Source organism: Schistocerca piceifrons, chromosome 1 (assembly GCF_021461385.2).
Source record: "Schistocerca piceifrons isolate TAMUIC-IGC-003096 chromosome 1, iqSchPice1.1, whole genome shotgun sequence".
Taxonomy (NCBI): domain Eukaryota; kingdom Metazoa; phylum Arthropoda; class Insecta; order Orthoptera; family Acrididae; genus Schistocerca; species Schistocerca piceifrons.
In genome coordinates this window covers 2,226,884-2,371,062 of record NC_060138.1, presented here as the reverse complement: position 1 = coordinate 2,371,062, position 144,179 = coordinate 2,226,884, and positions in this window count along the sequence as shown.

Below are 144,179 nucleotides of genomic sequence, written 5' to 3'. Positions count from 1 at the left end.
TGTCTATGTTTTGAACCATTCCTGTGACACTAGTTATAGATTCCGGTGCTACACTCCAGGTTTACTGTATCCGTCTGACCTTCTGATTGACGATGAAACACAGAAATTGCTTCGGAATTAAATACAAAAGGCACAATGCCGACTTAAGTACATGTAGACTGACTTTTCCTACTGTCTATGATTTCAACCATTCCTGTGACACTAGTTATGGATTCCGAACGTTCATTTCAGGTTTACTGTATCCCTTGGACCTTCGTATTGACGATGAAACACAGATATTGCATCGCAATTAAATACAAAGGACACAATGCCGACTTAAGTACAAGAAGGCTGACTCTTCCAACTGTCTATTTTTTGAACCATTCCTGTGACACTAGTTATAGATTCCGATGCTTCACTCCAGGTTTACTGTATCCCTTGGACCTTCTTATTGACGATGAAACACAGAAATTGCATCGGAATTAAATACAAAAGGCACAATGCCGACTAATGTACAAGAAGACTGACTCTCCCGACAGTCTATGTTTAGAACCATTCCTGTGACACTAGTTATAGATTCCGGTGCTTCACTCCAGGTTTACTGTATCCCTTGGACCTTCTTATTGACGATGAAACACAGAAATTGCATCAGAATTTAATAGAAAAGGCACAATGATGACTTAAGTACAAGAAGACTGACTCTTCTTACTGTCTCTGTTTTGAACCATTCCTGTGACTCTAGTTATAGTTTCCGATGCTTCACTTCAAGTTTACTGTATCCCTCTGACCTTCTTATTGACGATGAAACACAGAAATCGCATCGGATTTAAATACAAAAGGCACAATGCCGACTTAAGTACCAGAAGACTGACTCTTCTTACTGTCTATGTTTTGAACCATTCCTGTGACACTAGTTATAGATTCCGATGCTTCCATTCAGGTCTACTGAATCCCTTGGACCTTGTTATTGACGATGAAACACAGAAATTGCATCGGAACTATATACAATAGGCACAATGCTGACTTAAGTACAAGAAGACTGACTCTTCTTAATGACTATGCGTTGAACTATTTCTGTGATGCTAGTTATAGATTCCGATGCTTCACATCAGTTTTACTGTATCCCTCTGACCTTCTTATTAACGATGAAACACAGAAATTGCATCCGAATTAAATACAAAAGGCATAATGCCGACTTAAGTACATGTAGACTGACTTTTCCTACTGTCTATGTTTTGAACCATTCCTGTGACACTAGTTATAGATTCCGATGGTTCATTTCAGGTTGACTGTATCCCTTGGACCTTCTTATTGACGATGAAACACAAAAATTGCATCGGAATTAAATTGAAAAGGCACAATGCCGACTTAAGTACAAGAAGACTTACTCTTCTTGCTGACTATGTTTTGAACCATTCCTGTGACACTAGTTATAGATTCCGATTCTTAACTTCAGGATTACTGCATCCCTTGGACCTTCTTATTGACGATGTAACACAGAAATCGCATCGGAATTAAATACAAAAGGCACAATGCCGACTTAAGAGCTAGAAGACTTACTCTTCCTATTGTCTATGTTATGAACCATTCCTGTGACACTAGTTATAGATTCCGATGCTTCACTCCAGGTTTACTGTATCCCTTGGAACATCTTATTGAAGATGAAACACAGAAATTGTATCGGAATTAAATACAAAAGGCACATTGCCGACTAATGTACAAGAAGACTGACTCTTCCGACAGTCTATGTGTTGAACCATTCCTGTGACACTAGTTGTACATTCCAGTGCTTTACTCCAGGTTTTCTGTATCCCTTGGACCTTCTTATTGACGATGAAACACAGAAATTGCATCGGAATTAAATACAATAGGCACAATGCCGACTTCAGTACAAGAAGACTGACTTTTCTTACTGACTATGTTTTGAACTATTCCTGTGACACTAGTTATAGATTCCGATGCTTCACATCAGATTTACTGTATCCCTCTGACCTTCTTATTGACGATGAAACACAGAAATTGCATCGGAATTAAATAGAAAAGGCACAATGCCGACTTAAGTACAAGAATACTGACTCATCTTACTGTCAATGTTTTGAACCATTCCTGTGCCACTAGTTATAGATTCCGATGCTTCACTTCAGGTTTACTGTATCCCTTGGACCTTCTTATTGACGATGAAACACAGAAATTGCATCGGAATTAAATACAAAAGGCACAATGCCGACTAATGTACAAGGAGACTGACTCATCCGACAGTCTATGTTTAGAATCATTCCTGTGACACTAGTTATAGATTCCGGTGCTTCACTCCAGGTTTACTGTATCCCTGGGACCTTCTTATTGACGATGAAACACAGAAATTGCATCAGAATTAAATAGAAAAGGCACAATGATGACTGAAGTACAAGAAGACTGACTCTTCTTACCGTCTATGTTTTGAACCATTCCTGTGGCTCTAGTTATAGATTCCGATGCTTCACTTCAGGTTTACTGTACCCCTCTGGCTTCCTATTGACGATGAAAGACAGAAATTGCATCGGAATTAAATACAATAGGCACATTGCCGCCATAAGTACAAGAAGACTGACTCTTCTTACTGTCTATGTTTTGAACCATTCCTGTGACACTAGTTATAGATTCCGATGCTTCAATTCAGGTCTACTGTATCCCTTGGACCTTCTTATTGACGATGAAACACAGAAATTACATCGGAATTAAATACAATAGGCACAATGCAGACTTAATTACAAGAAGACTGACTCTTATTACTGACTATGTTTTGAACTATTCGTGTGACACTAGTTATAGATTCCGGTGCTTCACATCAGATTTACTGTATCCCTCTGACCTTCTTATTGACGATGAAACACAGAAATTGCATCGGAATTAAATACAATAGGCACAATGCCGACATAACTACAAGAAGACTGACTCCTCTTACTGACTATGCTTTGAACCATTCCTGTGACACTAGTTATAGATTCCGATGCCTAACTTCAGGATTACTGTATCCCTTGGACCTTCGTATTGACGATGAAACACAGAAATTGCATCGGAATTAAATACAAAAGGCTCAATGCCGAATTAAGTACAAGAAGTCTGACTCTTCTTACTGTCAATGTTTTGAACCATTCCTGTGACACTAGTTATAGACTCTGAAGCTTCACTCCAGGTTTACTGTATCCCTTGGAACTTCTTATTGACGATGAAACACAGAAATTGCATCGGAATTAAATACAAAATACACAATGCCGACTTCAGTAAAAGAAGACTGACTCTTCTTACTGACTATGTTTTGATCCATTCCTGTGACACTAGTTAGAGATTCCGATGCTTCACTTCAGGTTTACTGTATCCCTCTGACCTTCTTATTGTCGTTGAAATACAGAAATTGAATCAGAATTAAATACAAAGGCACACTGCCGAATTAAGTACAAAAAAGACTGACTCTTCTTACTGTCTATGTTTTGAACCATTCCTGTGACACTACTTATAGACTCCGATGCTTCACTCCAGGTTTACTGTATCTCTTAGACCATCTTATTGACGATGAAACACAGATATTGCATCGGAATTAAATACGAAAGACACAATGCCGAATTAAGTACAAGAAGACTGACTCTTCTTACTGTCTATGTTTTGAAGCATTACTGTGACACTAGTTATGGATTCCGGTCGTTCATCTCAGCTTTACTGTATCCCTTGGACCTTCTTATTGACGATGAAATACAGATATTGCATCGGAATTAAATAGAAAAGGCACAATGCCGACTTAAGAACTAGAAGACTTACTCTTCCTACAGTCTATGTTATAAACCATTCCTGTGACACTAGTTATAGATTCCGATGCTTCACTCCAGGTTTACTGTATCCCTTGGACCTTCTTATTGAAGATGAAACACAGAAATTGCATCGGAATTAAATACAAAAGGCACATTGGCGACTAATGTACAAGAAGAATGACTCTTCCGACAGTCTATGTGTTGATCCAATCCTGTGACACTTGTTATAGATTCCGGTGCTTCACTCCAGGTTTACTGTATCCCTTGGACCTTCTTATTGACGATGAAACACAGAAATTGCATCGCAATTAAATATAAAAGGCACAATGCTGCCTTAAGTACAAGAAAACTGATTCTTCTTACTATCTATGATTTGAACCATTCCTGTGACTCTAGTTATAGATTCCGATGCTTCACTTCAGGTTTACTGTATCCCTCTGACTTTCGTATTGACGATGAAACACAGAAATTGCATCGGAATTAAATACAAAAGGCACAATGCCGACTTATGTACAAGAAGACTGATTCTTCGTGCTGTCTATGTTTTGAACCATCCCTGTGTCACTAGTTATAGATTCCGATGCTTCACTCCAGGTTTACTGTAACCCTATGACCTTCTTATTGATGATGAAACACAGAAATTGCATCGGAATTAAATACAATAGGCACAATGCCGACTGAAGTACAAGAAGACTGAGTCTTCCTACTGTCTATGTTTTGAACGATTCCTGTGACAATAGTCATAGATTCCGATGCTTCACTTCAGGTTTACTGTATCCCTTGGACCGTCTTAATGACGATGAAACACAGAAATTGCATCGGAATTGAATCCAAAAGGCACAATACCGACTTAAGTACAAGAATACTGACTCTTCTTACTGTCTATGTTTTGATCCATTCCTGTGACACTAGTCATAGATTCCGATGCTTAACTTCAGGATTACTGTATCCCTCTGACCCTCTTATTGACGATGAAACACAGAAATTGCATCGGAATTAAATACAAAAGGCACAATGCCGACCAAAGTACAAGAAGACTGACTCTTCTGACAGTCTATGTTTTGAACCATTCCTGTGACACTAGTTATAGATTCCGGTGCTACACTCCAGGTTTACTGTATCCCTTGGACCTTCTTACTGACGATGAAACACAGAAATTGCATCGGAAGTAATTACAAAAGGCACAATGCCGACTTAAGTACAAGAATACTGACTCATCTTACTGTCAATGTTTTGAACCATTCCTGTGCCACTAGTTATAGATTCCGATGCTTCACTTCAGGTTTACTGTATCCCTTGGACCTTCTTATTGACGATGAAACACAGAAATTGCATCGGAATTAAATACAAAAGGCACAATGCCGACTAATGTACATGGAGACTGACTCATCCGACAGTCTATGTTTAGAACCATTCCTGTGACACTAGTTATAGATTCCGGTGCTTCACTCCAGGTTTACTATATCCCTGGGACCTTCTTATTGACGATGAAACACAGAAATTGCATCAGAATTAAATAGAAAAGGCACAATGATGACTTAAGTACAAGAAGACAGACTCTTCTTACTGCCTATGTTTTGAACCATTCCTGTGGCGCTAGTTATATATTCCGATGCTTCACTTCAGGTTTACTGTATCCCTCTGGCTTCTTATTGACAATGAAACACAGAAATTGCATCGGAATTAAATACAATAGGCACAATGCCGACTTAAGTACAAGAAGACTGACTCTTCTTACTGTCTATGTTTTGAACCATTCCTGTGACACTAGTTATAGATTCCGATGCTTCAGTTCAGGTTTACTGTATCCCTTGGACCTTCTTATTGACGATGAAACACAGAAATTGCATGGGAATTAAATACAATAGGCACAGTGCCGACTTAAGTACAAGAAGACTGACTCTTCTTACTGACTATGTTTTGAACCATTCCTGTGACACTTGTTAGAGATTCCGATGCTTCACTTCAGGTTTACTGTATCCCTCTCACCTTCTTATTGACGTTGGAACACAGAAATTGCATCAGAATTAAATACAAAAGGCACAATGACGACATAAGTACATGAAGACTGACTCTTCTTACTGACTATGTTTTGAACTATTCCTGTGACACTAGTTATAGACTCTGATGCTTCACTCCAGGTTTACTGTATCCCTTGGACCTTCTTATTGACGATGAAACACAGAAATTGCATCGGATTTAAATATAATAGGCACAATGCCGCCTTAAGTACAAGGATACTGACTCATGTTACTGTCTATGTTTTGAACCGTCCCTGTGACACTAGTTACAGATTCCGATGTTTCACTCCAGGATTACTGTATCCCTTGGACCTACTTATTGACGATGAAACACAGAAATTGCTTCGGAATTAAATACAAAAGGCACAGTGCCGACTTAAGTACAAGAAGACTGACTCTTCTTACTGACTATGCTTTGAACCATTCCTGTGACACTTGTTAGAGATTCCGATGCTTCACTTCAGGTTTACTGTATCCCTCTCACCTTCTTATTGACGTTGAAACACAGAAATTGCATCAGAATTAAATACAAAAGGCACAATGCCGACATAAGTACAAGAAGACTGACTCTTCTTACTGTCTATGTTTTGAACCATTCCTGTGACACTAGTTATGGATTCCGGTCGTTCATTTCAGCTTTACTGTATCCGTTGGACCTTCTTATTGAGGATGAAACACAGATATTGCATCGGAATTAAATAGAAAAGGCACAATGCCGACTAATGAACAAGAAGACTGACTCTTCCGACAGTCTATGTGTTGAACCATTCCTGTGACACTAGTTATAGATTACGGTGCTTCACTCCATGTTTACTGTATCCCTTGGACCTTCTTATTGACGATGAAACACAGAAATTGCATCGGATTTAAATACAAAAGGCACAATGCCGCCTTAAGTACAAGAAAACTGATTCTTCTTACTGTCTATGATTTGAACCATTCCTGTGACTCTAGTTATAGATTCCGATGCTTCACTTCAGGTTTACTGTATCCCTCTGACATTCTTATTGACGATGAAACACAGAAATAGCATCGGAATTAATAAGAATAGGCACAATGGTGACTTAAGTACTAGAAGACGGACTCTTCCTACTGTCTATGATTTGAACCATTCCTGTGACACTAGTTATAGATTCCAATGCTTCACTCCAGGTTTACTGTTCCCTTGGACCTTCTTATTGACGATGAAACACAGAAATTGCATCGGAATTAAATACAAAATTCACAATGCCGACTAATGTACAAAGAGACTGACTCATCCGACAGTCTATGTTTAGAACCATTCCTATGACACTAGTTATAGATTCCGGTGCTTCACTCCAGGTTTACTGTATCCCTTGGACCTTCTTATTGACGATGAAACACAGAAATTGCATCGGAATTATATAGAAAAGGCACAATGCCGACTTAAGTAAAAGAATACTCACTCATCTTACTGTCAATGTTTTGAACCATTCCTGTGCCACTAGTTATAGATTCCGATGCTTCACTTCAGGTTTACTGTATCCCTCTGACTGTCTTATTGACAATGAAACACAGAAATAGCATCGGAATTAATAAGAATAGGCACAATGGTGACTTAAGTACTAGAAGACGGACTCTTCCTACTGTCTATGATTTGAACCATTCCTGTGACACTAGTTATAGATTCCAATGCTTCACTCCAGGTTTACTGTTCCCTTGGACCTTCTTATTGACGATGAAACACAGAAATTGCATCGGAATTAAATACAAAATTCACAATGCCGACTAATGTACAAAGAGACTGACTCATCCGACAGTCTATGTTTAGAACCATTCCTATGACACTAGTTATAGATTCCGGTGCTTCACTCCAGGTTTACTGTATCCCTTGGACCTTCTTATTGACGATGAAACACAGAACTTGCATCAGAATTAAATAGAAAAGGCACAATGATGACTTAAGTACAAGAAGACTGACTCTTCTTACTGTCTATGTTTTGAACCATGCCTGTGGCTCTAGTTATAGTTTCCGATGCTTCACTTCAGGTTTACTGTATCCCTCTGGCTTCTTATTGACGATGAAACACAGAAATTGCATCGGATTTAAATACAATAGGCACAATGCCGACTTAAGTACAAGAAGACTGACTCTTCTTACTGTCTATGTTTGAACCATTCCTGTGACACTAGTTATAGATTCCGATGCTTCAATTCAGGTCTACTGTATACCTTGGAACTTCTTATTGACGATGAAACACAGAAATTGCATCGGAATTAAATACAATAGGCACAATTCAGACTTAAGTACAAGAAGACTGACTCTTCTTACTGACTATGTTTTGAACTATTCGTGTGACACTAGTTATAGATTCCGATGCTTCACATCAGATTTACTGTATCCCTCTGACCTTCCTATTGACGATGAAACACAGAAATTGCATCGGAATTAAATACAAAAGGCACAATGCCGACTTAAGTACATGTAGACAGACTTCTCCTACTGTCTATGTTTTGAACCATTCCTGTGACACTAGTTACAGATTCCGATGGTTCATTTCAGGTTTACTGTATCCCTTGGACCTTCTTATTGACGATGAAACACAGAAATTGCATCGGAATTAAACAGAAAAGGCACAATGCCGATTTAACTACAAGAAGACTGACTCTTTTTACTGACTATGTTCTGAACCTTTCCTGTGACACTAGTTATAGATTCCGATGCCTAACTTCAGGATTACTGTATCCCTTGCACCTTCTTATTGACGATGAAACACAGAAATTGCATCGGAATTAAATACAAAAGGCTCAATGCCGAATTAAGTACAAGAAGTCTGACTCTTCTTACTGTCAATGTTTTGAACCATTCCTGTGACACTAGTTGCAGACTCTGATGCTTCACTCCAGGTTTACTGTATCTCTTACACCGTCTTATTGACGATGAAACACAGATATTGCGTCGGAATTAAATACGAAAGACACAATGCCGAATTAAGTACAAGAAGACTGACTCTTCTTACTGTCTATGTTTTGAACCATGCCTGTGACTCTTGTTATAGATTCCGATGCTCCACATCAGCTTTACTGTATCCCTCTGACCTTCTTATTGACGATGAAACACAGAAATTGCATCGGAATTAAATACATAAGGCACAATGCTGACTTAACTACATGTAGACTGACTTTTCCTACTGTCTATATTTTGAACGATTCCTGTAACACTAGTTACAGATTCCGATGGTTCATTTCAGGTTTACTGTATCCCTTGGACCTTCTTATTGACGATGAAACACAGAAATTGCAGCGGAATTAAATACAAAAGGCACAATGCCGACTTAAGTACAAGTAGACTGACTTCTCCTACTGTCTATGCTTTGAAACATTCCTGTGACACTAGTTATAGATTACGATGGTTCATTTCAGGATTACTGTATCCCTTGGACCTTCTTATTGACGATGAAACACAGAAATTGCATCGGAATTAAATAGAAAAGGCACAATGCCGACTTAACTACAAGAAGACTGACTCTTCTTACTGACTATGTTTTGAACCATTCCTGTGACACTAGTTATAGACTCTGATGCTTCACTCTAGGTTTACTGTCTCCCTTGGACCTTCTTATTGACGATGAGTACAAGAAGACTGATTCTTCCAACTGTCTATGTTTTAAACCATTCCTGTGACACTAGTTATAGACTCCGATGATCACTCCAGGTTTACTGTATCCCTTGGACCTCCCCATTGACGATGAAACACAGAAATTGCATCGGAATTAAATACAAAAGGCACAATGCCGACTTAAGTACATGTAGACTGACTTCTCCTACTGTCTATGCTTTGAACCATTCCTGTGACACTAGTTATAGATTCCGATGCATCAATTCAGGTCTATTGTATCCCTTGAACCTTCTTATTGACGATGAAACACAGAAATTGCATCGGAATTAAATACAATAGGCACAATGCAGACTTAAGTACAAGAAGACTGACCCTTCTTACTGACTATGTTTTGAACTATTCGTGTGACACTAGTTATAGATTCCGATGCTTCACATCAGATTTACTGTGTCCCTCTGACCTTCTTATTGACGATGAAACACAGAAATTGCATCGGAATTAAATACAAAAGGCACAATGCCGACTTAAGTACATGTAGACTGACTTCTCCTACTGTCTATGTTTTGAACCATTCCTGTGACAATAGTTATAGATTCCGATGGTTCATTTCAGGTTTACTGAATCCCTTGGACCTTCTTATTGACGATGAAACACAGAAATTGCATCGGAATTAAATACAAAAGGCTCAATGCCGAATTAAGTACAAGAAGTCTGACTCTTCTTACTGTCAATGTTTTGAACCATTCCTGTGACACTAGTTATAGACTCTGATGCTTCACTCCAGGTTTACTGTATACCTAGGACCTTCTTATTGACGATGAAACACAGAAATTGCACCGGAATTAAATACAAAAGGCACAATGCCGACTTCAGTAAAAGAAGTCTGACTCTTCTTACTGTCTGTTTTTTGAACCATTGCTGTGACACTAGTTATAGTTTGTGATGCTTCACTTCAGGTTTACTGTATCTCTTGGACCTTCTTATTGACGATGTAACACAGAAATTGCTTCGGAATTAAATAGAAAAGGCACAATGCCGACTTAAGTACAAGAAGACTGACTCATCTTACTGTCTATGTTTTGAACCGTCACTGTGACACTAGTTACAGGTTCCGATGCTTCACTCCAGGTTTACTGTATCCCTTGGACCTACTTATTGACGATGAAACACAGAAATTGCTTCGGAATTAAATACAAAAGGCACAGTGCCGACTTAAGTACAAGAAGACTGACTCTTCTTACTGACTATGTTTTGAATCATTCCTGTGACACTAGTTAGAGATTCCGATGCTTCACTTCAGGTTTACTGTATCCCTCTGACCTTCTTATCGACGATAAAACACAGAAATTGCATCAGAATTAAATACAAAAGGCACAATGCCGAATTAAGTACATAAAAGACTGACTCTTCTTACTGTCTATTTTTTGAACCATTCCTGTGACACTACTTATAGACTCCGATGCTTCACTCCATGTTTACTGTATCTCTTAGACCTTCTTATTGACGATGAAACACAGATATTGCATCGGAATTAAATACGAAAGACACAATGCCGAATTAAGTACAAGAAGACTGACTCTTCTTACTGTTTATGCTTTGAAACTTTCCTGTGACACTAGTTATGGATTCCGGTCGTTCATTTCAGCTTTACTGTATCCCTTGGACCTTCTTATTGACGATGTAACACAGAAATTGCTTCGGAATTAAATAGAAAAGGCACAATGCCGACTTAAGTACAAGAAGACTGACTCATCTTACTGTCTATGTTTTGAACCGTCACTGTGACACTAGTTACAGGTTCCGATGCTTCACTCCAGGTTTACTGTATCCCTTGGACCTACTTATTGACGATGAAACACAGAAATTGCTTCGGAATTAAATAGAAAAGGCACAATGCCGACTTAAGAACTAGAAGACTTACTCTTCCTACTGTCTATGTAATGAACCATTCCTGTGACACTAGTTATAGATTCCGATGCTTCACATCAGATTTACTGTATCCCTCTGACCTTCCTATTTACGATGAAACACAGAAATTGCATCGGAATTAAATACAAAAGGCACAATGCCGACTTAAGTACATGTAGACTGACTTCTCCTACTGTTTATGTTTTGAACCATTCCTGTGACACTAGTTACAGATTCCGATGGTTCATTTCAGGTTTACTGTATCCCTTGGACCTTCTTATTGACGATGAAACACAGAAATTGCATCGGAATTAAACAGAAATGGCACAATGCCGATTTAACTACAAGAAGACTGACTCTTTTTACTGACTATGTTCTGAACCATTCCTGTGACACTAGTTATAGATTCCGATGCCTAACTTCAGGATTACTGTATCCCTTGCACCATCTTATTGACGATGAAACACAGAAATTGCATCGGAATTAAATACAAAAGGCTCAATGCCGAATTAAGTACAAGAAGTCTGACTCTTCTTACTGTCAATGTTTTGAACCATTCCTGTGACACTAGTTATGGACTCTGATGCTTCACTCCAGGTTTACTGTATCTCTTAGACCGTCTTATTGACGATGAAACACAGATATTGCGTCGGAATTAAATACGAAAGACACAATGCCGAATTAAGTACAAGAAGACTGACTCTTCTTACTGTCTATGTTTTGAAACAATCCTGTTACACTAGTTATGGATTCCGGTCGTTCATTTCAGCTATACTGTATGCCTTGGACCTTTTTATTGACAATGAAACACAGAAATTGTATCGGAATTAAATACAATAGGCACATTGCCGACTAATGTACAAGAAGACTGACTCTTCCGACAGTCTATGTGTTGAACCATTCCTGTGACACCAGTTATAGATTCCGGTGCTTCACTCCAGGTTTACTGTATCCCTTGGACCCTCTTATTGACGATGAAACACAGAAATTGCATCGGAATTAAATATAAAAGGCACAATGACGCCTTAAGTACAAGAAAGCTGACTCTTCTTACTGTCTATGATTTGAACCATTCCTGCGACTCCAGTTATAGATTCCGATGCTTCACATCAGCTTTACTGTATCCCTCTGACCTTCTTATTGACGATGAAACACAGAAATTGCATCGGAATTAAATACAAAAGGCTCAATGCCGAATTAAGTACAAGAAGTCTGACTCTTCTTACTGTCAATGTTTTGTACCATTCCTGTGACACTAGTTATAGACTCTGATGCTTCACTCCAGGTTTACTGTATCCCTAGGACCTTCTTATTGACGATGAAACACAGAAATTGCATCGGAATTAAATACAAAAGGCACAATGCCGACTTCAGTAAAAGAAGTCTGACTCTTCTTACTGTCTGTGTTTTGAACCATTCCTGTGACACTAGTTATTGTTTGTGATGCTTCACTTCAGGTTTACTGTATCCCTTGGACCTTCTTATTGACGATGTAACACAGAAATTGCTTCGGAATTAAATAGAAAAGGCACAATGCCGACTTAAGTACAAGAAGACTGACTCATCTTACTGTCTATGTTTTGAACCGTCACTGTGACACTAGTTACAGGTTCCGATGCTTCACTCCAGGTTTACTGTATCCCTTGGACCTACTTATTGACGATGAAACACAGAAATTGCTTCGGAATTAAATACAAAAGGCACAGTGCCGACTTAAGTACAAGAAGACTGACTCTTCTTACTGACTATGTTTTGAATCATTCCTGAGACACTAGTTAGAGATTCCGATGCTTCACTTCAGGTTTACTGTATCCCTCTGATCTTCTTATTGACGATGAAACACAGAAATTGCATCAGAATTAAATACAAAAGGCACAATGCCGAATTAAGTACAAGAAGACTGACTCTTCTTACTGTCTATGTTTTGAACCATTCCTGTGACACTACTTAGAGACTCCGATGCTTCACTCCATGTTTACTGTATCCCTTAGACCTTCTTATTGACGATGAAACACAGATATTGCATCGGAATTAAATACGAAAGACACAATGCCGAATTAAGTACAAGAAGACTGACTCTTCTTACTGTCTATGTTTTGAAACATTCCTGTGACACTAGTTATGGATTCCGGTCGTTCATTTCAGCTTTACTGTATCCCTTGGACCTTCTTATTGACGATAAAACGCAGATATTGCATCGGAATTAAATAGAAAAGGCACAATGCCGACTTAAGAACTAGAAGACTTACTCTTCCTACTGTCTATGTTATGAACCATTCCTGTGACACTAGTTATAGATTCCGATGCTTCACTCCAGGTTTACTGTATCCCTTGCACCTTCTTATTGAAGATGAAACACAGAAATTGCATCGGAATTAAATACAAAAGGCACATTGCCGGCTAATGTACAAGAGGACTGACTCTTCCGACAGTCTATGTGTTGAACCATTCCTGTGACACTAGTTATAGATTCCGGTGCTTCACTCCAGGTTTACTGTATCCCTTGGACCTTCTTATTGACGATGAAACACAGAAATTGCATCGGAATTAAATATAAAAGGCACAATGCCGCCTTAAGTACAAGAAAACTGACTCTTCTTACTGTCTATGATTTGAACCATTCCTGTGACTCTAGTTATAGATTCCGATGCTTCACTTCAGGTTTACTGTATCCCTCTGACCTTCTTATTGACGATGAAACACAGAAATTGCATCGGAATTAAATACAAAAAGCCCAATGCCGACGTAAGTAGAAGAAGACTGACTCTTCTTACTGTCTATGTTTTGAACCATTCTTGTGACACTAGTTATAGATTCCGATGCTACGATTCAGGCCTACTGTATCCCTTGGACCTTCTTATTGACGATGAAACAGAGAAATTGCATCGGAATTAAATACAAAAGGCACAATGCCGACTTAAGTACATGTAGACTGACTTTTCCTACTGTCTATGATTTGAACCATTCCTGTAACACTAGTTATAGATTCCGATGGTTCATTTCAGGTTTACTGTATCCCTTGGACCTTCTTATTGACGATGAAACACAGAAATTGCATCGGAATTAAATAGAAAAGGCACATTGCCGACTTAACTACAAGAAGACTGACTCTTCTTACTGACTATGTTTTGAACCATTCCTGTGACACTAGTTATAGATTCCGATGCCTAACTTCAGGATTACTGTATCCCTTGGACCTTCTTATTGACAATGAAACACAGAAATTGCATCGGAATTAATTACAAAAGGCTCAATGCCGAATTAAGTACAAGAAGTCTGACTCTTCTTACTGTCAATGCTTTGAACCATTCCTGTGACACTTGTTATAGACTCTGATGCTTCACTCTAGGTTTACTGTATCCCTTGGACCTTCTTATTGACGATGAGTACAAGAAGACTGACTCTTCCAACTGTCTATGTTTTAAACCATTCCTGTGACACTAGTTATAGACTCCGATGATCACTCCAGGTTTACTGTATCCCTTGGACCTCCTCATTGACGATGAAACACAGAAATTGCATCGGAAATAAATACAAAAGGCACATTGCCGACTAATGTACAAGAGGACTGACTCTTCCGACAGTCTATGTTTTGAACCATTCCTGTGACACTAGTTATAGATTCCGATGCTTCACTTCAGGTTTACTGTATCCCTTGGACTTTCTTATTGACGATGAACACAGACATTGCATCGGAATTAAATACAAAAGGCACAATACCGACTTAAGTACAAGAAGACTGTCTCTTCTTACTGACTGTCCTTTGAACCATTCCTGTGACACTAGTCATAAATTCCGATGCTTCACTTCAGGATTACTGTATCCCTCTGACCTTCTTATTGACGATGAAACACAGAAATTGCATCGGAATTAAATACAAAATGCACAATACCATTTTAAGTACAAGAAGACTGACTCTTCTTACTGTCTATGTTTTGAACCATCCCTGTGACACTAGTTATGGATTCTGATGCTTCACTCAAGGTATACTGTATCCCTATGAACTTCGTATTGACGATGAAACACAGAAATTGCTTCGGGATTAAATACAATAGGCACAATGCCGTCTTAAGTACAAGAAGACTGACTCTTCCTACTGTCTATGATTTGAACCATTCCTGAGACACTAGTCATAGATTACGATGCCTCACTTCAGGTTTACTGTATCCCTTGGACTTTCTTATTGACGATGAAACTCAGAAATTGCATCGGAATTAAATACAAAAGGCACAATACCGACATAAGTAAAAGAGGACTGACTGTTATTACTGACTATGTTTTGAACCATTCCTGTGACACTAGTCATAGATTCTGATGCTTAACTTCAGGATTACTGTATCCCACTGACCCTCTTATTGGCGATCAAACACAGAAATTGCATCGGAATTAAATACAAAAGGCACAATGCCGTCTTATATACAAGAAGGCTGACTCTTCCAACTGTCTATGTTTTAAACCATTCCTGTGACACTACTTATAGACTCCGATGATCACTCCAGGTTTGCTGTATCCCTTGGACCTCCTCATTGACGATGAAACACAGAAATTGCATCGGAATTAAATACAAAAAGCACAATGCCGACTTAAGTAAAAGAAGTCTGAGTCTTCTTACTGTCTATGTTTTGAACCATTCCTGTGACACTGGTTATAGATTCCGATGCTTCTCTCCAGGTTTACTGTATCCCTTGGACCTTCTAATTGACGATGAAACACAGAGATTGCATCAGAATTAAATAGAAAAGTCACAATACCGACTTAAGTACAAGAAGACTGTCTCTTCTTACTGACTATGTTTTGAATCATTCCTGTGACACTAGTCACAAATTCCGATGCTTCACTTCAGGATTACTGTATCCCTCTGACCTTCTTATTGGCGATGAATCACAGAAATTGCATCGGAATTAAATACAAAAGGCACAATGCCGACTAAAGTACAAGAAGACTGACTCTTCTGTCAGTCTATGTTTTAAACCATTCCTGTGACACTAGTTATAGATTCCGGTGCTACACTCCAAGTTTACTGTATCGCTTGGACCATATTACTGACGATGAAACACAGAAATTGCGTCGGAAATAAATACAAAAGGCACAATGCCGACTTAAGTACAAGAAGACTGACTCTTCTTACTGTCTATGTTTTGAACCATTCCTGTGACACCAGTTATAGATTCCGATGCTTAACATCAGGTTTATGTATCCCTCTGACCTTCTTATTGACGATGAAACACAGAAATTGCATCGGAATTAAATACAAAAAGCACAATGCCGACTTAAGTTCATGTAGACTAACTTTTCGTACTGTCAATGATTTGAACCATTCCTGTAACACTAGTTAAGGATTCCGATCGTTCTTTTCAGGTTTACTGTATCCCTTGGACATTCTTATTGACGATGAAACACAGATATTGCAACGGAATTAAATACAAAAGGCACAATGCCGTCTTATGTACAAGAAGGCTGACTCTTCCAACTGTCTATGTTTTAAACCATTCCTATGCCACTAGTTATAGATTCCGATGCTTCACTTCAGGTTCACTGTATCCCTCTGACCGTCTTATTGACGATGAAACACAGAAATTGCATCGGAATTAAAGAGAAAATGCGCAATGCCGACTTAAATACTAGAAGACTGACTCTTCTTACTGCCTATGATTTGAACCTTTCCTGTGCCACTAGTTATTGATTCCGATGCTTCACTCCAGGATTACTGTATCCCTTGGGCCTTCTTATTGACGATGAAGCACAGAAATTGCATCGGAATTAAATACAAATGGCACAATGCCGACTTAAGTACAAGACGACTGACTCTTCCTACTGTCTATGTTTTGAACCATTCCTGAGACACTAGTCATAGATTACGATGCTTCACTTCAGGTTTACTGTATCCCTTGGACTTTCTTATTGACGATGAAACACAGAAATTGCATCGGAATTAAATACAAAAGGCACAATACCAACGTAAGTACAGGAGGACTGACTGTTCTTACTGACTTTGCTATGAACCATTCCTGTGACACTAGTCATACATTCCGATGCTTAACTTCAGAATTACTGTATCCCTCTGACCGTCTTATTGACGATGAAACACTGAAATTGCATCGGAATTAAAGGGAAAAGGGGCAATGCCGACTTAAATACTAGAAGACTGACTCTTCTTACTGCCTATGATTTGAACCTTTCCTGTGACACTAGTTATAGATTCCGATGCTTCACTCCAGGTTTACTGTATCCCTTGGACCTTCTTATTGACGATGAAGCACAGAAATTGCTTCGGAATTAAATACAAATGGCACAATGCCGACTAATGTACAAGAAGACTGACTCTTCCGACAGTCTATGTTTTGAACCATTCCTGTGACACTAGTTATAGATTCCGGTGCTTCACTCCAGGTTTACAGTATCCCTTGGACCTCCTTATTGACGATGAAACACAGAAATTGCATCGGAATTAAATATAAAAGGCACAATGCCGCCTTAAGTTCAAGAAAAATGACTCTTCTTACAGTCTATGATTTGAACCATTCCTGTGACTCTAGTTATAGATTCCGATGCTTCACGTCAGGTATACTGTATCCCTATGACCTTCTTATTGACGATGAAACACAGAAATTGCATCGTAATTAAATAGAAAAGGCACAATGCCGACTTAAGTACAAGAAGACTGACTCTTACTACTGTCTATGTTTTGAACCATTCCTGTAACTCTAGTCATAAATTCCGATGCTTCACTTCAGTATTACTGTATCCCTCTGACCTTGTTATTGACAATGAAACACAGAAATTGCATCTGAATTAAATACAAAAGGCACAATACCGACTTAAGTACAAGAGGACTGACTCGTCTTACTGAGTATGTTTTGAACCATTCCTATGACCCTAGTCATAGATTCCGATGCTTAACTTCAGGATTACTGTATCCCTCTGACCTTCTTATTGACGATGAAACACAGAAATTGCATTGGAATTAAATACAAAAGGCACAATGCCGACTAAAGTACAAGAAGACTGACTCTTCTGACAGTCTATGTATTAAACCATTCCTGTGACACTAGTTATAGATTCCGGTGCTACACTCCAGGTTTACTGTATCCCTTGGACCATCTAACTGACGATGAAACACAGAAATTGCATCGGAAATAAATACAAAAGGTACAATGCCGACTTATGTACAAGAAGACTGACTCTTCTTGCTGTCTATGTTTTGAACCATTCCTGTGACATTAGTTATACATTCCGATGCTTCACATAAGGTTTATGTATCCCTCTGACCTTCTTATTGACGATGAAACACAGAAATTGCATCGGAATTAAATAGAAAAGGCACAATGCCGACTTAAGTACTAGATGACTGACTCTTCCTAGTGTCTATGTTTTGAACCATTCCTGTGACACTAGTTACAGATTCCGATGCTTCACTCCAGGTTTACTGTATCCCTTGGACCTTCTTATTGTCGATGAAACACAGAAATTGCATCGGAATTAAATACAAAAGGCACAATGCCGACTAATGTACAAGAAGACTGACTCTTCCGACAGTCTATGTTTGAACCGTTCCTGTGACTCTAGTTATAGATTCCGATGCTTCACTTCAGGTTTACTGTATCCCTCTGACCTTCTTATTGACGATGAAACACTGAAATTGCATCGGAATTAAATACAAAAGGCTCAATACCGACTTAAGTACAAGAAGACTGACTCCTCTTACTGTCTATGTTTTGAACCATTCCTGTGACTCTAGTTATAGATTCCGATGCTTCACTTCAGGTTTACTGTATCCCTCTGACCTTCTTGTTGACGATGAAACACAGAAACGGCATCGGAATTAAATACAAAAGGCACAATACCGACTTAAGTACAAGAAGACTGACTCTTCTTACTGTCTATGTTTTGAACCGTTCCTGTGACACTAGTTATAGATTCCGATGCTTCACATGAGGTTTATGTAACCCTCTGACTGACCTTCTTATTGACGATGAAACACAGAAATTGCATCGGAATTAAATACAAAAAGCACAATGCCGACTTAAGTACATGTAGACTGACTTTCCTACTGTCTATGATTTGAACCATTTTTGTGACACTAGTTATGGATTCCGATAGTTCATTTCAGGTTTACTGTATCCCTTGGACCTTCTTATTGACGATGAAACACAGATATTGCATCGGAATTAAATACAAAAGGCACAATGCCGACACAAGCACAAGAAAGCTGACTCTTCCTACTGTCTATGGTTTGAACCATTCCTGTGACACTAGTTATAGATTCCGATGCTTCACTCCAGGTTTACTGTATCCCTTGGACCTTCGTATTGACGATGAAACACAGAAATTGCATCGGAATTAAATACAAAAGGCACAATGCCGCTAATGTACAAGAAGACTGACTCTTCCGACAGTCTATGTTTTGAACCATTCCCGTGACACTAGTTATAGATTCCGGTGCTTCACTCCAGGTTTACTGTATCCCTTGGACCTTCCTATTGACGATGAAACACAGAAATTGCATCGGAAATAAATACGAAAGGTACAATGCCGACTTAAGTACAAGAAGACTGACTCTTCTTGCTGTCTATGTTTTGAACCATTCCTGTGACACTAGTTATACATTCCGATGCTTCACATAAGGTTTATGTGTCCCTCTGACCTTCTTATTGACGATGAAACACAGAAATTGCATCGGAATTAAATACAAAAGGCACAATGCCGACTTAAGTACTAGATGACTGACTCTTCCTACTGTCTATGTTTTGAACCATTCCTGTGACACTAGTTACAGATTCCGATGCTTCACTCCAGGCTTACTGTATCCCTTGGACCTTCTTATTGACGATGAAACACAGAAATTGCATCGGAATTAAATATAAAAGGCACAATGCCGCCTTAAGTACAAGAAAACTGACTCTTCTTACAGTCTATCTTTTGAACCATTCCTGTGACTCTAGTTATAGATTCCGATGCTTCACGTCAGGTTTACTGTATCCCTCTGACCTTCCTATTGACGATGAAACACAGAAATTGCATCGGAATGAAATACAAAAGGCACAATATCGACTTAAGTACAAGAAGACTGACTCTTCTTACTGTCTATGCTTTGAACCATTCCTGTGACACTAATTATAGATTCCGATGCTTCACTTCAGGTTTACTGTATCCCTCTGACCGTCTTATTGACGATGAAACACAGAAATTGCATCGGAATTAAATATAAAAGGCACAATGCCGCCTCAAGTACAAGAAAACTGACTCTTCTTACAGTCTATGTTTTGAACCATTCCTGTGACTCTAGTTATAGATTCCGATGCTTCACTTCAGGTTTACTGTATCCCTCTGACCTTCCTATTGACGATGAAACACAGAAATTGCATCGGAATGAAATACAAAAGGCACAATATCGACTTAAGTACAAGAAGACTGACTCTTCTTACTGTCTATGTTTTGAACCATTCCTGTGACACTAGTTATAGATTCCGATGCTTCACTCCAGGTTTACTGTATTCCTTGGACCTTCTTATTGACGATGAAACACAGAAATTGCATCGGAATTAAATACAAAGGGCACAATGCCGACTAATGTACAAGAAGACTGACTCTTCCGACAGTCTATGTTTTGAACCATTGCTGTGACACTAGTTATAGATTCCGATGCTTAACTTCAGGATTACTGTATCCCTTGGATCTTCTTATTGACGATAAAACACAGAAATTGCATCGGAATTAAAAACAAAAGGCTCAAAGCCGAATGAAGTACAAGAAGTCTGACTCGTCTTACTGTCTATGTTTTGAACCATTCATGTGACACTAGTTATAGATTATGATGCTTCACTCCAGGTTTACCGAATCCCTTGGACCTTCTTATTGACGACGAAACACAGAAATTGCATCGGAATTAAATACAAAAGGCACAATGCCGACTTCAGTAAGAGAAGTCTGACTCTTCTTACTGTCTGGGTTTTGAACCATTACTGTGACACTAGTTATATATTCAGATGCTTCACTTCAGGTTTACTGTATCCCTTGGACCTTCTTATTGACGATGTAACACAGAAATTGCATCGGAATTAAATAGAAAAGGCACAATGCCGACTTAAGTACAAGAATACTGACTCATCTTACTGTCTATGTTATGAACCGTCCCTGTGACACTAGTTATAGGTTCCGATGCTTCTCTCCAGGTTTACTGTATCCCTTGGACCTTCTTATTGACGATGTAACACAGAAATTGCATCGGAATTCAATACAAAAACACAGTTCCGACTTAAGTACAAGAAGACTGACGCTTCTTACTGACTAGGTTTTGAACCATTCCTGTGACACTAGTTATAGATTCCGATGCTTCACATCAGGTTTACTGTATCCCTCTGACCTTCTTATTGACGATGAAACACAGAAATTGCATCAGAATTAAGTACAAAAGGCACAATGCCGAATTAAGTACAAGAAGACTAAACACTTCTTTCTGTCTATGTTTGGAACCATTCCTGTGACACTAGTTATAGACTCCGATGCTTCACTCCAGGTTTACTGTATCCCTTGGACCTTCTTATTGACGATGAAACACAGAAATTGCATCAGAATTAAATACAAAAGGCACAATGCCGAATTATGTACAAGAAGACTGACTCTTCTTACTGTCCATGTTTTGAACCATTCCTGTGACACTAGTTATGGATTCCGATCGTTCATTTCAGGTTTACTGTATCCCTTGGACCTTCTTATTGACGATGAAACACAGATATTGCATCGGAATTAAATACAAAATGCACAATGCCGATTTAAGTACAAGAGGACTGACTCTTCCAACTGTCTATGTTTAGAAACATTCCAGTGCCACTAGTTATAGATTCCGATGTTTCACTTCAGGTTTACTGTATCCCTCTGACCGTCTTATTGACGCTGAAACACAGAAATTGCATCGGAATTAAATAGAAAAGGCACAATGCCGACTTAAGTACTAGATGACTGACTCTTCCTACTGTCTATGTTTGAACCATTCCTGTGACACTAGTTATTGATTCCGATGCTTCACTCCCGGTTTACTGTATTCCTTGGACCTCCTTATTGAAGATGAAACACAGAAATTGCATCGGAATTAAATACAAAGGGCACAATGCCGACTTATGTACAAGAAGACTGACTCTTCCGACAGTCTATATTATGAACCATTCCTGTGACACTAGTTATAGATTCCGATGCTTAACTTCAGGATTACTCTATCCCTTGGACCTTCTTATTGACGATGAAACACAGAAATTGCATCGGAATTAAAAACAAAAGGCTCAATGCCGAATTAAGTACAAGACGTCTGACTCGTCTTACTGTCTATGTTTTGAACCATTCATGTGACACTAGTTATAGACTCTGATGCTTCAATCCAGGTTCACCGTATCCCTTGGACCTTCTTATTGACGATGAAACACAGAAATTGCATCGGAATTAAATACAATAGGCACAATTGCCGACTTCAGTAAAAGAAGTCTGACTCTTCATACTGTCTGGGTTTTGAAACATTACTGTGACACTAGTTATATATTCAGATGCTTCACTTCAGGTTTACTGTATCCCTTGGACCTTCTTATTGACGATGTAACACAGAAATTTCATCGGAAATAAATAGAAAAGGCACAATGCCGACTTAAGTACAAGAATACTGACTCATGCTGTCTATGCTGTCTATGTTTTGAACCGTCCCTGTGACACTAGTTATAGGTTCCGATGCTTCTCTCCAGGTTTACTGTATCCCTTGGACCTTCTTATTGACGACGAAACACAGAAATTGCATCGGAATTAAATACTAAAAGCACCATGCCGACTTAAGTACTAGAAGACTGACTCTTCTTACTGACAATGTTTTGAATCGTTCCTGTGCCACTAGTTATAGATTCCGATGCCTCACTTCAGGTTTACTGTATCCCTCTGACCTTGTTATTGACGATGAAACACAGAAACGGCATCGGAATTAAATACAAAAGGCGCAATACCGACTTAAGTACAAGAAGACTGACTCTTCTTACTGTCTATGTTTTGAACCGTTCCTGTGACACTAGTTATAGATTCCGATGCTTCACATGAGGTTTATGTATCCCTCTGACTGACCTTCTTATTGACGATGAAACACAGAAATTGCATCGGAATTAAATACAAAAAGCACGATGCCGACTTAAGTACATGTAGACTGACTTTCCTACTGTCTATGATTTGAAACATTCCTGTGACACTAGTTATGGATTCCGATAGTTCATTTCAGGTTTACTGTATGCCTTGGACCTTCTTATTGACGATGAAACACAGATATTGCATCGGAATTAAATACAAAAGGCACAATGCCGACTCAAGCACAAGAAAGCTGACTCTTCCTACTGTCTATGTTTTGAACCATTCCTGTGACACTAGTTATAGATTCCGATGCTTCACTCCACGTTTACTGTATCCCTTGGACCTTCGTATTGACGATGAAACACAGAAATTGCATCGGAATTAAATACAAAAGGCACAATGCCGCTAATGTACAAGAAGACTGACTCTTCCGACAGTCTATGTTTTGAACCATTCCCGTGACACTAGTTATAGATTCCGGTGCTTCACTCCAGGTTTACTGTATCCCTTGGACCTTCCTATTGACGATGAAACACAGAAATTGCATCGGAAATGAATACGAAAGGTACAATGCCGACTTAAGTACAAGAAGACTGACTCTTCTTGCTGTCTATGTTTTGAACCATTCCTGTGACACTAGTTATACATTCCGATGCTTCACATATGGTTTATGTATCCCTCTGACCTTCTTATTGACGATGAAACACAGAAATTGCATCGGAATTAAATACAAAAGGCACAATGCCGACTTAAGTACTAGATGACTGACTCTTCCTACTGTCTATGTTTTGAACCATTCCTGTGACACTAGTTACAGATTCCGATGCTTCACTCCAGGCTTACTGTATCCCTTGGACCTTCTTATTGACGATGAAACACAGAAATTGCATCGGAATTAAATATAAAAGGCACAATGCCGCCTTAAGTACAAGAAAACTGACTCTTCTTACAGTCTATGTTTTGAACCATTCCTGTGACTCTAGTTATAGATTCCGATGCTTCACTTCAGGTTTACTGTATCCCTCTGACCTTCCTATTGACGATGAAACACAGAAATTGCATCGGAATGAAATACAAAAGGCACAATACCGACTTAAGTACAAGAAGACTGACTCTTCTTACTGTCTATGCTTTGAACCATACCTGTGACACTAATTATAGATTCCGATGCTTCACTTCAGGTTTACTGTATCCCTCTGACCGTCTTATTGACGATGAAACACAGAAATTGCATCGGAATTAAATATAAAAGGCACAATGCCGCCTTAAGTACAAGAAAACTGACTCTTCTTACAGTCTATGTTTTGAACCATTCCTGTGACTCTAGTTATAGATTCCGATGCTTCACTTCAGGTTTACTGTATCCCTCTGACCTTCCTATTGACGATGAAACACAGAAATTGCATCGGAATGAAATACAAAAGGCACAATATCGACTTAAGTACAAGAAGACTGACTCTTCTTACTGTCTATGTTTTGAACCATTCCTGTGACACTAGTTATAGATTCCGATGCTTCACTCCAGGTTTACTGTATTCCTTGGACCTTCTTATTGACGATGAAACACAGAAATTGCATCGGAATTAAATACAAAGGGCACAATGCCGACTATTGTACAAGAAGACTGACTCTTCCGACAGTCTATGTTTTGAACCATTGCTGTGACACTAGTTATAGATTCCGATGCTTAACTTCAGGATTACTGTATCCCTTGGATCTTCTTATTGACGATAAAACACAGAAATTGCATCGGAATTAAAAACAAAAGGCTCAAAGCCGAATGAAGTACAAGAAGTCTGACTCGTCTTACTGTCTATGTTTTGAACCATTCATGTGACATTAGTTATAGATTATGATGCTTCACTCCAGGTTTACCGAATCCCTTGGACCTTCTTATTGACGACGAAACACAGAAATTGCATCGGAATTAAATACAAAAGGCACAATGCCGACTTCAGTAAGAGAAGTCTGACTCTTCTTACTGTCTGGGTTTTGAACCATTACTGTGACACTAGTTATATATTCAGATGCTTCACTTCAGGTTTACTGTATCCCTTGGACCTTCTTATTGACGATGTAACACAGAAATTGCATCGGAATTAAATAGAAAAGGCACAATGCCGACTTAAGTACAAGAATACTGACTCATCTTACTGTCTATGTTTTGAACCGTCCCTGTGACACTAGTTATAGGTTCCGATGCTTCTCTCCAGGTTTACTGTATCCCTTGGACCTTCTTATTGACGATGAAACACAGAAATTGCATCGGAATTCAATACATAAAACACAGTTCCGACTTAAGTAGAAGAAGACTGACGCTTCTTACTGACTAGGTTTAGAACCATTCCTGTGACACTAGTTATAGATTCCGATGCTTCACATCAGGTTTACTGTATCCCTCTGACCTTCTTATTGACGATGAAACACAGAAATTGCATCAGAATTAAGTACAAAAGGCACAATGCCGAATTAAGTACAAGAAGACTAAACACTTCTTTCTGTCTATGTTTGGAACCATTCCTGTGACACTAGTTATAGACTCCGATGCTTCACTCCAGGTTTACTGTATCCCTTGGACCTTCTTATTGACGATGAAACACAGAAATTGCATCAGAATTAAATACAAAAGGCACAATGCCGAATTATGTACAAGAAGACTGACTCTTCTTACTGTCCATGTTTTGAACCATTCCTGTGACACTAGTTATGGATTCCGATCGTTCATTTCAGGTTTACTGTATCCCTTGGACCTTCTTATTGACGATGAAACACAGATATTGCATCGGAATTAAATACAAAATGCACAATGCCGATTTAAGTACAAGAGGACTGACTCTTCCAACTGTCTATGTTTAGAACCATTCCTGTGCCACTAGTTATAGATTCCGATGTTTCACTTCAGGTTTACTGTATCCCTCTGACCGTCTTATTGACGCTGAAACACAGAAATTGCATCGGAATTAAATAGAAAAGGCACAATGCCGACTTAAGTACTAGATGACTGACTCTTCCTACTGTCTATGTTTGAACCATTCCTGTGACACTAGTTATTGATTCCGATGCTTCACTCCCGGTTTACTGTATTCCTTGGACCTCCTTATTGAAGATGAAACACAGAAATTGCATCGGAATTAAATACAAAGGGCACAATGCCGACTTATGTACAAGAAGACTGACTCTTCCGACAGTCTATATTATGAACCATTCCTGTGACACTAGTTATTGATTCCGATGCTTAACTTCAGGATTACTGTATCCCTTGGACCTTCTTATTGACGATGAAACACAGAAATTGCATCGGAATTAAAAACAAAAGGCTCAATGCCGAATTAAGTACAAGACGTCTGACTCGTCTTACTGTCTATGTTTTGAACCATTCATGTGACACTAGTTATAGACTCTGATGCTTTAATCCAGGTTTACCGTATCCCTTGGACCTTCTTATTGACGATGAAACACAGAAATTGCATCGGAATTAAATACAATAGGCACAATTGCCGACTTCAGTAAAAGAAGTCTGACTCTTCATACTGTCTGGGTTTTGAAACATTACTGTGACACTAGTTATATATTCAGATGCTTCACTTCAGGTTTACTGTATCCCTTGGACCTTCTTATTGACGATGTAACACAGAAATTTCATCGGAATTAAATAGAAAAGGCACAATGCCGACTTAAGTACAAGAATACTGACTCATCTTACTGTCTATGTTTTGAACCGTCCCTGTGACACTAGTTATAGGTTCCGATGCTTCTCTCCAGGTTTACTGTATCCCTTGGACCTTCTTATTGACGATGAAACACAGAAATTGCATCGGAATTAAATGCAAAATGCACAATGCCGATTTAAGTACAAGAAGACTGACTCTTATAACTGTCTATGCTTAGAACCATTTCTGTGCCACTAGTTATAGATTCCGATGCTTCACTCCAGGTTTTCTGTATTCCTTGGACCATCTTATTGACGATGAAACACAGAGATTGCATCGGAATTGAATACAAAGGGCACAATGCCGACTAATGTATAAGAAGACTGACTCTTCCGACAGTCTATGTTTGAACCATTCCTGTGACACTAGTTATAGATTCCGGTGCATCACTCCAGGATTTCTGTATCCCTTGGACCTTCTTATTGACGATGAAACACAGAAATTGCATCGGAATTAAATATAAAATGCACAATGCCGCCTTAAGCACAAGAAAACTGACTCTTATTACTGTCTATGCTTTGAACCATTCGTGTGACTCTAGTTATAGATTCCGATGCCTCACTTCAGGTTTACTGTATCCCTCTGACTGTCTTATTGACGATGAAACACAGAAATTGCATCGGAATTAAATACAAAAGGCAGAATGCCGACTTAAGTACAAGAAGACTGACTCTTCTTACTGTCTATGTTTTGAACCATTCCTGTGACACTAGTTGTAGATTCCGATGCTTCAATTCAGGTCTACTGTATCCCTTGGACCTTCTTATTGACGATGAAACACAGAAGTAGCATCGGAATGAAATACAATAATCACAATGCCGACCTAAGTACAAGAAGACTGACTCTTCTTACTGACTATGTTTTGAACTATTCCTGTGACACTAAATATAGATTCCGATGCTTCACATCATATTTACTGTATCCCTCTGACCTTCTTATTGACGATGATACACAGAAATTGCATTGGAATTAAATACAAAAGGCACAATGCCGACTTAAGTACATGTAGACTGACTTTTCCTACTGTCTATGTTTTGAATTATTCCTGTGACACTAGTTATAGATTCCGATGCTTCACCTCAGGTTTACTGTATCCTTCTGACCTTCTTAATGACGATGAAACACAGAAATTGCATCGGAATTAAATACAAGAGGCAAAATGGCGACTTAAGTAAAATAAGTCTGACTCTTTCTTACTGCCTTGGTTAGAACCATTCCTGTGACACTAGTTATAGATTCGGGTGCATCACTCCAGGATTTCTGTATCCCTTGGACCTTCTTATTGACGATGAAACACAGAAATTGCATCGGAATTAAATATAAAATGCACAATGCCGCCTTAAGCACAAGAAAACTGACTCTTATTACTGTCTATGCTTTGAACCATTCGTGTGACTCTAGTTATAGATTCCGATGCCTCACTTCAGGTTTACTGTATCCCTCTGACTGTCTTATTGACGATGAAACACAGAAATTGCATCAGAATTAAATACAAAAGGGACAATGCCGAATTAAGTACAAGAAGACTGACTCTTCTTACTGTCTATGATTTGAACCATTCCTGTGACACTAGTTATAGACTTCGAAGCTTCACTCCAGGTTTACTGTATCCCTAGGACCTTCTTATTGCCGATGAAACACAGAAATTGCATCGGAATTACATACAAAAGGCACAATGCCGACTTAAGTAAAAGATGTCTGACTCTTCTTACTGTCTATGTTTTGAACCAATCCTTTGACACTAATTATAGATTCCGATGCTTCACTCCAGGTTTACTGTATCCCTTGGACCTTCTTATTGACGATGAAACACAGAAATTGCATCAGAATTAAATACAATAGGCAAACTGCCGACTTAAGTACAAGAAGACTGACTCTTCCTACTGTCTATGTTTTGAACCATTCCTGTGACACTAGTCATAGATTCCGATGCTTCACTTCAGGTTTACTGTATCCCGCCGACCGTCTTATTGACGACGAAACACAGAAATTGCATCGGAATTAAATAGAGAATGCACAATGCCGACTTAAGTACAAGAAGACTGAATCTTCCAACTCTCTATGTTTTGAACCATTCCTGTGACACTAGTTATAGATTCCGATGCTTCACTTCAGGTTTACTGTATCCCTCTGACCTTCTTATTGACGATGAAACACAGAAATTGCATCAGAATTAAATTGGAAAGGCACAATACCGACTCAAGTACAAGAAGACTGACTCTTCCTACTGTCTATGCTTTGAACCATTCCTGTGACACTAGTTTTTTATTCCGATGCTTCACTTCAGGTTTACTGTATCCCATGGCCCTTCTTATTGACGATGAAACACAGAAAATGCGTCGGAATTAAATACAAATGCACAATACCGACTTAACTACAAGAAGACTGACTCTTCTTACTGACTATGGTTTGAACCATTCCTGTGACACTAGTTATAGATTCCGATGCTTAACCTCAGGATTACAGTATCCCACTGACCTTCTTAGTGACGATGAAACACAGAAATTGAAACGGAAATAAATACAAAAAGCAGAATGCCGACTAAAGTACAAGAATACTGACTCATCTTACTGTCTATGACTTGAAACGTCCCTGTGACACTAGTTATAGATTCCGATGCTTCACTCCAGGTTACTGTATCCCATGGACCTTCGTATTGACGATGAAACACAGAAATTGCATCGGAATGAAATACAAAAGGCACAACACCGACATAAGTACAAGAAGACTGACTCTTCTTACTGACTATGTTTTGAACCATTCCAGTGACACTAGTTATAGATTCCGATGCTTCACATCAGGTTTACTGTATCCCTCTGACCTTCTTATTGACGATGAAACACAGGTATTGCATCGGAATTAAATACAAAAGGCACAAAGCCGAATTAAGTACAAGAAGACTGACTCTTCTGACAGTCTATGTTTTGAACCATTAATGTGGCACTAGTTTTAGCTTCCGATGCTTCACTTCAGGTTTATTGTATCCCTTGGACCTTCTTGTTGACTATGAAACACATAAATTGCATCGGAATTAAATAGAAAAGGCACAATGCCGACTTAAGTACAGGAATACTGACTCATCTTACTGTCTATGTTTTGAACCGTCTCTGTGACACTAGTTATACATTCCGATGCTTCACTCCAGGTTTACTGTGTCCCTTGGACCTTCTTATTGACGATGAAACACAGAAATTGCATCGGAATTAAATACAAAAGGCACAATGCCGACTTAAGTACAGGAAGACTGACTCTTCCGACTGTCTATGTTTTGAACCATTCCTGTGACACTAGTTATAGATTCCGATGCGTCTCTCCAGGTTTAATGTGTCCCTTGGACCTTCTTGTTGACGATGAAACACAGAAATTGCATCGGAAGTAAATAAAAAAGGCACAATGCCGACATAAGTACTCATCTTACTTTCTATGTTTTGAACCGACCCTGTGACACTAGTTATAGATTCCGATACTTCACTCCAGAATTACTGTATACCTTGGACCTTCTTATTGACGATGAAACACAGAAATTTCATCGGAATTAAATACAAATGGCACAATGCCGAATTAAGTCTATGTGTTGAACCATTCCCGTGACACTAGTTATAGATTCCGATGCTTCACTTCAGGTTTACTGTATCCCTCTAACCTTCTTATTGACGATGAAACACAGAAATTGCATCGGAATTAAATACAAAAGGCACAATGCCGACTTCAGTACAAGAAGGCTGACTCTTCCAACTGTCTATGTTTTAAACCATTCCTGTGCCACTAGTTATAGATTCCGATGCTTCACTTCAGGTTTACTGTATCCCTTGGACCTTCTTGTTGACGATGAAACACAGATATTGCATCGGAAGTAAATACAAGAGGCACAATGCCGACATAAGTACAAGAATACTGACTCATCTTACTTTCTATGTTTTGAACCGTCCCTGTGACACTAGTTATAGATTCCGATGCATCACTCCAGAATTACTGTATCCCTTTGACCTTCTTATTGACGATGAAACACAGATATTGCATCGGAATTAAATACAAAAGGCACAATGCCGACTTAAGTACAAGAAGACTGACTCTTCTTACTGACAATGCTTTGCACTATTCCTGTGACACTAGTTATAGATTACGATGCTTCGCTTCAGGTGTACTGTATCCCTCTGACCTTCTTATTGGCGATGAAACACAGAAATTGCATCGGAATTAAATACAAAAGGCACAGTGCCTAATTAAGTACAAGAACACTGACTCTTCTTACTGTCTATGTGTTGAACCATTCCTTTGACACTAGTTATAGACTCCGATGCTTCACTCCAGGTTTACTGTATCCCTCTGACCTTCTTATTGACGATGAAACACAGAAATTGCTTCGGAATTAAATACAAAAGGCACAATGCCGACTTAAGTAAAAGAAGACTGACTCTTCCTACGGTCTATGTTTTGAACCTTTCCTGTGACACTAGTTATAGATTCCGATGCTTCACTTCAGGTTTACTGTATCCCTGTGACCTTCTTATTGACGATGAAACACAGAAATTGCATCAGAATTAAATACAAAAGGCATAATACCGACTTAAGTACAAGAAGACTGACTCTTATTCATGACTATATGTTGAACCATTCTTGTGACACTAATCATAGATTCCGATGCTTAACTTCAGGATTACTGTATCCCTTGGACCTTCTTATTGACGATGAGACACAGAAATTGCGTCGGAATTAAATACAAAAGGCACAATGCCGATATAAGTACAAGAAGACTGACACTTCTTACTGACTAAGTTTTGAACCATTCCTGTGACACTAGTTATAGATTCCAATGCTTCACTTCAGGTTTCCTGTATCCCTCTGGCCTTCTTATTGACGATGAAACACAGAATTGCACCGGAATTAAATACATGAGGCACAATGCCGAATTAAGTACAAGATGACTGACTCTTCTTACTGTCTATGTTTTGAACCAACCCTGTGACACTAGTTATAGATTCCGATGCATCACTCCAGGTTTACTGTATCCCTATGACCTTCTTATTGACAATGAAACACAGAAATTGCATCGGAATTTAAGACAATAGGCACAATGCCGACTTAAGTACAAGAAGACTGAGTGTTCCTACTGTCTATGTTTTGATCCACTCCTGTGACACTAGTCATAGATTCCGATGCTTAACTTCAGAATTACTGTATCCCTCAGACCTTCTTATTGCCGATGAAAGACAGATATTGCATCGGAATTAAATACAAAAGGCACAATGCCGACTAAAGTACAAGAAGACTGACTCTTCTGACAGTCTATGTTTGAACCATTCCTGTGACACTACTTTTAGCTTCCGATGCTTCACTTCAGCTTTACTGTATCCCTTGCCCTTCTTATTGACGATGAAACACATAAATTGCATCGGAATTATATAGAAAAGGCACAATGCCGACTTAAGTACAGGAATACTGACTCATCTTACTGTCAATGTTTTGAACCGTCTCTGTGACACTAGTTATACATTCCGATGCTTTACTCCAGGTTTTCTGTATCCCTTGGACCTTCTTATTGACGTTGAAACACAGACATTGCATCGGAATTAAATACAAAAGGCACAACGCTGACTTAAGTACAAGAAGACTGACTCTTCTTACTGACTATGTTTTGAACCATTTCTGTGACACTAGTTATAGATTCCGATGCTGCACTTCGGGTTTACTGTGTCCCTCTGACCTTCTTATTGTCGATGAAACACAGAAATTGCATCGGAATTAAATACAAAAGGCACAATGCCGAATTAAGTACAAGAAGACTGACTCTTCTTACTCTCTATGTGTTGAACCATTCCTGTGACACTAGTTATAGATTCCGATGCTTCACTTCAGGTTTACTGTATCCCTCTGACCTTCTTATTGACGATGAAACACAGAAATTGCATCGGAATTAAATACAAAAGGCACAATGCCGACTTAAGAACAAGAAGACTGACTCTTCCGACTGTCTATGTTTTGAACCATTCCTGTGACACTCGATATAGATTACGATGCTTCCCTCCAGGTTTACTGTGTCCCTTGGACCTTCTTATTGACGATGAAACACAGAAATAGCATCGGAATTAAATACAAGAGGCACAATGCCGAATTAAGTACAAGAAGACTGACTCTTCTTACTGTCTATGTTTTGAACCAACCCTGTGACACTAGTTATAGATTCCGATGCATCACTCCAGGTTTACTGTATCCCTATGACCTTCTTATTGACGATGAAACACAGAAATTGCATCGGAATTAAATACAATAGGCACAATGCCGACTTAAGTACAAGAAGACTGACTCTTCTTACTATGTTTTGAACCATTCCTGTGACACTAGTCATAGATTCCGATGCTTAACTTCAGAATTACTGTATCCCTCAGACCTTCTTATTGCCGATGAAGGACAAATATTGGAACGGAAATAAATACAAAAGGCACAATGCCGACTAAAGTACAAAAAGACTGACTCTTCTGACAGTCTATGTTTGAACCATTCCTGTGACACTACTTTTAGCTTCCGATGCTTCACTTCAGCTATACTGTGTCCCTTGGACCTTCTTATTGAAGATGAAACACATAAATTGCATCGGAATTATATAGAAAAGGCACAATGCCGACTTAAGTACAGGAATACTGACTCATCTTACTGTCTATGTTTTGAACCGTCTCTGTGACACTAGTTATACATTCCGATGCTTTCCTCCATGTTTGCTGTATCCCTTTGACCTTCTTATTGACGTTGAAAGACAGACATTGCATCGGAATTAAATACAAAAGTCACAACGCCGACTTAAGTACAAGAAGACTGACTCTTCTTACTGACTATGTTTTGAACCATTTCTGTGACACTAGTTATAGATTCCGATGCTGCACTTCAGGTTTACTGTGTCCCTCTGACCTTCTTATTGACGATGAAACACAGAAATTGCATCGGAATTAAATACAAAAGGCACAATGCCGAATTAAGTACAAGAAGACTGACTCTTCCGACTGTCTATGTTTTGAACCATTCCTGTGACACTCGATATAGACTCCGATGCTTCACTCCAGGTTGACTGTATCCCTTGGACCTTCTTCGTGACGATGAAACACAGAAATTGCATCGCAATTACATACAAAAGGCAAACTGCCGACTTAAGTACAAGAAGACTGACTCTTCCGACTGTCTATGCTTTGAACCATTCCTGTGACACTCGATATAGATTCCGATGCTTCACTCCAGGTTGACTCTATCCCTTGGACATTCTTGTTGACGATGAAACACAGAAATAGCATCGGAATTAAATACAAAAGGCACACTGCCGACTTAAGTAAATGAAGTCTGACTCTTCTTACTGTCTATGGTTTGAACCTTTCTTGTGACACTAGTTATAGATTCCGATGCTTCACTCCAGGTTTACTGTATGCCTTGGACCTTCTTATTGACGATGAAACACAGAAATTGCATCAGAATTAAATAGAAAAGGCACAATGCCGACTTAACTACAAGAAGACTGACTCTTCTTACTATGTTTTGAACCTTTCCTGTGACACTAGTTATAGATTCCGATGCTTAACTTCAGGATTACTGTATCCCACTGACCTTCTTACTGACGATGAAACACAGAAATTGAATCGGAAATAAATACAAAAAGCAGAATGCCGACTAAAGAACAAGAATATTGACTCATCTTACTGTCTATGTTTTGAACCGTCCCTGTGACACTAGTTATAGATTCCGATGCTTCACTCCAGGTTACTGTATCCCTTGGACCTTCGTGTTGACGATGAAACACAGGAATTGCATCGGAATTAAATACAAAAGGCACATTTCCGACATAAGTACAAGAAGACTGACTCTTCTTACTGACTATGTTTTGAACCATTCCAATGACACTAGTTATAGATTCCGATGCTTCACATCAATTTTACTGTATCCCTCTGACCTTCTTATGGACGATGAGACACAGAAATTGCATCGGAGTTAAATACAATAGGCACAATGCCGACTTAACTACAAGAAGACTGACTGTTCCTACTGTCTATGTTTTGAACCACTCCTGTGACACTAGTCATAGATTCCGATGCTTCACTTCAGGTTTACTGTATCCCTTGGACCTTCTTATAGACGATGAAACACAGAAATTGCATCGGAAATAAATACAAAAGGCACAATACCGACTTAAGTACAAGAAGACTGACTCTTCTTACTGACTATGTTTTGAACCAATCCTGTGACACTAGTCACAGATCCCGATGCTTAACTTCAGAATTACTGTATTCCTCAGACCTTCCTATTGCCGATGAAACACAGATATTGCATCGGAATTAAATGCAACAGGCACAAGCCGACTAAAGTACAAGAAGACTGACTCTTCTGACCGTCTATGTTTTGAACCATTCCTGTGACACTAGTTTTAGCTTCCGATGCTTCACTTCAGGTTTACTGTATCCCTCGGACCCTCTTATTGACGATGAAACACATAAATTGCATCGGAATTAAATAGAAAAGGCACAATGCCGACTTAAGTACAGGAATACTGACTCATCTTACTGTCTATGTTTTCAACCGTCTCTGTGACACTAGTTATACATTCCGATGCTTCACTCCAGGTTTGCTGTATCCCTTGGACCCTCTTATTGACGTTGAAACACAGACATTGCATCGGAATTAAATACAAAAGGCACAACGCCGACTTAAGTACAAGAAGGCTGACTCTTCCTGCTGACTATGTTTTGAACCATTTCTGTGACACTAGTTATAGATTCCGATGCTGCACTTCAGGTTTACTGTATCCCTCTGACCTTCTTATTGACGATGAAACACAGAAATTTCATCGGAATTAAATACAAAAGGCACAATGCCGAATTAAGTACAAGAAGACTGACACTTCTTACTGTCTATGTGTTGAACCATTCCCGTGACACTAGTTATAGATTCCGATGCTTAACTTCAGGTTTACTGTATCCCTCCGACCTTCTTATTGACGATGAAACACAGACATTGCATCGGAACTAAATACAAAAGGCACAATGCCGACTTAAGAACAAGAAAACTGACTCTTCCGACTGTCTATGTTTTGAACCATTCCTGTGACACTCGATATAGATTCCGATGCTTCACTCCAGGTTTGCTGTGTCCCTTGGACCTTCTTATTGACGATGAAGCACAGAAATAGCATCGGAATTAAATACAATAGGCACAATGCCGACTTAAGTACAGGAATACTGACTCATCTTACTGTCTATGTTTTCAACCGTCTCTGTGACACTAGTTATACATTCCGATGCTTCACTCCAGGTTTACTGTATGCCTTGGACCTTCTTGTTGACGATGAAACACAGAAATTGCATCAGAATTAAATAGAAAAGGCACTTAACTACAAGAAGACTGACTCTTCTTACTATGTTTTGAACCTTTCCTGTGACACTAGTTATAGATTCCGATGCTTAACTTCAGGATTACTGTATCCCACTGACCTTCTTACTGACGATGAAACACAGAAATTGAATCGGAAATAAATACAAAAAGCAGAATGCCGACTAAAGAACAAGAATATTGACTCATCTTACTGTCTATGTTTTGAACCGTCCCTGTGACACTAGTTATAGATTCCGATGCTTCACTCCAGGTTACTGTATCCCTTGGACCTTCGTGTTGACGATGAAACACAGGAATTGCATCGGAATTAAATACAAAAGGCACATTTCCGACATAAGTACAAGAAGACTGACTCTTCTTACTGACTATGTTTTGAACCATTCCAGTGACACTAGTTATAGATTCCGATGCTTCACATCAATTTTACTGTATCCCTCTGACCTTCTTATGGACGATGAGACACAGAAATTGCATCGGAGTTAAATACAATAGGCACAATGCCGACTTAACTACAAGAAGACTGACTGTTCCTACTGTCTATGTTTTGAACCACTCCTGTGACACTAGTCTTAGATTCCGATGCTTCACTTCAGGTTTACTGTATCCCTTGGACCTTCTTATAGACGATGAAACACAGAAATTGCATCGGAAATAAATACAAAAGGCACAATACCGACTTAAGTACAAGAAGACTGACTCTTCTTACTGACTATGTTTTGAACCAATCCTGTGACACTAGTCACAGATCCCGATGCTTAACTTCAGAATTACTGTATTCCTCAGACCTTCCTATTGCCGATGAAACACAGATATTGCATCGGAATTAAATGCAACAGGCACAAGCCGACTAAAGTACAAGAAGACTGACTCTTCTGACCGTCTATGTTTTGAACCATTCCTGTGACACTAGTTTTAGCTTCCGATGCTTCACTTCAGGTTTACTGTATCCCTCGGACCCTCTTATTGACGATGAAACACATAAATTGCATCGGAATTAAATAGAAAAGGCACAATGCCGACTTAAGTACAGGAATACTGACTCATCTTACTGTCTATGTTTTCAACCGTCTCTGTGACACTAGTTATACATTCCGATGCTTCACTCCAGGTTTGCTGTATCCCTTGGACCCTCTTATTGACGTTGAAACACAGACATTGCATCGGAATTAAATACAAAAGGCACAACGCCGACTTAAGTACAAGAAGGCTGACTCTTCCTGCTGACTATGTTTTGAACCATTTCTGTGACACTAGTTATAGATTCCGATGCTGCACTTCAGGTTTACTGTATCCCTCTGACCTTCTTATTGACGATGAAACACAGAAATTTCATCGGAATTAAATACAAAAGGCACAATGCCGAATTAAGTACAAGAAGACTGACACTTCTTACTGTCTATGTGTTGAACCATTCCCGTGACACTAGTTATAGATTCCGATGCTTAACTTCAGGTTTACTGTATCCCTCCGACCTTCTTATTGACGATGAAACACAGACATTGCATCGGAACTAAATACAAAAGGCACAATGCCGACTTAAGAACAAGAAAACTGACTCTTCCGACTGTCTATGTTTTGAACCATTCCTGTGACACTCGATATAGATTCCGATGCTTCACTCCAGGTTTGCTGTGTCCCTTGGACCTTCTTATTGACGATGAAGCACAGAAATAGCATCGGAATTAAATACAATAGGCACAATGCCGACTTAAGTACAGGAATACTGACTCATCTTACTGTCTATGTTTTCAACCGTCTCTGTGACACTAGTTATACATTCCGATGCTTCACTCCAGGTTTGCTGTATCCCTTGGACCTTCTTGTTGACGATGAAACACAGAAATAGCATCGGAATTAAATACAAGAGGCACAATGCCGACTTAAGTAAAAGAAGTCTGACTCTTCTTACTGTCTATGGTTTGAACCTTTCCTGTGACACTAGTTATAGATTCCGATGCTTCACTCCAGGTTTACTGTATGTCTTGGACTTTCTTATTGACGATGAAACACAGAAATTGCATCGGAATTAAATACAAAAGGCACACGGCCGACTTAAGTAGAAGGAAACTGACTCTTCCAACTGTCTATGTTTTGAACCATTCGTGAAACACTAGTTATGGATTCCGATGCTTCACTTAAGGTTTACTGTGTCCCTCTGACCTTCGTATTGACGATGAATCACAGAGATTGCATTGGAATTGAATAGAAAAGGCACAATGCCGACTTAACTACAAGAAGACTGACTCTTCTTACTATGTTTTGAACCTTTCCTGTGACACTAGTTATAGATTCCGATGCTTAACTTCAGGATTACTGTATCCCACTGACCTTCTTACTGACCATGAAACACAGAAATTGAATCGGAAATAAATACAAAAAGCAGAATGCCGACTAAAGTACAAGAATATTGACTCATCTTACTGTCTATGTTTTGAACCGTCCCTGTGACCCTAGTTATAGATTCCGATGCTTCACTCCAGGTTACTGTATCCCTTGGACCTTCGTGTTGACGATGAAACACAGGAATTGCATCGGAATTAAATGCAAAAAGCACAAGCCGACTAAAGTACAAGAAGACTGACTCTTCTGACAGTCTATGTTTTGAACCATTCCTGTGACACTAGTTTTAGCTTCCGATGCTTCACTTCAGGTTTACTGTATCCCTCGGACCCTCTTATTGACGATGAAACACATAAATTGCATCGGAATTAAATAGAAAAGGCACAATGCCGACTTAAGTACAGGAATACTGACTCATCTTACTGTCTATGTTTTCAACCGTCTCTGTGACACTAGTTATACATTCCGATGCTTCACTCCAGGTTTGCTGTATCCCTTGGACCCTCTTATTGACGTTGAAACACAGACATTGCATCGGAATTAAATACAAAAGGCACAACGCCGATTTAAGTACAAGAAGACTGACTCTTCCTGCTGACTATGTTTTGAACCATTTCTGTGACACTAGTTATAGATTCCGATGCTGCACTTCAGGTTTACTGTATCCCTCTGACCTTCTTATTGACGATGAAACACAGAAATAGCATCGGAATTAAATACAATAGGCACAATGCCGACTTAAGTACAAGAAGACTGACTCTTCCCACTGTCTAAGTTTTGAACCATTCCAGTGACACTAGTTATAGATTCCGATGCTTCACTTCAGGTTTACTGTATCCCTTGGACCTTCTTATTGACGATGAAACACAGAAATTGTATCGGAATTAAATACTAAAGGCACAATATCGACTTAAGTACAAGAAGACTGACTCTTCTTACTGACTATGTTTTGAACAATACCTGTGGCACTAGTCATAGATTCCGATGCTTAACTTCAGGATTACTGCTTCCCTTGGACCTTCTTATTGACGATGAAACACAGAAATTGCATCGGAATTAAATACAAAAGGCACAATGCCGACTTAAGTACAAGAAGACTGACTCTTCTTACTGACTATGTTTTGAACCATTCCTGTGACACTAGTTATTGATTCCGATGCTTCATTTCATGTTTACTGTATCCCTCTGACCTTCTTATTCACGATGAAACACAGAAATTGCATCGGAATTAAATACGAAAGCCACAATGCCGAATTAAGTACAAGAAGACTGACTCTTCCTACTGTCTATGTTTGAAGCTTTCCTGTGACACTAGTTATAGACTCCGATGCTTCACTCCAGGTTGACTGTATCCCTTGGACCTTCTTCTTGACGATGAAACACAGAAATTGCATCGCAATTACATACAAAAGGCAAACTGCCGACTTAAGTACAAGAAGACTGACTCTTCCTACTGTCTATGTTTTGAACCATTCCTGTGACACTATTCATAGATTCCGATGCTTCACTTCAGGTTTACTGTATCAATTGGACCTTCGTATTGACGATGAAAAACAGAAATTGCATCGGAATTAAATACAAAAGGCGCAATACCGACATAAGTACAAGATGACTGACTCTTCCTACTGACTATGTTTTGAACCATTCCTGTGACACTAGTCATAGACTCCGATGCTTCACTTCAGGTTTACTGTATTTCTCCGACCGTCTTATTGACGACGAAACACAGAAATTGCATCGGAATTAAATAGAGAATGCACAATGCCGACTTAAGTACAAGAAGACTGAATCTTCCAAATCTCTATGTTTTGAACCATTTCTGTGACATTAGTTATAGATTCCGATGCTTCACTTCAGGTTTACTGTATCCCTTGGCCCTTCTTATTGACGATGAAACACAGAAATTGCATTGGAATTAAATAGTAAAAGCACAATGCCGAATTAAGTACAAGAAGACTGACTCTTCTTACTGTCTATGTTTTGAACCATTAATGTGACACTAGTTATGGACTCCGATGCTTCACTCCAGGTTTACTGTATCCCTTGGACCTTCTTATTGACGATGAAACACAGAAATTGCATCGGAAATAAATACAAAAATCACAATGCCGACTTAAGTACAAGAAGACTGACTCTTCTTACTGACTATGATTTGAACCATTCCTGTTACACTAGTTGTAGATTCCAATGCTTCACTTCAGGTTTACAGTATCCCTCTGACCTTCTTAATGACGATGAAACACAGAAATACAATCAGAATTAAATTCAAAAGGCACAATGCCGAATTATGTACAAGAAGACTGACTCTCCTTACTGTCTATGTTTTGAACCATTCCTGTGACACGAGATATAGACTCCGATGCTTCACTCCAGGTTTACTGTATGCCTTGGACCTTCTTATTGACGATGAAACACAGAAATTGCATCAGAATTAAATAGAAAAGGCACAATGATGACTTAAGTACCAGAAGACTGACTCTTCTTACTGACTGTGTTTGAACCATTCCTGTGATACTAGTTATAGATTCCGATGATTCACTTCAGGTTTACTGTATCTCTTGTACCTTCTTAATGACGATGAAACACAGAAATTGCATCGGAATTAAATACAAAAGGCATAATACCGACTTAAGTACAAGAAGGACTGACTTTTCTTACTGACTATGTTTGAACCATTCCTGTGACACTAGGCATAGATTCCGATGCTTCACACCAGGTTTTCTGTATCCCTCTGACCGTCTTATTGACGATGAACAGAGAAAATGCATCGGAATTAAATAGAAAAGGCACAATGCCGACATAAGTACAAGAAGACTGAATCTTCCAACTCTCTATGTTTTGAACCATTCTTGTGACACTAGTTATAGATTCCGATGCTTCACTTCAGGTTTACCGTATCCCTCTGACCTTCTTATTGACGATGAAATCACAGAAATTGCATCGGAATTAAATAGAAAAGGCACAATACCGACTTAAGTACAAGAAGACTGACTCTTCCTTCTGTCTATGTTCTCAACCATTCCTGTGACACTAGTTTTTTATTCAGATGCTTCACTTGAGGTTTGCTGTATCCCTCGGACCTTCTTATGGACGATGAAACACAGATATTGCATCGGAATGAAATACAAAAGGCACAATGCCGACTTAAGTGCAAGAAAACTGAATCTTCCAACTCTCTATGTTTTGAACCATTCCTGTGACACTAGTTATAGATTCCGATGCTTCAGTTCAGGTTTACTGTATCCCTCTGACCTTCTTATAGACGATGAAACACAGAAATTGCATCGGAATTAAATAGAAAAGGCACAATACCGACTTAAGTACAAGAAGACTGTCTCTTCCTACTGTCTATGTTATGAACCATTCCTGTGACACTAGTTATAGATTCCGAAGCTTGACATCAGGTTTACTGTATCCCTCGGACCTTCTTATTGACGATGTAACACACAAATTGCATCGGAATTATATACAAAAGGCACAATTCCGACATAAGTACAAGAAGACTGACTCTTCTTACTGACTATGTTTTGAACCATTCCTGTGACACTAGTTATAGATTCCGATGGTTCATTTCAGGTTTACTGTATCCCTTGGATCTTCTTATTGACGATGAAACACAGAAATTGCATCGGAATTAAATACAAAAGGCTCACGGCCGACTTAAGTACAAGAAAACTGACTCTTCCAACTGTCTATGTTTTGAACCATTCGTGAAACACTAGTTATGGATTCCGATGCTTCACTTAAGGTTTACTGTATCCCTCTGACCTTCGTATTGACGATGAATCACAGAAATTGCATTGGAATTGAATAGAAAAGGCACAATGCCGACTTAACTACAAGAAGACTGACTCTTCTTACTGACTATGTTTTGAACCTTTCCTGTGACACTAGTTATAGATTCCGATGCTTAACTTCAGGATTACTGTATCCCACTGACCTTCTTACTGACGATGAAACACAGAAATTGAATTGGAAATAAATACAAAAAGCAGAATGCCGACTAAAGTACAAGAATACTGACTCATCTTACTGTCTATGTTTTGAACCGTCCCTGTGACACTAGTTATAGATTCCGATGCTTCACTCCAGGTTACTGTATCCCTTGGACCTTCGTGTTGACGATGAAACACAGGAATTGCATCGGAATTAAATACAAAAGGCACAATTCCGACATAAGTACAAGAAGACTGACTCTTCTTACTGACTATGTTTTGAACCATTCCAGTGACACTAGTTATAGATTCCGATGCTTCACATCAATTTTACTGTATCCCTCTGACCTTCTTATGGACGATGAGACACAGAAATTGCATCGGAGTTAAATACAATTGGCACAATGCCGACTTAACAACAAGAAGAGTGACTGTTCCTACTGTCTATGTTTTGAACCACTCCTGTGACACTAGTCATAGATTCCGATGCTTCACTTCACGTTTACTGTATCCCTTGGACCTTCTTATAGACGATGAAACACAGAAATTGCACCGGAATTAAATACAAAAGGCACAATACCGACTTAAGTAAAAGAAGACTGACTCTTCTTACTGACTATGTTTTGAACCATTCCTGTGACACTAGTCACAGACCCCGATGCTTAACTTCAGAATTACTGTATTCCTCAGACCTTCCTATTGCCCATGAAACACAGATATTGCATCGGAATTAAATGCAAAAGGCACAAGCCGACTAAAGTACAAGAAGACTGACTCTTCTGACAGTCTATGTTTTGAACCATTCCTGTGACACTAGTTTTAGCTTCCGATGCTTCACTTCATGTTTACTGTATCCCTCGGACCCTCTTATTGACGATGAAACACATAAATTGCATCGGAATTAAATAGAAAAGGCACAATGCCGACTTAAGTACAGGAAAGCTGACTCATCTTACTGTCTATGTTTTCAACCGTCTCTGTGACACTAGTTATACATTCCGATGCTTCACTCCTGGATTGCTGTATCCCTTGGACCCTCTTATTGACGTTGAAACACAGACATTGCATCGGAATTAAATACAAAAGGCACAACGCCGACTTAAGTACAAGAAGACTGACTCTTCCTGCTGACTATGTTTTGAACCATTTCTGTGACACTAGTTATAGATTCCGATGCTGCACTTCAGGTTTACTGTATCCCTCTGACCTTATTATTGACGATGAAACACAGAAATTTCATCGGAATTAAATACAAAAGGCACAATGCCGAATTAAGTACAAGAAGACTGACTCTTCTTACTGTCTATGTGTTGAACCATTCCCGTGACACTAGTTATAGATTCCGATGCTTAACTTCAGGTTTACTGTATCCCTCCGACCTTCTTATTGACGATGAAACACAGACATTGCATCGGAACTAAATACAAAAGGCACAATGCCGACTTAAGTACAAGAAGACTGACTTTTCCGACTGTCTATGTTTTGAACCATTCCTGTGACACTAGTTATAGATTCCGATGCTTCACTCCAGGTTTACTGTGTCCCTTGGACCTTCTTATTGACGATGAAACACAGAAATTGCATCGGAATGAAATACAATAGGCACAATGCCGACTTAAGTACAAGAAGACTGACACTTCCCACTGTCTAGGTTTTGAACCATTCCTGTGACACTAGTTATAGATTCCGATGCATCACTTCAGGTTTACTGTATCCCTTGGACCTTCGTATTGACGATGAAACACAGAAATTGTATCGGAATTGATTACAAAAGGCACAATACCGACTTAAGTACAAGAAGACAGACTCTTCTTACTGACTATGTTTTGAACAATGCCTGTGGCACTAGTCATAGATTCCGATGCTTAACTTCAGGATTACTGTATCCCTTGGACCTTGTTATTGACGATGAAACACAGCAATTGCATCGGAATTAAATACAAAAGGCACAATGCCGACTTAAGTACAAGAAGACTGACTCTTCTCACTGTCTATGTTTTGAACCATTCCTGTGACTCTAGTTATAGATTCCGATGCTTCACTTCAGGTTTACTGTATCCCTCTGACCTTCTTATTGACGATGAAACACAGAAATTACATCGGAATTAAATACAAAAGGCACAATGCCGACTTAAGTACAAGAAGGCTGACTCTTCCAACTGTCTATCATTTAAACCATTCCTGTGCCACTAGTTATAGATTCCGATGCTTCACTTCAGGTTTACTGTATCCCTTGGACCTTCTTGTTGACGATGAAACACAGAAATTGCATCGGAAGTAAATACAAAAGGCACAATGCCGACTTAAGTACAAGAATACTGACTCATCTTACTTTCTATGATTTGAACCGTCCGTGTGACACTAGTTATAGATTCCGATGCTTCACTCCAGAACTACTGTATCCCTTGGACCTTCTTATTGACGATGAAACACAGAAATTGCATCGGAATTAAATACAAAAGGCACAATGCCGAATTAAGTACAAGAAGACTGACTCTACTTACTGTCAATGTGTTGAACCATTCCTGTGACACTAGTTATAGATTCCGATGCTTCACTTCAGGTTTACTGTATCCCTATGGCCTTCTTATTGACGATGAATCACAGAATTCCACCGGAATTAAATACAAAAGGCACAATGCCGAATTAAGTACTAGAAGACTGACTCTTCTTACTGTCTATGTTTTGAACCATCCCTGTGACACTAGTTATTGATTCCGATGCATCACTCCAGGTTTACTGTATCCCTATGACCTTCTTATTGACGATGAAACACAGATATTGCATCGGAAATAAAAACAATAGGCACAATGCCGACTTAAGTACAAGAAGACTGACTGTTCCTACCGTCTATGTTTTGAACCACACCTGTGACACTAGTCATAGATTTCGATGCATCACTTCAGGTTTACTGTATCCCTTGGACCTTCTTATAGACGATGAAACACAGAAATTGCATCGGAATTAAATACAAAAGGCACAATACCGACTTAAGTACGAGAAGACTGACTCTTCTGACAGTCTATGTTTTGAACCATTCCTGTGACACTAGTTTTAGCTTCCGATGCTTCACTTCAGGTTTACTGTATCCCTTGGACCTTCTTATTGACGATGAAACACATAAATTGCATCGGAATTTTATAGAAAAGGCACCATGCCGACTTAAGTACAGGAATACTGACTCATCTTACTGTCTATGTTTTGAACCGTCTCTGTGACACTAGTTATACATTCCGATGCTTCACTCCAGGTTTGCTGTATCGCTTGGACCTTCTTATTGACGTTGAAACACAGACATTGCATCGGAATTAAATACAAAAGGCACAACGCCGACTTAAGTACAAGAAGACTGACTCCTCTTACTGACTATGTTTTGAACCATTCCTGTGACACTAGTTATAGATTCCGATGCTGCATTTCAGGTTTACTGTATCATTGTGACCTTCTTATTGACGATGAAACACAGAAATTGCATCGGAATTAAATACAAAAGGCACAATGCCGAATTAAGTACAAGAAGACTGGCTCTTCTTACTGTGTATGTGTTGAACCATTCCTGTGACACTAGTTTTTTATTCAGATGCTTCACTTGAGGTTTACTGTATCCCTCGGACCTTTTTATGGACGATGAAACACAGAAATTGCATCGGAATGAAATACAATAGGCACAATGCCGACTTAAGTGCAAGAAAACTGAATCTTCCTACTCTCTATGTTTTGAATCATTCCTGTGACACTAGTTATAGATTCCGATGCTTCAGTTCAGGTTTACTGTATCCCTCTGACCTTCTTATAGACGATGAAACACAGAAATTGCATCGGAATTAAATAGAAAAGGCACAATACCGACTTAAGTACAAGAAGACTGACTCTTCCTACTGTCTATGTTTTGAACCATTCCTGTGACACTAGTTATAGATTCCGATGCTTGACATCAGGTTTACTGTATCCCTTGGACCTTCTTATTGACGATGTAACACACAAATTGCATCGGAATTATATACAAAAGCCACAATGCCGACTTAAGTACAAGAAGACTGACTCTTCTTACTGACTATGTTTTGAACCATTCCTGTGACACTAGTTATAGATTCCGATGGTTCATTTCAGGTTTACTGTATCCCTTGGACCTTCTTATTGACGATGAAACACAGAAATTGCATCGGAATTAAATACAAAAGGCACACGGCCGACTTAAGTACAAGAAAACTGACTCTTCCAACTGTCTATGTTTTGAACCATTCGTGAAACACTAGTTATGGATTCCGATGCTTCACTTAAGGTTTACTGTATCCCTCTGACCTTCGTATTGACGATGAATCACAGAAATTGCATTGGAATTGAATAGAAAAGGCACAATGCCGACTTAACTACAAGAAGCCTGACTCTTCTTACTGTCTATGTTTTGAACCATCCCTGTGACACTAGTTACAGATTCCGATGCTTCACTCCAGGTTTTACTGTATCCCTATGACCTTCTTATGGACGATGAGACACAGAAATTGCATCGGAGTTAAATACAATAGGCACAATGCCGACTTAACTACAAGCAGACTGACTGTTCCTGCTGTCTATGTTTTGAACCACTCCTGTGACACTAGTCATAGATTCCGATGCTTCACTTCAGGTTTACTGTATCCCTTGGACCTTCTTGTAGACGATGAAACACAGAAATTGTATCGGAATTAAATACAAAAGGCACAATACCGACATAAGTACAAGAAGACTGACTCTTCTTACTGACTATGCTTTGAACCATTCCAGTGACACTAGTTATAGATTCCGATGCTTCATATCAATTTTACTGTATCCCTCTGACCTTCTTATTGACGATGAAACACAGAAATTGCATCGGAATTAAATACAAAAAGGCACAATGCCGAATTAAGTACAAGAAGACTGACTCTTCTTACTGTCTATGTTTTGAACCACCCCTGTGACACTAGTTACAGATTCCGATGCTTCACTCCAGGTTTTACTGTATCCCTATGACCTTCTTATGGACGATGATACACAGAAATTGCATCGGAGTTAAATACAATTGGCACAATGCCGACTTAACTACAAGAAGACTGACTGTTCCTACTGTCTATGTTTTGAACCACTCCTGTGACACCAGTCATAGATTCCGATGCTTCACTTCAGGTTTACTGTATCCCTTGGACAATCTTATAGACGATGAAACACAGAAATTGCATCGTAATTAAATACAAAAGGCACAATACCGACTTAAGTACAAGAAGACTGACTCTTCTTACTGACTATGTTTTGAACCATTCCTGTGACACTAGTCACAGATCCCGATGCTTAACTTCAGAATTACTGTATTCCTCAGACTTGCCTATTGCCGATGAAACACAGATATTGCATCGGAATTAAATACAAAAGGCACAAGCCGACTAAAGTACAAGAAGACTGACTCTTCTGACAGTCTATGTTTTGAACCATTCCTGTGACACTAGTTTTAGTTTCCGATGCTTCACTTCAGGGTTACTGTATCCCCCGGACCCTCTTATTGACGATGAAACACATAAATTGCATCGGAATTAAATAGAAAAGGCACAATGCCGACTTAAGCACAGGAATACTGACTCATCTTACTGTCTATGTTTTCAACCGTCTCTGTGACACTAGTTATACATTCCGATGCTTCACTCCAGGTATGCTGTATCCCTTCGACCTTCTTATTGACGTTGAAACACAGACATTGCATCGGAATTAAATACAAAATGCACAATGCCGACTTAAGTACAAGAAGACTGACTTTTCCGACTGTCTATGTTTTGAACCATTCCTGTGACACTAGTTATAGATTCCGATGCTTCACTCCAGGTTTACTGTGTCCCTTTTTCTTCTTATTGACGATGAAACACAGAAATTGCATCGGAATTAAATACAATAGGCACAATGCCGACTTAAGTACAAGAAGACTGACACCTCCCACTGTCTAAGTTTTGAACCACTCCTGTGACATTAGTTATAGATTCCGATGCATCACTTCAGGTTTACTGTATCCCTTAGACCTTCGTATTGACGATGAAACACAGAAATTGTTTCGGAATTGAATTCAAAAGGCACAATACCGACTTAAGTACAAGAAGACAGACTCTTTTTACTGACTATGTTTTGAACAATACCTGTGGCACTAGTCATAGATTCCGATGCTTAACTTCAGGATTACTGTATCCCTTGGACCTTGTTATTGACGATGAAACACAGCAACTGCATCGGAATTAAATACAAAAGGCACAATGCCGACTTAAGTACAAGAAGACTGACTCTTCTAACTGTCTATGTTTTGAACCATTCCTGTGACTCTAGTTATAGATTCCGATGCTTCACTTCAGGTTTACTGTATCCCTCTGACCTTCTTATTGACGATGAAACACAGAAATTCCATCGGAATTAAATACAAAAGGCACAATGCCGACTTAAGTACAAGAAGGCTGACTCTTCCAACTGTCTATGATGTAAACCATTCCTGTGCCACAAGTTATAGATTCCGATGCTTCACTTCAGGTTTACTGTATCCCTTGGACCTTCTTGTTGACGATGAAACACAGAAATTGTATCGGAAGTAAATACAAAAGGCACAACGTGGACTTAAGTACAAGAAAACTGACTCCTCTTACTGACTATGTTTGAACCGTCTCTGTGACACTAGTTATACATTCCGATGCTTCACTCCAGGTTTGCTGTATCCCTTGGACCTTCTTATTGACGTTGAAACACAGACATTGCGTCGGAAGTAAATACAAAAGGCACAACGCGGCTTAAGTACAAGAAAACTGACTCCTCTTACTGACTATGTTTTGAACCATTTCTGTGACACTAGTTATAGATTCCGATGCTGCACTTCAGGTTTACTGTATCCCTCTGACCTTCTTATTGACGATGAAAACACAGAAATTGCATAGGAATTAAATACAATAGGCACAATGCCGACTTAAGTACAAGAACACTGACTCTTACCACTGTCTAAGTTTTGAACCATTCCTGTGACACTGGTTATAGATACCGATGCTTCACTTCAGGTTTACTGTATCCCTTGGACCTTCTTATTGACGATGAAACACAGAAATTGTATCGGAATTAAATACAAAAGGCACAATACCGACTTAAGTACAAGAAGACTGACTCTTCTTACTAACTATGTTATGATCAATACCTGTGGCACTAGTCATAGATTCCGATGCTTAACTTCAGGATTACTGTATCCCTTGGACCTTCTTATTGACCATGAAACACAGAAATTGCATCAGAATTAAATACAAAAGGCACAATGCCGACTTAAGTACAAGAAGACTGACTCTTCTTACTGACTATGTTTTGAAACATTCCTGTGACACTAGTTATTGATTCCGATGCTTCATTTCATTTTTACTGTATCCCTCTGACCTTCTTATTGACGATGAAACACAGAAATTGCATCGGAATTACATACAAAATGCACAATGCCGAATTAAGTACAAGAAGACTGACTCTCCTTACTGTCTATGTTTGAACCTTTCCTGTGACACTAGTTATAGACTCCGATGCTTCACTCCAGGTTTACTGTATCCCTTGGACCTTCTTCTTGACCATGAAACACAGAAATTGCATCGGAATTACATACAAAATGCAAATTGCCGACTTAAGTACAAGAGGACTGACTCTTCCTAGTATCTATTTTTGAACCATTCCTGTGACACTAGTCATAGATTCCGATGATTCACTTCAGGTTTACTTTATCAATTGGACTTTCTTATTGACAATGAAACACAGAAATTGCATCGCAGATAAATCCAAAAGGCGCAATACCGAATTAAGTACAAGATGACTGACTCTTCTTACTGACTATGTTTTGAACAATTCCTGTGACACTAGTTTTTTATTGCGATGCTTCACTTCAGGTTTACTGTATCCCTTGGCCCCTTCTTATTGACGATGAAACACAGAAATTGCATCGGAATTAAATAGAAAAAGCACAATGCCGAATTAAGTACAAGAAGACTGACTCTTCCTACTGTCTATGATTTGAACCATTCCTGTGACACTAGTTATAGACTCCGATGCTTCACTCCAGGTTTACTGTATCCCTTGGACCTTCTTATTGACGATGAAACATAGAAATAGCATCGGAATTAAGTACAAAAGGCACAATGCCCACTTAAGTAAAACAAGTCTGACTCTCCTTAGTGTCTATGGTTTGAACCATTCCTGTGACACTAGTTATAGATTCCGATGCTTCACTCCAGGTTTACTGTATACCTTGGACCTTCTTATTGACGATGAAACACAGAAATTGCATCAGAATTAAACAGAAAAGGCACAATGATGACTTAAGTACAAGAAGGCTCACTCTTCTTACTGACTGTGTTTGAACCATTTTTGTGATACTAGTTATAGATTCCGATGATTCACTTCAGGTTTACTGTATCCCTTGTACCTTCCTATTGACGATGAAACACAGAAATTGCATCGGAATTAAATACAAAAGGCACAATACCGACTTAAGTACAAGAAGACTGACTTTTCTTACTGTCTATGTTTGAACCATTCCTGTGACACTAGGCATAGATTTCGATGCTTCACTTCAGGTTTACTGTATCCCTCTGACCGTCTTATTGACGATGAAACAGAGAAAATGCATCGGAATTAAATAGAAAAGGCACAATGCAGACATAAGTACAAGAAGACTGAATCTTCCAACTCTCTATGTTTTGAACCATTCCTGTGACACTAGTTATAGATTCCGATGCTTGACTTCAGGTTTACTGTATCCCTCTGACCTTCTTATAGACGATGAAACACAGAAATTGCATCGGAATTAAATAGAAAAGGCTCAATACCCACTTAAGTACAAGTAGACTGACTCTTCTTACTGTCTATGTTTTGAACCATTCCTGTGACACTAGTTATAGATTCCGATGCTTCACATCAGGTTTATGTATCCCTCTGACTGTCCTTCTTATTGTCGATGAAACACAGAAATTGCATCGGAATTAAATACAAAAAGCACAATGCCGACTTAAGTACATGTAGGCTAACTTTTCCTACTGTCTATGATTTGAACCATTCCTGTGACACTAGTTATGGATTCCGATAGTTCATTTCAGGTTTACTGTATCCCTTGGACCTTCTTATTGACGATGAAACACAGATATTGCATCGGAATTAAATACAAAAGCACAATGCCGACTCAAGTACAAGCAAGCTGACTCTCCTACTGTCTATGTTTTGAACCATTCCTGTGACACTAGTTATAGATTCTGGTGCTTCACTCCAGGTTTACTGTATCCCTCTGACCGTCTTATTGACGATGAAACACAGACATTGCATCGGAATTAAATACAAAAGGCACAATACCGACTTAAGTACAAGAAGACTGACTCTTCTTACTGTCTATGTTTTGAACCATTCCTGTGACACTAGTTATAGTTTCCGGTGCTTCAATTCAGGTCTACTGTATCCCTCTGACCGTCTTATTGACGATGAAACACAGAAATTGCATCGGAATTAAATACAAAAGGCACAATGCCGACTTAAGTACAAGAAGACTGACTCTTCCTACTGTCTATGTTTTGAACCATTCCCGTGACACTAGTCGCAAATTCCGTTGCTTCACTTCAGGATTACTGTATCCCTCTGACCTTCTTATTGACGATGAAACACAGAAATTGCATCGGAATTAAATACAAAAGGCACAATGCCCGACTTAAGTACAAGAAGACTGACTCTTCTTACTGCCTATGTTTTGAACCATCCCTGTGACACTAGTTATAGAGTCCGATTCTTCACTCCAGGTATACTGTATCCCTATGACCTTCTTTTGACGATGAAACACAGAAATTGCATCGGAATTAAATACAAAGGGCACAATGCCGACTTAAGTACATGTAGACTGACTTTTCCTACTGTCTATAATTTGAACCAATCCTGTGACACTAGTTATGGATTCCCAACGTTCATTTCAGGTTTACTGTATCCCTTGGACCTTCTTATTGACGATGAAACACAGATATTGCATCGGAATTAAATACAAAAGGCACAATGCGGCTTAAGTACAAGAAGGCTGACTCTTCCAACTGTCTATGTTTTAAACCATTCCTGTGCCACTAGTTATAGATTCCGATGCGCCACTTCAGGTTTACTGTATCCCTCTGACCGTCTTGTTGACGATGAAACACAGAAATTGCATCGGAATAAAATGGAAAAGGCACAATGCCGACTTAAGTACTAGAAGATTGTGTCTTCCTACTGTCTATGGTTTAAACCATTCCTGTGACACTAGTTAAAGATTCCGAAGCTTCACTCGAGGTTTACTGTATCCCTTGGACCTCTTATTGACGATGAAACACATAAATTGCATCGAAATTAAATACAAAAGGCACAATGCTGGACTAATGTACAAGAAGACTGACTCTTCCGACAGTCTATGTATTGAACCATTCCTGTGACACTAGTTATAGTTTCCAGCGCTTTACTCCAGGTTTACTGTATCCCTTGCACCTTCGTATTGACGATGAAACACAGAAACTGAATCGGAATTAAATATAAAAGGCACAATGCCGCCCTTAAGTACAAGAAAACTGACTCTTCTTACTGTCTATGTTTTGAACCATTCCTGTGACTCTAGTTATAGATTCCGATGCTTCACTTCAGGTTTACTGTATCCCTCTGACCTTCTTATAGACGATGAAACACAGAAATTGCTTCGGAATTAAATTCAAAATGCACAATACCGACTTAAGTACAAGAAGACTGACTCTTCTTACAGTCTGTGTTGGAACCATTCCTGTGACACTAGTTATAGATTCCGATGCTTCACATCAGGTTTATGTATCCCTCTGACCTTCTTATCGACGATGAAACACAGAAATTGCATCGGAATAAATACAAAAGGCACAATGCCGACTTAAGTACATGTAGACTGACTTTCCTACTGTCTATGATTTCAGGTTTACTGTATCCCTTGGACCTTCTTATTGACGATGAAACACAGATATTGCATTGGAATTAAATACAAAAGGCACAATGCCGACTTAAGTACAAGAAGGCTGACTCTTCCCAACTGTCTATGCTTTAAACCATTCCTGTGCCACTAGTTAGAGATTCCGATGCTTCACTTCAGGTTTACTGTATCCCTCTGACCGTCTTATTGACGATGACACACAGAAATTGCATCGGAATTACATAGAAAAGGCGCAACGTCGACTTAAGTACTAGAAGACTGACTCTTCCTACTGTCTTTGATTTGAACCATTGCTGTGACACTAGTTAGAGATTCCGATGCTTCACTCCAGGTTTACTGTATCCCTTGGACCTTCTTATTGACGATGAAACACAGACATTGCATCGGAATTAAATACAAAAGGCACAATGCCGACTAATGTACAAGAAGACTGACTCTTCCGACAGTCTATGTTTTGAACCGTTCCTGTGACACTAGTTATAGATTCCGGTGCTTCACTCAAGGTTTACTGTATCCCTTGGACTTTCTTATTGACGATGAAACACAGAAATTTGCATCGGAATTAAATATATAAGGCACAATGCCGCCTTAAGTACAAGAAAACTGACTCTTCTTACAGTCTATGTGTTGAACCATTTCTGTGACTCTAGTTATAGATTCCGATGCTTCAATTCAGGTCTACTGCATCCCTTGGACCATCTTATTGACGATGAAATACAGAAATGGGATCGGAATTAAATACAATAGGCACAATGCCGACTTCAGTACACGAAAACTGACTCTTCTTACTGACTATGTTTGGAACTATTCCTGTGACACTAGTTATAGATTCCGATGGTTCACATCAGATTTACTGTATCCCTCTGACCTTCTTATTGACGATGAAACACAGAAATTGCATCGGAATTAAATACAAAAGGCACAATGCCGTCTTAAGTACATGTAGACTGACTTTTCCTACTGTCTATGTTTTGAACCATTCCTGTGACACTAGTTGTAGATTCCGATGGTTCATATCAGGTTTACTGCATCCCTTGGACCTTCTTATCGACTATGAAACACAGAAATTGCATAGAAATTAAATACAAAAGGCACAATGTCGACTTAACTACAAGAAGACTGACTCTTCTTACTGACTATGTTTTGAACCATTCCTGTGACACTAGTTATAGATTGCGATGCTTAACTTCAGGATTACTGTACCCCTTGGACCTTCTTATTGACGATGTGACACAGATATTGCATCGGAATAAAATAGAAAAGGCACAATGCCGACTTAAGTACAAGAATACTGACTCATCTTACTGTCTATGTTTGAACCGTCCCTGAGACACTAGTTATAGGTTCCGATGCTTCGCTCCAGGTTTACTGTATCCCTTGGACCTTCATATTGACGATGAAACACAGAAATTGCATCGGAATTAAATACAAAAAGCACAATGGCGTCTTAAGTACTAGAAGACTGACTCTTCTTACTGACTATGTTTTGAACCATTCCTGTGCCACTAGTTATAGATTCCGATGCTTCACTTCAGGTTTACTGTATCCCACTGACCTTCTTATTGACGATGAAACACAGAAATTGCATCGGTATTAATTACAAAAGGCACAATGCTGACTTAAGTATAAGATGACTGACTCTTCTTGCTGTCTATGATTTGAACCATTCCTGTGACACTACTTATAGATTCCGATGCTTCATTTCATGTTTACTGTATCCCTCTGACCTTCTTATTGACGATGAAACACAGAAATTGCATCGGAATTACATACAAAAGGCACAATGCCGAATTAAGTACAAGAAGACTGACTCATCTTACTGTCTGTGATTTGAACCGTCCCTGTGAGACTAGTTATAGATTCCGATGCTTCACTCCAGGTTTACTGTATCCCTTGGACCTACTTGTTGACGATGAAACACAGAAATTGCATCGGAATTAAATACAAAAAGCACAGTGCCGACTTAAGTACAAGAAGGCTGACGCTTCTTACTGACTATGTTTTGAACCATTCCTGTGACACTACTTATAGATTCCGATGCTTCATTTCATGTTTACTGTATCCCTCTGACCTTCTTATTGACGATGAAACACAGAAATTGCATCGGAATTACATACAAAAGGCCCAATGCCGAATTAAGAACAAGAAGACTGACTCTTCTTACTGTCTATGTTTGAACCTTTCCTGTGACACTAGTTATAGACTCCGATGCTTCACTCCAGGTTTACTGTATCCCTTGGACCTTCTTCTTGACGATGAAACACAGAAATTGCATCGGAATTACATACAAAATGCAAATTGCCGACTCAAGTACAAGAAGACTGACTCTCCCTAGTGTCTATTTTTGAACCATTCCTGTGACACTAGTCATAAATTCCGATGATTCACTTCAGGTTTACTGTATCAATTGGACCTTCTTATTGACAATGAAACACAGAAATTGCATCGCAATTAAATACAAAAGGCGCAATACCGAATTAAGTACAAGATGACTGACTCTTCTTACTGACTATGTTTGAACCATTCCTGTGACACTAGTTTTTTAATGCGATGCTTCACTTCAGGTTTACTGTATCCCTTGGCCCTTCTTATTGACGATGAAACACAGAAATTGCATCGGAATTAAATAGAAAAAGCACAATGCCGAATTAAGTACAAGAAGACTGACTCTTCCTACTGTCTATGTTTTGAACCATTCCTGTGACACTAGTTATAGACTCCGATGCTGCACTCCAGGTTTACTGTATCCCTTGGACCTTCTTATTGACGATGAAACATAGAAATAGCATCGGAATTAAATACAAAAGGCACAATGCCCACTTAAGTAAAACAAGTCTGACTCTTCTTACTGACTATGTTTGGAACCATTCCTGTTACACTAGTTATAGATTCCTATGCTTCACTTCAGGTTTACAGTATCCCTCTGACCTTCTTAATGACAATGAAACACAGAAATTGCATCAGAATCAAATACAAAAGGCACAATGCCGAATGAAGTACAAGAAGACTTACTCTCCTTACTGTCTATGATTTGAACCATTCCTGTGACACTAGTTATAGACTCCGATGCTTCACTCCAGTTTTACTGTATCCCTTGGACCTTCTTGTTGACGATGAAACACAGAAATAGCATCGGAATTAAATACAAAAGGCACAATGCCGACTTAAGTAAAAGAAGTCTGACTCTTCTTACTGTCTATGGTTTGAACCATTCCTGTGACTCAAGTTATAGATTCCGATGCTTCACTCCAGGTTTACTGTATACCTTGGACCTTCTTATTGACGATGAAACACAGATATTGCATCGGAATTAAATAGAAAAGGCTCAATACCGACTTAAGTACAAGAAGACTGACTCTTCTTACTGTCTATGCTTTGAACCATTCTTGTGACACTACTTATAGATTCCGATGCTTCAGTTCAGGTTTACTGTATCCCTCTGACCTTCTTATAGGACGATGAAACACAGATATTGCATCAGAATTAAATAGAAAAGGCTCAATACCGACTTAAGTACAAGAAGACTGACTCTTCTTACTGTCTATGTTTTGAACCATTCCTGTGACACTAGTTATAGATTACGATGCTTCAATTTAGGTCTACTGTATCCCTCTGACCGTCTTATTGACGATGAAACACAGAAATTGCATCGGAATTAAATACAAAAGGCACAATGCCGACTTAAGTACAAGAGACTGACTCTTCCTACTGTCTATGTTTTGAACCATTCCCGTGACACTAGTCACAAATTCCGATGCTTCACTTCAGGATTACTGTATCCCTCTGACCTTCTTATTGACGATGAAACACAGAAATTGCATCGGAATTAAATACAAAAGGCACAATGCCGACTTAAGTACAAGAAGACTGACTCTTCTTACTGTCTATGTTTTGAACCATCCCTGTGACACTAGTTATAGAGTCCGATTCTTCACTCGATGTATACTGTATCCCTATGACTTTCTTATTGACGATGAAACACAGAAATTGCATCGGAATTAAATACAATGGGCACAATGCCGACTTAAGTACATGTAGACAGACTTTTCCTACTGTCTATTATTTGAACCAATCCTGTGGCACTAGTTATGGATTCCGAACGTTCATTTCAGGTTTACTGTATCCCTTGGACCTTCTTATTGACGATGAAACACAGATATTGCATTGGAATTAAATGGAAAAGGCACAATGCCGACTTAAGTACTAGAAGACTGTGTCTTCCTAGTGTCTATGTTTTGAACCATTCCTGTGACACTAGTTATAGTTTCCGAAGCTTCACTCAGGTTTACTGTATCCCTTGGACCTTCTTATTGACGATGAAACACAGAAATTGCATCGAAAGTAAATACAAAAGGCACAATGCTGACTAATGTACAAGAAGACAGACTCTTCCCGACAGTCTATGTTTTGAACCATTCCTGTGACACTAGTTATAGTTTCCGGCGCTTCACTCCAGGTTTACTGTATCCCTTGGACCTTCGTATTGACGATGAAACACAGAAATTGCATCGGAATTAAATATAAAAGGCACAATGCCGCCTTAAGTACAAGAAAAACTGACTCTTCTTACTGACTATGTTTTGAACCATTCCTGTGACTCTAGTTATTGATTGCGATGCTTAACTTCAGGATTACTGTATCCCTTGAACCTTCTTATTGACGATGTAACACAGAAATTGCATGGGAATAAAATAGAAAAGGGCACAATGCCGACTTAAGTACAAGAATACTGACTCATCTTACTGTCTATGTTTGAACCGTCCCTGAGACACTAGTTATAGGTTCCGATGCTTCGCTCCAGGTTTACTGTATCCCTCTGACCTTCTTATTGAAGATGAAACACAGAAATTGCATCGGAATTAATTACAAAAGGCACAATGCTGACTTAAGTATAAGATGACTGACTCTTCTTACTGTCTATGTTTCGAACCATCCTGGGACACTAGTTATAGATTCCGATGCTCCACTCCAGGTTTACTGTATCCCTTGGACCTTCTTATTGACGATGAAACACAGAAATTGCATCGGAATTAAATACAATAGGCACAATGCCGACTTAAGTACAAGAAGACTGACTCTTCTTCCTGTCTATGTTTTTAACCATTCCTGTGACACTAGTTATAGATTCCGATGCCTCACTTAAGGTTTACTGTATCCCTCTGACCTTCTCATTGACGATGAAACACAGAAATTGCATCAGAATTAAATACAAAAGGCACAATGCCGAATTAAGTACAAGAAGACTAAACACTTCTTACTGTCTATGTTTTGAACCATTCCTGTGACACTAGTTATAGACTCCGATGCTTCACTCCAGGTTTACTGTATCCCTTGGACCTTCTTGTTGACAATGAAACACAGAAATTGCATCAGAATTAATACAAAAGGCACAATGCCGAATTAAATACAAGAACACTGACTCTTCTTACTGTCCATGTTTTGAACCATTCCTGTGACACTAGTTATGGATTCCGATCGTTCATTTCAGGTTTACTGTATCCCTTGGACCTTCTTATTGACGATGAAACACAGATATTGCATCGGAATTAAATACAAAATGCACAATGCCGATTTAAGTACAAGAAGACTGACTCTTCCAACTGTCTATGTTTAGAACCATTCCTGTGCCACTAGTTATAGATACCGATGCTTCACTTCAGGTTTACTGTATCCCTCTGACCGTCTTATTGACGATGAAACACAGAAATTGCATCGGAATTAGATAGAAAAGGCACAATGCCGACTTAAGTACTAGAAGACTGACTCTTCCTACTGTCTATGATTTGAACCATTCCTGTGACACTAGTTATAGATTCCGATGCTTCACTCCAGGTTTAATGTATTCCTTGGACCTTGTTATTGACGATGAAACACAGAAATTGCATCAGAATTAAATACAAAGTGCACCATGCCGACTAGTGCACAAGAAGACTGACTCTTCCGACAGTCTGTGTTTGAACCATTCCTGTGACACTAGTTATAGATTCCGATGCTTAACTTCAGGATTACTGTATCCCTTGGACCTTCTTATTGACAATGAAACACTGAAATTGCATCGGAATTAAATACAAAAGGCACAATGCCGAATTAAGTACAAGAAGACTGACTCTTCTTACTGTCCATGTTTTGAACCATTCCTGTGACACTAGTTATGGATTCCGATCGTTCATTTCAGGTTTACTGTATCCCTTGGACCTTGTTATTGACGATGAAACACAGAAATTGCATCGGAATTAAATAGAAAAGGCACAATGAAGACTTCAGTAAAAGAAGTCTGACTCTTCTTACTGTCTGGGATTTGAACCATTCCTGTGACACTAGTTATAGATTCCGATGATTCACTCCAGGTTTACTGTATCCCTTGGACCTACGTATTGACGATGAAACACAGAAATTGCATCAGAATTAAATACAAAAGGCACAATGCCGAATTAAGTACAAGAACCCTAAACACTTCTTACTGTCTATGTTTTGAACCATTCCTGTGACACTAGTTATAGACTCCGATGCTTCACTCCAGGTTTAGTTTATCCCTTGGACCTCCTTATTGACGATGAAACACAGAAATTGCATCAGAATTAAATACAAAAGGCACAATGCTGAATTAAGTACAAGAAGACTGACTCTTCTTACTGTCCATGTTTTGAACCATTCCTGTGACACTAGTTATGGATTCCGATCGTTCATTTCGGGTTTACTGTATCCCTTGGACCCTCTTATTGACGATGAAACACAGATAATGCATCGGAATTAAATACAAAATGCACAAACCCGATTTAAGTACAAGAAGACTGACTCTTCCAACTGTCTACGTTTAGAACCATTCCTGTGCCACTAGTTAAAGATTCCGATGTTTCACTTCAGGTTTACTGTATCCCTCTGACCGTCTTATTGACGATGAAACACAGAAATTGCATCGGAATTAAATACAAAAGGCAGAATGCCGACTTAAGTACAAGAGGACTGACTCTTCTTACTCTCTATGGTTTGAACCATTCCTGAGACACTAGTTATAGATTCCGATGCTTCAATTCAGGTTTACTGTATCCCTCTGACCTTCTTATTGACAATGAAACACAGAAATTGCATCGGATTTAAATACAAAAGGCACAATGCCGACTTAAATACATGTAGACTGACTTTTCCTACTGTCTATGCTTTGAACCATTCCTGTGACCCTAGTTGTAGATTCCGATGGTTCATATCAGGTTTACTGTATCCCTTGGACCTTCTTATCGACTATGAAACACATAAATTGCATAGAAATTAAATACAAAAGCACAATGCCGACTTAAGTACAAGAATACTGACTCATCTTACTGTCTATATTTTGAACCGTCCCTGTGACACTAGTTATAGGTTCCGATGCCTCTCCAGGTTTACTGTATCCCTTGGACCTTCTTATTGACGATGAAACACAGAAATTGCATCGGAATTAAATACAAAAAGCACAATGCCGACTTAAGTACTAGAAGACTGACTCTTCTTACTGACTATGTTTTGAACCACTCCTGTGCCACTAGTTATAGATTCCGATGCTTCACTTCAGGTTTACTGTATCCCTCTGACCTTCTTATTGACGATGAAACCCAGAAATTGCATCGGAATTAATTACAAAAGGCACAATGCTGACTTAAGTATAAGATGACTGACTCTTCTTACTGTCTATGTTTTGAACCATCCCTGGGACACTAGTTATAGATTCCGATGCTTCACTCCAGGTTTACTGTATCCCTTGGCACTTCTTATTGACGCTGAAACACAGAAATTGCATCGGATTTAAATACAATAGGCACAATGCCGACTTAAGTACAAGAAGACTGACTCTTCTTCCTGTCTATGTTTTTAACCATTCCTGTGATGCTAGTTATAGATTCCGATGCCCCACTTCAGGTTTACTGTATCCCTTGGACCTTCTTATTGACGATGATACACAGAAATTGCATTGGAATTAAATACAAAATGCACAATGCCGAATTAAGTACAAGAAGATTGACTCTTCTTACTGTCCATGTTTTGAACCATTCCTGTGACACTAGTTATGGATTCCGATCGTTCATTTCAGGTTTACTGTATCCCTTGGACCCTCTTATTGACGATGAAACACAGATATTGCATCGGAATTAAATACAAAATGCACAATGCCGATTTAAGTGCAAGAAGACTGACTCTTCCAACTGCCTATGTTTAGAACCATTCCTGTGCCACTAGTTATAGATTCCGATGTTTCACTTCAGGTTTACGGTATCCCTCTGACCGTCTCATAGACGATGAAACACATGAATTGCATCGAAATTAAATAGAAAAGGCACAATGCCGACTTAAGAACTAGAAGACTGACTCTTCCTACTGTCTATGTTTTGAACCATTCCTGTGACACTAGTTATAGATTCCGATGCTTCACTCCAGGTTTACTGTATTCCTTGGACCTTCTTATTGACGATGAAACACAGAATTTGCATCGGAATTAAATACAATAGGCACAATGCCGACTTAAATACACGAAGACTGACTCTTCTTACTCACTATGCTTTGAACTATTCCTGTGACACTAGTTATAGATTCCGATGCTTAACTTCAGGATTACTGAATCCCTTGGACCTTCGTATTGACGATGAAACACAGAAATTGCATCGGAATTAGAAACAAAAGGCTCAATGCCGAATTAAGTACAAGAAATCTGACTCGTCTTACTGTCTATGTTTTGAACCATTCATGTGACACTAGTTATAGACTCCGATGCTTCACTCCAGGTTTACTGTATCCCTTGGACCTTCTTATTGACGATGAAACACAGAAATTGCATCAGAATTAAATACAAAAGGCACAATGCCGAATTAAGTACAAGAAGACTTACCCTTCTTACTGTCTATGAATTGAACTATTCCTGTGACACAAAAATAGATTCCGATGCTTCAAATCATATTTACTGTATCCCTCTGACCTTCTTATTGACAATGAAACACAGAAATTGCATCGGAATTAAATACAAAAGGCACAATGCCGACTTAAGTACATGTAGTCTGACTTTTCCTACTGTCTATGTTTTGAACCATTCCTGTGACCCTAGTTGTAGATTCCGATGGTTCATATCAGGTTTACAGTATCCCTTGGACCTTCTTATCGACTATGAAACACAGAAATTGCATAGAAATTAAATACAAAAGGCACAATGCCGACTTTAGTACAAGAATACTGACTCATCTTACTGTCTATGTTTTGAACCGTCCCTGTGACACTAGTTATAGGTTCCGATGCCTCTCCAGGTTTACTGTATCCCTTGGACCTTCTTATTGACGATGAAACACAGAAATTGCATCGGAATTAAATACAAAAAGCACAATGCCGACTTAACTACGAGAAGACTGACTCTTCTTACTATGATTTGAACCATTCCTGTGACACTAGTTATAGATTCTGATGCTTAACTTCAGGATTACTGTATCCCTTGGACCTTCTTATTGACGATGAAACACAGAAATTGCATCGGAATTAAATACAAAGACTCAATGCCGAATTAAGTACAAGAAGACTGACTCTTCTTACTGTCTATGTTTGGAACCATTCCTGTGACACTAGTTATAGACTCTGATGCTTCACTCCAGGTTTACTGTATCCCTTGAAACTTCTTATTGACGATGAAATACAGAAATAGCATCGGAATTAAATACAAAAGGCACAATGCCGACTTAAGTAAAAGAAGTATGACTCTTCTTACTGTCTGTGTTTTGAACCATTCCTGTGACACTAGTTATAGATTCCGGTGCTTCACACCAGGTTTACTGTATCCCTTGGACCTTCTTATTGACGATGAAACACAGAAATTGCATCGGAATTAAATACAAAAAGCACAATGCCAACTTAAGTACAAGAAGACTGACTCTTCTTACTGCCTATAATTTGAATCATACCTGTGACACTAGTTATAGATTCCCATGATTCACTTCAGGTTAACTGTATTCCTTGGCACTTCTTATTGACGATGAAACACAGAAATTGCATCGGAATTAAATACAATAGGCACAAGGCCGACTTAAATACACGAAGACTGACTCTTCTTACTGTCCATGTTTTGAACCATTCCTGTGACACTAGTTATGGATTCCGATCGTTCATTTCAGGTTTACTGTATCCCTTGGACCCTCTTATTGACGATGAAACACAGATATTGCATCGGAATTAAATACAAAATGCACAATGCCGATTTAAGTGCAAGAAGACTGACTCTTCCAACTGCCTATGTTTAGAACCATACCTGTGCCACTAGTTATAGATCCGATGTTTCACTTCAGGTTTACTGTATCCCTCTGACCGTCTCATAGACGATGAAACACATGAATGGCATCGAAATTAAATAGATAAGGCACAATGCCGACTTAAGTACTAGAAGACTGACTCTTCCTACTGTCTATGTTTTGAACCATTCCTGTGACACTAGTTATAGATTCCGATGCTTCCCTCCAGGTTTACTGTATTCCTTGGACCTTCTTATTGACGATGAAACACAGAAATTGCATCGGAATTAAATACAATAGGCACAATGCCGACTTAAATACACGAAGACTGACTCTTCTTACTCACTATGCTTTGAACTATTCCTGTGACACTAGTTATAGATTCCGATGCTTAACTTCAGGATTACTGTATCCCTTGGACCTTCTTATTCACGATGAAACACAGAAATTGCATCGGAATTAGAAACAAAAGGCTCAATGCCGAATTAAGTACAAGAAATCTGACTCTTCTTACTGTCCATGTTTTGAACCATTCCTGTGACACTAGTTATGGATTCCGATCGTTCATTTCGGGTTTACTGTATCCCTTTTACCCTCTTATTGACGATGAAACACAGATATTGCATCGGAATTAAATACAAAATGCACAATCCCGATTTAAGTACAAGAAGACTGACTCTTCCAACTGTCTATGTTTAGAACCATTCCTGTGCCACTAGTTATAGATTCCGATGTTTCACTTCAGGTTTACTGTATCCCTCTGACCGTCTTATTGACGATGGAACACAGAAATTGAATCGGAATTAAATACAAAAGGCAGAATGCCGAATTAAGTACAAGAAGACTGACTCTTCTTACTGTCTATGTTTTGAACCATTCCTGTGACACTAGTTATAGATTCCGATGCTTCAATTCAGGTCTACTGTATCCCTTGGACCTTCTTATTGACGATGAAACACAGAAGTAGCATCGGAATTAAATACAATAGGCACAATGCCGACTTAAGTACAAGAAGACTGACTCTTCTTACTGTCTATGTTTTGAACCATTCATGTGACACTAGTTATAGACTCCGATGCTTCACTCCAGGTTTACTGTATCCCTTGGACTTTCTTATTGACGATGAAACACAGAAATTGCATCGGAATTAAATACAAAAGGCACAATGCCGACTTGAGTACATGTAGACTGACTTTTCCTACTGTCTATGTTTTGAACCATTCCTGTGACACTAGTTATAGATTCCGATGGTTCATTTCAGGTTTACTGTATCCCTTGGACCTTCTTATTGACGATGAAACACAGAAATTGCATCGGAATTAAATACAAAATGCACAATGCCGACTAAACTACAAGAAGACTGACTCTTCTTACTGACTATGTTTTGAACCATTCCTGTGACACTAGTTATAGAATCCGATGCTTAACTTCAGGATTACTGTATCCCTTGGACCTTCTTATTGACGGTGAAACACAGAAATTGCATCGGAATTAAATACAAAAGGGACAATGCCGACTAAACTACAAGAAGACTGACTCTTCTTACTGTCTATGTTTTGAACCATTCCTGTGACACTAATTATAGACTCTGATGCTTCACTCCAGGTTTACTGTATCCCTTGGACCTTCTTATTGACAATGAAACATAGAAATTGCATCGGAATGAAATAAAAAAGGCACAATGCCGACTTAAGTAAAAGAAGTCTGACTCTTCTTACTGTCTGTGCTTTTAACTAATCCTGTGAGACTAGTTATAGATTCCGATGCTTCACTCTAGGTTTACTGTATCCCTTGGACCTTCTTATTGGCGATGAAACACAGATATTGCATCGGAATTAAATACAAAAAGCACAATGCCGACTTAAGTACAAGAAGACTGAATCTTCTCACTGACTATGTTTTGAACCATTCCTGTGACACTAGTTATAGATTCCGATGCTTCACTTCAGGTTTACTGTATCCCTCTGACCTTCCTATTGACGATGAAACACAAAAATTGCATCGGAATTAAATACAAGAGGCACAATGCCGACTTAAGTAAAAGAAGTCTGACTCTTCTTACTGTCTATGGTTTGAACCATTCCTGTGCCACTAGTTATGGATTCCGATGCTTCACTCTAGGTTTACTGTATCCCTTGGACCTTCTTATTGACGATGAAACACAGAAATTGCATCAGAATTAAATAGAAAATTCACTATGATAACTTAAGTAAATGAAGACTGACTCTTCTTTCTGACAATGTTATGAACCATTCCTGTGACACTAGTTATAGATAACGATGTATCATTTCAGGTTTACTGTATCCCTTGGACCTTCTTATTGACGATGAAACACAGATATTGCATCGGAATTAAATACAAAATGCACAATGCCGATTGAAGTGCAAGAAGACTGACTCTTCCAACTGCCTATGTTTAGAACCATACCTGTGCCACTAGTTATAGATTCCGATGTTTCACTTCAGGTTTACTGTATCCCTCTGACCGTCTCATAGACGATGAAACACATGAATTGCATCGAAATTAAATAGAAAAGGCACAATGCCGACTTATGTACTAGAAGACTGACTCTTCCTACTGTCTATGTTTTGAACCATTCCTGTGACACTAGTTATAGATTCCGATGCTTCACTCCAGGTTTACTGTATTCCTTGGACCTTCTTATTGACGATGAAACACAGAAATTGCATCGGAATTAAATACAATAGGCACAATGCCGACTTCAATAAACGAAGACTGACTCTTCTTACTCACTATGCTTTGAACTATTCCTGTGACACTAGTTATAGATTCCGATGCTTAACTTCAGGATTACTGTATCCCTTGGACCTTCTTATTGACGATGAAACACAGAAATTGCATCGGAATTAGAAACAAAAGGCTCAATGCCGAATTAAGTACAAGAAATCTGACTCGTCTTACTGTCTATGTTTTGAACCATTCATGTGTCACTAGTTATAGACTCCGATGCTTCACTCCAGGTTTACTGTATCCCTTGGACCTTCTTATTGACGATGAAACACGGAAATTGCATCAGAATTAAATACAAAAGGCACAATGCCGAATTAAGTACAAGAAGACTGACTCTTCTTACTGTCCATGTTTTGAACCATTCCTGTGACACTAGTTATGGATTCCGATCGTTCATTTCGGGTTTACTGTATCCCTTGGACCCTCTTATTGACGATGAAACACAGATATTGCATCGGAATTAAATACAAAATGCACAATCCCGATTTAAGTACAAGAAGACTGACTCTTCCAACTGTCTATGTTTAGAACCATTCCTGTGCCACTAGTTATAGATTCCGATGTTTCACTTCAGGTTTACTGTATCCCTCTGACCGTCCTATAGACGATGAAACACAGAAATTGCATCGGAATTAAATACAAAAGGCAGAATGCCGACTTAAGTACAAGAAGACTGACTCTTCTTACTGTCTATGTTTTGAACCATTCCTGTGACACTAGTTATAGATTCCGATCCTTCAATTCAGGTCTACTGTATCCCTTGGACCTTCTTATTGACGATGAAACACAGAAGTAGCATCGGAATTAAATACAATAGGCACAATGCCGACTTAAGTACAAGAAGACTGACTCTTCTTACTGTCTATGTTTTGAACCATTCATGTGACACTAGTTATAGACTCCGATGCTTCACTCCAGGTTTACTGTATCCCTTGGACCTTCTTATTGACGATGAAACACAGAAATTGCATCGGAATTAAATACAAAAGGCACAATGCCGACTTAAGTACATGTAGACTGACTTTTCCTACTGTCTATGTTTTGAACCATTCCTGTGACACTAGTTATAGATTCCGATGGTTCATTTCAGGTTTACTGTATCCCTTGGACCTTCTTATTGACGATGAAACACAGAAATTGCATCGGAATTAAATACAAAATGCACAATGCCGACTAAACTACAAGAAGACTGACTCTTCTTACTGACTATGTTTTGAACCATTCCTGTGACACTAGTTATAGAATCCGATGCTTAACTTCAGGATTACTGTATCCCTTGGACCTTCTTATTGACGGTGAAACACAGAAATTGCATCGGAATTAAATACAAAAGGCACAATGCCGACTAAACTACAAGAAGACTGACTCTTCTTACTGACTATGTTTTGAACCATTCCTGTGACACTAGTTATAGATTCCGATGCTTCACTTCAGGTTTACTGTATCCCTCTGACCTTCTTATTGACGATGAAACACAAAAATTGCATCGGAATTAAATACAAGAGGCACAATGCCGACTTAAGTAAAAGAACTCTGACTCTTCTTACTGTCTATGGTTTGAACCATTCCTGTGCCACTAGTTATGGTTTCCGATGCTTCACTCTAGGTTTACTGTATCCCTTGGACCTTCTTATTGACGATGAAACACAGAAATTGCATCAGAATTAAATAGAAAAGGCACAATGATGACTTAAGTACAAGAAGACTGACTCTTCTTACTGACTATGATTTGAACCATTCCTGTGACACTAGTTATAGATTCCGACGATTCACTTCAGGTTAACTGTATCCCTTGGACCTTCTTATTGACGATGAAACACAGATATTGCATCGGAATTAAATACAAAAGGCACAATGCCGAGTTAAGTACAAGGAGACTGACTCTTCTTACTGTCTATGATTTGAACGATTCCTGTGACACTAGTTATGTATTCCGATCGTTCATTTCAGGTTTACTGTATCCCTTGGACCATCTTATTGACGATGAAACACATATATTGCATCGGAATTAAATACAAAGCGCACAATGCCGACTTAAGTACAAGAAGACTGACTCTTCCAACTGTCTATGTTTTGAACCATTCCTGTGCCACTAGTTATAGGTTCCGATGTTTCACTTCAGGTTTACTGTATCCCTCTGACCGTCTCATAGACGATGAAACACATAAATTGCATCGAAATTAAATAGAAAAGGCACAATGCCGACTTAAGTACTAGAAGACTGACTCTTCCTACTGTCTATGTTTTGAACCATTCCTGTGACACTAGTTATAGATTCCGATGTTTCACTCCAGGTTTACAGTATTCCTTGGACCTTCTTATTGACGATGAAACACAGAAATTGCATCGGAATTAAATACAATAGGCACAACGCGGACTTAAATACACGAAGACTGACTCTTCTTACTCACTATGCTTTGAACTATTCCTGTGACACTAATTATAGATTCCGATGCTTCAGATCAGATTTTCTGTATCCCTCTGACCTTCTCATTGACGATGAAACACAGAAATTACATCATAATTAAATACAAAAGGCACAATGCCGACTTAACTACGAGAAGACTGACTCTTCTTACTATGATTTGAACCATTGCTGTGACACTAGTTATAGATTCCGATGCTTAACTTCAGGATTACTGTATCCCTTGGACCTTCTTATTGACGATGAAACACAGAAATTGCATCGGAATTAAATACAAAGACTCAATGCCGAATTAAGTACAAGAAGACTGACTCGTCTTACTGACTATGTTTTTGAACCATTCCTGTGACACTAGTTATACATTCCGATGCTTCACCTCAGGTATACTGTATCCTTCTGACCCTCTAATTGACGATGAAACACAGAAATTGCATCGGAATTAAATACAAGAGGCACAATGCCGACTTAAGTAAAATAAGTCTCACTCTTTCTTACTGCCTTGGTTTGAACCATTCCTGTGAAACTAGTTATGGATTCCGATGCTTCACTCTAGGTTTACTGTATCCCTTGGACCTTCTTATTGACGATAAAACACAGAAATTGCATCAGAAATAAATAGAAAGGGCACAATGATGACTTAAGTACAAGAAGACTGACTCTTCTTACTGCCTATGATTTGAATCATACCTGTGACACTAGTTATAGATTCCGATGATTCACTTCAGGTTAACTGTATCCCTTGGACCTTCTTATTGACGATGAAACACAGAAATTGCATCGGAATTTAATACAAAAGGCACAATACCGACTTAAGTACAAGAAGACTGACTCTTCTTACTGACTATGTTTTAAACCATTCCTGTGACACTAGTCATAGATTCCAATGCTTCACTTCAGGATTACTGTATCCCTTGGACCTTCTTATTGACGATGAAACACAGAAATGGCGTCGGAATTAAATAAAAAAGGGACAATGCCGACTTAAGTACAAGAAAACTGACTCATCTTACTGTCTACGTTTTGAACCGTCCCTGTGACACTGGTTATAGATTCCGATGCTTCACTCCACGTTTCCTGTGTCCGTTGGACCAACTTATTGACGATGAAACACAAAAATTGCATCGGAATTAAATACAAAAAGCACAGTGCCGACTTAAGTACAAGAAGACTGAATCTTCCAACTCTCTATGTTTTGAACCATTCCTGTGACACTAGTTATAGATTCCGATGCTTCAGTTCAGGTCTACTGTATCCCTCTGACCTTCTTATAGACGATGAAACACAGAAGTTGCATCGGAATTAAATAGAAAAGGCACAATACCGACTTAAGTACAAGAAGACTGACTCCTCCTACTGTCTATGTTTTGAACCATTCCTGTGACACTAATCATAGATTCCGATGCTTGACATCAGGTTTACTGTATCCCTTGGACCTTCTTATTGACGATGTAACACACAAATTGCATCGGAATTATATACAAAAGGCACAATGCCGACTTAAGGACAAGAAGCCTGACTCTTCTTACTGACTATGTTTTGAACCATTCCTGTGACACTAGTTATAGATTCCGATGGTTCATTTCAGGTTTACTGTATCCCTTGGACCTTCTTATTGACGATGAAACACAGAAATTGCATCGGAATTCAATACAAAAGGCACAATGCCGACTGAAGTACAAGAAGACTGACTCTTCCAACTGTCTATGTTTTGAAACATTCGTGAAACACTAGTTATAGATTCCGATGCTTCACTTAAGGTTTACTGTATCCCTCTGACCTTCTTATTGACGATGAATCACAGAAATTGCATTGGAATTAAATAAAAAAGGCACAATGCTGACTTAACTACAAGAAGACTGACTCTTCTTACTGACTATGGTTTGAAACATTCCTGTGACACTAGTTATAGATTCCGATGCTTAACTTCAGGATTACTGTTTCCCACTGACCTTCTTAGTGACGATGAAACACAGAAATTGAATCGGAAATAAATATAAAAAGCAGAATGCCGACTAAAGTACAAGAATACTGACTCATCTTACTGTCTATGTTTGAAACGTCCCTGTGACACTAGTTATAGATTCCGATGCTTCACATCAGGTTTACTGTATCCCTCTGACTTTCTTATTGACAATGAAACACAGAAATTGCATCGGAATTAAATACAAAAGGCACAATGCCGTCATAAGTACAAGAAGTCTGACTCTTCCAAATCACTATGTTTTAAACCACTCCTGTGCCACTAGTTATAGATTCCGATGCTTCCCTCTAGGTTTACTGTATCCCTTGGACCTTCTTATTGACGATAAAACACAGAAATTGCATCAGAAATAAATAGAAAGGGCACAATGATGACTTAAGTACAAGAAGACTGACTCTTCTTACTGCCTATGATTTGAATCATACCTGTGACACTAGTTATAGATTCCGATGATTCACTTCAGGTTAACTGTATCCCTTGGGCCTTCTTATTGACGATGAAACATAGAAATTGCATCGGAATTAAATACAAAAGGCACAATACCGACTTAAGTACAAGAAAACTGACTCATCTTACTGTCTATGTTTTGAACCGTCCCTGTGACACTGGTTATAGATTCCGATGCTTCACTCCAGGTTTGCTGAGTCCCTTGGACCAACTTATTGACGATGAAACAGAGAAATTGCATCGGAATTAAATACAAAAAGCACAGTGCCGACTTAAGTACAAGAAAACTGACTCTTCTTACTGACTATGCTTTACACCATTCCTGTGACACTAGTTATAGATTCCGATGCTTTACTTCAGGTTTACTGTATCCCTCTGACATTCTCATTGACGATGAAACACAGAAATTGCATCAGAATTAAATACAAAAGGCACAATACCGAATTAAGTACAAGAAGACTAACTCTTCTTACTGTCTATGTTTTGAACCATTCCTGTGACACTAGTTATAGACTTCGAAGCTTCACTCCAGGTTTACTGTATCCCTTGGACGTTCTTATTGCCGATGAATCACAGAAATTGCATCGGAATTACATGCAAAAGGCACAATGCCGACTTAAGTAAAAGATGTCTGACTCTTCTTACTGTCTATGCTTTGAACCATTCCTGTGACACCAGTTATAAATTCCGATGCTTCACTCCAGGTTTACTGTATCCCTTGGACCTTCTTATTGACGATGAAACACAGAAATTGCATCAGAATTAAATACAATAGGCAAACTGCCGACTAAAGTACAAGAAGACTGACTCTTCCTACTGTCTATGTTTTAACCATTCCTGTGAAACTAGTCATAGATTCCGATGCTTCACTTCAGGTTTACTGTATCAATGGGACCTTCTTATTGACGATGAAACACAGTAATTGCATCGGAATTAAATACAAAAGGCACAATACCGACTTAAGTACAAGATGACTGACTCTTCCTACTGACTATGTTTTGAACCATTCCTGTGACACTAGTCATAGATTCCGATGCTTCACTTCAGGTTTACTGTATCCCTCCGACCGTCTTATTGACGACGAAACACAGAAATTGCATCGGAATTAAATAGAGAATGCACAATGCCGATATAAGTACAAGAAGACTGAATCTTCCAACTCTCTATGGTTTGAACCATTCCTGTGACACTAGTTATAGATTCCGATGCTTCACTTCAGGCTTACTGTATCCCTCTGACCTCCTTATTGACGATGAAACACAGAAATAGCATCGGAATTAAATACAAAAGGCAGAATGCCGACTTAAGTACAAGAAGACTGACTCTTCTTACTGTCTATGTTTTGAACCATTCCTGTGACACTAGTTATAGATTCCGATGCTTCAATTCAGGTCTACTGTATCCCTTGGACCTTCTTATTGACGATGAAACACAGAAGTAGCATCGGAATTAAATACAATAGGCACAATGCCGACTTAAGTACAAGAAGACTGACTCTTCCTACTGTCTATGTTTTGAACCATTCATGTGACACTAGTTATAGACTCCGATGCTTCACTCCAGGTTTACTGTATCCCTTGGACCTTCTTATTGACGATGAAACACAGAAATTGCATCGGAATTAAATACAAAATGCACAATGCCGACTAAACTACAAGAAGACTGACTCTTCTTACTGTCTATGGTTTGAACCATTCCTGTGCCACTAGTTATGGATTCCGATGCTTCACTCTAGATTTACTGTATCCCTTGGACCTTCTTATTGACGATGAAACACAGAAATTTCATCAGAATTAAATAGAAAATTCACAATGATAACTTAAGTAAATGGAGACTGACTCTTCTTTCTGACAATGTTATGAACCATTCCTGTGACACTAGTTATAGATAACGATGTATCATTTCAGGTTTACTGTTTCCCTTGGACCTTCTTATTGACGATGAAACACAGATATTGCATCGGAATTAAATACAAAAGGCACAATGCCGAGTTAAGTACAAGGAGACTGACTCTTCTTACTGTCTATGTTTTGAACCATTCCTGTGACACTAGTTATGTATTCCGATCGTTCATTTCAGGTTTACTGTATCCCTTGGGCCCTCTTATTGACGATGAAACACAGATATTGCATCGGAATTAAATACAAAATGCACAATGCCGATTTAAGTGCGAGAAGACTGACTCTTCCAACTGCCTATGTTTAGAACCATACCTGTGCCACTAGTTATAGATTCCGATGTTTCACTTCAGGTTTACTGTATCCCTCTGACCGTCTCATAGACGATGAAACACATGAATTGCATCGAAATTAAATAGAAAAGGCACAATGCCGACTTATGTTACTAGAAGACTGACTCTTCCTACTGTCTGTGTTTTGAACCATTCCTGTGACACTAGTTATAGATTCCGATGCTTCACTCCAGGTTTACTGTATTCCTTGGACCTTCTTATTAACGATGAAACACAGAAATTGCATCGGAATTAAATACAATAGGCACAATGCCGACTTCAATACACGAAGACTGACTCTTCTTACTCACTATGCTTTGAACTATTCCTGTGACACTAGTTATAGATTCCGATGCTTAACTTCAGGATTACTGTATCCCTTGGACCTTCTTATTGACGATGAAACACAGAAATTGCATCGGAATTAGAAACAAAAGGCTCAATGCCGAATTAAGTACAAGAAATCTGACTCGTCTTACTGTCTATGATTTGAACCATTCATGTGACACTAGTTATAGACTCCGATGCTTCACTCCAGGTTTACTGTATCCCTTGGACCTTCTTATTGACGATGAAACACGGAAATTGCATCAGAATTAAATACAAAAGCACAATGCCGAATTAAGTACAAGAAGACTGACTCTTCTTACTGTCCATGTTTTGAACCATTCCTGTGACACTAGTTATGGATTCCGATCGTTCATTTCGGGTTTACTGTATCCCTTGGACCCTCTTATTGACGATGAAACACAGATATTGCATCGGAATTAAATACAAAATGCACAATCCCGATTTAAGTACAAGAAGACTGACTCTTCCAACTGTCTATGTTTAGAACCATTCCTGTGCCACTAGTTATAGATTCCGATGTTTCACTTCAGGTTTACTGTATCCCTCTGACCGTCCTATTGACGATGAAACACAGAAATTGCATCGGAATTAAATACAAAATGCAGAATGCCGACTTAAGTACAAGAGGACTGACTCTTCTTACTGTCTATGTTTTGAACCATTCCTGTGACACTAGTTATAGATTCCGATGCTTCAATTCAGGTCTACTGTATCCCTTGGACCTTCTTATTGACGATGAAACACAGAAGTAGCATCGGAATTAAATACAATAGGCACAATGCCGACTTAAGTACAAGAAGACTGACTCTTCTTACTGTCTATGTTTTGAACCATTCATGTGACACTAGTTATAGACTCCGATGCTTCCCTCCAGGTTTACTGTATCCCTTGGACCTTCTTATTGACGATGAAACACAGAAATTGCATCGGAATTAAATACAAAAGGCACAATGCCGACTTAAGTACATGTAGACTGACTTATCCTACTATCTATGTTTTGAACCATTCCTGTGACACTAGTTATAGATTCCGATGGTTCATTTCAGGTTTACTGTATCCCTTGGACCTTCTTATTGACGATGAAACACAGAAATTGCATCGGAATTAAATACAAAATGCACAATGCCGACTAAACTACAAGAAGACTGACTCTTCTTACTGACTATGTTTTGAACCATTCCTGTGACACTAGTTATAGAATCCGATGCTTAACTTCAGGATTACTGTATCCCTTGGACCTTCTTATTGACGGTGAAACACAGAAATTGCATCGGAATTAAATAAAAAAGGCACAATGCCGACTTAAGTAAAAGAAGTCTGACTCTTCTTACTGTCTGTGCTTTTAACCAATCCTGTGACACTAGTTATAGATTCCGATGCTGCACTCTAGGTTTACTGTATCCCTTGGACCTTCTTATTGACGATGAAACACAGAAATTGCATCAGAATTAAATAGAAAATTCACAATGATAACTTAAGTAAATGAAGACTGACTCTTCTTTCTGTCAATGTTATGAACCATTCCTGTGACACTAGTTATAGATAACGATGTATCATTTCAGGTTTACTGTATCCCTTGGACCTTCTTATTGACGATGAAACACAGATATTGCATCGGAATTAAATACAAAAGGCACAATGCCGAGTTAAGTACAAGGAGACTGACTCTTCTTACTGTCTATGTTTTGAACCATTCCTGTGACACTAGTTATGTATTCCGATCGTTCATTTCAGGTTTACTGTATCCCTTGGACCCTCTTATTAACGATGAAACACAGATATTGCATCGGAATTAAATACAAAATGCACAATGCCGATTTAAGTGCGAGAAGACTGACTCTTCCAACTGCCTATGTTTAGAACCATACCTGTGCCACTAGTTATAGATTCCGATGTTTCACTTCAGGTTTACTGTATCCCTCTGACCGTCTCATAGACGATGAAACACATGAATTGCATCGAAATGAAATAGAAAAGGCACAATGCCGACTTATGTACTAGAAGACTGACTCTTCCTACTGTCTGTGTTTTGAACCATTCCTGTGACACTAGTTATAGATTCCGATGCTTCACTCCAGGTTTACTGTATTCCTTGGACCTTCTTATTGACGATGAAACACAGAAATTGCATCGGAATTAAATACAATAGGCACAATGCCGAATTACATACACGAAGACTGACTCTTCTTACTCACTATGCTTTGAACTATTCCTGTGACACTAGTTATAGATTCCGATGCTTAACTTCAGGATTACTGTATCCCTTGGACCTTCTTATTGACGATGAAACACAGAAATTGCATCGGAATTAGAAACAAAAGGCTCAATGCCGAATTAAGTACAAGAAATCTGACTCGTCTTACTGTCTATGTTTTGAACCATTCATGTGACACTAGTTATAGACTCCGATGCTTCACTCCAGGTTTACTGTATCCCTTGGACCTTCTTATTGGCGATGAAACACGGAAATTGCATCAGAATTAAATACAAAAGGCACAATGCCGAATTAAGTACAAGAAGACTGACTCTTCTTACTGTCCATTTTTTGAACCATTCCTGTGACACTAATTATGGATTCCGATCGTTCATTTCGGGTTTACTGTATCCCTTGGACCCTCTTATTGACGATGAAACACAGAAATTGCATCGGAATTAAATACAAAATGCGCAATCCCGATTTAAGTACAAGAAGACTGACTCTTCCAACTGTCTATGTTTAGAACCATTCCTGTGCCACTAGTTATTGATTCCGATGTTTCACTTCAGGTTTACTGTATCCCTCTGACCGTCCTATTGACGATGAAACACAGAAATTGCATCGGAATTAAATACAAAAGGCAGAATGCCGAGTTAAGTACAAGAAGACTGACTCTTCTTACTGTCTATGTTTTGAACCATTCCTGTGACACTAGTTATAGATTCCGATGCTTCAATTCAGGTCTACTGTATCCCTTGGACCTTCTTATTGACGATGAAACACAGAAGTAGCATCGGAATTAATTACAATAGGCACAATGCCGACTTAAGTACAAGAAGACTGACTCTTCTTACTGTCTATGTTTTGAACCATTCATGTGACACTAGTTATAGACTCCGATGCTTCACTCTAGGTTTACTGTATCCCTTGGACCTTCTTATTGACGATGAAACACAGAAATTGCATCGGAATTAAATACAAAAGGCACAATGCCGACTTAAGTACATGTAGACTGACTTTTCCTACTGTCTATGTTTTGAACCATTCCTGTGACACTAGTTATAGATTCCGATGGTTCATTTCAGGTTTACTGTATCCCTTGGACCTTCTTATTGACGATGAAACACAGAAATTGCATCGGAATTAAATACAAAATGCACAATGCCGACTAAACTACAAGAAGACTGACTCTTCTTACTGACTATGATTTGAACCATTCCTGTGACACTAGTTATAGAATCCGATGCTTAACTTCAGGATTACTGTATCCCTTGGACCTTCTTATTGACGGTGAAACACAGAAATTGCATCGGAATTAAATAAAAAAGGCACAATGCCGACTTAAGTAAAAGAAGTCTGACTCTTCTTACTGTCTGTGCTTTTAACCAATCCTGTGACACTAGTTATAGGTTCCGATGCTGCACTCTAGGTTTACTGTATCCCTTGGACCAACTTATTGACGATGAAACACAGAAATTGCATCAGAATTAAATAGAAAATTCACAATGATAACTTAAGTAAATGAAGACTGACTCTTCTTTCTGTCAATGTTATGAACCATTCCTGTGACACTAGTTATAGATAACGATGTATCATTTCAGGTTTACTGTATCCCTTGGACCTTCTTATTGACGATGAAACACAGAAATTGCATCGGAATTATATAGAAAAGGCACAATGCCGACTTAAGTACAGGAATACTGACTCATCTTACTGTCTATGTTTTGAACTGTCCCTGTGAAACTAGTTATAAATTCCGTTGCTTCACTCCAGGTTTACTGTATCCCTTGGACCTTCTTATTGGCGATGAAACACAGATATTGCATCGGAATTAAATACAAAAAGCACAATGCCGACTTAAGTACAAGAAGACTGAATCTTCTTACTGACTATGTTTTGAACCATTCCTGTGACACTAGTTATAGATTCCGATGCTTCACTTCAGGTTTACTGTATCCCTCTGACCTTCTTATTGACGATGAAACACAAAAATTGCATCGGAATTAATACAAGAGGCACAATGCCGACTTAAGTAAAAGAAGTCTAACTCTTCTTACTGTCTACGGTTTGAACCATTCCTGTGCCACTAGTTATGGATTCCGATGCTTCACTCTAGGTTTACTGTATCCCTTGGACCTTCTTATTGACGATGAAACACAGAAATTGTATCAGAATTAAATAGAAAAGGCACAATGATGACTTAAGTACAAGAAGACTGACTCTTCTTACTGACTATGATTTGAACCATTGCTGTGACACTAGTTATAGATTCCGACGATTTACTTCAGGTTAACTGTATCCCTTGGACCTTCTTATTGACGATGAAACACAGATATTGCATCGGAATTAAATACAAAAGGCACAATGCCGAGTTAAGTACAAGGAGACTGACTCTTCTTACTTTCTATGTTTTGAACCATTCCTGTGACACTAGTTATGTATTCCGATCGTTCATTTCAGGTTTACTGTATCCCTTGGACCTTCTTATTGACGATGAAACACATATATTGCATCGGAATTAAATACAAAGGGCACAATGCCGACTTAAGTACAAGAAGACTGACTCTTCCAACTGTCTATGTTTTGAACCATTCCTGTGCCACTAGTTATAGATTCCGATGTTTCACTTCAGGTTTACTGTATCCCTCTGACCGTCTCATAGACGATGAAACACATAAATAGCATCGAAATTAAATAGAAAAGGCACAATGCCGACTTAAGTACTAGAAGACTGACTCTTCCTACTGTCTATGTTTTGAACCATTCCTGTGACACTTGTTATAGATTCCGATGTTTCACTCCAGGTTTACAGTATTCCTTGGACCTTCTTATTGACGATGAAACACAGAAATTGCATCGGAATTAAATACAATAGGCACAACGCGGACCTAAATACACGAAGACTGACTCTTCTTACTCACTATGCTTTGAACTATTCCTTTGACACTAATTATAGATTCCGATGCTTCAGATCAGATTTTCTGTATCCCTCTGACCTTCTCATTGACGATGAAACACAGAAATTACATCATAATTAAATACAAAAGGCACAATGCCGACTTAACTACGAGAAGACTGACTCTTCTTACTATGATTTGAACCATTCCTGTGACACTAGTTATAGATTCCGATGCTTAACTTCAGGATTACTGTATCCCTTTGACCTTATTGACGATGAAACACAGAAATTGCATCGGAATTAAATACAAAGACTCAATGCTGAATTAAGTACAAGAAGACTGACTCTTCTTACTGTCTATGTTTTGAACCATTCCTGTGACACTAGTTATAGACTCTGATGCTTCACTGCAGGTTTACTGTATCCCTTGAAACTTCTTATTGACGATGAAATACAGAAATAGCATCGGAATTAAATACAAAAGGCACAATGCCGACTTAAGTAAAAGAAGTATGACTCTTCTTACTGTCTGTGTTTTGAACCATTCCTGTGACACTAGTTATAGATTCCGGTGCTTCACTCCAGGTTTACTGTATCCCTTGGACCTTCTTATTGACGATGAAACACAGAAATTGCATCGGAATTAAATACAACAAGCACAATGCCAACTTAAGTACAAGAAGACTGACTCGTCTTACTGACTATGTTTTGAACCATTCCTGTGACACTAGTTATAGATTCCGATGCTTCACCTCAGGTATACTGTATCCTTCTGACCCTCTAATTGACGATGAAACACAGAAATTGCATCGGAATTAAATACAAGAGGCACAATGCCGACTTAAGTAAAATAAGTCTGACTCTTTTTTACTGCCTTGGTTTGAACCATTCCTGTGAAACTAGTTATGGATTCCGATGCTTCACTCTAGGTTTACTGTATCCCTTGGACCTTCTTATTGACGATAAAACACAGAAATTGCATCAGAAATAAATAGAAAGGGCACAATGATGACTTAAGTACAAGAAGACTGACTCTTCTTACTGCCTATGATTTGAATCATACCTGTGACACTAGTTATAGATTCCGATGATTCACTTCAGGTTAACTGTATCCCTTGGACCTTCTTATTGACGATGAAACACAGAAATTGCATCGGAATTAAATACAAAAGGCACAATACCGACTTAAGTACAAGAAGACTGACTCTTCTTACTGACTATGTTTTAAACCATTCCTGTGACACTAGTCATAGATTCCAATGCTTCACTTCAGGATTACTGTATCCCTTGGACCTTCTTATTGACGATGAAACACAGAAATGGCGTCGGAATTAAATAGAAAAGGCACAATGCCGACTTAAGTACAAGAAAACTGACTCATCTTACTGTCTACGTTTTGAGCCGTCCCTGTGACACTGGTTATAGATTCCGATGCTTCACTCCAGGTTTCCTGTGTCCGTTGGACCAACTTATTGACGATGAAACACAAAAATTGCATCGGAATTAAATACAAAAAGCACAGTGCCGACTTAAGTACAAGAAAACTGACTCTTCTTACTGACTATGCTTTGAACCATTCCTGTGACACTAGTTATAGATTCCGATGCTTCACTTCAGGTTTACTGTATCCCTCTGACCTTCTTATTGACGATGAAACACAGAAATTGCATCAGAATTAAATACAAAAGGCACAATGCCGAATTAAGTACAAGAAGACTAACTCTTCTTACTGTCTATGTTTTGAACCATTCCTGTGACACTAGTTATAGACTTCGAAGCTTCACTCCAGGTTTATTGTATCCCTTGGACCTTCTTATTGCCGCTGAGACACAGAAGTTGCATCGGAATTACATACAAAAGGCAAAATGCCGACTTAAGTAAAAGATGTCTGACTCTTCTTACAGTCTATGCTTTGAACCACTCCTGTGACACTAGTTATAGATTCCGATGCTTCACTCCAGGTTTACTGTATCCCTTGGACCTTCTTATTGACGATGAAACACAGAAATTGCATCAGAATTAAATACAATAGGCAAACTGCCGACTTAAGTACAAGAAGACTGACTCTTCCTACTGTCTATGTTTTGAACCATTCCTGTGACACTAGTCATAGATTCTGATGCTTCACTTCAGGTTTACTGTATCAATGGGATCTTCTTATTGACGGTGAAACACAGTAATTGCATCGGAATTAAATACAAAAGGCACAATACCGACTTAAGTACAAGATGACTGACTCTTCTTACTGACTATGTTTTCAACCATTCCTGTGACACCAGTCATAGATTCCGATGCTTCACTTCAGGTTTACTGTATCCCTCCGACCGTCTTATTGACGACGAAACACAGAAGTTGCATCGGAATTAAATAGAGGATGCACAATGCCGACTTAAGTACAATAAGATTGAATCTTCCAACTCTCTATATTTTGAACCATTCCTGTGACACTAGCTATAGACTCCGATGCTTCACTCCAGGTTTACTGTATCCCTTGGACCTTCTTATTGACGATGAAACCCAGAAATAGCATCGGAATTAAATACAAAAGGCACAATGCCCACATAAGTAAAAGAAGTCTGACTTCTCTTACTGTCTATGATTTGAACCATTCCTGTGACACTAGTTGTAGATTCCGATGCTTCACTTCAGGTTTACCTTGGACCTTCTTATTGACGATGAAACACAGAAATTGCATCAGAATTAAATAGAAAAGGCACAATGATGACTTAATAACAAGAAGACTGACTCTTCTTACTGACTATGTTTGAACCATTCCTGTGATACTAGTTATAGATTCCGATGATTCACTTCAGGTTTACTGTATCCCTTGTACCTTCTTATTGACGATGAAACACAGAAATTGCATCGGAATTAAATACAAAGGCACAATACCGACTTAAGTACAAGAAGACTGACTCTTCCTACTGTCTATGTTTTCAACCATTCCAGTGACACTAGTTTTTTATTCAGATGCTTCACTTAAGGTTTACTGTATCCCTCGGACCTTCTTATGGACGATGAAACACAGAAATTGCAGCGGAATGAAATACATAAAGGCACAATGCCGACTTAAGTACAAGAAGACTGAATCTTCCAACTCTCTATGTTTTGAACCATTCCTGTGACACTAGTTATAGATTCCGATGCTTCAGTTCAGGTCTACTGTATCCCTCTGACCTTCTTATAGACGATGAAACACAGAAGTTGCATCGGAATTAAATAGAAAAGGCACAATACCGACTTAAGTACAAGAAGACTGACTCTTCCTACTGTCTATGTTTTGAACCATTCCTGTGACACTAATCATAGATTCCGATGCTTGACATCAGGTTTACTGTATCCCTTGGACCTTCTTATTGACGATGTAACACACAAATTGCAACGGAATAATATACAAAAGGCACAATGCCGACTTAAGGACAAGAAGCCTGACTCTTCTTACTGACTATGTTTTGAACCATTCCTGTGACACTAGTTATAGATTCCGATGGTTCATTTCAGGTTTACTGTATCCCTTGGACCTTCTTATTGACGATGAAACACAGAAATTGCATCGGAATTCAATACAAAAGGCACAATGCCGACTGAAGTACAAGAAGACTGACTCTTCCAACTGTCTATGTTTTGAACCATTCGTGAAACACTAGTTATAGATTCCGATGCTTCACTTAAGGTTTACTGTATCCCTCTGACCTTCTTATTGACGTTGAATCACAGAAATTGCATTGGAATTAAATAAAAAAGGCACAATGCTGACTTAACTACAAGAAGACTGACTCTTCTTACTGACTATGGTTTGAACCATTCCTGTGACACTAGTTATAGATTCCGATGCTTAACTTCAGGATTACTGTATCCCACTGACCTTCTTAGTGACGATGAAACACAGAAATTGAATCGGAAATAAATACAAAAAGCAGAATGCCGACTAAAGTACAAGAATACTGACTCATCTTACTGTCTATGTTTTGAAACGTCCCTGTGACACTAGTTATAGATTCCGATGCTTCACATCAGGTTTACTGTATCCCTCTGACTTTCTTATTGACAATGAATCACAGAAATTGCATCAGAATTAAATACAAAAGACACAATACCGAATTAAGTACAAGAAGACTAACTCTTCTTACTGTCTATGTTTTGAACCATTCCTGTGACACTAGTTATAGACCTCGAAGCTTCACTCCAGGTTTACTGTATCCCTTGGACGTTCTTATTGCCGATGAATCACAGAAATTGCATCGGAATTACATACAAAAGGCACAATGCCGACTTAAGTAAAAGATGTCTGACTCTTCTTACTGTCTATGTTTTGAACCATTCCTGTGACACTAGTTATAAATTCCGATGCTTCACTCCAGGTTTACTGTATCCCTTGGACCTTCTTATTGACGATGAAACACAGAAATTGCATCAGAATTAAATACAATAGGCAAACTGCCGACTAAAGTACAAGAAGACTGACTCTTTCTACTGTCTATGTTTTAACCATTCCTGTGAAACTAGTTATAGATTCCGATGCTTCACTTCAGGCTTACTGTATCCCTCTGACCTCCTTATTGACGATGAAACACAGAAATTGCATCAGAATTAAATTGGAAAAGCACAATACCGACTTAAGTACAAGAAGACTGACTCTTCCTACGGTCTATGCTTTGAACCATTCCTGTGACACTAGATTTTTATTCCGATGCTTCACTTCAGGTTTGCTGTATCCCTTGGCCCTTCTTATTGACGATGAAACACAGAAATTGCATCAGAATTAAATAGAAAAAGCACAATGCCGAATTAAGTACAAGAAGACTGACTCTTTTTACTGTCTATGTTTTGAACCATTCCTGTGACACTAGCTATAGACTCCGATGCTTCACTCCAGGTTTACTGTATCCCTTGGACCTTCTTATTGACGATGAAACACAGATATAGCATCGGAATTAAATACAAAAGGCACAATGCACACTTAAGTAAAAGAAGTCTGACTCTTCTTACTGTCTATGGTTTGAACCATTCCTGTGACACTAGTTGTAGATTCCGATGCTTCACTTCAGGTTTACTGTATACCTTGGACCTTCTTATTGACGATGAAACACAGAAATTGCATCAGAATTAAATAGAAAAGGCACAATGATGACTTAAGTACAAGAAGACTGACTCTTCTTACTGACTATGCTTGAACCATTCCTGTGATACTAGTTATAGATTCCGATGATTCACTTCAGGTTTACTGTATCCCTTGTACCTTCTTATTGACGATGAAACACAGAAATTGCATCGGAATTAAATACAAAGGCACAATACCGACTTAAGTACAAGAAGATTGACTCTTCCCACTGTCTATGTTTTCAACCATTCCTGTGACACTAGTTTTTTGTCAGATGCTTCACTTACGGTTTACTGTATCCCTCGGACCTTCTTATGGACGATGAAACACAGAAATTGCATCGGAATGAAATACAAAAGGCACAATGCCGACTTAAGTACAAGAAGACTGAATCTTCCAACTCTCTATGTTTTGAACCATTCCTGTGACACTAGTTATAGATTCCGATGCTTCAGTTCAGGTTTACTGTATCCCTCTGACCTTCTTATAGACGATGAAACACAGAAATTGCTTCGGAATTAAATAGAAAAGGCACAATACCGACTTAAGTACAAGAAGACTGACTCTTCCTACTAACTATGTTTTGAACCATTCCTGTGACACTAATTATAGATTCCGATGCTTGACATCAGGTTTACTGTATTCCTTGGACCATCTTATAGACGATGTAACACACAAATTGCATCGGAATTATATACAAAAGGATCATCGCCGACTTAAGTACAAGAAGCCTGACTCTTCTTACTGACTATCTTTTGACTTATTCCTGTGACACTAGTTATAGATTCCGATGTTTCATTTCAGGTTTACTGTATCCCTTGGACCTACTTATTGGTGATGAAACACAGAAATTGCATCGGAATTAAATACAAAAGGCACAATGCCGACTTAAGTACAAGAAGACTGACTCTTCCAACTCTCTATGTTTTGAACCATTCGTGAAACACTAGTTATAGATTCCGATGCTTCACTTAAGGTTTGCTGTATCCCTCTGACCTTCTTATTGACGATGAATCACAGAAATTGCATTGGAATTAAATAAAAAAGCACAATGCCGACTTAACTACAAGAAGACTGACTCTTCTTACTGACTATGGTTTGAACCATTCCTGTGACACTAGTTATAGATTCCGATGCTTAACATCAGGATTACTGCATCCCACTGACCTTCTTAGTGACGATGAAACACAGAAATTGAACCGGAAATAATTACAAAAAGCAGAATGCCGACTAAAGTACAAGAATACTGACTCATCTTACTGTCTATGATTTGAAACGTCCCTGTGACACTAGTTATAGATTCCGATGCTTCAGTTCAGGTTTACTGTATCCCTCTGACCTTCTTATAGACGATGAAACACAGAAATTGCTTCGGAATTAAATAGAAAAGGCACAATACCGACTTAAGTACAAGAAGACTGACTCTTCCTACTGTCTATGTTTTGAACCATTCCTGTGACACTAATTATAGATTCCGATGCTTGACATCAGGTTTACTGCATCCCTTGGACCTTCTTATTGACGATGTAACACACAAATTGCATCGGAATTATATACAAAAGGCACATCGCCGACTTAAGTACAAGAAGCCTGACTCTTCTTACTGACTATCTTTTGACTCATTCCTGTGACACTAGTTATAGATTCCGACGTTTCATTTCAGGTTTACTGTATCCCTTGGACCTTCTTATTGGTGATGAAACACAGAAATTGCATCGGAATTAAATACAAAAGGCACAATGTCAACTTAAGTACAAGAAGACTGACTCTTCCAACTCTCTATGTTTTGAACCATTCGTGAAACACTAGTTATAGATTCCGATGCTTCACTTAAGGTTTGCTGTATCCCTCTGACCTTCTTATTGACGATGAATCACAGAAATTGCATTGGAATTAAATACAAAAGGCACAATACCGACTTAAGTACAAGAAGACTGACTCTTCTTACTGACTATGTTTTGAACCATTCCTGTGACACTAGTTATAGATTCCGATGCTGCACTTCAGGTTTACTGTATATCTCTGACCTTCTTATTGACGATGAAACACAGAAATTTCATCGGAATTAAATACAAATGGCACAACGCCGAATTAGGTACAAGAAGGCTGACTCTTCTTACTGTCTATGTGTTGAACCACTCCCGTGACACTAGTTATAGATTCCGATGCTTCACTTCAGGTTTACTGTACCCCTCTGACCTTCTTATTGACGATGAAACACAGAAATTGCATCGGAATTAAATACAAAAGGCACAATGCCGTCTTATGTACAAGAAGTCTGACTCTTACAACTCTCTATGTTTTAAACCACTCCTGTGCCACTAGTTATAGATTCCGATGCTTCACGTCAGGTTTACTGTATCCCTTGGACCTTCTTGTTGACGATGAAACACAGAAATTGCATCGGAATGAAATACAATAGGCACAATACCGACATAAGTACAAGAAGACTGACTCTTCTTACTGACTATGTTTTGAACCATTCCAGTGACACTAGTTATAGATTCCGATGCTTCACATCAGGTTTACTGTATCCCTCTGACCTTCTTAATGACGAAGAAACACAGAAATTGCATCGGAATTAAATACAAAAGGCACAATGCCGAATTAAGTACAAGAAGACTGACACTTCTTACTGTCTATGTTTTGAACCAACCCTGTGACACTAGTTATAGATTCCGATGCTTCACTCCAGGTTTACCGTGTCCCTTGGACCTTCGTATTGACGATGAAACACAGAAATTGCATCGGAATTAAATACAAAAGGCACAATACCGACTTAAGTACAAGAAGACTGACTCTTCTTACTGACTATGTTTTGAACCATTCCTGTGACACTAGTTATAGATTCCGATGCTGCACTTCAGGTTTACTGTATATCTCTGACCTTCTTATTGACGATGAAAGACAGAAATTTCATCGGAATTAAATACAAATGGCACAACGCCGAATTAGGTACAAGAAGGCTGACTCTTCTTACTGTCTATGTGTTGAACCACTCCCGTGACACTAGTTATAGATTCCGATGCTTCACTTCAGGTTTACTGTACCCCTCTGACCTTCTTATTGACGATGAAACACAGAAATTGCATCGGAATTAAATACAAAAGGCACAATGCCGTCTTATGTACAAGAAGTCTGACTCTTACAACTCTCTATGTTTTAAACCACTCCTGTGCCACTAGTTATAGATTCCGATGCTTCACGTCAGGTTTACTGTATCCCTTGGACCTTCTTGTTGACGATGAAACACAGAAATTGCATCGGAAGTAAATACAAAAGGCACAATGCCGACTTAAGTACAAGAATACTGACTCATCTTACTTTCAATGTTTTGAACCGTCCCTGTGACACTAGTTATAGATTCCAATGCTTCACTCCAGAATTACTGTATCCCTTGGACCTTCTTATTGACGTTGAATCACAGACATTGCATCGGAATATAAATACAAAAGGCACAACGCCGACTTAAGTACAATAAGACTGACTCTTCTTACTGTCTATGAATTGAACCATTTCTGTGACACTAGTTACAGATTACGATGCTTCGCTTCAGGTTTACTGTATCCCTCTGACCTACTTATTGACGATGAAACACAGAAATTGCATCGGAATTAAATACAAAAGGCACAATGCCGAATTAAGTACAAGAAGACTGACTCTTCTTACTGTCTATGCGTTGAACCATTCCTGTGACACTAGTAATAGACTCCGATGCTTCACTCCAGGTTTACTGTATCCCTCTGACCTTCTTATTGCCGATGAAAGACAGATATTGCATCGGAATTAAATACAAAAGGCACAATGCCGACTAAAGTACAACAAGACTGACTCATCTGACAGTCTATGTTTGAACCATTCCTGTGACACTACTTTTAGCTTCCGTTGCTTCACTTCAGCTTTACTGTATCCCTTCGACCTTCTTATTGACGATGAAACACATAAATTGCATCGGAATTATATAGAAAAGGCACAATGCCGACTTAAGTACAGGAATACTGACTCATCTTACTGTCTATGTTTTGAACCGTCTCTGTGACACTAGTTATACATTCCGATGCTTCACTCCAGGTTTGCTGTACCCCTTGGACCTTCTTATTGACGTTGAAACACAGACATTGCATCGGAATTAAATACAAAACGCACAACGCCGACTTAAGTACAAGAAGACTGACTCTTCTTACTGACTATGCTTTGAACCATTTCTGTGACACTAGTTATAGATTCCGATGCTGCACTTCAGGTTTACTGTATCCCTCTGACCTTCTTATTGACGATGAAACACAGAAATTGCATCAGAATTAAATTGGAAACGCACAATACCGACTTAAGTACAAGAAGACTGACTCATCCTACGGTCTATGCTTTGAACCATTCCTGTGACACTAGTTTTTTATTCCGATGCCTCACTTCAGGTTTACTGTATCCCTTGGCCCTTCTTATTGACGATGAAACACAGAAATTGCATCGGAATTAAATAGAAAAAGCACAATGCCGAATTAAGTACAAGAAGACTGACTCTTTTTACTGTCTATGTTTTGAACCATTCCTGTGACACTAGCTATAGACTCCGATGCTTCACACCAGGTTTACTGTATCCCTTGGACCTTCTTATTGACGATGAACACAGAAATAGCATCGGAATTATATACAAAAGGAACAATGCCCACTTAAGTAAAAGAAGTCTGACTCTTCTTACTGTGTATGGTTTGAACCACTCCTGTGACACTAGTTGTAGATTCCGATGCTTCACTTCAGGTTTACTGTATACCTTGGACCTTTTTATTGACGATGAAACACAGAAATTTCATCAGAATTAAATAGCAGTGGCACAATGATGACTTAAGTACAAGAAGACTGACTCTTCTTACTGACTATGTTTGAACCATTCCTGTGATACTAGTTATAGATTCCGATGACTCACTTCAGGTTTACTGTACCTCTTGTACCTTCTTATTGACGATGAAACACAGAAATTGCATCGGAATGAAATACAAAAGGCACAATGCCGACTTAAGTACAAGAAGACTGAATCTTCCAACTCTCTATGCTTTGAACCATTCCTGTGACACTAGATATAGATTCCGATGCTTCAGTTCAGGTTTACTGTATCCCTCTGACCTTCTTATTGACGATGAATCACAGAAATTGCATTGGTATTAAATAAAAAATTCACAATGCCGACTTAACTACAAGAAGACTGACTCTTCTTACTGACTATGGTTTGAACCATTCCTGTGACACTAGTTATAGATTCCGATGCTTAACTTCCGGATTACTGTATCCCACTGACCTTCTTAGTGACGATGAAACACAGAAATTGAATCGGAAATAAATACAAAAAGCAGAATGCCGACTAAAGTACAAGAATACTGACTCATCTTACTGTCTATGATTTGAAACGTCCCTATGACACTAGTTATAGATTCCGGTGCTTCACTCCAGGTTACTGAATCCCTTGGACCTTCGTATTGACGACGAAACACAGCAATTGCATCGGAATGAAATACAATAGGCACAATACCGACATAAGTACAAGAAGACTGACTCTTCTTACTGTCTATGTGTTGAACCATTCCTGTGACACTAGTTATAGATTCCGATGCTTCACTTCAGGTTTACTGTATCCCTCTGACCTTCTTATTGACGATGAAACATAGAAATTGCGTCGGAATTAAATACAAAATGCACAATGCCGACTTAAGTACCAGAAGACTGACTCTTCCGACTGTCTATGTTTTGAACCATTCCTGTGACACTCGATATAGATTTCGATGCTTCACTCCAGGTTTACTGTGTCCCTTGGACCTTCTTATTGATGATGAAACAAAGAAATAGCATCGGAATTAAATACAATAGGCACAATACCGACTTAAGTACAAGAAGACTGACTCTACTTACTGACTATGTTTTGAACAATACCTGTGGCACTAGTCATAGATTCCGATGCTTAACTTCAGGATTACTGTATCCCTCTGACCTTCATATTGACGATGAAACACAGAAATTGCATGAGAATTAAATTGGAATGGCACAATACCGACTTAAGTACAAGAAGACAGACTTTTCCTACTGTCTATGATTTGAACCGTTCCTGTGACACTTGTTTTTTATTCCGATGCTTCACTTCAGGTTTACTGTATCCCTTGGCCCTTCTTATTGACGATGAAACACAGAAATTGCATCGGAATTAAATAGAAAAAGCACAATGCCGAATTAAGTACAAGTAGACTGACTCTTCTTACTGTCTATGTTTTGAACCATTCCTGTGACACTAGTTATAGACTCCGATGCTTCACTCCAGGTTTGCTGTATCCCTCTGACCTTCTTATTGACAATGAAACACAGAAATTGCATCAGAATTAAATTGGAAACACACAATACCGACTTAAGTACAAGAAGACTGACTTTCCCTACGGTCTATGCTTTGAACCATTCCTGTGACACTAGTTTTTTATTCCGATGCTTCACTTCAGGTTTACTGTATCCCTTGGCCCTTCTTATTGACGATGAAACACAGAAATTGCATCGGAATTAAATAGAAAAAGCACAATGCCGAATTAAGTACAAGAAGACTGACTGTTTTTACTGTCTTTGTTTTGAACCATTCCTGTGACACTAGCTATAGACTCCGATGCTTCACTCCAGGTTTACTGTATCCCTTGGACCTTCTTATTGACGATGAAACACAGAAATAGCATCGGAATTAAATACAAAAGGCACAATGCCCACTTAAGTAAAAGAAGTCTGAATCTTCCAACTCTCTATGTTTTGAACCATTCCTGTGACACTAGTTATAGATTCCGATGCTTCAGTTCAGGTTTACTGTATCCCTCTGACCTTCTTATAGACGATGAAACACAGAAATTGCTTCGGAATTAAATAGAAAAGGCACAATACCGACTTAAGTACAAGAAGGCTGACTCTTCCTACTGTCTATGTTTTGAACCATTCCTGTGACACTAATTATAGATTCCGATGCTTGACATCAGGTTTACTGTATCCCTTGGACCTTCTTATTGACGATGTAACACACAAATTGCATCGGAATTATATACAGAAGGCACAATGCCGACTTAAGCACAAGAAGCCTGACTCTTCTTACTGACTATCTTTTGACTCATTCCGGTGACACTAGTTATAGATTCCGATGGTTCATTTCAGGTTTACTGTATCCCTTGGACCTTCTTATTGACGATGAAACACAGAAATTGCATCGGAATTAAATACAAAAGGCACAATGCCGACTTAAGTACAAGAAGATTGACTCTTCCAACTCTCTATGTTTTGAACCATTCGTGAAACACTAGTTATAGATTCCGATGCTTCACTTAAGGTTTACTGTATCCCTCTGACCTTCTTATTGACGATGAATCACAGAAATTGCATTGGAATTAAATAAAAAAGGCACAATGCCGACTTAACTACAAGAAGACTGACTCTTCTTACTGACTATGGTTTGAACCATTCCTGTGACACTAGTTATAGATTCCGATGCTTAACTTCAGGATTACTGTATCCCTCTGACCTTCTTATTGACGATGAAACACAGAAATTGTGTCGGAATTAAATACAAAAGGCACAATGCCGACTTAAGTACAAGAATACTGACTCTTATTACTGTCTATGTTTTGAACCGTCCCTGTGACACTAGTTATAGATTCCGATGCTTCACTCCTGGTTTACTGTATCCCTTTTACCTTCTTATTGACTATGAACCACAGAAATTGCATCGGAATTAAATACAAAAGGCACAATGCCGAATTAAGTACAAGAAGACTGACTCTTCTTACTGTCTATGTGTTGAACCATTCCTGTGACACTAGTTATAGATTCCGATGCTTCACTTCAGGTTTACTGTATCCCTCTGACCTTCTTATTGACGATGAAACACAGAAATTGCGTCGGAATTAAATACAAAAGGCACAATGCCGACTTAAGTACAAGAATACTGACTCTTATTACTGTCTATGTTTTGAACCGTCCCTGTGACACTAGTTATAGATTCCGATGCTTCACTCCTGGTTTACTGTATCCCTTTTACCTTCTTATTGACTATGAAACACAGAAATTGCATCGGAATTAAATACAATGAGCACAATGCCGATTTAAGTACAAGAAGACTGACTCTACTTACTGATTATGTTTGAACAATACCTGTGGCACTAGTCATAGATTCCGATGCTTAACTTCAGGATTACTGTATCCCTTGGACCTTCTTATTGACGATGAAACACAGAAATTGCATCGGAATTAAATACAAAAGGCACAATGCCGACTTAAGTACAAGAAGACTGACTCTTCTAACTGACTATGTTTTGAACCATTCCTGTGACACTAGTTATTGATTCCGATGCTTCATTTCATGTTTACTGTATCCCTCTGACCTTCTTATTGACGATGAAACACAGAAATTGCATCGGAATTAAATACAAAAGGCACAATGCCGAATTAAGTACAAGAAGACTGACTCTTCTTACTGTCTATGTTTGAACCTTTCCTGTGACACTAGTTATAGACTCCGATGCTTCACTCCAGGTTTACTGTATCCCTTGGACATTCTTCTTGACGATGAAACACAGAAATTGCATCGGAATTACATACAAAAGGCAAACTGCCGACTTAAGTACAAGAAGACTGACTCTTACTAGTGTCTATGTTTTGAACCATTCCTGTGACACTAGTCACAGATTCCGATGCTTCACTTCAGGTTTACTGTATCAATTGGACCTTCTTATTGACGATGAAACAGAGAAATTGCATCGGAATTAAATACAAAAGGCGCAATACCGACTTAAGTACAAGAAGACTGACTCTTCTTACTGACTATGTTTTAAACCATTCGTGTGACACTAGTCATAGACTCCGATGCTTCACTTCAGGTTTACTGTATTCCTCCGACCGTCTTATTGACGACGAAACACAGAAATTGCATCGGAATTAAATAGAGAATGCACAATGCCGACTTAAGTACAAGAAGACTGAATCTTCCAACTCTCTACGTTTTGAACCATTCCTGTGACATTAGTTATAGATTCCGATGTTTCACTTCAGGTTTACTGTATCCCTCTGACCTTCTTATAGACGATGAAACACAGAAATTGCTTCGGAATTAAATAGATAAAGCACAATACCGATTTAAGTACAAGAGGACTGACTCTTACTACTGTCTATGTTTTGAACCATTCCTGTGACACTAATTATAGATTCCGATGCTTGACATCAGGTTTACTGTATCCCTTGAACCTTCTTATTGACGATGTAACACACAATTTGCATCGGAATTATATACAAAAGGCACAATGCCGACTTAAGTACAAGAAGCCTGACTCTTCTTACTGACTATCATTTGACTCATTCCTGTGACACTAGTTATAGATTCCGATGGTTCATTTCAGGTCTACTGTATCCCTTGGACCTTCTTATTGACGATGAAACACAGAAATTGCATCGGAATTAAATACAAATGGCACAATGCCGACTTAAGTACAAGAAGACTGACTCTTCCTACTGTCTACGTTTGAACCATTCCTGTGACACTAGTTATAGATTCCGATGCTTCACTCCAGGTTTACTGTGTCCCTTGGACCTTCTTATTGACGATGAAACACAGATATTGCATCGGAATTAAGTACAAAAGGCACAATGCCGTCTTAAGTAAAAGAAGCCTGACTCTTACAACTCTCTAGGTTTTAAACCACTCCTGTGCCACTAGTTATAGATTCCGATGCTTCACTTCAGGTTTACTGTATCCCTTGGACCTTCTTGTTGACGATGAAACACAGAAATTGCATCGGAAGTAAATACAAAAGGCACAATGCCGACTTAAGTAGAAGAATAGTGACTCATCTTATTTTCTATGTTTTGAACCGTCCCTGTGACACTAGTTATAGATTCCGATGCTTCACTCCAGAATTACTGTATCCCTTGGAGCTTCTTATTGACGTTGAAACACAGACATTGCATCGGAACTAAATACAAAAGGCACAACGCCGACTTAAGTACAAGAAGACTGACCCTTCTTACTGTCTATGAATTGAACCATTTCTGTGACACTAGTTATAGATTCCGATGCTGCACTTCAGGTTTACTGTGTCCCTTGGACCTTCTTGTTGACGATGAAACACATAAATTGCATCGGAATTAAATAGAAAAGGCACAATGCCGACTTAAGTACAGGAATACTTACTCATCTTACTGTCTATGTTTTGAACCATCTTTGTCACACTAGTTATACATTCCGATGCTTCACTCCAGGATGGCTGTATCCCTTGGACCTTCTTATTGACGTTGTAACACAGACATTGCATCGGAATTAAATACAAAACTCACAACGCCGACTTAAGTACAAGAAGACAGACTCTTCTTACTGTCTATAGTTTGAACCATTTCTGTGACACTAGTTATAGATTCCGATGCTGCACTTCAGGTTTACTGTCTCCCTCTGACCTTCTTATTGACGATGAAGCACAGAAATTTCATCGGAATTAAATACAAATGGCACAATGCCGAATTAAGTACAAGAAGGCTGACTCTTCTAACTGTCTATGTGTTGAACCATTCCCGTGACACTAGTTATAGATTCCGATGCTTCACTTCAGGTTTACTGTATCCCTCTGACCTTCTTATTGACGATGAAACACAGAAATTGCATCGGAATTAAATACAAAAGGCACAATGCCGACTTAAGTACAAGAAGACTGACTCTTCCGACTGTCTATGTTTTGAACCATTCCTGTGACACTAGTTATAGATTCCGATGCTTTACTCCAGGTTTACTGTGTCCTTTGGACCTTCTTATTGACGATGAAACACAGAAATTGCATCGGAATTAAATACAAAAGGCACAATGCCGACTTAAGTACAAGAAGGCTGACTCTTCCAACTGCCTATGCTTTAAACCATTCCTGTGACACTACTTATAGATTACGATGCTTCGCTTCAGGTTTACTGTATCCCTCTGAACTTCTTATTGACGATGAAACACAGAAATTGCATCGGCATTAGATACAAAAGGCACAATGCCGAATTAAGTACAGGAATACTGACTCATCTTACTGTCTATGTTTTGAACCGTCTCTGTGACACTAGTTATACATTCCGATGCTTCACTCCAGGTGTGCTGTATCCCTTGGACCTTCTTATTGACGTTGAAACACAGACATTCCATCGTAATTAACTACAAAACGCACAACGACGACTTTAGTACAAGAAGACTGACTCTTTTTACTGACTATGTTTAGAACCATTTCTGTGACACTAGTTATAGATTCCGATGCTGCACTTCAGGTTTACTGTATCCCTCTGACCTTCTTATTGACGATGAAACACAGAAATTGCATCGGAATTAAATACAAAAGGCACAATGCCGAATTAAGTACAAGAAGACTGACTCTTCTTACTGTCTATGTGTTGAACCATTCCTGTGACACTAGTTATAGATTCCGATGCTTCACTTCAGGTTTACTGTATCCCTCTGACCTTCTTATTGACGATGAAACACAGAAATTGCGTCGGAATTAAATACAAAAGGCACAATGCCGACTTAAGTACAAGGAGACTGACTCTTCCGACTGTCTATGTTTTGAACCATTCCTGTGACACTCGATATAGATTTCAATGCTTCACTCCAGGTATACTGTGTCCCTTGGACCTTCTTATTGACGATGAAACACAGTAATTGCATCGGAATTAAATACAAAAGGCACAATGCCGAATTAAGTACAAGAAGACTGACTCTTCTTACTGTCTATGTTTGAACCTTTCCTGTGACACTAGTTATAGACTCCGATGCTTCACTCCAGGTTTACTGTATCCCTTGGACCTTCTTCTTGACGATGAAACACAGAAATTGCATCGGAATTACATACAAAAGGCAAACTGCCGAATTAAGTACAAGAAGACTGACTCTTACTAGTGTCTATGTTTTGAACCATTCCTCTGACACTAGTTGTAGATTCCGATGCTTCACTTCAGGTTTACTGTATCCCTTGGACCTCCTTATTGACGATGAAACACAGAAATTGCATCGGAATTAGATACAAAAGGCACAATGCCGACATAAGTACAAGAAGACTGACACTTCTTACTGACTAAGTTTTGAACCATTCCTGTGACACTAGTTATAGATTCCGATGCTTCACTTCAGGTTTACTGTATCCCTCTGGCCTTCTTATTGACGATGAAACACAGAATTGCACCGGAATTAAATACAAAAGGCACAATGCCGAATTAAGTGCAAGAAGACTGACTCTTCTTACTGGATATGTTTTGAACCAACCCTGTGACACTAGTTATAGATTCCGATACATCACTCCAGGTTTACTGTATCCCTAAGACCTTCTTATTGACGATGAAACACGTAATTGCATCGGAATTAAATACAATAGGCACAATGCCGACTTAAGTACAAGAAGACTGACTGTTCCTACTGTCTATGTTTTGAACCACTCCTGTGACACTAGTCATAGATTCCGATGCTTCACTTCAGGTTTACTGTATGCCTTGGACCTTCTTATAGACGATGAAACACAGAAATTGCATCGGAATTAAATACAAAAGGCACAATACCGACTTAAGTACAAGAAGACTGACTCTTCTTACTATGTTTTGAACCATTCCTGTGACACTAGTCATAGATTCCGATGCTTAACTTCAGAATTACTGTATCCCTCAGACCTTCTTATTGCCGATGAAAGACAGATATTGCATCGGAATTAAATACAAAAGGCACAATGCCGACTAAAGTACAAGAAGACTGACTCTTCTGACAGTCTATGTTTGAACCATTCCTGTGACACTACTTTTAGCTTCCGATGCTTCACTTCAGCTTTACTGTATCCCTTGGACCTTCTTATTGACGATGAAACACATAAATTGCATATGAATTATATAGAAAAGGCACAATGCCGACTTAAGTACAGGAATAGTGACTCATCTTACTGTCTATGTTTTGAACCGTCTCTGTGACACTAGTTATACATTCCGATGCTTCACTCCAGGTGTGCTGTTTCCCTTGGACCTTCTTATTGACGTTGAAACACAGACATTCCATCGTAATTAACTACAAAACGCACAACGCCGACTTTAGTACAAGAAGACAGACTCTTTTTACTGACTATGATTTGAACCATTTCTGTGACACTAGTTATAGATTCCGATGCTGCACTTCAGGTTTACTGTATCCCTCTGACCTTCTTATTGACGATGAAACACAGAAATTGCATCGGAATTAAATACAAAATTCACAATGCCGACTTAAGTACAAGAAGACTGACTCTTCCGACTGTCTATGTTTTGAACCATTCCTGTGACACTCGATATAGATTTCGATGCTTCACTCCAGGTATACTGTGTCCCTTGGACCTTCTTATTGACGACGAAACACAGAAATAGCATCGGAAATAAATACAATAGGCACAATGCCGACTTAAGTACAAGAAGACTGACACTTCCCACTGTCTAAGTTTTGAACCATTCCTGTGACTCTAGTTATAGATTCCGATGCTTCACTTCAGGTTTACTGTATCCCTTGGACCGTCTTATTGACGATGAAACACAGCAATTGTATCGGAATTAAATACAAAAGGCACAATACCGACTTAAGTACAAGAAGACTGACTCTACTTACTGACTATGTTTTGAACAATACCTGTGGCACTAGTCATAGATTCCGATGCTTAACTTCAGGATTACTGTATCCCTTGGACCTTCTTATTGACGATGAAACACAGAAATTGCATCGGAATTAAATACAAAAGGCACAATGCCGACTTAAGTACAAGAAGACTGACTCTTCTAACTGACTATGCTTTGAACCATTCCTGTGACACTAGTTATTGATTCCGATGCTTCATTTCATGTTTACTTTATCCCTCTGACCTTCTTATTGACGATGAAACACAGAAATTGCATCGGAATTAAATACAAAAGGCACAATGCCGAATTAAGTACAAGAAGACTGACTCTTCTTACTGTCTATGTTTGAACCTTTCCTGTGACACTAGTTATAGACTCCGATGCTTCACTCCAGGTTTACTGTATCCCTTGGACCTTCTTCTTGACGATGAAACACAGAAATTGCATCGGAATTACATACAAAAGGCAAACTGCCGAATTAAGTACAAGAAGACTGACTCTTACTAGTGTCTATGTTTTGAACCATTCCTGTGACACTAGTTGTAGATTCCGATGCTTCACTTCAGGTTTACTGTATCAAGTGGACCTTCTTATTGACGATGAAACAGAGAAATTGCATCGGAATTAAATACAAAAGGCGCAATACCGACTTAAGTACAAGATGACTGACTCTTCTTACTGACTATGTTTTAAACCATTCCTGTGACACTAGTCATAGACTCCGATGCTTCACTTCAGGTTTACTGTATTCCTCCGACCGTCTTATTGACGACGAAACACAGAAATTGCATCGGAATTAAATAGAGAATGCACAATGCCGACTTAAGTACAAGAAGACTGTATCTTCCAACTCTCTATGTTTTGAACCATTCCTGTGACATTAGTTATAGATTCCGATGTTTCACTTCAGGTTTACTGTATCCCTCTGACCTTCTTATTGACGATGAAACACACAAATTGCATCAGAATTAAATTGGAATGGCACAATACCGACTTAAGTACAAGAAGACTGACTTTTCCTACTGTCTATGATTTGAACCATTCCTGTGACACTAGTTTTTTATTCCGATGCTTCACTTCAGGTTTACTGTATCCCTTGGCCCTTCTTATTGACGATGAAACACAGCAATGGCATCGGAATTAAATAGAAAAAGCACAATGCCGAATTAAGTACAAGAAGACTGACTCTTCTTACTGTCTATGCTTTGAACCATTCCTGTGACACTAGTTATAGACTCCGATGCTTCACTCCAGGCTTACTGTATCCCTTGGACCTTCTTATTGACGATGAAACACAGAAATAGCATCGGAATTAAATACAAAAGGCACAATGCCCACTTAAGTAAAACAAGTCTGACTCTTCTTACTGTCTATGGTTTGAACCATTCCTGTGACACTAGTTGTGGATTCCGGTGCTTCACTCCAGGTTTACTGTATACCTTGGACCTCCTTATTGACGATGAAACACAGAAATTGCATCAGAATTAAATACAAAAGGCACAATGATGACTTAAGTACAAGCATACAGACTCATCTTACTGTCTATGTTTTGAACCGTCCCTGTGACACTGGTTATAGATTCCGATGCTTCACTTGAGGTTTACTGTATCCCTTGGACCTACTTATTGACGATGAAACACAGAAATTGCATCGGAAATAAATACAAAAAGCACAATGCCGACTTAAGTACAAGAAGACTGACTCTTCTTACTGACTATGTTTTGAACCATTCCTGTTACACTAGTTATAGATTCCAATGCTTCACTTCAGGTTTACAGTATCCCTCTGACATTCTTAATGACGATGAAACACAGAAATTGCATCAGAATTAAATACAAAAGGCACAATGCCGAATTAAGTACAAGAAGACTGACTCTCCTTACTGTCTATGTTTTGAACCATTCCTGTGACACTAGTTATAGACTCCAATGCTTCACTCCAGTTTTACTGTATCCCTTGGACCTTCTTGTTGACGATGAAACACAGAAATAGCATCGGAATTAAATACAAAAGGCACAATGCCGACTTAAGTAAAAGAAGTCTGACTCTTCTTACTGACTATGGTTTGAACCATTCCTGTGACACTAGTTATAGATTCCGATGCTTCACTCCAGGTTTACTGTATACCTTGGACCTTCTTATTGACGATGAAACACAGAAATTGCATCAGAATTAAATAGAAAAGGCACAATGATGACTTAAGTACAAGAAGACTGACTCTTCTTACTGACTGTGTTTGAACCATTCTTGTGATACTAGTTATAGATTCCGATGCTTCACTTCAGGTTTACTGTATCCCTTGTACCTTCTTAATGACGATGAAACACAGAAATTGCGTCGGAATTAAATACAAAAGGCACAATACCGACTTAAGTACAAGAAGACTGACTTTTCATACTGACTATGTTTGAACCATTCCTGTGACACTAGGCATAGATTCCGATGCTTCACTTCAGGTTTACTGTATCCCTCTGACCGTCTTATTGACGATGAAACACAGATATTGCATCAGAATTAAATAGAAAAGGCACAATACCGACTTAAGTACAAGAAGACTGACTCTTCCTTCTGTCTATGCTTTCAACCATTCCTGTGACACTAGTTTTTTATTCAGGTGCTTCACTTGAGGTTTACTGTATCCCTCGGACCTTCTTATGGACGATGAAACACAGAAATTGCATCGGAATTAAATACAAAAGGCACAATGCTGACTTAAGTGCAAGAAGACTGAATCATACAGCTCTCTATGTTTTGAACCATTCCTGTGACACTAGTTATAGATTCCGATGCTTCCGTTCAGGTTTACTGTATCCCTCTGACCTTCTAATAGACGATGAAACACATAAATTGCATCGGAATTAAATAGAAAAGGTACAATACCGACTTAAGTACAAGAAGACTGACTCTTCCTACTGTCTATGATTTGAACCATTCCTGTGACACTAGTTATCGATTCCGATGCTTGACATCAGGTTTATTGTATCCCTTCGACCTTCTTATTGACGATGTAACACACAAATTGCATCGGAATTATATACAAAAGGCACATTGCCGACTTAAGTACAAGAAGACTGACTCTTCTTACTGACTATGTTTTGAACCATTCCTGTGACACTAGTTATAGACAACGATGCTTAACTTCAGGATTACTGTATCCCACTGATCTTCTTAGTGACGATGAAACACAGAAATTGAATCGGAAATAAATACAATAAGCAGAATGCCGACTAAAGTACAAGAATACTGACTCATCTTACTGTCTATGTTTTCAACCGTCCCTGTGACACTAGTTATAGATTCCGATGGTTCACTCCAGGTTACTGTATCCCTTGGACCTTGGTATTGACGATGAAACACAGGAATTGCATCGGAATTAAATACAAAAGGCACAACACCGACATAAGTACAAGAAGACTGACTCTTCTTACTGACTATGTTTTGAACCATTCCAGTGACACTAGTTATAGATTCCGATGCTTCACATCAGGTTTACTGTATCCCTCTGACCTTCTTATTGACGATGAAACACAGAAATTGCATCGGAATTAAATACAAAAGGCGCAATGCCGACTTAAGTACTAGAAGACTGACTCTTCTTACTGACTATGTTTAGAACCATTCCTGTGACACTAGTTATTGATTCCAATGCTTCATTTCATGTTTACTGTATCCCTCTGACCTTCTTATTGACGATGAAACACAGAAATTGCATCGGAATTAAATACAAAAGGCACAATGCCGAATTAAGTACAAGAAGACTGACTCTTCTTACTGTCTATGTTTGAACCTTTCCTATGACACTAGTTATGGACTCCGATGCTTCACTCCAGGTTTACTGTATCCCTTGGACCTTCTTCTTGACGATGAAACACAGAAATTGCATCGGAATTGCATACAAAAGGCAAACTGCCGACATAAGTACAAGAAGACTGACTCTTACTAGTATCTATGTATGAACCATTCCTGTGACACTAGTCATAGATTCCGATGCTTCACTTCAGGTTTACTGTATCAATTGGACCTTCTTATTGACGATGAAACAGAGAAATTTCATCGGAATTAAATAGAGAATGCACAATGCCGACTTAAGTACAAGAAGACTGAATCTTCCAACTCTCTATGTTTTGAACAATTCCTGTGACATTAGTTATAGATTCCGATGTTTCACTTCAGGAATACTGTATCCCTCTGACCTTCTTATTGACGATGAAACACAGAAATTGCATCAGAATTAAATTGGAATGGCACAATACCGACTTAAGTACAAGAAGACTGACTCTTCCTACTGTCTATGTTTTGAACCATTCCTGTGACACTAGTTTTTTATTCCGATGCTTCACTTCAGGTTTACTGTATCCCTTGGCCCTTCTTATTGACGATGAAACACAGAAATTGCATCGGAATTAAATAGAAAAAGCACAATGCCGAATTAAGTACAAAAAGACTGACTCTTCTTACTGTCTATGTTTTGAACCATTCCTGTGACACTAGTTATAGACTCCGATGCTTCACTCCAGGTTTACTGTATCCCTTGGACCTTCTTATTGACGATGAAACACAGAAATAGCATCGGAATTAAATACAAAAGGCACAATGCCCACTTAAGTAAAACAAGTCTGACTCTTCTTACTGTCTATGGTTTGAACCATTCCTTTGACACTAGTTGTAGATTCCAATGCTTCACTCCAGGTTTACTGTATACCTTGGACCGTCTTATTGACGATGAAACTCAGAAATTGCATCGGAAATAAATACAAAAAGCACAATGCCGACTTAAGTACAAGAAGACTGACTCTTCTTACTGACTATGTTTTGAACCATTCCTGTTACATAGGTTACAGATTCCAACGCTTCACTTCAGGTTTACAGTATCCCTCAGACCTTCTTAATGACGATGAAACACAGAAATTGCATCAGAATTAAATGCAAAAGGCACAATGCCGAATTAAGTACAAGAAGACTGACTCTCCTTACTGTCTATGTTTTGAACCATTCCTGTGACACTAGTTATAGACTCCAATGCTTCACTCCAGTTTTACTGTATCCCTTGGACCTTCTTGTTGACGATGAAACACAGGAATAGCATCGGAATTAAATACAAAAGGCACAATGCCGACTTAAGTAAAAGAAGTCCGACTCTTCTTACTGTCTATGGTTTGAACCATTCCTGTGACACTAATTATAGATTCCGATGCTTCACTCCAGGTTTACTGTATCCCTCTGACCTTCTTATTCACGATGAAACACAGAAATTGCATCGGAATTAAATACAAAAGGCACAATGCCGACTTAGGTACTAGAAGACTGACTCTTCTTACTGACTATGTTTTGAACCATTCCTGTGACACTAGCGATGCTTCATTTCATGTTTACTGTATCCCTCTGACCTTCTTATTGACGATGAAACACAGAAATTGCATCGGAATTAAATACAAAAGGCACAAATGCCGAATTAAGTACAAGAAGACTGACCTCTTCTTACTGTCTATGTTTGAACCTTTCCTATGACACTAGTTATGGACTCCGATGCTTCACTCCAGGTTTACTGTATCCCTTGGACCTTCTTCTTGACGATGAAACACAGAAATTGCATCGGAATTACATACAAATGGCAAACTGCCGACTTAGGTACAAGGAAGACTGACTCTTACTAGTGTCTATGTATGAACCATTCCTGTGACACTAGTCATAGATTCCGATGCTTCACACTTCATGTTTACTGTATCAATTGGACATTCTTATTGACGATGAAACAGAGAAAATTGCATCGGAATTAAATACAAAAGGCGCAATACCGACTTAAGTACAAGATGGACTGACTCTTCTTACTGACTATGTTTTAAACCATTCCTGTGACACTAGTCATAGACTCCGATGCTTCACTTCAGGTTTACTGTATTCCTCCGACCGTCTTATTGACGACGAAACACAGAAAATTGCATCGGAATTAAATAGAGAATGCACAATGCCGACTTAAGTACAAGAAGACGGGAATCTTCCAACTCTCTATGTTTTGAACCATTTCCTGTGACATTTGTTATAGATTCCCATGTTGCACTTCAGGTTTACTGTATCCCTCTGACCTTCTTATTGACGATGAAACACAGAAATTGCATCAGAATTAAATTGGAATGGCACAATACCGACGTAAGTACAAGAAGACTGACTCTTCCTACTGTCTATGTTTTGAACCATTCCTGTGACACTACTTTTTTATTCCGATGCTTCACTTCAGATTTACTGTATCCCTTGGCCCTTCTTAATGACGATGAAACACAGAAATTGCATCGGAATTAAATAGAAAAAGCACAATGCCGAATTAAGTACAAGAAGACTGACTCTTCTTACTGTCTATGTTTTGAACCATTCCTGTGACACTAGTTATAGACTCCGATGCTTCACTGCAGGTTTACTGTATCCCTTGGACCTTCTTATTGACGATGAAACACAGAAATAGCATCGGAATGAAATACAAAAGGCACAATGCCCACTTAAGTGAAAGAAGTCTGACTCCTCTTACTGTCTATGGTTTGAACCATTCCTGTGACACTAGTTGTAGATTCCGATGCTTCACTCCAGGTTTACTGTATACCTTGGACCTTCTTATTGACCATGAAACACAGAAATTGCATCAGAATTAAATACACAAGGCACAATGATGACTTAAGTACAAGCATACAGACTCATCTTACTGTCTATGTTTTGAACCGTCTCTGTGACACTAGTTATAGATTCCGATGCTTCACTTGAGGTTTACTGTATCCCTTGGACCTACTTATTGACGATGAAACTCAGAAATTGCATCGGAAATAAATACAAAAAGCACAATGCCGACTTAAGTACAAGAAGACTGACTCTTCTTACTGACTATGTTTTGAACCATTCCTGTTACACTAGTTACAGATTCCAATGCTTCACTTCAGGTTTACAGTATCCCTCAGACCTTCTTAATGACGATGAAACACAGAAATTGCATCAGAATTAAATGCAAAAAGGCCACAATGCCGAATTAAGTACAAGAAGACTGACTCTCCTTACTGTCTATAATTTGAACCATTCCTGTGACACTAGTTATAGACTCCAATGCTTCACTCCAGTTTTACTGTATCCCTTGGACCTCTTGTTGACGATGAAACACAGGAATAGCATCGAATTAAATACAAAAGGCACAATTGCCGACTTAAGTAAAAGAAGTCCGACTCTTCTTACTGTCTATGGTTTGAACCATTCCTGTGACACTAATTATAGATTCCGATGCTTCACTCCAGGTTTACTGTATCCCTCTGACCTTCTTATTGACGATAAAACACAGAAATTGCATCGGAATTAAATACAAAAGGCACAATGCCGACTTAGGTACTAGAAGACTGACTCTTCTTACTGACTATGTTTTGAACCCATTCCTGTGACACTAGTTATTGATTCCGATGCTTCATTTCATGTTTACTGTATCCCTCTGACCTTCTTATTGACGATGAAACACAGAAATTGCATTCGGAATTAAATACAAAAGGCACAATGCCGAATTAAGTACAAGAAGACTGACTCTTCTTACTGTCTATGTTTGAACCTTTCCTATGACACTAGTTATGGACTCCGATGCTTCACTCCAGGTTTACTGTATCCCTTGGACCTTCTTCTTGACGATGAAACACAGAAATTGCATCGGAATTACATACAAAAGGCAAACTGCCGACTTAAGTACAAGAAGACTGACTCTTACTAGTGTCTATGTATGAACCATTCCTGTGACACTAGTCATAGATTCCGATGCTTCACTTCAGGTTTACTGTATCAATTGGACCTTCTTATTGACGATGAAACAGAGAAATTGCATCGGAATTAAATACAAAAGGCGCAGTACCGACTTAAGTACAAGATGACTGACTCTTCTTACTGACTATGTTTTAAACCATTCCTGTGACACTAGTCATAGACTCCGATGCTTCACTTCAGGTTTACTGTATTCCTCCGACCGTCTTATTGACGACGAAACACAGAAATTGCATCGGAATTAAATAGAGAATGCACAATGCCGACTTAAGTACAAGAAGACGGAATCTTCCAACTCTCTATGTTTTGAACCATTCCTGTGACATTTGTTATAGATTCCCATGTTGCACTTCAGGTTTACTGTATCCCTCTGACCTTCTTATTGACGATGAAACACAGAAATTGCATCAGAATTAAATTGGAATGGCACAATACCGACGTAAGTACAAGAAGACTGACTCTTCCTACTGTCTATGTTTTGAACCATTCCTGTGACACTAGTTTTTTATTCCGATGCTTCACTTCAGATTTACTGTATCCCTTGGCCCTTCTTAATGACGATGAAACACAGAAATTGCATCGGAATTAAATAGAAAAAGCACAATGCCGAATTAAGTACAAGAAGACTGACTCTTCTTACTGTCTATGTTTTGAACCATTCCTGTGACACTAGTTATAGACTCCGATGCTTCACTGCAGGTTTACTGTATCCCTTGGACCTTCTTATTGACGATGAAACACAGAAATAGCATCGGAATGAAATACAAAAGGCACAATGCCCACTTAAGTAAAAGAAGTCTGACTCCTCTTACTGTCTATGGTTTGAACCATTCCTGTGACACTAGTTGTAGATTCCGATGCTTCACTCCATGTTTACTGTATACCTTGGACCTTCTTATTGACCATGAAACACAGAAATTGCATCAGAATTAAATACAAAAGGCACAATGATGACTTAAGTACAAGCATACAGACTCATCTTACTGTCTATGTTTTGAACCGTCTCTGTGACACTAGTTATAGATTCCGATGCTTCACTTGAGGTTTACTGTATCCCTTGGACCTACTTATTGACGATGAAACACAGAAATTGCATCGGAAATAAATACAAGAAGCACAATGCCGACTTAAGTACAAGAAGACTGACTCTTCTTACTGACTATGTTTTGAACCATTCCTGTTACACTAGTTATAGATTCCAATGCTTCACTTCAGGTTTACAGTATCCCTCTGACCTTCTTAATGACGATGAAACACAGAAATTGCATCAGAATTAAATGCAAAAGGCACAATGCCGAATTAAGTACAAGAAGACTGACTCTCCTTACTGTCTATGTTTTGAACCATTCCTGTGACACTAGTTATAGACTCCAATGCTTCACTCCAGTTTTACTATATCCCTTGGACCTTCTTGTTGACGATGAAACACAGAAATAGCATCGGAATTAAATACAAAAGGCACAATGCCGTCTTAAGTAAAAGAAGTACGACTCTTCTTACTGTCTATGGTTTGTACCATTGCTGTGACACTAGTTACAGATTCCGATGCTTCACTCCAGGTTTACTGTATACCTTGGATCGTCTTATTGACGATGAAACACAGATATTGCATCAGAATTAAATACAAAAGGCACAATGATGACTTAAGTACAAGCATACAGACTCATCTTACTGTCTATGCTTTGAACCGACTCTATGACACTAGTTATAGATTCCGAAGCTTCACTTGAGGTTTACTGTATCCCTTGGCCCTTCTTATTGACGATGAAACTCAGAAATTGCATCGGAAATAAATACAAAAAGCACAATGCCGACTTAAGTACAAGAAGACTGACTCTTCTTACTGACTATGTTTTGAACCATTCCTGTTACACTAGTTACAGATTCCAATGCTTCACTTCAGGTTTACAGTATCCCTCAGACCTTCTTAATGGCGATGAAACACAGAAATTGCATCAGAATTAAATGCAAAAGGCACAATGCCGAATTAAGTACAATAAGACTGACTCTCCTTACTGTCTATGTTTTGAACCATTCCTGTGACACTAGTTATAGACTCCAATGCTTCACTCCAGTTTTACTGTATCCCTTGGACCTTCTTGTTGACGATGAAACACAGAATTAGCATCGGAATTAAATACAAAAGGCACAATGCCGACTTAAGTAAAAGAAGTCCGACTCTTCTTACTGTCTATGGTTTGAACCATTCCTGTGACACTAATTATAGATTCCGATGCTTCACTCCAGGTTTACTGTATCCCTCTGACCTTCGTATTGACGATGAAACACAGAAATTGCATCGGAATTAAACACAAAAGGCACAATGCCGACTAAGGTACTAGAAGACTGACTCTTCTTACTGACTATGTTTTGAACCATTCCTGTGACACTAGTTATTGATTCCGATGCTTCATTTCATGTATACTGTATCCCTCTGACCTTCTTATTGACGATGAAACACAGAAATTGCATCGGAATTAAATACAAAAGGCACAATGCCGAATTAAGTACAAGAAGACTGACTCTTCTTACTGTCTATGTTTGAACCTTTCCTATGACACTAGTTATGGTCTCCGATGCTTCACTCCAGGTTTACTGTATCCCTTGGACCTTCTTCTTGACGATGAAACACAGAAATTGCATCGGAGTTACATACAAAAGGCAAACTGCCGACTTAAGTACAAGAAGACTGACTCTTACTAGTGTCTATGTATGAACCATTCCTGTGACACTAGTCACAGATTCCGATGCTTCACTTCAGGTTTACTGTATCAATTGGACCTTCTTATTGACGAAGAAACAGAGAAATTGCATCGGAATTAAATACAAAAGGCGCAATACCGACTTAAGTACAAGATGACTGACTCTTCTTACTGACTATGTTTTAAACCATTCCTGTGACACTAGTCATAGACTCCGATGCTTCACTTCAGGTTTACTGTATTCCTCCGACCGTCTTATTGACGACGAAACACAGAAATTGCATCGGAATTAAATAGAGAATGCACAATGCCGACTTAAGTACAAGAAGACTGAATCTTCCAACTCTCTTTGTTTTGAACCATTCCTGTGACATTAGTTATAGATTCCGATGTTGCACTTCAGGTTTACTGTATCCCTCTGACCTTCTTATTGACGATGAAACACAGAAATTGCATCAGAATTAAATTGGAATGGCACAATACCGACTTAAGTACAAGAAGACTGACTCTTCCTACTGTCTATGTTTTGAACCATTCCTGTGACACTAGTTTTTTATTCCGATGCTTCACTTCAGGTTTACTGTATCCCTTGGCCCTTCTTAATGACGATGATACACAGAAATTGCATCGGAATTAAATACAAAAGGCACAATGCCGACTTAAGTAAAAGAAGTACGACTCTTCTTACGGTCTATGGTTTGAACCATTGCTGTGACACTAGTTATAGATTCCGATGCTTCACTCCAGGTTTACTGTATACCTTGGACCTTCTTATTGACGATGAAACACAGAAATTGCATCAGAATTAAATAGAAAAGGCACAATGATGACTTAAGTACAAGAAGACTGACTCTTCTTACTGACTGTGTTTGAACCATTCTTGTGATACTAGTTATAGATTCCGATGATTCACTTCAGGTTTACTGTATCCCTTGTACCTTCTTAATGACGATGAAACACAGAAATTGCATCGGAATTAAATACAAAAGGCACAATACCGACTTAAGTACAAGAAGACTGAATTTTCATACTGACTGTGTTTGAACCATTCCTGTGACACTAGGCATAGATTCCGAAGCTTCACTTCAGGTTTACTGTATCCCTCTGACCGTCGTATAGACGATGAAACACAGAAATTTCATCGGAATTAAATAGAAAAGACACAATACCGACGTAAGTACAAGAAGACTGACTCTTCCTACTGTCTATGCTTTGAACCATTCCTGTGAATCTAGTTATAGATTCCGATGCTTGACATCAGGTTTATTGTATCCCTTGGACCTTCTTATTGACGATGTAACACACAAATTGCATCGGAATTATATACAAAGGGCACATTGCCGACTTAAGTACAAGAAGTCTGACTCTTCTTACTGACTATGTTTGAACCATTCCTGTGACACTAGTTATAGATTACGATGCTTAACTTAAGGATTACTGTATCCCACTGATCTTCTTAGTGACGATGAGACACAGAAATTGTATCGGAAATAAATACAAAAAGCAGAATGCCGACTAAAGTACAAGAGGACTGACTATTCTTACTGTCTATGTTTTGAACCATTCCTGTGACACTAGTTATAGATTCCGATGCTTCAATTCAGGTCTACTGTATCCCTTGGACCTTCTTATTGACGATGAAACACAGAAGTAGCATCGGAATTAAATACAATAGGCACAATGCCGACTTAAGTACAAGAAGACTGACTCTTCCTACTGTCTATGTTTTGAACCATTCATGTGACACTAGTTATAGACTCCGATGCTTCACTCCAGGTTTACTGTATCCCTTGGACATTCTTATTGACGATGAAACACAGAAATTGCATCGGAATTAAATACAAAATGCACAATGCCGACTAAACTACAAGAAGACTGACTCTTCTTACTGTCTATGTTTTGAACCATCCCTGTGACACTAGTTATAGATTCCGACGCTTCACTCTAGGTTTAATGTATCCCTATGACCTTCTTATGGACGATGAAACACAGAAATTGCATCGGAAATAATACAATAGGCACAATGCCGACTTAACTACAAGAAGACTGACTGTTCCTACTGTCTATGATTTGAACCACTCCTGTGACACTAGTCATAGATTCCGATGCTTCACTACAGGTTTACTGTATCCCTTGGACCTTCTTATAGACGATGAAACTCAGAAATTGCATCGGAATTAAATACAAAAGTCACAATGCCGACTATAGTACAAGAAGACTGACTCTTCTGACAGTCTATGTTTTGAACCATTCCTGTGACACTAGTTTTAGCTTCCGATGCTTCACGTCATGTTTACTGTATCCCTTGGTCCCTCTTATTGACGATGAAACACATAAATTGCATCGGAATTAAATAGAAAAGGCACAATGCCGACTTAAGTACAGGAATTCTGACTCATCTTACTGTCTATGTTTTCAACCGTCTCTGTGACTCTAGTTATACATTCCGATGGTTCACTCCAGGTTTGCTGTATCCCTTGGAACTTTTTATTGACGTTGAAACACAGACATTGCATCGGATTAAATACAAAAGGCACAACGCCGACTTAAGTACAAGAAGACTGACTCTTCTTACTGTCTATGTGTTGAACCATTCCAGTGACACTAGTTATAGATTCCGATGCTTCACTTCAGGTTTACTGTATCCCTCCGACCTTCTTATTGACGATGAAAAACAGAAATTGCATCGGAATTAAATACAAAAGACACCATGCCGACTTAAGTACAAGAAGACTGTCTCCTCCGACTGTCTATGTTTTGAACCATTCCTGTGACACTAGTTATAGATTCCGACGCTTCACTCCAGGTTTACTGTGTCCCTTGGACCTTCTTATTGACGATGAAACACAGAAATTGCATCGGAATTAAATACAATAGGCACAATGCCGACTTAAGTACAAGAAGACTGACTCCACCCACTCTCTAAGGTTTGAACCATTCCTGTGACACTAGTTATAGATTCCGATGCATCACTTCAGGTTTACTGTATCCCTTGGACCTTCTTGTTGACAATGAAACACAGAAATGGCATCGGAAGTAAATACAAAAGGCACAATGCCGACTTAAGTACAAGAATACTGACTCATCTTACTTTCTATGTATTGAACCGTCCCTGTGACACTAGTTATAGATTCCGATGCTTCACTCCAGAATTACTGTATCCCTTGGACCTTCTTATTGACGATGAAACACAGAAATTGTATCGGAATTAAATACAAAAGGCACAATGCCGGCCTAAGTACAAGAAGACTGACTCTTCTTACTGGCTATGTTTTGAACTATTCCTGTGACACTAGTTATAGATTACGATGCTTCGCTTCAGGTTTACTGTATCCCTCTGACCTTCTTATTGACGATGAAACACAGAAATTGCATCGGAATTAAATACAAAAGGCACAATGCCGAATTAAGTACAAGAAGACTGACTCTTCTTACTGTCAATGTGTTGAACCATTGCTGTGACACTAGTTATAGACTCCGATGCTTCACTCCAAGTTTACTGTATCCCTCTGACCTTCTTATTGACGATGAAACACTGTAATTGCTTCGGAATTAAATACAAAAGGCACAAAGCCGACTTAAGTACAAGAAGACTGACTCTTCCTACTGTCTATGTTTTGAACCATTCCTGTGACACTAGTTATAGATTCCGATGTTTGACATCAGGTTTACTGTATCCCTTGGACCTTCTTATTGACGATGTAGCACACAAATTGCATCGGAATTATATACAAAAGGCACATTGCCGACTTAAGTACAAGAAGACTGACTCTTCTTACTGACTATGCTTTGAACCATTCCTGTGACACTAGTTATAGATTACGATGCTTAACTTCAGGATTACTGTATCCCACTGATCTTCTTAGTGACGATGAAACACAGAAATTGAATCGGAAATAAATACAAAAAGCACAATGCCGACTAAAGTACAAGAATACTGACTCATCTTACTGTCTATGTTTTGAACCGTCCCTGTGACACTAGTTATAGATTCCGATGCTTCACTTCAGTTTTACTGTATCAATGGGACCTTCTTATTGACGATGAAACAGTAATTGCATCGGAATTAAATACAAAAGGCACAATGCCCACTTCAGTAAAACAAGTCTGACTCTTCTTACTGTCTATGGTTTGAACCATTCCTGTGACACTAGTTGTAGATTCTGATGCTTCACTCCAGGTTTACTGTATACCTTGGACATTCTTATTCACTATGAAACACAGAAATTGCATCGGAATTAAATACAAAAGGCACAATGCCGACTTAAGTACAAGAAGACTGACTCTTCTTACTGTCTATGTTTTGAACCATTCCTGTGACTCTAGTTATAGATTCCAATGCTTCACTTCAGGTTTACTGTATCCCTCCGACCTTCTTATTGACGATGAAACACAGAAATTGCATCGGAATTAATTACAAAAGGCACAATGCCGACTTAAGTACAAGAAGGCTGACTCTTCCAACTGTCTATGTTTTAAACCATTCCTGTGCCACTAGTTATAGATTCCGATGCTTCACTTCACGTTTACTGTATCCCTTGGACCTTCTTGTTGACGATGAAACACAGAAATTGCATCGGAAGTAAATACAAAAGGCACAATGCCGACTTAAGTACACGAATACTGACTCATCTTACTATCTATGTTTTGAACCGTCCCTGTGACACTAGTTATAGATTCCGATGCTTCCCTCCAGAATTACTGTATCCCTTGGACCTTCTTATTGACGATGAAACACAGAAATTGCATCGGAATTAAATACAAAAGGCACAATGCCGGCCTAAGTACAAGAAGACTGACTCTTCTTACTGACTATGTTTTGAACTATTCCTGTGACACTAGTTATAGATAACGATGCTTCACTTCAGGTTTACTGTATCCCTCTGACCTTCTTATTGACGATGAAACACAGAAATTGCATCGGAATTAAATGCAAAAGGCACAAAGCCGAGTTAAGTACAAGAAGACTGACTCTTCTTACTGTCAATGTGTTGAACCATTGCTGTGGCACTAGTTATAGACTCCAATGCTTCCCTCCAAGTTTACTGTATCCCTTTGACCTTCTTATTGACGATGAAACACAGAAATTGCTTAGGAATTAAATACAAAAGGCACAATGCCGACTTAAGAAAAGAAGACTGACTCTTCCTACGGTCTATGTTTTGAACCATTCCTGTGACACTAGTTATAGATTCCGATGCCTCACTTCAGGTAATACTGTATCCCTGTGACCTTCTTATTGACGATGAAACACAGAAATTGCATCAGAATTAAATACAAAAGGCATAATACCGACTTAAGTACAAGAAGACTGACTCTTATTCCTGACTAAATATTGATGCATTCCTGTGACACTAGTCATAGATTCCGATGCTTAACTTCAGGATTACTGTATCCCTTGGACCTTCTTGTTGACGATGAAACACAGAAATTGCATCGGATTTAAATACAAAAGGCACAATGCCGACATAAGTACAAAAAGACCGACACTTCTTACTGACTAAGTTTTGAACCATTCCTGTGACACTAGTTATAGATTCCGATGCTTCATTTCAGGTTTACTGCATCCCTCTGGCCTTCTTATTGACGATAAAACTAAGAATTGCATCGGAATTAAATACAAAAGGCACAATGCCGAATTAAGTACTAGAAGACTGCCTCTTCTTACTGTCTATGTTTTGAACCATCCCTGTGACACTAGTTATTGATTCTGATGCATCACTCCAGGTTTACTGTATCCCTCTGACCTTCTTATTGACGATGAAACACAGAAATTGCATCGGAATTAAATAGAAAAGTCACAATACCGACTTAAGTACAAGAAGACTGACTCTTCCTTCTGTCTATGTTTTCAACCATTCCTGTGACACTAGTTTTTTATTCAGATGCTTCACTTGAGGTTTACTGTATCCCTCGGACCTTCTTATGGACGATGAAACACAGAAATTGCATCGGAATTAAATACAAAAGGCACAAAGCCGACTTAAGTGCAAGAAGACTGAATCTTCCAACTCTCTATGATTTGAACCATTCCTGTGACACTAGTTATAGATTCCGATGCTTCCGTTCAGGTTTACTGTATCCCTCTGACCTTCTTATAGACGATGAAACACAGAAATTTCATCGAAATTAAATAGAAAAGGCACAATACCGACTTAAGTACAAGAAGACTGACTCTTCCGACTGTCAATGCTTTGAACCATTCCTGTGACACTAGTTATAGATTCCGATGCTTCACTCCAGGTTTACTGTGTCCCTTGGACCTTCTTATTGACGATGAAACACAGAAATTGCATCGGAATTAAATACAATAGGCACAATGCCGACTTAATTACAAGAATACTGACTCATCTTACTTTCTATGTTTGAACCGTCCCTGTGACACTAGTTATAGATTCCGATGCTTCACTCCAGATTTACTGTATCCCTTGGACCATCTTATTGACGATGAAACACAGAAATTGTATCGGAATTAAATACGAAAGGCACAATGCCGGCCTAAGTACAAGAAGACTGACTCTTCTTACTTGCTATGTTTTGAACTATTCCTGTGACACTAGTTATAGATTACGATGCTTCGCTTCAGGTTTACTGTATCCCTCTGACCTTCTTATTGACGATGAAACACAGAAATTGCATCGGAATTAAATACAAAAGGCACAATGCCGAATTAAGTACAAGAAGACTGACTCTTCTTACTGTCAATGTGTTGAACCATTGCTGTGACACTAGTTATAGACTCCGATGCTTCACTCCAAGTTTACTGTATTCCTCTGACCTTCTTCTTGACGATGAAACACAGAAATTGCTTCGGAATGAAATACAAAAGGCACAATGCCGACTTAAGTACAAGAAGACTGACTCTTCCTACTGTCTATGTTTTGAACCATTCCTGTGACACTAGTTATAGATTCCGATGCTTGACATCAGGTTTACTGTATCCCTTGGACCTTCTTATTGACGATGAAACACAGAAATTGCATCGGAATTAAATACAAAAGGCACAATGCCCACTTAAGTAAAACAAGTCTGACTCTTCTTACTGTCTATGGTTTGAACCATTCCTGTGACACTAGTTGTAGATTCTGATGCTTCACTCCAGGTTTACTGTATACCTTGGACCTTCTTATTCACTATGAAACACAGAAATTGCATCGCAATTAAATACAAAAGCACAATGCCGACTTAAGTACAAGAAGACTGACTCTTCTTACTGTCTATGTTTTGAACCATTCCTGTGACTCTAGTTATAGATTCCGATGCTTCACTTCAGGTTTACTGTATCCCTCTGACCTTCTTATTGACGATGAAACACAGAAATTGCATCGGAATTAAATACAAAAGGCACAATGCCGACTTAAGTACAAGAAGGTTGACTCTTCCAACTGTCTATGTTTTAAACCATTCCTGTGCCACTAGTTATAGATTCCGATGCTTCACTTCACGTTTACTGTATCCCTTGGACCTTCTTGTTGACGATGAAACACAGAAATTGCATCGGAAGTAAATACAAAAGGCACAATGCCGACTTAAGTACACAAATACTGACTCATCTTACTTTCTATGCTTTGAACCGTCCCTGTGACACTAGTTATAGATTCCGATGCTTCACTCCAGAATTACTGTATCCCTTGGACCTTCTTATTGACGATGAAACACAGAAATTGCATCGGAATTAAATACAAAAGGCACAATGCCGGCCTAAGTACAAGAAGACTGACTCTTCTTACTGACTATGTTTTGAACTATTCCTGTGACACTAGTTATAGATTACGATGCTTCGCTTCAGGTTTACTGTATCCCTCTGACCTTCTTATTGACGATGAAACACAGAAATTGCATCGGAATTAAATACAAAAGTCACAAAGCCGAGTTATGTACAAGAAGACTGACTCTTCTTACTGTCAATGTGTTGAACCATTGCTGTGGCACTAGTTATAGTCTCCGATGCTTCCCTCCAAGTTTACTGTATCCCTTTGACCTTCTTATTGACGATGAAACACAGAAATTGCTTCGGAATTAAATACAAAAGGCACAATGCCGACTTAAGTAAAAGAAGACTGACTCTTCCTACGGTCTATGTTTTGAACCATTCCTGTGACACTAGTTATAGATTCCGATGCCTCACTTCAGGTAATACTGTATCCCTGTGACCTTCTTATTGACGATGAAACACAGAAATTGCATCAGAATTAAATACAAAAGGCATAATACCGACTTAAGTACAAGAAGACTGACTCTTATTCCTGACTAAATATTGATCCATTCCTGTGACACTAGTCATAGATTCCGATGCTTAACTTCAGGATTACTGTATCCCTTGGACCTTCTTGTTGACGATGAAACACAGAAATTGCATCGGATTTAAATACAAAAGGCACAATGCCGACACAAGTACAAAAAGACTGACACTTCTTACTGACTAAGTTTTGAACCATTCCTGTGACACTAGTTATAGATTCCGATGCTTCACTTCAGGTTTACTGTATCCCTCTGGCCTTCTTATTGACGATGAAACTCAGAATTGCATCGGAATTAAATACAAAAGGCACAATGCCGAATTAAGTACTAGAAGACTGCCTCTTCTTACTGTCTATGTTTTGAACCATCCCTGTGACACTAGTTATTGATTCTGATGCATCACTCCAGGTTTACTGTATCCCTCTGACCTTCTTATTGACGATGAAACACAGAAATTGCATCGAAATTAAATAGAAAAGTCACAATACCGACTTAAGTACAAGAAGACTGACTCTTCCTTCTGTCTATGTTTTCAACCATTCCTGTGACACTAGTTTTTTATTCAGATGCTTCACTTGAGGTTTACTGTATCCCTCGGACCTTCTTATGGACGATGAAACACAGAAATTGCATCGGAATTAAATACAAAAGGCACAAAGCCGACTTAAGTGCAAGAAGACTGAATCTTCCAACTCTCTATGATTTGAACCATTCCTGTGACACTAGTTATAGATTCCGATGCTTCCGTTCAGGTTTACTGTATCCCTCTGACCTTCTTATAGACGATGAAACACAGAAATTTCATCGAAATTAAATAGAAAAGGCACAATACCGACTTAAGTACAAGAAGACTGACTCTTCCTACTGTCTATGTTTTGAACCATTCCTGTGACACTAGTTCTAGATTCCGATGCTTGACATCTGGTTTATTGTATCCCTTGGACCTTCTTATTGACGGCGTAACACACAAATTGCATCGGAATTATATACAAAAGGCACATTGCCGACTTAAGTACAAGAAGACTGACTCTTCTTACTGACTATGTTTTGAACCATTCCTGTGACACTAGTTATAGATTACGATGCTTAACTTAAGGATTACTGTATCCCACTGATCTTCTTAGTGACGATGAGACATAGAAATTGTATCGGAAAAAAATACAAAAAGCAGAATGCCGACTAAAGTACAACAATACTGACTCATCTTAGGGTCTATGTTTTGAACCGTCCCTGTAACACTAGTTATAGATTCCGATGCTTCACTCCAGGTTACTGTATCCCTTGGACCTTCGCATTGACGATGAAACACAGGAATTGAATCGGAATTAAATACAAAAGGCACAATACCGACATAAGTACAAGAAGACTGACTCTTCTTACTGACTATGTTTTGAACCATTCCTGTGACACTAGTCATAGATCCCGATGCTTAACTTCAGAATTACTGTATCTCTCAGACCTTCTTATTGCCGATGAAACACAGATATTGCATCGGGATTAAATACAAAAGGCACAATGCCGACTTAAGTACAAGAAGACTGACTCTTCTGACAGTCTATGTTTTGAACCATTCTTGTGACACTAGTTTTAGCTTCCGATGCTTCACTTCAGGTTTACTGTATCCCTCCGACCTTCTTATTGACGATGAAAAACAGAAACTGCATCGGAATTAAATACAAAAGACACCATGCCGACTTAAGTACAAGAAGACTGACTCTTCCGACTGTCAATGCTTTGAACCATTCCTGTGACACTAGTTATAGATTCCGATGCTTCACTCCAGGTTTACTGTGTCCCTTGGACCTTCTTATTGACGATGAAACACAGAAATTGCATCGGAATTAAATACAATAGGCACAATGCCGACTTAAGTACAAGAAGACTGACTCTTCCCACTGTCTAAGTTTTGAACCATTCCTGTGACACTAGTTATAGATTCCGATGCATCACTTCAGGTTTACTGTATCCCTTGGAAGTTCTTGTTGACGATGAAACACAGAAATTGCATCGGAAGTAAATACAAAAGGCACAATGCCGACTTAAGTACAAGAATTCTGACTCATCTTACTTTCTATGTTTTGAACCGTCCCTGTGACACTAGTTATAGATTCCGATGCTTCACTCCAGAATTACTGTATCCCTTGGACCTTCTTATTGACGATGAAACACAGAAATTGTATCGGAATTAAATACAAAAGGCACAATGCCGGCCTAAGTACAAGAAGACTGACTCTTCTTACTGGCTATGTTTTGAACTATTCCTGTGACACTAGTTATAGATTACGATGCTTCGCTTCAGGTTTACTGTATCCCTCTGACCTTCTTATTGACGATGAAACACAGAAATTGCATCGGAATTAAATACAAAAGGCACAATGCCGAATTAAGTACAAGAAGACTGACTCTTCTTACTGTCAATGTGTTGAACCATTGCTGTGACTCTAGTTATAGACTCCGATGCTTCACTCCAAGTTTACTGTATCCCTCTGACCTTCTTATTGACGATGAAACACAGAAATTGCTTCGGAATGAAATACAAAGGGCACAATGCCGACTTAAGTACAAGAAGACTGACTCTTCCTACTGTCTATGCTTTGAACCATTCCTGTGACACTAGTTACAGATTCCGATGCTTGACATCAGGTTTACTGTATCCCTTGGACCTTCTGATTGACGATGAAACACAGAAATTGCATCGGAATTAAAATACAAAAGGCACAATGCCGAATTAAGTACAAGATGACTGACTCTTCTTACTGTCTATGTTTTGAACCATCCCTGTGACACTAGTTATAAATTCCGATGCTTCAATTCAGGTTTACTGTATCCCTCTGGCCTTCTTATTGACGATGAAACACAGAATTGCACCGGAATTAAATACAAAAGGCACAATGCCGAATTAAGTACTAGAAGACTGACTCTTCTTACTGTCTATGTTTTGAACCATCCCTGTGACACTAGTTATTGATTCAGATGCATCACTCCAGGTTTACTGTATCCCTATGACATTCTTATTGACGATGAAACACAGAAATTGCATCGGAATTAAAAACAATAGGCACAATGCCGACTTAAGTACAAGAAGACTGACTGTTCCTACCGTCTATGTTTTGAACCACTCCTGTGACACTAGTCATAGATTCCTATGCTTCACTTCAGGTTTACTGTATCCCTTGGACCTTCTTATAGACGATGAAACACAGTAATTGAATCGGAATTAAATACAAAAGGTACTATACCGAATTAAGTGCAAGAAGACTGACTCTTCTTACTATGTTTTGAACCGTTCCTGTGACACTAGTCATAGATTCCGATGCTTACTTCAGAATTACTCCATCCCTCAGACCTTCTTATTGCCGATGAAAGACAGATATTGCATCGGAATTAAATACAAAAGGCACAATGCCGAATTAAGTACAAGAAGACTGACTCCTCTTACTGTCTATGTTTGAACCTTTCCTGTGACACTAGTTATAGACTCCGATGTTTCACTCCAGGTTTACTGTATCCCTTGGACCTTCTTCTTGACGATGAAACACAGAAATTGCATCGGAATTACATACAAAAGGCAAACTGCCAACTTAAGTACAAGGAGACTGACTCTTCCTACTGTCTGTGTTTGAATCATTCCTGTGACACTAGTCATTGATTCCGATGCTTCACTTCAGGTTTACTGTATCAATTGGACCTTCTTATTGACGATAAAACACAGAAATTGCATCGGAACTAAACACAAAAGGCGCAATACCGACTTAAGTACAAGATGACTGACTCTTCTTACTGACTATGTTTTGAACCATTCCTGTGACACTAGTCATAGATTCCGATGCTTCACTTCAGGTTTACTGTATCCCTCTGACCTTCTTATAGACGATGAAACACAGAAATTGCATCGGAATTAAATACAAAAGGCACAATGCCGATTTAAGTACAAGAAGACTGACTCTTGTTACTGTCTATGTGTTGAACCATTCCTGTGATACTAGTTATAGATTCCGATGCTTCACTTCAGCTTTACTGTATCCCTCTGACCTTCTTATTGACGATGAAACACAGAAATTGCATCGGAATTAAATACAAAAGGCACAATGCCGACTTTAGTACAAGAAGACTGACTCTTCCGACTGTCTATGTTTTGAACCAATCCTGTGACACTCGTCATAGATTCTGATGCTTCACTCCAGGTTTACTGTGTCCCTTGGACCTTCTTATAGACGATGAAACACAGAAATTGCATCGGAATTAAATACAATAGGCACAATGCCGACTTAATTACAAGAAGACTGACTCTTCTTACTGTCTAAGTTTTGAACCATTCCTGTGACACTAGTTATAGATTCCGATGCTTCACTTCAGGTTTACTGTATTCTTGGACCTTCTTATTGACGATGAAACACAGAAATTGTATCGGAATTAAATACAAAAGGCACAATACCGACTTAAGTACAAGAAGACTGACTCTTCTTACTGACTATGTTTTGAACAATACCTGTGGCACTAGTCATAGATTCCGATGCTTAACTTCAGGATTACTCTATCCCTTGGACCTTCTTATTGACGATGAAACACAGAAATTTCATCGGAATTAAATACAAAAGGCACAATGCCGACTGTACAAGAAGACTGACTCTTCTTACTGACTATGTTTTGAACCATTCCTGTGACACTAGGTTTTGATTCCGATGCTTCATTTCATGTTTACTGTATTCCTCTGACCTTCTTATTGACGATGAAACCCAAAAATTGCATCGGAATTAAATACAAAAGGCACAATGCCGAATTAAGTACAAGACGACTGACTCTTCTTACTGTCTATGTTTGAACCTTTTCTGTGACAATAGTTATAGACTCCGATGCTTCACTCTAGGTTTACTGTATCCCTTGGACCATCTTCTTGACGATGAAAAACAGAAATTGCATCGGAATTACATACAAAATGCAAACTGCCGACTTAAGTACAAGAAGACTGACTCTTCCTACTGTCTATGTTTGAACCATTCCTGTGACACTAGTCATAGATTCCGATGCTTCACTTCAGGTTTACTGTATCAATTGGACCTTCTTATTGACGATGAAACACAGAAATTGAATCGGAATTAAATACAAAAGGCGCAATACGGACTTAAGTACAAGATGACTGACTCTTCCTACTGTCTATGTTTGGAACCATTCCTGTGACACTAGTTATAGATTCGGATGCTTCACTTCAGGTTTACTGTATCCCTCCGACCGTCTTATTAACGACGACACACAGAAATTGCATCGGAATTAAATAGAGAATGCACAATGCCGACTTCAGTACAAGAAGACTGAAACTTCCCACTCTCTATGTTTTGAACCATTCCTGTGACACTAGTTATAGATTCGTATGCTTCACTACAGGTTTACTGTATCCCTCTGACCTTCTTATTGACGATGAAACACAGAAATTGCATCAGAATTAAAGTGGAAAGGCACAATACCGACTTAAGTACAAGAAGACTGACTCTTCCTACTGTCTATGTTTTGGACCATTCCTGTGACACTAGTTTTTTATTCCGATGCTTTACTTCAGGTTTACTGTATCCCTTGGCCCTTCTTATTGACCATGAAACACAGATATTGCATCGGAATTAAATAGAAAAAGCACAATGCCGAATTAAGTACAAGAAGATTGACTCTTCTTACTGTCCATGTTTTGAACCATTCCTGTGACTCTAGTTATAGACTCCGATGCTTCACTCCAGGTTTACTGTATCCCTTGGACCTTCTTATTGACGATGAAACACAGAAATAGCATCGGAATTAAATACAAAAGGCACAATGCCCACTTAAGTAAAACAAGTCTGATTCTTCTTACTGTCTATGGTTTGAACCATTCCTGTGACACTAGTTGTAGATTCCAAAGCTTCACTCCAGGTTTACTGTATACCTTGGACCTTCCTATTGACGATGAAACACAGATATTGCATCAGAATTAAATACAAAAAGCACAATGATGACTTAAGTACAAGAATACAGACTCATCTTACTGTCTATGATTTGAACCGTCCCTGTTACACTAGTTATAGATTCCAATGCTTCACTTGAGGTTTACTGTATCCCTTGGACCTACTTATTGACGATGAAACACAGAACTTGCATCGGAAATAAATACAAAAAGCACAATGCCGACTTAAGTACAAGAAGACTGACTCTTCTTACTGACTATGTTATGAACCATTCCTGTTCACTAGTTATAGATTCCAATGCTTCACTTCAGGTTGACAGTATCCCTCTGACCTTCTTAATGACAATGAAACACAGAAATTGCATCGGAATTAAATACAAAAGGCACAATGCCGAATTAAGTACAAGAAGACTGACTCTCCTTACTGTCTATGTTTTGAACCATTCCTGTGACACTAGTTATAGACTCCGATGCTTCACTCCAGTTTTACTGTATCCCTTGGACCTTCTTGTTGACGATGAAACACAGAAATAGCATCGGAATTAAATACAAAAGGCACATTGCCGACTTAAGCAAAAGAAGTCTGACTCTTCTTACTGTCTATGGTTTGAACCATTCCTGTGACACTAGTTATAGATTCCGATGATTCACTCCAGGTTTACTGTATACCTTGGACCTTCTTATTGACGATGAAATACAGAAATTGCATCAGAATTAAATAGAAAAGGCACAATGATGACTTAAGTACAAGAAGACTGACTCTTCTTACTGACTGTGTTTGAACCATTCCTGTGATACTAGTTATAGATTCCGATGATTCACTTCAGGTTTACTGTATCCCTTGTACCTTCCTATTGACGATGAAACACAGAAATTGCATCGGAATTAAATACAAAAGGCACATACCGACTTAAGTACAAGAAGACTGACTTTTCTGACTGACTATGTTTGAACCATTCCTGTGACACTAGGCATAGATTCCGATGCTTCACTTCAGGTTTACTGAATGCCTCTGACCGTCTTATTGACGATGAAACAGAGAAAATGGATCGGAATTAAATAGAAAAGGCACAATGCCGACATAAGTACAAGAAGACTGAATCTTCCAACTCTCTATGTTTTGAACCATTCCTGTGACACTAGTTATAGATTCCGATGGTTGACTTCAGGTTTATTGTATCCCTCTGACCTTCTTATTGAAGATGAAACTCAGAAATTGCATCGGAATTAAATAGAAAAATCACAATACTGACTTAAGTACAAGAAGACTGACTCTTCCTTCTGTCTATGTTTTGAACCATTCCTGTGACACTAGTTATAGATTCCGATGCTTCGTTCAGGTTTACTGTATCCCTCTGACCTTCTTATAGACGATGAAACACAGAAATTGCATCGGAATTAAATAGAAAAGGCACAATACAGACTTAAGTACAAGAAGACTGACTCTTCCTACTGTCTATGTTTTGAACCATTCCTGTGACACTAGTTATAGATTCCGATGCTTGACGTCAGGTCTACTGTATCCCTTGGGCCTTCTTATTGACGATGTAACACACAAATTGCATCGGAATTATATACAAAAGACACAATGCCGACTTAAAAGCAAGAAGACCGACTCTTCTTACTGACTATGCTTTAAACCATTCCTGTGACACTAGTTATAGATTCCGATGGTTCATTTCAGGTTTACTGTATCCCTTGGACCTTCTTATTGACGATGAAACACAGAAATTACATCGGAATTAAATACAAAAGGCACAATGCCGACTTAAGTACAAGAAGACTGACTCTTCCAACTGTCTATGTTTTGAACCATTCGTGAAACACTAGTTATAGATTCCGATGCTTCACTTAAGGTTTACTGTATCCCTCTGACCTTCTTTTTGACGATGAATCACAGAAATGGCAATGGAATTAAATAGAAAAGGCACAATGCCGTCTTAACTACAAGAAGACTGACTCTTCTTACTGACAATGTTTTGAACCATTCCTGTGACACTAGTTATAGATTCCGTTGCTTAACTTCAGGATTACTAATCCCTCCGACCGTCTTATTGACGACGAAACACAGAAATTGCATCGGAAATAAATAGAGAATGCACAATGCCGAATTAAGTACAAGAAGACTCACTCTTCTTACTGTCTATGTGTTGAACCATTCCTGTGACACTAGTTATAGATTCCGATGCTTCACTTCAGGTTTACTGTATCCCTTGGACCTTCTTATTGACGATGAAACACAGAAATTGTATCGGAATTAAATACAAAAGGCACAATACCGACTTAAGTACAAGAAGACTGACTCTTCTTACTGACTATGTTTTGAACAATACCTGTGGCACTAGTCATAGATTATAATGCTTAACTTCAGGATTACTCTATCCCTTGGACCTTCCTATTGACGATGAAACACAGAAATTTCATCGGAATTAAATACAAAAGGCACAATGCCGACTTAAGTACAAGAAGACTGACTCTTCTTACTGACTATGTTTTGAACCATTCCTGTGACACTAGTTATTGATTCCGATGCTTCATTTCATGTTTACTGTATCCCTCTGACCTTCTTATTGACGATGAAACACAGAAATTGCATCGGAATTAAATACAAAAGGCACAATGCCGAATTAAGTACAAGAAGACTGACTTCTCTTACTGTCTATGTTTGAACCTTTCCTGTGACACTAGTTATAGACTCCGATGCTTCACTCCAGGTTTACTGTATCCCTTGGCGCTTCTTCTTGACGATGAAACACAGAAATTGCATCGGAATTACATACAAAATGCAAACTGCCAACTTAAGTACAAGAATACTGACTCTTCCTACTGTCTATGTTTGAACCATTCCTGTGACACTAGTCATAGATTCCGATGCTTCACTTCAGGTTTACTGTATCAATTGGACCTTCGTATTGACGATCAAACACAGAAATTGCATCGGAATTAAATACAAAAGGCGCAATACCGACTTAAGTACAAGATGACTGACTCTTCTTACTGACTATGTTTTGAACCATTCCTGTGACACTAGTCACAGATTCCGATGCTTCACTTCAGGTTTACTGTATCCCTCCGACCGTCTTATTGACGACGAAACACAGAAATTGCATCGGAATTAAATAGAGAATGCACAATGCCGACTTCAGTACAAGAAGACTGAAACTTCCAACTCTCTATGTTTTGAACCATTCCTGTGACACTAGTTATAGATTCGGATGCTTCACTTTAGGTTTACTGTATCCCTCTGACCTTCTTATTGACGATGAAACACAGAAATTGCATCAGAATTAAATTGGAAAGGCACAATACCGACTTAAGTACAAGAAGACTGACTCTTCCTACAGCCTATGTTTTGGACCATTCCTGTGACACTTGTTTTTTATTCCGATGCTTTACTTCATGTTTACTGTATCCCTTGGCCCATCTTATTGACGATGAAACACAGAAATTGCATCGGAATTAAATAGAAAATGCACAATGCCGAATTAAGTACAAGAAGACTGACTCTTCTTACTGTCCATGATTTGAACCATTCCTGTGACACTAGTTATAGACTCCGATGCTTAACTCCAGGTTAACTGTATCCCTTGGACCTTCTTATTGACGATGAAACACAGAAATAGCATCGGAATTAAATACAAAAGGCACAATGCCCACTTAAGTAAAACAAGTCTGACTCTTCTTACTGTCTATGGTTTGAACCATTCCTGTGACACTAGTTGAGGATTCCGATGCTTCACTCCAGGTTTATTGTATACCTTGGACCTCCTTATTGACGATGAAACACAGAAATTGCATCAGAATTAAATACAAAAAGCACAATGATGACTTAAGTACAAGAATACAGACTCATCTTACTGTCTATGATTTGAACCGTCCCTGTTACACTAGTTATAGATTCCGATGCTTCACTTGAAGTTTACTGTATCCCTTGGACCTACTTATTGACGATGAAACACAGAAATTGCATCGGAAATAAATACAAAAAGCACAATGCCGACTTAAGTACAAGAAGACTGACTCTTCTTACTGACTATGTTTTGAACCATTCCTGTTACACTAGTTATAGATTCCAATGCTTCACTTCAGGTTTACAGTATCCCTCTGACCTTCTTAATGACAATGAAACACAGAAATTGCATCAGAATTGAATACAAAAGGCACAATGCCGAATTAAGTACAAGAAGACTCACTCTCCTTACTGTCTATGCTTAAAACCATTCCTGTGACACTAGTTATAGACTTTGATGCTTCACTCTAGTTTTACTGTATCCCTTGGACCTTCTTGTTGACGATGAAACACAGAAATAGCATCGGAATTAAATACAGAAGGCACAATGCCGACTTAAGTAAAAGAAGTCTGACTCTTCATACTGTCTATGGTTTGAACCATTCCTGTGACACTAGTTACAGATTCCGATGCTTCACTCCAGGTTTACTGTATACCTTAGACCTTCTTATTGACGATGAAACACAGAAATTGCATCAGAATTAAATAGAAAAGGCACAATGATGACTTAAGTACAAGAAGGCTGACTCTTCTTACTGACTGTGTTTGAACCATTCCTGTTATACTAGTTATAGATTCCGATGATTCACTTCAGGTTTACTGTATCCCTTGTACCTTCCTATTGACGATGAAACACAGAAATTGCATCGGAATTAAATACAAAAGGCACAATACCGACTTAAGTACAAGAAGACTGACTTTTCTTACTGACTATGTTTGAACCATTCCTGTGACACTAGGCATAGATTCCGATGCTTCACTTCAGGTTTACTGTATGCCTCTGACCGTCTTATTGACGATGAAACAGAGAAAATGGATCGGAATTAAATAGAAAAGGCACAATGCCGACATAAGTACAACAAGACTGAATCTTCCAACTCACTATGTTTTGAACCATTCCTGTGACACTAGTTATAGATTCCGATGCTTATCTTCAGGATTACTGTATCCCTTGGACGTTCTTATTGACGATGAAAACACAGAAATTGCATCGGAAGTAAATACAAAAGGCACAATGCCGACTTAAGTACAAGAAGACTGACTCTTCCTTCTGTCTATGTTTTCAACCATTCCTGTGACACTAGTTTTTTATTCAGATGCTTCACTTGAGGTTTTCTGTATCCCTCGGACCTTCTTATGGACGATGAAACACAGAAATTCCATCGGAATGAAATACAAAAGGCACAATGCCGACTTAAGTATAAGAAGACTGAATCATCCAACTCTCTATGTTTTGAACCATTCCTGTGACACTAGCTATAGATTCCGATGCTTGAGTTCAGGTTTACTGTCTCCCTCTGACCTTCTTATAGACGATGAAACACAGAAATTGCATCGGAATTAAATAGAAAAGGCACAATACCGACTTAAGTACAAGAAGACTGACTCTTCCTACTGTCTATGTTTTGAACCGTCCCTGTAACACTAGTTATAGATTCCGATGCTTCACTCCAGGTTACTGTATCCCTTGGACCTTCGTATTGACGATGAAACACAGAAATTGCATCGGAATTAAATACAAAAGGCACAATACCGACATAAGTACAAGAAGACTGACCCTTCTTACTGACTATGTTTTGAACCATCCCTGTGACACTAGTTATAGATTCCGATGCTTCACTCCAGGTTTACTGTATCCCTATGACCTTCTAATGGACGATGAAACACAGAAATTGCATCGGAATTAAATACAATAGGCACAATGCCGACTTAAGTACAAGAAGACTGACTCTTCTTACTGACTATGTTTTGAACCATTCCTGTGACACTAGTCATAGATTCCGATGCTTAACTTCAGAATTACTGTATACCTCAGACCTTCTGATTGCCGATGTAACACAGATATTGCATCGGAATGAAATACAAAAGGCACAATGCCGACTAAAGTACAAGAAGACTGACTCTTCAGACAGTCTATGTTTTGAACCATTCCTGTGACACTAGTTTTAGCTTCCGATGCTTCACTTCAAATTTACTGTATCCCTTGGACCTTCTTATTGATGATGAAACACATAAATTGCATCGGAATTAAAAAGAAAAGGCACAATGCCGACTTAAGTACAGGAATACTGACTCATCTTACTGTCTATGATTTGAACCGTCTCTGTGACACTGGTTATACATTCCGATGCTTCACTCCAGGTTTGCTGTATTCCTTGGACCTTCTTATTGACGTTGAAACACAGACATTGCATCGGAATTACATACAAAAGGAACAACGCCGACTTAAGTACAAGAAGACTGACTCTTCTTACTGACTATGTTTCAAACCATTTCTGTGACACTAGTTATAGATTCCGATGCTGCACTTCTGGTTTACTGTACCCCTCTGACCTTCTTATTGACGATGAAACACAGAAATTGCATCGGAATTAAATACAAAAGGCACAATGCCGAATTAAGTACAAGAAGACTGACACTTCTTACTGTCCATGTGTTGAACCATTCCAATGACACTAGTTATAGATTCCGATGCTTCACTTCAGGTTTACTGCATGTCTCTGAACTTCGTATTGACGATGAAACACAGAAATTGCATCGGAATTAAATACAAAAGGCACAATGCCGACTTAAGGACAAGATGACTGACTCTTCCGACTGTCTATGCTTTGAACCATTCCTGTGACTCTAGTTATAGATTCCGATGCCTCACTCCAGGTTTACTGTGTCCCTTGGACCTTCTTATTGACGATGAAACACAGAAATTGCATCGGAATTAAACACAATAGGCACAATGCCGACTTAAGTACAAGAAGACTGACTCTTCCCACTGTCTAAGTTTTGAACCATTCCTGTGACACTAGTTATAGATTCCGATGCATCACTTCAGGTTTACTGTATCCCTTGGACCTTCTTATTGACGATGAAACACAGAAATTGTACCGGAATTAAATACAAAAAGCACAATACCGACTTAAGTACAAGAAGACCGACTCTTCTTACTGACTATGTTATGAACAATACCTGTGGCACTAGTCATAGATTCCGATGCTTAACTTCAGGATTACTGTATACCTTGGACCTTCTTATTGACGATGAAACACAGAAATTGCATCGGAAGTAAATACAAAAGGCACAATGCCGACTTAAGTACAAGAAGACTGACTCTTCTTACTGACTATGTTTTGAACCATTCCTGTGACACTAGTTATTGATTCCGATGCTTCACTTCATGTTTACTGTATCCCTCTGACCTTCTTATTGACGATGAAACACAGAAATTGCATCGGAATTAAATACAAAAGGCACAATGCCGACTTAAGTACAAGAAGACTGACTCTTCTTACTGTCTATGTTTTGAACCATTCCTGTGACACTAGTTATAGATTCCGATGCTTCAATTCAGGTCTACTGTATCCCTTGGACCTTCTTATTTACGAGGAAACACAGATTTTGCATCGGAATTAAATACAAAAGTCACAATGCCGACTTAAGTACAAGAAGGCTGACTCTTCCAAATGCCTATGATTTGAACCATTCCTGTGACATTAGTTATAGATTCCGATGCTTCATTTCAGGTCTTACTGTATCCCTTGGGACCTTCTTATTTACGATGAACACAGATTTTCATCGGAATTAAATACAAAAGGCACAATGCCGAATTAAGTACAAGAAGACTGACTCTTCTGACAGTCTATGTTTTGAACAATTCCTGTGACACTAGTTTTAGCTTCCGATGCTTCACTTCAGTTTACTGTATCCCTTGGACCTTCTTATTGATGATGAAACACATAAATTGCATCGGAATTAAAAAGAAAAGGCACAATGCCGACTTAAGTACAGAATACTGACTCATCTTACTGTCTATGATTTGAACCGTCTCTGTGACACTGGTTATACATTCCGATGCTTCACTCCAGGTTTGCTGTATTCCTTGACCTTCTTATTGACGTTGAAACACAGACATTGCATCGGAATTACATACAAAGGAACAACGCCGACTTAAGTACAAGAAGACTGACTCTTCTTACTGACTATGTTTCAAACCATTTCTGTGACACTAGTTATAGATTCCGATGCTGCACATCTGGTTTACTGTATCCCTCTGACCTTCTTATTGACGATGAAACACAGAAAGTTGCTCATCGGAATTAAATACAAAAGGCACAATGCCGAATTAAGTACAAGAAGACTGACACTTCTTACTGTCTATGTGTTGAACCATTCCAATGACACTAGTTATAGATTCGATGCTTCACTTCAGGTTTACTGCATGTCTCTGAACTTCGTATTGACGATGAAACACATAAATTGCATCGGAATTAAATACAAAAGGCACAATGCCGACTTAATAGACAAGATGACTGACTCTTCCGAATGTCTATGCTTTGAACCATTCCTGTGACTCTAGTTATAGATACCGATGCTTCACTCCAGGTTTACTGTGTCCCTTGGACCTTCTTATTGACGATGAAACACAGAAATTGCATCGGAATTAAACACAATAGGCACAAACGCCGACTTAAGTACAAGAAGACTGACTCTTCCCACTGTCTAAGTTTTTTACCATTCCTGTGACACTAGTTATAGATTCCGATGCATCACTTCAGGTTTACTGTATCCCTTGGACCTTCTTATTGACGATGAAACACAGAAATTGTACCGGAATTTAATACAAAAAGACAATACCGACTTAAGTACAAGAAGACTGACTCTTCTTACTGACTATGTTATGAACAATACCTGTGGCACTAGTCATAGATTCCGATGCTTAACTTCAGGATTACTGTATCCCTTGGACCTTCTTATTGACGATGAAACACAGAAATTGCATCGGAAGTAAATACAAAAGGCACAATGCCGACTTAAGTACAAGAAGACTGACTCTTCTTACTGACTATGTTTTGAACCATTCCTGTGACACTAGTTATTGATTCCGATGCTTCAACTTCATGTTTACTGTATCCCTCTGACCTTCTTATTGACGATGAAACAAAGAAATTGCATCGGAATTAAATACAAAAGGCACAATGCCGACTTAAGTACAAGAAGACTGACTCTTCTTACTGTCTATGTTTTGAAACATTCCTGTGACACTAGTTATAGATTCCGATGCTTCAATTCAGGTCTACTGTATCCCCTTGGACCTTCTTATTTACGAGGAAACACAGATTTTGCATCGGAATTAAATACAAAAGTCACAATGCCGACTTAAGTACAAGAAGGCTGACTCTTCCAAATGCCTATGATTTGAACCATTCCTGTGACACTAGTTATAGATTCCGATGCTTCATTTCAGGTCTACTGTATCCCTTGGACCTTCTTATTTACGATGAAACACAGATTTTCATCGGAATTAAATACAAAAGGCACAATGCCGACTTAAGTACAAGAAGACTGACTCTTCTTACTGACTATGTTTTGAACAATACCTGTGGCACTAGTCATAGACTCCGATGCTAACTTCAGGATTACTGTATCCAGTTGGACCTTCTTATTGACGATGAAACACAGAAATTGCATCGGAATTAAATACAAAAGGCACAATGCCGACTTAAGTACAAGAAGACTGACTCTTCTTACTTTCTTACTGACTATGGTTTGAACCATTCCTATGACACTAGTTACTGATTCCGATGCTTCACTTCATGTTTACTGTATCCCTCTGACCTTCTTATTGACGATGAGACACAGAAATTGCATCGGAATTAAATACAAAAGGCACAATGCCGACTTAAGTACAAGAAGACTGACTCTTCTTACTGACTATGTTTTGAACCATTCCTGTGACACTAGTTATTGATTCCGATGCTTCATTTCATGTTTACTGTATCCCTCTGACCTTCTTATTGACGATGAAACACAGAAGTTGCATCGGAATTAAATACAAAAGGCACAATGCCGAATTAAGTACAAGAAGACTGACTCTTCTTACTGTCTATGTTTGAACCTTTCCTGTGACACTAGTTATAGACTCCGATGCTTCACTCCAGGTTTACTGTATCCCTTGGCGCTTCTTCTTGACGATGAAACACAGAAATTGCATCGGAATTACATACAAAAGGCAAACTGCCGACTTAAGTACAAGAAGACTGACTCTTCCTACTGTCTATGTTTGAACCATTCCTGTGACACTAGTCATAGATTCCGATGCGTCACTTCAGGTTTACTGTATCAATTGGACCTTCGTATTGACGATGAAACACAGAAATTGCATCGGAATTAAATACAAAAGGTGCAATACCGACTTAAGTACAAGATGACTGACTCTTCTTACTGACTATGTTTTGAACCATTCCTGTGACACTAGTCACAGATTGCGATGCTTCACTTCAGGTTTACTGTATCACTCCGACCGTCTTATTGACGACGAAACACAGAAATTGCATCGGAATTGAATAGAGAATGCACAATACCGACTTCAGTACAAGAAGACTGAAACTTCCAACTCTCTATGTTTTGAACCATTCCTGTGACACTAGTTATAGATTCGGATGCTTCACTTCAGGTTTACTGTATCCCTCTGACATTCTTATTGACAATGAAACACAGAAATTGCATCAGAATTAAATTGGAAAGGCACAATACCGACTTAAGTACAAGAAGACTGACTCTTCCTACAGTCTATGTTTTGGACCATTCCTGTGACACTTGTTTTTTATTCCGATGCTTTACCTCAGGTTTACTGTATCCCTTGGCCCTTCTTATTGACGATGAAACACAGAAATTGCATCGGAATTAAATAGAAAAAGCTCAATGCCGAATTAAGTACAAGAAGACTGACTCTTCTTACTGTCCATGTTTTGAACCATTCCTGTGACACTAGTTATAGACTCCGATGCTTCACTCCAGGTTTACTGTATCCCTTGGACCTTCTTATTGACGATGAAACACAGAAATAGCATCGGAATTAAATACAAAAGGCACAATGCCCACTTAAGTAAAACAAGTCTGACTCTTCTTACTGTCTATGGTTTGAACCATTCCTGTGACACTAGTTGTAGATTCCGATGCTTCACTCCAGGTTTACTGTATACCTTGGACCTCCTTATTGACGATGAAACACAGAAATTGCATCAGAATTAAATACAAAAAGCACAATGATGACTTAAATACAAGAATACAGACTCATCTTACTGTCTATGATTTGAACCGTCCCTGTTACACTAGTTATAGATTCCGATGCTTCACTTGAGGTTTACTGTATCCCTTGGACCTACGTATTGACGATGAAACACAGAAATTGCATCGGAAATAAATACAAAAAGCACAATGCCGACTTAAGTACAAGAAGACTGACTCTTCTTACTGACTATGTTTTGAACCATTCCTGTTACACTAGTTATAGATTCCAATGCTTCACTTCAGGTTTACAGTATCCCTCTGACCTTCTTAATGACAATAAAACACAGAAATTCCATCAGAATTCAATACAAAAGGCACAATGCCGAATTAAGTACAAGAAGACTGACTCTCCTTACTGTCTATGCTTTGAACCATTCCTGTGACACTAGTTATAGACTCCGATGCTTCACTCTAGTTTTACTGTATCCCTTGGACCTTCTTGTTGACGATGAAACACAGAAATAGCATCGGAATTAAATACAAAAGGCACAATGCCGACTTAAGTAAAAGAAGTCTGACTCTTCATACTGTCTATGGTTTGAACCATTCCTGTGACACTAGTTATAGATTCCGATGCTTCACTAAAGGTTTACTGTATACCTTAGACCTTCTTATTGACGATGAAACACAGAAATTGCATCAGAATTAAATAGAAAAGGCACAATGATGACTTAAGTACAAGAAGACTGACTCTTCTTACTGACTGTGCTTGAACCATTCCTGTGATACTAGTTATAGATTCCGATGATTCACTTCAGGTTTACTGTATCCCTTGTACCTTCCTATTGACGATGAAACACAGAAATTGTATCGGAATTAAATTCAAAAGGCACAATACCGACTTAAGTACAAGAAGACTGACTTTTCTTACTGACTATGTTTGAACCATTCCTGTGACACTAGGCATAGATTCCGATGCTTCACTTCAGGTTTACTGTATGCCTCTGACCGTCTTATTGACGATGAAACAGAGAAAATGGATCGGAATTAAATAGAAAAGGCACAATGCCGACATAAGTACAAGAAGACTGACCCTTCTTACTGACTATGTTTTGAACCATCCCTGTGACACTAGTTATAGATTCCGATGCTTCACTCCAGGTTTACTGTATCCCTATGACCTTCTAATCGACGATGAAACACAGAAATTGCATCGGAATTAAATACAATAGGCACAATGCCGACTTAAGTACAAGAAGACTGAGTCTTCTTACTGACTATGTTTTGAACCATTCCTGTGACACTAGTCATAGATTCCGATGCTTAACTTCAGAATTACTGTATACCTCAGACCTTCTGATTGCCGATGTAACACAGATATTGCATCGAAATGAAATACAAAAGGCACAATGCCGACTAAAGTACAAGAAGACTGACTCTTCTGACAGTCTATGTTTTGAACCATTCCTGTGACACTAGTTTTAGCTTCCGATGCTTCACTTCACTTTTACTGTATCCCTTGGACCTTCTTATTGATGATGAAACACATAAATTGCATCGGAATTAAAAAGAAAAGGCACAATGCCGACTTAAGTACAGGAATACTGACTCATCTTACTGTCTATGATTTGAACCGTCTCTGTGACACTGGTTATACATTCCGATGCTTCACTCCAGGTTTGCTGTATTCCTTGGACCTTCTTATTGACGTTGAAACACAGACATTGCATCGGAATTACATACAAAAGGAACAACGCCGACTTAAGTACAAGAAGACTGACTCTTCTTACTGACTATGTTTCAAACCATTTCTGTGACACTAGTTATAGATTCCGATGCTGCACTTCTGGTTTACTGTATCCCTCTGACCTTCTTATTGACGATGAAACACAGAAATTGCATCGGAATTAAATACAAAAGGCACAATGCCGAATTAAGTACAAGAAGACTGACACTTCTTACTGTCTATGTGTTGAACCATTCCAATGACACTAGTTTTAGATTCCGATGCTTCACTTCAGGTTTACTGCATGTCTCTGAACTTCGTATTGACGATGAAACACAGAAATTGCATCGGAATTAAATACAAAAGGCACAATGCCGACTTAAGGACAAGATGACTGACTCTTCCGACTGTCTATGCTTTGAACCATTCCTGTGACTCTAGTTATAGATTCCGATGCTTCACTCCAGGTTTACTGTGTCCCTTGGACCTTCTTATTGACGATGAAACACAGAAATTGCATCGGAATTAAACACAATAGGCACAATGCCGACTTAAGTACAAGAAGACTGACTCTTCCCACTGTCTAAGTTTTGAACCATTCCTGTGACACTAGTTATAGATTCCGATGCATCACTTCAGGTTTACTGTATCCCTTGGACCTTCTTATTGACGATGAAACACAGAAATTGTACCGGAATTAAATACAAAAAGCACAATACCGACTTAAGTACAAGAAGACTGACTCTTCTTACTGACTATGTTATGAACAATACCTGTGGCACTAGTCATACATTCCGATGCTTAACTTCAGGATTACTGTATCCCTTGGACCTTCTTATTGACGATGAAACACAGAAATTGCATCGGAAGTAAATACAAAAGGCACAATGCCGACTTAAGTACAAGAAGACTGACTCTTCTTACTGACTATGTTTTGAACCATTCCTGTGACACTAGTTATTGATTCCGATGCTTCACTTCATGTTTACTGTATCCCTCTGACCTTCTTATTGACGATGAAACACAGAAATTGCATCGGAATTAAATACAAAAGGCACAATGCCGACTTAAGTACAAGAAGACTGACTCTTCTTACTGTCTATGTTTTGAACCATTCCTGTGACACTAGTTATAGATTCCGATGCTTCAATTCAGGTCTACTGTATCCCTTGGACCTTCTTATTTACGAGGAAACACAGATTTTGCATCGGAATTAAATACAAAAGTCACAATGCCGACTTAAGTACAAGAAGGCTGACTCTTCCAAATGCCTATGATTTGAACCATTCCTGTGACACTAGTTATAGATTCCGATGCTTCATTTCAGGTCTACTGTATCCCTTGGACCATCTTATTTACGATGAAACACAGATTTTCATCGGAAATAAATACAAAAGGCACAATGCCGACTTAAGTACAAGAAGACTGACTCTTCTTACTGACTATGTTTTGAACAATACCTGTGGCACTAGTCATAGATTCCGATGCTTAACTTCAGGATTACTGTATCCATTGGACCTTCTTATTGACGATGAAACACAGAAATTGCATCGGAATTAAATACAAAAGGCACAATGCCGACTTAAGTACAAGAAGACTGACTCTTCTTACTGACTATGGTTTGAACCATTCCTATGACACTAGTTACTGATTCCGACGCTTCACTTCATGTTTACTGTATCCCTCTGACCTTCTTATTGACGATGAGACACAGAAATTGCATCGGAATTAAATACAAAAGGCACAATGCCGACTTAAGTACAAGAAGACTGACTCTTCTTACTGACTATGTTTTGAACCATTCCAGTGACACTAGTTATTGATTCCGATGCTTCATTTCATGTTTACTGTATCCCTCTGACCTTCTTATTGACGATGAAACACAGAAATTGCATCGGAATTAAATACAAAAGGCACAATACCGAATTAAGTACAAGAAGACTGACTCTTCTTACTGTCTATGTTTGAACCTTTCCTGTGACACTAGTTATAGACTCCGATGCTTCACTCCAGGTTTACTGTATCCCTTGGCGCTTCTTCTTGACGATGAAACACAGAAATTGCATCGGAATTACATACAAAAGGCAAACTGCCGACTTAAGTACAAGAAGACTGACTCTTCCTACTGTCTATGTTTGAACCATTCCTGTGACACTAGTCATAGATTCCGATGCTTCACTTCAGGTTTACTGTATCAATTGGACCTTCGTATTGACGATGAAACACAGAAATTGCATCGGAATTAAATACAAAAGGCGCAATACCGACTTAAGTACAAGATGACTGACTCTTCTTACTGACTATGTTTTGAACCATTCCTGTGACACTAGTCACAGATTGCGATGCTTCACTTCAGGTTTACTGTATCACTCCGACCGTCTTATTGACGACGAAACACAGAAATTGCATCGGAATTGAATAGAGAATGCACAATGCCGACTTCAGTACAAGAAGACTGAAACTTCCAACTCTCTATGTTTTGAACCATTCCTGTGACACTAGTTATAGATTCGGATGCTTCACTTCAGGTTTACTGTATCCCTCTGACCTTCTTATTGACGATGAAACACAGAAATTGCATCAGAATTAAATTGGAAAGGCACAATACCGACTTAAGTACAAGAAGACTGACTCTTCCTACAGTCTATGTTTTGGACCATTCCTGTGACACTTGTTTTTTATTCCGATGCTTTACCTCAGGTTTACTGTGTCCCTTGGCCCTTCTTATTGACGATGAAACACAGAAATTGCATCGGAATTAAATAGAAAAAGCTCAATGCCGAATTAAGTACAAGAAGACTGACTCTTCTTACTGTCCATGTTTTGAACCATTCCTGTGACACTAGTTATAGACTCCGATGCCTCACTCCAGGTTTACTGTATCCCTTGGACCTTCTTATTGACGATGAAACACAGAAATAGCATCGGAATTAAATACAAAAGGCACAATGCCCACTTAAGTAAAACAAGTCTGACTCTTCTTACTGTCTATGGTTTGAACCATTCCTGTGACACTAGTTGTAGATTCCGATGCTTCACTCCAGGTTTACTGTATACCTTGGACCTCCTTATTGACGATGAAACACAGAAATTGCATCAGAATTAAATACAAAAAGCACAATGATGACTTAAATACAAGAATACAGACTCATCTTACTGTCTATTATTTGAACCGTCCCTGTTACACTAGTTATAGATTCCGATGCTTCACTTGAGGTTTACTGTATCCTTTGGACCTACGTATTGACGATGAAACACAGAAATTGCATCGGAAATAAATACAAAAAGCACAATGCCGACTTAAGTACAAGAAGACTGACTCTTCTTACTGACAATGTTTTGAACCATTCCTGTTACACTAGTTATAGGTTCCAATGCTTCACTTCAGGTTTACAGTATCCCTCTGACCTTCTTAATGACAATAAAACACAGAAATTGCATCAGAATTCAATACAAAAGGCACAATGCCGAATTAAGTACAAGAAGACTGACTCTCCTTACTGTCTATGCTTTGAACCAATACTGTGACACTAGTTATAGACTCCGATGCTTCACTCTAGTTTTACTGTATCCCTTGGACCTTCTTGTTGACGATGAAACACAGAAATAGCATCGGAATTAAATACAAAAGGCACAATGCCGACTTAAGTAAAAGAAGTCTGACTCTTCATACTGTCTATGGTTTGAACCATTCCTGTGACACTAGTTATAGATTCCGATGCTTCACTCCAGGTTTACTGTATACCTTAGACCTTCTTATTGAAGATGAAACACAGAAATTGCATCAGAATTAAATAGAAAAGGCACAATGATGACTTAAGTACAAGAAGACTGACTCTTCTTACTGACTGTGTTTGAACCATTCCTGTGATACTAGTTATAGATTCCGATGATTCACTTCAGGTTTACTGTATCCCTTGTACCTTCCTATTGACGATGAAACACAGAAATTGCATCGGAATTAAATACAAAAGGCACAATACCGACTTAAGTACAAGAAGACTGACTTTTCTTACTGACTATGTTTGAACCATTCCTGTGACACTAGGCATAGATTCCGATGCTTCACTTCAGGTTTACTGTATGCCTCTGACTGTCTTATTGACGATGAAACAGAGAAAATGGATCGGAATTAAATAGAAAAGGCACAATGCCGACATAAGTACAAGAAGACTGAATCTTCCAACTCACTATGTTTTGAACCATTCCTGTGACACTGTTATAGATTCCGATGCTTAACTTCAGGATTACTGTATCCCTTGGACGTTCTTATTGACGATGAAACACAGAAATTGCATAGGAAGTAAATACAAAAGGCACAATGCCGACTTAAGTACAAGAAGACTGACTCTTCCTTCTGTCTATGTTTTCAACAAATTTCTGTGACACTAGTTTTTTATTCAGATGCTTCACTTGAGGTTTACAGTATCCCTCGGACCTTCGTATGGACGATGAAACACAGAAATTGCATCGGAATGAAATACAAAAGGCACAATGCCGACTTAAGTATAAGAAGACTGAATCTTCCAACTCTCTATGTTTTGAACCATTCCTGTGACACTAGTTATAGATTCCGATGCTTCAGTTCAGGTTTACTGTCTCCCTCTGACCTTCTTATAGACGATGAAACACAGAAATTGAATCGGAATTAAATAGAAAAGGCACAATACCGACTTAAGTACAAGAAGACTGACTCTTCCTACTGTCTATGTTTTGAACCATTCCTGTGACACTAGTTATAGATTCCGATGCTTGACATCAGGTTTACTGTATCCCTTGGACCTTCTTATTGACGATGTAACACACAAATTACATCGGAATTATACACAAAAGGCACAATGCCGACTTAAGTACAAGAAGACTGACTCTTCTTACTGACTATGTTTTGAACCATTCCTGTGACACTAGTTATAGATTCCGATGGTTCATTTCAGGATTACTGTATCCCTTGGACCGTCTTATTGACGATGAAACACAGAAATTTCATCGGAATTAAATACAAAATTCACAATGCCGACTTAAGTACAAGAAGACTGACTCTTCCAACTGTCTATGTGTTGAACCATTCGTGAAACACTACTTATAGATTCCGATGCTTCACTTAAGGTTTACTGTATCCCTCTGACCTTCTTTTTGACGATGAATCACAGAAATTGCAATGGAATTAAATAGAAAAGGCATAATGCCGACTTAACTACAAGAAGACCGACTCTTATTACTGACAATGCTTTGAACCATTCCTGTGTCACTAGTTATAGATTCCGATGCTTAACTTCAGGATTACTGTATCCCACTGACCTTCTTAGTGACGATGAAACACAGAAATTGAATCGGAAATAAATACAAAAAGCAGAATGCCGACTAAAGTACAAGAATACTGACACATATTACTGTCTATGTTTTGAACCGTCCCTGTAACACTAGTTATAGATTCCGATGCTTCACTCCAGGTTACTGTATCCCTTGGACCTTCGTATTGACGATGAAACACAGAAATTGCATCGGAATTAAATACAAAAGGCACAATACCGACATAAGTACAAGAAGACTGACCCTTCTTACTGACTATGTTCTGAACCATCCCTGTGACACTAGTTATAGATTCCGATGCTTCACTCCAGGTTTACTGTATCCCTATGACCTTCTAATGGACGATGAAACACAGAAATTGCATCGGAATTAAATACAATAGGCACAATGCCGACTTAAGTACAAGAAGACTGACTCTTCTTACTGTCTATGTTTTGAACCATTCCTGTGACACTAGTCATAGATTCCGATGCTTAACTTCAGAATTACTGTATCCCTCAGACCTTCTGATTGCCGATGAAACACAGATATTGCATCGGAATGAAATACAAAAGGCACAATGCCGACTAAAGTACAAGAAGACTGACTCTTCTGACAGTCTATGTTTTGAACCATTCCTGTGACACTAGTTTTAGCTTCCGATGCTTCACTTCAGGTTTACTGTATCCCTTGGACCTTCTTATTGATGATGAAACACATAAATTGCATCGGAATGTAAAAAAAAAGGCACAATGCCGACTTAAGTACAGGAATACTGACTCATCTTACTGTCTATGATTTGGACCGTCTCTGTGACACTGGTTATACATTCCGATGCTTCACTCCAGGTTTGCTGTATTCCTTGGACCTTCTTATTGACGTTGAAACACAGACATTGCATCGGAATTACATACAAAAGGCACAACGCCGACTTAAGTACAAGAAGACTGACTCTTCTTACTGACTATGTTTCAAACCATTTCTGTGACACTAGTTATAGATTCCGATGCCGCACTTCCGGTTTACTGTATCCCTCTGACCTTCTTATTGACGATGAAACACAGAAATTGCATCGGAATTAAATACAAAAGGCACAATGCCGAATTAAGTACAAGAAGACTGACACTTCTTACTGTCTATGTGTTGAACCATTCCCATGACACTAGTTATAGATTCCGATGCTTCACTTCAGGTTTACTGCATGTCTCTGAACTTCGTATTGACGATGAAACACAGAAATTGCATCGGAATTAAATACAAAAGGCACAATGCCGACTTAAGGACAAGATGACTGACTCTTCCGACTGTCTATGCTTTGAACCATTCCTGTGACTCTAGTTATAGATTCCGATGCTTCACTCCAGGTTTACTGTGTCCCTTGGACCTTCTTATTGACGATGAAACACAGAAATTGCATCGGAATTAAACACAATAGGCACAATGCCGACTTAAGTACAAGAAGACTGACTCTTCCCACTGTCTAAGTTTTGAACCATTCCTGTGACACTAGTTATAGATTCCGATGCATCACTTCAGGTTTACTGTATCCCTTGGACCTTCTTATTGACGATGAAACACAGAAATTGTACCGGAATTAAATACAAAAAGCTCAATACCGACTTAAGTACAAGAAGACTGACTCTTCTTACTGACTATGTTTTGAACAATACCTGTGGCACTAGTCATAGATTCCGATGCTTAACGTCAGGATTACTGTATCCCTTGGACCTTCTTATTGACGATGAAACACAGAAATTGCATAGGAAGTAAATACAAAAGGCACAATGCCGACTTAAGTACAAGAAGGCTGACTCTTCTTACTGTCTATGTTTGAACCTTGCCTGTGTCACTAGTTATAGACTCCGATGCTTCACTCCAGGTTTCCTGTATCCCTTGGACATTCTTCTTGACGATGAAACACAGAAATTGCTTCGGAATTAAATACAAAAGGCACAATTCCGACTTAAGTACAAGAAGACTGACTCTTCTCACTGTCTATGTTTTCAACCATTCCTCTGACTCTAGTTATAGATTCCCATGCTTCACTTTAGGTTTACTGTGTCCCTCTGACCTTCTTATTGACGATGAAACACAGAAATTGCATCGGAATTAAATACAAAAGGCACAATGCCGACTTAAGTAGAAGAAGACTGATCTTCTTACTGTCTATGATTTAAACCATTCCTGTGCCCTAGTTATAGATTCCGATGCTTCACTTCAGGTTTACTGTATCCCTCTGACCTTCTTATTGACGATGAAACACAGAAATTACATCGGAATTAAATACAAGAGGCACAATGCCGAATTAAGTACAAGAAGACTGACTCTTCTTATTATCTATGTTTTGAACCATTCCTGTGACTCTAGTTATAGATTCCGATGCTTCACTTCAGGTTTACTGTATCCCTCTGACTTTCTTATTGACGATGAAACACAGAAATTGCATCGGAATTAAATACAAAAGGCACAATGCCGACTTAAGTACAAGAAGGCTGACTCTTCCAACTGTCTATGATTTGAACCATTCCTGTGACACTAGTTATAGATTCCGATGCTTCATTTCAGGTCTACTGTATGCCTCTGACCGTCTTATTGACGATGAAACAGAGAAAATGGATCGGAATTAAATAGAAAAGGCACAATGCCGACATAAGTACAAGAAGACTGAATCTTCCAACTCACTATGTTTTGAACCATTCCTGTGACACTGTTATAGATTCCGATGCTTAACTTCAGGATTACTGTATCCCTTGGACGTTCTTATTGACGATGAAACACAGAAATTGCATCGGAAGTAAATACAAAAGGCACAATGCCGACTTAAGTACAAGAAGACTGACTCTTCCTTCTGTCTATGTTTTCAACCAATTTCTGTGACACTAGTTTTTTATTCAGATGCTTCACTTGAGGTTTACTGTATCCCTCGGACCTTCTTATGGACGATGAAACACAGAAATTGCATCGGAATTAAATACAAAATTCACAATGCCGACTTAAGTACAAGAAGACTGACTCTTCCAACTGTCTATGTTTTGAACCATTCGTGAAACACTAGTTATAGATTCCGATGCTTCACTTAAGGTTTACTGTATCCCTCTGACCTTCTTTTTGACGATGAATCACAGAAATTGCAATGGAATTAAATAGAAAAAGGCATAATGCCGACTTGACTACAAGAAGACCGACTCTTATTACTGACAATGTTTTGAACCATTCCTGTGTCACTAGTTATAGATTCCGATGCTTAACTTCAGGATTACTGTATCCCACTGACCTTCTTAGTGACGATGAAACACAGAAATTGAATCGGAAATAAATACAAAAAGCAGAATGCCGACTAAAGTACAAGAATACTGACTCATATTACTGTCTATGATTTGAACCGTCCCTGTAACACTAGTTATAGATTCCGATGCTTCACTCCAGGTTACTGTATCCCTTGGACCTTCGTATTGACGATGAAACACAGAAATTGCTTCGGAATTAAATACAAAAGGCACAATACCGACATAAGTACAAGAAGACTGACCCTTCTTACTGACTATGTTTTGAACCATCCCTGTGACACTAGTTATAGAT